General features: G+C 49.1%; 5 protein-coding genes across 7 annotated transcripts in view; 2 read left to right on the forward strand and 3 right to left on the reverse strand.

Moving 5' to 3' along the window:
• Window positions 1-11,346: 11,346 nt before the first annotated feature.
• Window positions 11,347-33,066, reverse strand: FGD2 (FYVE, RhoGEF and PH domain containing 2; the record flags this gene model as incomplete). The annotated part of the gene is made up of 16 exons (XM_084610970.1): window positions 11,347-11,804; window positions 11,930-12,073; window positions 15,897-16,043; window positions 16,399-16,530; window positions 16,971-17,063; window positions 17,632-17,662; window positions 17,748-17,827; window positions 19,269-19,361; window positions 20,114-20,260; window positions 22,048-22,106; window positions 23,011-23,149; window positions 23,356-23,512; window positions 24,921-25,069; window positions 26,920-27,000; window positions 28,622-28,991; window positions 33,002-33,066. 16 exons carry the CDS (start codon window positions 33,064-33,066, stop codon window positions 11,568-11,570), a joined length of 2,124 nt encoding a protein of 707 aa, XP_084467096.1. The 3' UTR covers window positions 11,347-11,567.
• Window positions 33,067-37,836: 4,770 nt separating this feature from the next.
• Window positions 37,837-41,579, forward strand: LOC311510893 (kinesin-like protein KIF21B). The gene is made up of 5 exons (XM_084610971.1): window positions 37,837-37,905; window positions 38,295-38,475; window positions 39,293-39,457; window positions 40,028-40,145; window positions 41,044-41,579. Exons 3-5 carry the CDS (start codon window positions 39,408-39,410, stop codon window positions 41,185-41,187), a joined length of 312 nt encoding a protein of 103 aa, XP_084467097.1. The 5' UTR covers window positions 37,837-37,905; window positions 38,295-38,475; window positions 39,293-39,407; the 3' UTR covers window positions 41,188-41,579.
• Window positions 41,580-42,741: 1,162 nt separating this feature from the next.
• MTCH1 (mitochondrial carrier 1) lies at window positions 42,742-62,965 on the forward strand. 3 transcript variants are annotated; one of them, XM_084611476.1, is made up of 12 exons: window positions 42,742-42,975; window positions 44,497-44,581; window positions 46,668-46,774; window positions 47,493-47,570; window positions 48,362-48,419; window positions 49,902-49,953; window positions 51,366-51,425; window positions 56,429-56,522; window positions 57,547-57,594; window positions 58,396-58,463; window positions 59,230-59,305; window positions 60,585-62,965. In XM_084611476.1, exons 1-12 carry the CDS (start codon window positions 42,808-42,810, stop codon window positions 60,654-60,656), a joined length of 966 nt encoding a protein of 321 aa, XP_084467602.1. In that variant the 5' UTR covers window positions 42,742-42,807; the 3' UTR covers window positions 60,657-62,965. The 3 variants fall into 3 exon arrangements, with proteins under 3 accessions (XP_084467602.1, XP_084467603.1, XP_084467604.1); XM_084611477.1 differs by lacking the exon at window positions 51,366-51,425; XM_084611478.1 differs by lacking the exons at window positions 59,230-59,305; window positions 60,585-62,965 and having other exon boundaries at window positions 58,270-58,402.
• Window positions 62,966-96,754: 33,789 nt separating this feature from the next.
• PI16 (peptidase inhibitor 16) lies at window positions 96,755-107,902 on the reverse strand. Its single transcript, XM_084611543.1, has 6 exons — window positions 107,749-107,902; window positions 102,425-102,643; window positions 101,327-101,436; window positions 100,259-100,347; window positions 98,597-99,301; window positions 96,755-98,190 (listed from the first exon to the last, which is right to left on the reverse strand). The coding sequence occupies exons 1-6, from the start codon at window positions 107,899-107,901 to the stop codon at window positions 98,051-98,053; spliced, it is 1,416 nt and encodes a 471-aa protein (XP_084467669.1). The 5' UTR covers window position 107,902; the 3' UTR covers window positions 96,755-98,050.
• Window positions 107,903-110,937: 3,035 nt separating this feature from the next.
• Window positions 110,938-141,538, reverse strand: part of LOC311510978 (bombesin receptor-activated protein C6orf89 homolog) — a 33,580-nt gene continuing 2,979 nt past the window's right edge. The window contains exons 2-8 of the mRNA XM_084611152.1: window positions 138,698-138,905; window positions 134,385-134,550; window positions 120,097-120,251; window positions 119,652-119,791; window positions 118,091-118,217; window positions 116,998-117,121; window positions 110,938-116,260 (exon numbers count right to left, since the gene is read on the reverse strand). Of these exons, the coding sequence (XP_084467278.1) occupies window positions 116,175-116,260; window positions 116,998-117,121; window positions 118,091-118,217; window positions 119,652-119,791; window positions 120,097-120,251; window positions 134,385-134,550; window positions 138,698-138,905 (1,006 nt within the window). The 3' untranslated portion in view covers window positions 110,938-116,174. The remainder of the gene's footprint in view (window positions 116,261-116,997; window positions 117,122-118,090; window positions 118,218-119,651; window positions 119,792-120,096; window positions 120,252-134,384; window positions 134,551-138,697; window positions 138,906-141,538) is intronic.

Below are 141,538 nucleotides of genomic sequence, written 5' to 3' on the forward strand. Positions count from 1 at the left end.
GAGAGAGGCTGCATTACACTTAGCAGCTCCCGTCCAGGACTGCCGAGGCCAGGCGGGGACTTAGGGAGACCTGGCTGGTGACACGACGTGTGTTAGCCCCCCTGGGAGCTGGAGAGCCAGAGAGACCCCAGGGGGTATGTGTGTGTGTCCTACAGCCGCCGTAAAGAATCCCCTTTACATTCATTGCAGCCGACCCCTGACGCCTCCTCCCCACCCACAAGGGGTGATCCGGGGGGCTCCGAACCCAACCCATGTCAGCTTGCGACGGGAGCCTGGAGCGGGTGGCCCATTGGGCTGGGCTGCAGGCCAACTCCCATCTTCCGAGCGCGCGCGTTGGCTGGGCCTGATTTCGAGGCTTCCGTTGGTTTTGAGTCTGTTTGTTCTTTAATGATCTCTGTAAGAGCTCAGCAGCCCCCCATTTTGTGACCCCTGTCGAGCGCAGGCCCCGACAGAGAACAGCCCAACTGAGCAGAGACCCCTGTTGCATTCAACCCCGGTAGAATGCAGGCCCCTATGGAGCACAGCCCCTATAAAGCACAGGCCTCTGTGGAGCACAGCCCCTATAGAGCACAGGCCCCTATAGAGCACAGGCCCCTATGGAGCACAGCCCCTATAGAGCACAGGCCCCCATGGAAGGCAGGACCCTGTGGAGCACAGCCCCTATAGAGCACAGGCCCCTGTGGAGCATAGCCCCTATAGAGCGCAGGCCCCCATGGAAGGCAGGACCCTGTGGAGCACAGCCCCTATAGAGCACAGGCCCCTATGGAGCACAGCCCCAGTAGTAAACAGGCCCCTACAGAGCAAAGTGCCTATACAGCACAGGCCCCTATGGAGCACAACCCCTCCTGAGAGCTGGCCTCTATAGAGCAAATCCCTTATAGAGCAGGGACCCTTGTGGAGCACAGCCCCTGTAGAGCAAAGCGCCTATACAGCCCAGCTCCTATTCAGCACAGGCCCCTATGGAGCCCCACCCCCACACAGGACAGGCCCCTATGGAGCCCCACCCCCACTCAGGACAGGCCCCCCCCTTGAGCACGGTTCCTAAAGGCTCCTTTCATAACGCAGCCCCGGTGCTCCCCCTTTAAAGCCCTGTTCAGAGCGCTGGGCTCCCCTGGAGGAGTATCCTCCCCCCTCACGGTGCCCCCCCCCGCCCCAGAGAGCGCAGCCCCCTTTAAGAGCGGCTCTCCGCCCTCTCAGGCCACGGCGGGGACCATGCGGCATCCAGCACCTGCTCACGCAGCCTTGGAGGGGCGGGGGCGTGAGCGGCGGCAGGGAGCCTTCTCCTGTCCTTGGATGAACTCCCCGCTCGCTCATTAGAGATGCCGCTGCCACCGCCTCCTTGGGAAGCTTCTTGCACACGGGGATATTTTTAGTCTCTGCTTTCGACCCAGAGCAGGCTCTGCGCTACTTGCTCAGCGTAAAGCAGGCTGTCAAAGGGGCTGCCAAGGCAACTCAGCTGCGGTCCCGCCAGGCTCCTCCAGCGGGGGGCCCGGAACAACTCCCGCGGCGCTCAGCCCCCGGGAAATCTCCCAGCCCCCACCCCCATCCTCTGCCCAGCCGGGCAGGGGAGCAGGAATTGCGGCCAAAGCGCGGGAGGCAAAGCAACCTCTCGCTAAGCCCTAAAACGCCATCCAAACCGGCCTACGTACAGTGCAGGGGGAGGGATGGAGAGACAGGGGTGCCTGGGGATGGACGGAAGGACAGACAGAGTCCGAGGCCAGAAGCGCCTGACCTCCTAGGTAACACGGGCCAGAGAGCGTCCCCAAAGTAATTCCTAGAGCAGAGCTTGTACAAAACCAGCCAGTCTTGAGTTAACAATTGTCAGTGATGGAGAATTCACCCCAATTCGTGATAGATAGATAGATAGATAGATAGATAGATAGATAGATAGATAGATAGATAGATAGATAGATAGATAGGACCCTATGGACTATCCCACCCACTACTCATGGTTGTTACAGACTGAGAATACCAAATCACAGCCCCCTGGACAGCGTGCTCCTTGGGAACCCCCACTGGCGAGAGACGGCACCTCCCTGCCCAGGGCTGAGGGTGGAGACCCCACTGGAAACACAGTAAAACGACTCCGAATGGGCAGCTGTGAGGACCCTGGGCCCCCGGCAGACGATCCTTCAGCGTGCCCTGTACTGTCTAATCGAAGAACGGCTGCAACCAGAAGCCCTGAGGTGGGGCCTGGACTCCCTGCTGGCTTGGAGATGGCAGGAGGGGGATGCCCTGCCACCCACGTGCCTTGAGGGCTGGTGCCAGTTGTGGGCCCAAGACCAGCTCTCTACATGAGGGACTACTGAGCTCAGGTGGCAAGGTCAGGGTGGACCAAGTGCACGAAATGGGGGTCCTGTGGCTCAGGAGGCTGCTGCTGTTACCAGGGAAAATCCATCTCACTATGCAGCTAGGCCGGGAGGTTTCTGTTAGATGCAGGGTGCCTGGGGAGGCTAGGAGCTGCGCTGTTTGTCAGTACAGACTGGATGGAGGGAGCCTGGGAGATGCCGAGGGCTCTGGGTGCACGGAGCTGCACGTGGAATCTCATAAAGCCTGGGTGTCACGGCAGCACTGGGCAAGTGGAGGGGCTGGTGGGGTCTCAAGAACTACTCGTGGCACAGGCTGAGTGGAGAGGCTCATCCGGAGAGCAGGTGGGTCGGTCTCTGCTGGAGCCCAGCGTTTATCAGGGTTCCCTGCTGGGGCCCATGGTTAGTCTCTCTCACATGGGGAGTGGGTTCTCCAGTCTGATGCGGGATCTGATTAACTCCACCAGGGACTGACCAGATAAAAGGGGAAGAGGGCTAGGTCCTCCAGGCCCGGTGCTCTGGATTCGAGCCATCCCCTCCGTCCCGCAGGGGGTGGGGCAGGACGCCTGTCACCCATAGCCAGAGGACAAGCCCAGCTGCTCTCAGCCCATCCTCCCCGTGCTCCTGTGATAACCTTCCCATGCCCGGAGGAGTGGGCCTGCTCTCCCAAGTGGTACCTGCATGTGCACTGGGTATGCTCAGTACGGGGGCCCTCACCCCGGAGCTCCCCCATGCCCCAATCATCTTCCTCTTCAATGCACAGTTCATCGCTTTACTCTGGCTTTTCCCAGAGAGGGCAGGGAGCTCGGCTGACTCCAGCGGGTGGTGGAGTAGAGAGGGGGCGGTGAGTTTTGGCTGGGTTTTTGCAAGATGAAATGCTGCCTGCTTCGGATTTGCACCTGCCCTGGGGGATGCTCTGAGGACCAGAGCACTAAATAATTTGAAGCATTGCTGAGGCCAGGACTCTGCCCCAAATTCTTCGGCTGCAGAAGGAGATGGTGCAGCGCCACCTCCTGGCCGGAGCGGGCAACGGGAGAGGGCGTAACCCAAACGTCCCCTCCTCACACAAACAAACATACGCACACGCCCATGGAGGCCAAAACAAATGCACATGGCCGCACACAGACACACAACAGGCAGCCAGCCATAAGTCAGGGCAATACACAAACACACATGGCCGCACACAGACACACAACAGGCAGCCAGCCATAAGTCAGGGCAATACACAAACACACATGGCCGCACACAGACACACAACGCCCAGATCTAAGAGACGCACATAGGGACAGCCACAAATGCCCACCCTTAAACACGCGCTCGCTCACACACACACACACACAGACATGTGCATTGCTGTGTGATCACACAACCCGAAGCCCTGTCACACCAGGCTAAATTCAGCTCTGGTGTAAATAGGGTGACCAGATGTCCTGATTTTATAGAGACAGTCCCGATATTTGGGGCTTTGTCTTATATAGGTGCCTATTTCCCCCCCACCCCATCCCGATTTTTTATGGACACAAATCCTTTCATGCAGGTTACACCAGGCCTGAATTTGGCTCTTGCTGTCTTCTTTCCCTAGATGTAGGGTTTCCCATGTGTCTCGTCCCTTCTGCTTTCTCTGGCCACTGGGCCCTATGAACTGTCCCAGTCCCCTGCCCATACAGTCTGGCTAAGAAAGCTGCTCCATAGTGGGGACAAGCAGCATGTGGGGGCTGGCTGAGGAGCAGAAGAGGGCAGTGGGGAGGATTTGCAGAAGGACCTGCCACTCAACTAATCTCCAATTCCCCTCCCTCGCTCTGGTTTTATCAATGGGCGGGCGGCTCGCACTTCCCCCAGCGTGACTCGCCTCACCCTGCGGGTTTCACAATATGTTCTGGTCGGCATTTACAAGAAAGAGCCTGGGGGGGCCGCTGGGGGAATTCCAGTAAGTGGCCTTGAGCCCTTCCTCATTCTCGAGAACAGGAAGTTGTTCGACTTCTCCTTGGGGTTTTCAGTTTCTGCTTAATGAGGAAAGAGGCCAAACTGCTCTGACCTCATGCAGCAGCAACAACATGTTCCCTACAGCCCCGATTACCTCTCCCCCCGCCCCACACCGTGACCCGAGCCATGCTTTGACTGGCCCCGCTGCCCCAGGAAGCACCCCTCTCCGACCCCTGCTGGGGTTTTCCCCTGCTGGGAATACTAACGAGCCCATGGGGTGCAAACAACCACAACAGGCCCATTTCCCAGACTCTCTGGCAATGATGGCTCTCCCAGGGCTGCCGGCCTTGACCCCATTCAAATGTGAAGCATCCTTGGCATGTCAACAAACAGCCAGGCGGTCAGCTGGAGAGGGGAATGCAGGTCCCTGATGCACAGATCAGGAGGATTTTTGCATGGGGCCACCTTGGACAATTCAGCCCAGCCTGCAGCCTCAGAAGGCAGGGCGGTCCCTGGCTGAGGGCAGGTTGCACGCTCGCTGATCATGGGGCATGAGTGGGCTGAGAGCTCGTGACTCGAGCCACCGAGGGAATCAGGGTGTCTCCTCCTTATGTCCTGGCTTGGGCATGTCCCAGACCCCTCTCTTCTGTCCTGACGCAGCCTCCCCAGAACATGCCAGTCCTTGCACACGTTCCCTGACTACAACCCCCTTCCCTTGCACAGATCATAGAATCATAGAATTTCAGGGTTGGAAGGGACCTCAGGAGGTCATCTAGTCCAACCCCCTGCTCAAAGCAGGACCAATCCCCAATTTTTGCCCCAGATTCTTAAATGGCCCCCTACAAGGATTGAACTCACAACCCTGGGTTTACCAGGCCAATGCTCAAACCACTGAGCTATCCCTCCCAAAATAAATCCCCCTGCAAGCCGGGGGCACCCAATGGCTTGGGCCTTGTGGCCCCATCCCGGGGGAAGGTGGCACACACACAGTAAATGCTTCGGGACAGAGGTGCCTGGCCCCTGGGCACGGGGGTAGGGCAAAAGGAGCCTTCCACATCCTTCTTCCCCCAGCCCACAAAGGCCAGGGGAACTTGCCACCCAGGCAGTCCCCTAGCCACAGCAGGGGGGTTGCCATTTTGCATTCCACCCAGAGACCCTTGGTCTTGAAAACCCGAGACCTCTGGGGTGGAAAATGGCCATTCCACCCAAACTCCCCACTGCCCTGGGCCAGGGACACACAACAGCAATTCCTACATGAAATGGAGCAACAGAACCAACGTTGGGCATGTTCCCGCAGCCCCACAGCTCTCTGGGCCCCGATCCTGCCTGTCAGATCCCTTTATGCCCATGTGTGGAGAACAGACACAGACACCACGTGCCTCAGCAAAGGCCTTGACAATGGCCTCCTACCCAGAGAGCCCTTCTCTGATTGCAGCTCCCATGCAGCATGTCAATGGGACACCACCTGGGCATAACGCTCCATCTGAGCAGACCCCATTGCAGGGCGGGGCCCTGGGTTTCTGCCACTTCCCCAGCCTAGACACTGGTGCAAGAACCTGAGGACATTCTCTCCATGTCCCAGCCCAGGACTTTGGAGCAACGGCCAAGCCCCAGGGAAACCCCTGTTTTGACACTGAGCCTAGTGCATGCTGGGACAGGACTTGGGGATTTTAGTCTGGCTACCCATGCAGCGCAGAAAGGCTCCTAATTCCATGCCTAGCTCTCGAGTCTCAGTGCTTTGGTGGAAGAAGCTCCCGGCAACACAAGTGCCAGCGTAGCAGGGAAAATGAACGCTAATGGAAGGTAACCAACCAGCCGCTTCCCTTGTCTTTTATGACTTGGGATGTTTGTGCAACAACAGGCGCTGGGCTGCTCAGGTTCGCTGTTCAATGGCTCCAGCTGCCTGTTCTCCACCTGGAGTCTTCGTCAGCCATGTGTCATCAGCACCATCTCCATGGCAGATAATTACAGGAGAGCAAAACATCTTCAGGTGCAGACCCAGCAGCAGGAAGAACAGGTGAATCATGAAGGATCTTTGCTTCACTCAGCTGGGTTGCCTGTTCGAATCCATGGAGGGCCTGGGACCTAGTACAACTCTTGATTAGCAAAGTTTCACCTTGACAGCTTGTCCTGCCGGGGGTTCCTTAGCACATGACGTGGTCCCTTCTGGGCCTGCCAGCGCAAGAGCTGGGACGGATTCCGCTGAATTCTATGTTTAAACCCCAAGCCTCTAAATGGAGCAGGGCCCCCTCTGCTTCTGGAGGTGTCTTCCAGTAACAGGAAGGGATGGTGGCAAGATGCCGCTTCTGGGACAGATGGTGTTGCCGAGAGATTAGCTAATATGTTCTGGCCTAAGGACACCAGGCAGGGGGCGGGCGGGGTGGAGCTGTGGGTTCCTGGCAGCTGTGCACATCTGCAGCTTGGAACTGCATTGCTCCAGTAACAGCTGGGAGAGCATAGACGTGGAGGTGGAGGGGGGAAGGAGAGAGGGTGGGGCTAGAGGCAGGTAGATCTGGGAGGGGTGATGGGCTGCAGGCAGGAGATGGGTGGGGCAAGACTCCCAGAGGATTTCAACATGTGTTGCGAGCTGCAGGAGTCAGACAGACCCAGTCGGGAGGCTGCAGCAGGGCTATCCCATGGTTCCCTACTCCCATTGCAAGGCGCTGGCATGCTGGCTCACTCCCTCGGCTCTGTTACTGTCTGCTTGCTGCCCCCCGCCCCCTGAGCTCCCTTCCCTGACGTGTTGGCCCCCCGCCCCGGTTTCTCTGCATACATTCCTTCTTGACTGGCCCCAATCCCTCCCGTGACCCCAGCCCCATGACTGGGAGGATGGCCACGTCCGTCTCTTCAGTGAGGGGGAAACAGGGTGACTGCCCCACGGGAGGGCAGCCTGTGGCCATGCTACGGGCCTTACAGGTGGCCAGCTATAGGAATAGCGCCTCCCAGCAGGGCCGTACAGCGCCAGGCACATATTGGCCGCTACTGCAATAGCTTCCCGATCCACCAGTGGGGCTGAGTCCTGGCCCGGCCCTGCCCCTGGCAGCTCCGGGGCCTAGGCAGGGGCAGGCAGGGATCAGACTGTAAAGCACAAGAAGTGGAATGGATGGGTGGATGTAAAAATAGAAACAGGGTGATCTTTGCTCTGGACACAATTTCTGCAGTTTACGGGCCCCGGGTAAACAGGAAGTCTGTTACGAGGTGCCCATTCATGAGCCAGCTAATGACAGCCTGGCCCTGGGAGCTTGTTTTGTTTCTCTCTCACACGCAGAGGGATGCCAAGCAGGAAGCATGCCAGGGGAGATGCTCCAGCTCTGCTGGCTTCCCCCCTGCCCACCCACCACAGCCAAGGGGGAGTTTCCAAGTCTGGCCAGGGACCGAGGCTTCCCTGGTGCCTGAGAAGTCCAGGGTGGAGAGAGAAGGGGGATGGGGCCCGTATATTGGGGAAGGGGGCCACGGGATGCAGATGGAAGGGCAGGGCCAGAGGTGGAGGAGCAAGGTGGGGCGGGGCCAGGCTGGCAAGAGAGGGGCATCTCAGCAGAGGCCAAAGCCTGCCTGGGCTGTGGAGACCGAGCGTTCCCCTCTCCGGCCCGGGGGCAGTGCATGTGGGCACTGGCTGTCTGCAGCAGTAGCTCTGTATGGCCGGGGTGGGCGGGCTGGGGGCCGTGCTCCATCAGCCCGGGAGGGACCACCGCCTCCCTGCGGTAACAGCCCACTCCTCTCACGCCAGGGCACATTACAGAGTGCCTGCCCACCACAGGGCCGGGGTGCGGAGCATGGGAGATGCAACCTGGTTCAGCCTGGACCTTCACCCCCATCCTTCAGCCCTTTCACTTTTCACACATCACTGCCTGCAAAGGCACTGGCTCCCCTTCTGGGCTCTGCCCCGCTCTGCTTCGTGCTGCCCCCCGGCATGCAGAAGGCGCATTACAGACGTTCTCCCATTCCCCATGCACACGGGAGTTCTGTCTTCTCTCCAGATTGCCCTGGTTTCCAACCTCCACCTTAAGTGAAGCTCTAATTTACTATCCTGGCTACCGGATTCCAGCCCTAACAAGGACAAGTCAATCTTTGATCCCTCTGTACGATCCTGGGCTCCCAGGGACTAATCATTCCTGATCCTGTATGTCCCAGAGAGGTAACAAAGCAGCTATCGCTTGCCCCTCTCTGACTCACTGGGATAGGCAAGGAGGCTGGTGGAACATAAGAACGGCCATACTGGGTCAGACCAATGGTCCATCTGGCCACTATCTTATCTTCTGACAGTGGCCAATGCCAGCGGCTTCAGAGGGAATGAACACAACATGGAGTGATCCATCCCCTATCGTCCAGTCCCAGCTTCTGGCAGTCAGAGGCTAGGGACACCCGGAGCATGGTGTTGCATCCCTGACCATCTTGGCTAATAGCCATTGATGGACCTAGCCTCCGGGAACTTATTTCTTTTTTTGAACGCAGTTATACTTTTGGTCTACACAATATCCCCTGGCAAGGAGTTCCACAGGTTGACTGTACGTTATGTGAAGAAGTACTTCCTTCTGTTTGAAGGAATTCCTGGCCAGGCATCTTCTTCTTTCTCGGGGTAGGTGCTTGGGCAAATGTTCACAGCTTTTTTTAAAATTCTCCTCTGCCTGCAACAAACTTGGCACTGTTCAGGCAGCCAGTGCACAAGGGCCACTGCTCATCCGGCTGATTATCACCTCTTTTCTCGTGCTTCCCGCTCATTGCATCCACCTATTGGCACTCATCTTGTACGTCCGTTGTAAGGTCTTTGGGGCACGGTCTCTTTGTTACGTGTGTGCAACGCCTCGTATAGTGGGACCCTGACTAATGACCTTACTTTTGTCTTGAAAGAACATCAACGCTTTGCTCTCCCCAGCCCCTCTCCCATAGGCTGGCTGTCACCATCCCTACCTGCTCAGCTGAGCATGGCTGAGCTGGTTCATATCTCAAGCTTGTCACCCAAATGGCAGCAGCTGCTTGCCCTCACTCTAGGTCCCAGGAGAGGTCTGATGCAGGTGGCTGGCTGGGATTGAGGGAGGAACAGGACTATAATCCCAGAGGGCGTGGACGGGCAGGAGAGAAGTGCAAGGGATGCCACAGGTCAGGATTGGGGGGGCGCTTGTAAAGTTGTGTGGGGTCCCAGGCGTGGAAAAACAAGTGGGCTGCAGATCGGGCGTGACTCGAATGAGGTGCATCGACAGGGGTCCCAGGACTGCTGCAAGTCAGAATTAGGGTGCATTGGAGAGCCTAAACCAGAAATCGCAGGAGCAGTTGGTCAGGAATAGAGTGTGGTGGCCGAGCTGTGGGGTGCCAGAACTGGACTAGCAAAGGGTGCTGCAGCTTGGGCCCGGAGGAGGTGCATTGGCAGGGGGCTGCGGGGTCCCAGGCCAGGGACGGTTGCCGGTGGTGTGGGCATATTGGTACATGCACAGCCCCTTCCCCCACGCTGCGGACACGGAGAACGGTACCAGAATCCCCATCACACCAGCCCAGGAAACTCACCAAGAAAGTAAGCCAAAGTCAAGGCTTGACTGACACTGCGCTTCACTCACCCTTGAGGTTTGTCCCCATTCTCACGCCCTTTGCAGCTGTGTGAGAAAAGTTTAAGATCTCCTCCCCCAGAGTAAGGTGACTAGAAGTCACAGCTAGTAGTCACTCCAAGTGCAGCTGAACAGTGAGGTTTTACTGCTCTCTGGTGGCAACTGGTGGAATGACAGATCACCCGCCCGAACGGTAAGTCTACCATTGCTCTCAGGAGAAGATGGCAGGACGAACTGTTTGGGAATTTTCCAGTGAAACGTTTTTCACTAGAACACGCCAATTGTGTCGAAAGCAAACCGTCGCCCGGGGAAAGGGGCAGTTTCCACGACTTTTTCCACTCAAGGAAAGAAGAAGAGAGACCCGTTTGAAAGCTGTCACCGCATTTCATTTGGACATTTTCGAAACCCAAAGTTCTGGTTTGAAGCAGCTTTTCATTTGAAATGCAAGCTAATGATAGGTTTCAGAGGAGCAGCCGTGTTAGTCTGTATTCGTAAAAAGAAAAGGAGGACCTGTGGCACCTTAGAGACTTACCAATTTATTTGAGCAGAAGCTTTCGTGAGCATCCGATGAAGCGAGCTGTAGCTCACGAAAGCTGATGCTCAAATAAATTGGTTAGTCTCTAAGGTGCCACAAGCTAATGATAGGAAAAGACATGTAAGAAGACGCAAAATGGTCCAAAGTGGAACAAAACGTGTTGATTGACCTGCACCGAGTGCTTTGGGAGGGGCGGCTGGGGGAGACGGTTGGGTATTTTTTCCCCCTTCCACATTTTTGGTTTACATTTTTCAAGATTTCAACTTTTCATCCCAATTCAGGGCAGGAAAATGTTTTGATCTCTTGAAAAATTGCTACGGTACAGGAAACCTGGTTACCCACCCAGCTGGAGTGGTTGGGATAAACTAATCACGGGAGGAACCTCCTGCATCACGCCCCCATCCCTGTCCCATCTCTTCCCACTTCAGTTTGGTCATCCAATTCCACCCACCCACCCCCAATCCCACCCCCGACTCCAGCAGAACCTCCCTCATCTCAGCCTCCTTCCTTGTCTGTTTCCCCAGCTTCCTCCAGCCCATTCTCCTCCTCCCACCATCTCCTCCCATGAAGTAGCAGATGGCTAATTAGCCAAGAGGCCTGCCCACCGGGTCATGGGGCATTTGTCAGATCACGGATCCAAAACCCACCCTCCTGTCACATCTGAATTTTGCAAATGGCTCTTCCTGCACAGGGTCAACCCCGCTCCAGATCCAAACTCTGCAGCTGGATCCCGTCTTTGCCTGAGGCAGAGGCTTATGGGCCTGCACACCTAGCTAGCCTGCCCATCTAGCTAGCACGGCTTACAATAGCCATGTAGACACGGTGGCATGGGCGAGCAACCCGGGTATAAGTCTGCCAGGGAGCCTGGCTATGTATTTGGATTGCTTGCCCATGGTGCCAAACTACATTATTTTTTACTACTTGCTCCAATCACGGCTTCTTCTGCAGTGTAGACATACCCCCAGACTGGGCAATGGGAACAGTAAGGGCTATGCTGCCCTGCCTTGATAGACCTCAAAGCAATTTACAAAGGTTAGTAAGTACCATCATCCTCACTGCATAGATGGGGGAACTGAGGCACAAAAAAAAAGTCCAGCAACTCGCCCAAGTTGACAGCAAGTGAGCGGCAGAACTGGGGATGGGATCCCAGGTCTCCTGAGTCCCTATCACCTTGCTGTAACCACTAGATCACGCTGTCTGAGCTCTCTGACATGAAGGACTGGAGTCATCCATAGACTGTCTAGAAGAGGTCACCAAGAGCCTCAATCACTCCAGGTCATCGAATAAGTCATCGTCCTCCTCTTCCTCTCCAGGGAGATGAGCATTGCCCATGGCTGACTGCTCCATGATCTTCACCCAGCGCTGTTTCAGCTCCTCTGTCTCTGCCACAAATGTGTAGATCTGCTTGGATTGGACCAGCTGGAAGAGGTGCCGGGGGTCACTCTGGGGCAGCTCCTTCACCTGGTAGCCCAGCAGGGGGATGGAGGTGTGAGCCTTGACATCCTGGAGGGAGAGGGGAGGACAGACAGGGGCTCAGGCTTGTTAGCATCCGCATTTTCTCCCTCCCCTCCAGTGGAAACAGTGGGTTCTCAATGCAAATGCAATAGAAGAACCAAGCCCTCGCCTACCTGGGGTGCCGCATACATGTACAGTACCAGTGGGTCATCCTGTGGGATCACGAACCAGCCCCGCGTTCCCCCTTTCCCGTTCTTATCCAGCAGCTGCAGGAAACTGCACATCAGGCTCTGCCCTGAGATTTCCGCTGATTCTTTCTGCCAAGAAACCAACAACCCCCCTTTATAACCCTTCCACACGCTCTTGGATTCGGGCTTCCCCTGAGGCTTCCTAGTGAGTTAATGCAAGGCAGAGTGCAGGTTTGACCCGTGGAACTCACTGCCACATGATATCACAGAGGCAAATAGCTTAATAGATTTCCAAACAGAGCTAGGCATTTGTGTCTACCCACAGTACAGAGGGTAATGTTTTAGAAGGGTTATAAACCCTCCTGCTTCAGGGCACAAGCCAGCCATTGCCTCAGATCAGGAAGAAGCATCCCTCATAGGCACTTTAGTGCATAAGCAAAATTGTCCACTATAAAGATTTCTTGCATCATTCTCTGAAACATCTGATTCTGGCCATTGTCAGAGATGGGAGAGAGGCTAAATGGCCGTTGGGTCTGATCCAGTTTGGCAAATCCTATGTTTTCACAGTTTGTCTTTATAAAGCACCTTTTATCCTCTAGGGTCCTAAAGCACCTGGCAAACCGATGTACAGAGTCCACAGGGATTGTTTCACCCATGGCTGAAATGCACCCATCTCTGGGGTGGAAAGCAGCAGCTGTTTAACACGGCATGGCACCGCGAGAGCTTTGTGCAAGTTGTGGAAAATCCCGTTTTCGGTTGGAACAGGGAGGGGAATGGAAGGCTGGCGGAGCGTAACAGTCCCTGCTGGAATATGGCCTGAATGCTGGGTCTAACATCCCACCTGTTAAACACTGCCTGAGAGTTTTAATGACCATGATCCAGTAGCACCTTGGATTGAGGTTTGTCATCCAAATTCTGGAACCTGGACATCTCAGCGCCCCCTAGTGCCACACTGGTGCACTGCATTCAGTACTGACTAGGAGACTAGCGTGGCGCCTAGTGAAGCGGCAGCCCATCACTGGCCATTCCTCAGAGGTCTCCCATCCAAGCACCCAGCCAGCTTGACGTTTATTTAGCACCTGGGACGCACAGTACACAACGGGACAGTGGACGATCATGACACCTGGGTTCCAGGGAGGTTGCTGCACCAGCGAGTGCCTGAAATCCCTGCGTTTGCTTCTCAGCCGTGCGGTGTCCCCCCAAGCTTCAGATCCAAATCCTGTGGGTGGGTTTGTATCTGTTACCATGCCAAAGAAGGCTCTGAATAGATCAAGAAAAGCAAATCCAGGCTGTTTTCTCCTTGAGGGACATGGAGAGGGCAAGTGCCCAGATCTGACCACCTCGCCGGGAGCTGGTCCAGGGCCTATATCTGGTACTACTGGAATGGATCCTAAGATGAAAGCCGCCTTACTCGGTTGGAATGGGTCTGAGCCTCTCCCATTAGCCTATCCCAGGGGTGGCCAACCATGAGGCTCTTCAGGAGTTACTATGCGGCTCCTTGTCCAGGCACCGACTTCGGGGCTGGAGCTACGGATGCCAACTTTCCCATGTGCCGGGGCGGCTCACTGCCCCCCACTCCACCCCTTCCCGCCCCTCCCCTGAGCCTGCCGTGCCCTCACTCCTCCCCTCTCCCCCCCAGAGCCTCCTGCATGCCACAAAACAGCTGGTCAGGAGGTGCAGGGAGGGAGGAGGAGGTGCTGATCGGCAGGGCTGCCAGTGGGCGGGAGGCGCTGGGCGCAGGGAAACTGATGGGGGGCAGCTGACGTATTCCTGTGGCTCTTCGGCAATGTACCTTGGTAAATCTTGTATAAGTAGGGGCATAGCGAGCAGATCGAGGGACGTGATCGTTCCCCTCTATTCGACATTGGTGAGGCCTCATCTGGAGTACTGTGTCCAGTTTTGGGCCCCACACTTCAAGAAGGATGTGGATAAATTGGAGAGAGTCCAGCGAAGGGCAACAAAAATGATTAGGGGACTGGAACACATGAGTTATGAGGAGAGGCTGAGGGAGCTGGGATTGTTTAGCCTGTGGAAGAGAAGAATGAGGGGGGATTTGATAGCTGCTTTCAACTACCTGAGAGGTAGTTCCAGAGAGGATGGCTCTAGACTGTTCTCAGTGGTAGCAGATGACAGAATGAGGAGTAATGGTCTCAAGTTGCAGTGGGGGAGGTTTAGGTTGGATATTAGGAAAAACTTTTTCACTAAGAGGGTGGTGAAACACTGGAATGCGTTACCTAGGGAGGTGGTAGAATCTCCTTCCTTAGAGGTTTTTAAGGTCAGGCTTGACAAAGCCCTGGCTGGGATGATTTAACTGGGAATTGGTCCTGCTTTGAGCAGGGGGTTGGACTAGATGACCTTCTGGGGTCCCTTCCAACCCTGATATTCTATGATTCTGTGAATCCTGGCTCCTTCCCAGGCTCAGGCTGGCCACCCCTGGCCTAGCCCATTAGCCGTGGGACAACGGTTGCATCCACGTTTGTGCGTTCATGTGCGCACACGCGTCGACATATCTGTGTTTGCCTAAGCGTGGATATCCACAGATGGGTGCAGTCGTGTGTCTGCACGGGCATGTGGGTATATGTCTGTGTTCAAATGCACGCATGCGTACATGTGTCTGTGGGTACACACCTTGAAATACGTGATCACTCTTTGTGCAGAAGGATCCGTTCCATCTTGTATCGAGCTGTGACACGCTGAGCCAGTTTCCCAGGCCCAGAAGAAGAGCTCTGTGTGGCCTGACAGCTTGTTTCTCTCACCAACAGAAGCTGGTCCAATAAAAGAGGTCACCTTGTCCACCTTGTCTCCGCACACATGGGGCCGTCAATGGGTGTGAACAGTCGTGTGTGGCCATGTCTATGCAGGCCCACGTGTGGGTGAGAGTCTGTGTGTGAGCAGTGGTGTCTCTGTGTGTGTCTGTGTCTCTGCATGGGTCTGTTCACGTGGAGATTTGGGGGGGCAGAGATGGATTTTTCTGCTCCAGCCCCAGTTCAGCACCATGGACAGAGCACTCTCCTTTCCCCTGGGAAGTCACAGCCAAGGTGTGGCAGGCAGGAGAGGCTTGTGGAGTTCGCGACCCATCCCTGGAGCGGAAGCCTTTAACATCCAGGGCTAAGACAGCTCCAAAATGTGAAACACTGGGTCACACCACCGGCCACGCAACCTTAACTCCAGCCCAGGCAGTCTCAGGAGGGAGCGAGCAACACCAGGGGCCAGCGAAACCCGGTGATCCAGGAGGGACAAAACCAGCCACCCCTCCTCCCCATCAGGAGCGTGCAAGCCTCACAAACCCCGACGTGCAGTAGATCGATATTCATGCCCTCCCCTTATAACTGGGGAATCTGGGGCACCCAGAGATGAATGGCTTCATGTATAGAGGTGAGGAAACTGAGGCAGGGAGAGGTGCTTGGCCTGATCTCTAGAGGTGCTGAGCAGCCCAGATTCCCACTGACTTAAATGTGGCTAGCGATGAGCACCAGCAGCTCACAAGTGACGTGCCCAAGGCCAGTGGCAGAGACAGGAAGGAAGCCCAGGACTCCCGCCTGCCAGGCCTCCACTCTAATGATTAACCCATGCTGTCTCCCAGGCAGGAGTGAAGGGGAGTGAGTCACAAGCACTATCCCTGCATTTGTAATGCAGGGAACACAGAGGCAAAACGCCCCCCCCCCCTTGCAGATTTGTGGGCAGACAGCCCGTGAAACTCCCTGGTCAGGGGATCCCAGAGGCAAGGGGCAGCTCACCAAAGCACCCGACTCGGTGACCGCCACAGCAGCGTGGGAGTGCTGCGCCTGACATGAACCCAGCTGGGCTGACGTAGCCGCGGATTCCCCTGCATGGGGCAGGGAGCAGGCCAGAGACCCCCGGGGTGGGAAGCGGGCGGGGCTGGAAAGGGGCAGCCGCGGAAGAAACCAGAGACAGACTGAGGAGCAAGGGGCCTCCCCGGCTGCAGTCTCACCTCAAGGATCCCCTTGTGCTTCCCCTCCCGCTCCTCGGGCAGCAGGTGCCCCGTCAGGAAGATGTAACACTCCAGGCAGACGCGGTTGGGCCGGTTCCTGTCGTACTGCAGCGGAGCCCTGTAATCGGAGCACCGGGCGCACACCACCTGCCGCCCCCACCCCAAGAGAGACCCTGATCAGGGGCCGGGAGGGGGCTGAGCTGGGCACCGTGGGGCCCTGTGGGACAGCCCCCACCTCTTTCCCCACACCACCAGTGAACAGGCGATCCCCCGCCCCTAGTGGGAAGGGGATTTTCCTTCTCCTGGTGACCCTTAGCCGCCCCCACCCCACACAGAGGGGCTTTATTCTCCCTCCTACGCCCCCTCCAAAGGGCAGTGTGTGACCGCTGGGGGGTGGGGGGCGGGGGAGCGGGGACCGGTGAGCGGGGGGAGCGGGGCGGCAAACCCCTCGCCGGCCCCTCCACAGGGCTGGGCCTCCGAGGAGGCGGGGGGGGTCACTCACGTAGCCACAGGCCCGGCAGTGATGCCTCCTGCGTGTGATGGCATTGAACGGCTCCTTGCAGCGCATGCACATGGTCACCAGCTTGTCCCGCACCCACTGCGGGGCCCGTCGGCCCAGCTGCTCCGACTTGACCTGCGCAGGGGGAAAGGGGAGAGCCCGGCTCGGTCACCTCGGCAGTGCCCTCCACGGCGGGGCAGGGCCGGGACTCGCTGCCGGGGCGATGAAGGGGGCTCTCTTGAGGTGGCTGGACACAGGCAGACCCTGGGGGGGTCTCTCTAGCTCCCAGCCCGTCTTGCACGGGGTCTCCCGAAATCCTGGCCCAGATTCAGTGGGCATGAAAGGAACCTGAGGACCATAACGCAGCCTCTCTCCCCACTAGCCCACCCTTCCTGTGCCGCCAGCCGTTCTCTGCTCCTAACCCGCTGGGTGAAGGGGGAAGCTTGCCCGTCCCCTCAGGACTCTCCCCAGCTCTTTGGGGCTTCATGAGGGGGAAAGGATGCTCCGAGAGCCTTAGCCTGAAGCAGCTAGTAGCCACAGGACGGGGGTGGGGGAACAGGGTGGGAGTAGCTTACCGCAAATTCCTGGACCTCCCCGTCAGGCCCGTGAACTGCTGTCTTGAAGCTCTCGTTCTGCTTCTCTTTCTTGGCAATGGCGTCCTGGAAGGCCTGAGAAACAAAGGGGTGATGGTGTCGGGGGGTTAGGGCTGTCACAGCCCAACCCAACGGCAGCCCCATTCTGTGAGCAGCTGGTCTTAGTCCAGTTCCCCGTGGGAGTGCAAATACCACCTCCACTTTTGGCCCCCTTGGAGGCTGCCCCAGCAGAGACGGTGGATTGTAGGGCCCACGGGCACTTAAATTCTGGGCCCCGGCACTGCACCTGATTAAATGGGGCTTGGCCAGGGGACCTACGCAGGATTGGGGGAGGGGGTAGACTCCTCCCCCAGAGAGCAACACATCAGCACTGAAAGCTGCTCCCCAAACCCACCCCTTTGCACTGCCACGGAGGAGACCACCAGCCTGGAGCACGGCACCCCACGGACGCAGATCCCCTCACAGCCCCTCCACCGCCTGCCCTGCTCGTTCCACGCCAGAGCCTGCGTGCAAGGAACCCATCCCACCCTCAGAGGCAGAGCAGGGATTGGGACCCACAGGAAGCGAGTCTGTGCCTCCATATTTAAAATCACATGGCTTCCCGCCCCCGCCAGGGACCAGGGGTTGCGGCAGGCAGTCGTACCTTCATCCAGGCGTTCATCTCCTCCTGAGACCTGTGCCAAAGGGAAGACAGCGGTTAGAGCACGGCCCTGGGCTCCTCAGCTGGGGCTGGGGAAGGAAGGCCCCTCGCTCCCTTACCTGGCTTGCAGTTCCAGCGACAGCTGCTTCCCCGAGACCAGGAAGGAGTGAGGGAATTCCACATCTTTCAATACCCGCACCTGGAATCCGGGAGGGGCGGGCATTAGAACTAGAGCCAGAAGCGGATCAAAGCCTACCCTCCAACAGCCTCCTGGGGAAGGTCCAGTCTGGGTCTCCCTCTCAGCTGTACACACACCTGGTGGCTGTGAGGGATCCAAGTGCGTAGGGTCTAAGTCAGAGGTGGGGAAACTACGGCCTGGGGACCACATCCGGCCCTCCAGACGTTTTCATCCGGCCCTTGAGCTCCCGCTGGGAAATGGGTTCTGGGGCTCTCCAGCCGGGGAGCAGGCTCGGGGTCTTTCTCCACTCCACACGGCTCCTGGAAGAAGCGGCACATCCCCTCTCCAGCTCCTATGTGTAGGGGCAGCCAGGGGGATCCGCACGCTGCCCCCACCCCAAGTGCTGCCCACGCAGCTCCCATTGGCCAGGAACTGCAGCCAATGGGAGCTGCAGGGGCAGCACCAGAGGACAGGGTGCTGCGCAGAGCTGCCTGGCTGCGCCTCCACATAGGAGCCAGAGTGGGGACATGCCGCTGTTTCTGGGAGCTGCTTGAGGTAAGCGCCACCCAGAGCCTGCATCCCTGAGTCACCCCCTGTGCCCCAACCCCCCTGCCCCAGCCCTGATCCCCCTTCCGCCCTCCAAACCCCTCGGTCCCAGCCCGGAGCACCCTCCTGCACCCCCAACCCCCTCATCCCCAACCCCACCCCAGAGCCCACACCCCTAGCCAGAGCCCTCCCACACCTTAACTCCCAATTTTGTGAGTTTTCATGGCCCGCCCTACAATTTCCATACCCAGATGTGGCTCTCAGGCCAAAATGCTTGCCCACCCCTGCTCTAAGTACGTGGATTCAGGGCACAAGCGCAGGTTCGACATGCCCCTATGGACCCTGCTGACTGTGGCTCCGAAGAACGCTCTCTGCTTGCTCTCTGGACGGCGCTCCAGGAACGCCGGCTCTGAGTCTGTACGGAGCTGCTGTACGTCATAACAGTGCAGGCTTTGATCTTAGATACCGGGAGCTAAGCAGGGTCGCTCCTGGCAGTATTTGCACGAGAGCTGTGAAAGGGAGAAGAAACCCACCCACCCCCCAAGGGCTCCAGAAGGTAGAGTGGGCAATGCGGCAGGAGGGGCTCTTCCCTCTGTTTCAGCAGTGTGTGTTGTGCTACTGAAGAGGTGCTCTTTCAGGGGAGGCGGAAATTCAAGGCCCTGGCCGCTTGGGAGTGTCTTCACAAGCGTTAGGCCAGCTGCCCGGGCCACATCACATTCTGCTTCCCTCAACCCCCTCCTATAGTTCCCACTGGTCACAGAGTTGTTCTTCACTTCCTGTCATACAGTGTTGCTGCGCCCTATTAAACAGCAGCCATGTTCCGCCCCAGAGGTGGCTGCCTTTCAATGGTGCTCTGGGGGGAAAAGCCGCTCTCTGTATAAATGTAAGCAATAATAACGTGTAAGGGTTGTTTGACCTTCATGCCCTCCATGTCGATCCGCCAGCGCACCTGGAACTCCGCCCCCACCTGGATGACCTTCGGCACGCAGTACAGCAGCATGTTGTTGAACTGAGTGAGGAAGCAGATGTGAGCCGCTGGAGGGGCAGGACCGGGCCACCGGGCCACACAGCAATGGTACACTGAGCACTGGCGGGGCAGGACCGGGCCACCATCCTAGTCAGGATCTCCAGGTGCCCAGGGCAAATTTCCAACAAAACAGCGTCTGGCAGCACGTGCTCTGGATCTATAGATACCAATGCTGGGGGGGATTTCAAAGGACCCTAAGGTGTTAGGTGCCGAAATCCCAGTGGAATTGGAGTTGAGTGCTGAACTCACTTAGGGTCCTTCAAAAATAATCAGCCCATATGGCTCGTCTGCCCTCCTTCCCCCAACATCCCCCCACGTGCCCCACTTAAAGACAAGGGATTTCCAAAGCACTGTCTGAGCAACCAAAGGGTTCACTTGTCTGGGGGATCAGAGGCTCTGGAAACAAAGGACCCGGTCCTCCATGCTTTGCCCCTTATGGTGCCATTTACACCTGGGCATGGTGGGTGTCCATCGCTCCCAGATCTGTACAGTCCATGCACCCGGGCTGCCCTGGACACAGGGGCCGAAGCAGTGGGGATGTCAGGGTCACAGTTTCCGGCACGGCCAAGCCTGCAAGCGGTCGGGGTTTTCTGTTCTCTCTCTCTCCCCTCAATCCTGTCCTCTTCCATCGATCCTCTGCCCAGAAATGGCCTTCTGCTTCATAGCGCTGCTGACCCTCTCCTTTCCTTCCCTGCCCTCCCACCCCACCTCGGCTGGCCCAGCCGCCCTCCTACCAGGAAGAGATACTTCTCCGATGTGGTGTTGTTGCGGAAGGAGATTTTCTGAATTGGGCCCTCCTTAATGAGCTCGTTGGAAGGGTCAACGATATCATCTTCCAGCCCCAGCCTTTGATATACCTCCCAGAGGTTCTGCAAACGCTCCTAGGGAGCCAAGAAAACAGAGGGGTGTGAGGGAGGAAAAACACCCGGGGGGGGGGAGTTCGGGGGGCTGATGCTGCAAGGTGCTGAGTGCCATGACTTCCTTTGTTTGTACTAGGAATCCGTAGTGCTCAGCATTGTGCAGGAGGCACTGAGGACTAGGCAGGATTGGGCCGATGGAGAAGAGGAGGGAAAGGATCCAGTGATGGTGAGAGGGAGAAAAAACACCCCAAATCTACTACCTTGGCATTCAACGTCTCCTCCCCTTGCAGGAGGGTCTCTAAGGAAGAGGGCGGACGCCCCAGAACCAGGGCAGGTTGGGTTTCTCCTTCACTTCGGCCAGGGAACTACAGCCCACCCCAGGTTTAGCAAGGCAGGATGTCTCCCTCCTCTTCTAGCCGCATGGAGCTGGCCACTCGTTCCCGATGGATGAGATGGGTGGGATCTTTCTGGACCAGCACATCTGTTTCAGATCCCAGCTCATGAAGGTTTCTCTTTCCCTGGGCCTAGGCGGCTCATGCCTACCTCAGAACGCAGGGCTTCCATGCCTTAGCACATGGCCTGCACAGCCTGGGCTGGGACTGACTTTTCCAATACTGTCTACACAGAAATCTGGGGCCAGATCCTCAGCTGGTGTATATCAACCTAGCTCCACTGAATTACGCCATCTGAGGGCCTGAGAATGCAAGAATGCCCCAGATGTAGGCTAATGAGCCTTAAAATGTGGCTGCCCACCCATTCCCTATCACTGCAGAGTAAAGGCTCATCGACTGCCAGTTTTCTGAGGCACAAGCAACCGCTGTTCACCTGTGGGCAGAAACAAGTGTCTGCAGTGTTCCTGCAGCGGTGCTGGTCCCAGGACATTAGAGAGCCATGATGAAGAAGAGCTCTGTGTAAGCTTGAAAGCGTGTCCCTCTCACCAACAGACGCTGGTCCAATCAAAGATACCATCTCATCCGCCTTGTCTCTCAGAGACCAGTGTGACATTTACATGCCACAAGGGCTGCTGAGAAATAATAGACTTCAAGGCCAGACAGAACCATTCGGGTCTAATCTGATCTCCTGCACTGAGCCTGGCACTTCCTTAATAACACTTTGCATTTCCCTGTTGCCGTCCCCATCCAAGGATCTCAAAGCACTTTAACCATCGTTAATGAATCAAACCTCACAACGTCAGGAGACGTATTTAAGGGATCATCACCCTCTTTCACATATAAAGAAACTGAGGCACACAGAGGGGGAGCGAGGTCACACAGCAGGTCACAAATAGAATCTCTCTCTCCTGACCCCAGTTCTGCTTTAACCCTTATACCTCGTATTCCCTGATTGCCTGCCTGGCCTCCCGGGGGGGCAAGATGGTCCAGTGGTTAGGACACTAGCTTGGGACGCAGAGGACCAGGACAATTCCCTGCTCTGCCACAGACTCACTATGTGACCTTGGGCAAGTCACTTAGTCTCTCTGTGCTGCGATTCCCCATCTGTACAATGGCGATAACAGCCCTGCCCTGCCTCCCAGCGGGGTCGTGAGGAGAATGATCGGGAGGTGCTCAGATACTGCAGTGATGGAGGGCATTAAAAAACCTACGGTAGGTAGGGTTTGGGCAGCCCTGTACCAGTGAGACCCTCCCTGTTCCAGCACGGGCGCTTGGGAGTCGAATATGGCTGGGGCGCTCTCTGTTACATATATGTATTGCGTCTAGCACAGCGGGGCTCTGTCTCGGGCTGGGGGGAGACCAGGAGCTAGCATGATACGAATCATAAATAACAACAGCGTGCGGGCTGGTACTCACCATTTCTGCAATGGCTGCGTTCGAGTGTTTGGCTGCCGAGAAAATCATTTCCAGGGCTTCTGCAATGAGACCAGAAGGGGAGCAAGGGCTAAGCACCCCCAACGGGAGGAGGCTGGGGGAGGCGCCCTTCGAGGCGAAGGTGAGTGTCTCACTACTGCCCTCTACTGGATGGAATCAGAGCTGCTCAACTGTGTGTCTCAGGCCCAACAGAGACCTCCCGTAGCTCAAGTGGAGCAGGGAGAGCGCCGCTGTACCGCTGTTCTTGCTGGGCAGCTCTGAGTGGCCATGGCGCGCGGCACAGTGAAGACCTGGGAGGCCACAAATTGGTAATATGAACATTTTTGCCTCCAGGGCCACCGGGGATCGCTAAGGCGAACACAGCTTTTCTTGTGCTGCTGACGGCCCCTCTGCTCCAGTTGAAGCCAGTGGGAACCGCAGAGGCGCAGAACAATCTGACAATCGGATGCAAGGTGTCTCAAACCGGGCACCAAAAATCACAGCATCTTGCACATGCTGGCCTCAGCTCTCTAGCAACAGCCCTTCCACACCCTGCAGAAGACAGGCTGGAGTCAAGACCCTCAAGCGACGCTGCTGAAGACAACATCAATCACTTGAGTGATTTGACTTTAAACGTTGGTCCCTGGCACTAGATCTCAGCTAGGGGGGGCCCAGGAAGCAGGTTACACCTGCCTTCTGATTCTCTGTGCTCTTGCTACCGAGTGGGCCATCGCAAGACTTTTGGAACTGTGGTTAGCAGCGCCAGTTCTAGGGCACCCTAACTAGTGAACCCCGAGTCTGAGTCACTTCACATCTCCCAGAGACGTCCGCTGGAGGGACTGTAGTTGTCCTGCCCCTTTATCTGAGGATCTCAAAGTGCCTCGTGAAGGGGTATAAATGTCACTACCCGCATTGTGCAGGGGGGCACTACCGCGACTGGCCCATGCCACCAGGGTGAGCTCTTACTCTCTGCGTCATGCCTGTCTGGGGACTCTGGAGGTAATTTCCGGACGTAATCCTTCAGCAGGAGTTCATAGCGCGGGATCCTCTGTACCGGCTCCAGCATGTGGTGCTGCAGAGTTAAGTTAGCACAGACTTCCCTTTTCTGGAAAGGGACAGCAAAGAACCGAAATGACAGTAAGCGAGAGAGAGACACCCACACAGTGGAAGTGCGGGCTCCCCGCACACACCCCAACCCGCCTCAGCTCAGCCTGGAGAAGCCAGCTTGGATGAAGGGGCTCCCCCATGAAACATCAAAGCCAAGGAGGCCGGGTGGGTCTGAGCATCTTTCCAGATCTAGTGGAGTGTCACCTGAATGTCCACAATGAGCTCCTGGAAGGGGGGGGACTTTTCCCACCAGGTGGTGATCAGCTCAACCGCCTTGTCGAAGTTCTTCACATACTCGCCGTACATCTTGAGGAACGGGGCTAGCTTCTGGATGACATCCCCGATCCTGGGATTGGAGCTCCTGCCGGCAGAACCCAGGAGATCAGCCCCCCTGCCAGGTCAGCGGAACAGGCCACGGAAGCTGTTCAGAGAAACTGAAAGGGCTTTTCACAGCCACTGACTTAGCAAGAGGCCAGGGGATGGATGGGGGCTGAACGGCTCAGGGGAAGGGTTGCATTAAGAGTTATTACAAATTTCAGACAGTGTTTCAATGGATCTTCAGGTCTCATCCCTCTTGTGTCAGACCCAACAGGGCTCCTGCAAGCACCCTATGAAGTTCTGGCTCAACCCAAGACTGAGGTAATGTGGCCTAGTGGGTAGAGCACAGGACTGGGACACAGGATACCAGAGGTCTATTATTGACTCAGCCACTTGCCTGCCAGTGACCTTGGGTAAATCACATCACCACTCTGTGCCTCTGTTTCCCATGTGTAAAAATGGGGGTAATGACACTGACAATCCTTTGTAAAGCTCTTTGAGATCTATAAATGAAATAGGCTATTAAGAGCTACATGTTTAATAATAACTATTATTATTAATCACTCTATCTAGCTGCTGAGTTATCGGTGTCTGGGGAGCCAGGAGGCTCTGGGAATCGGTAGTGGGAAACCGTGCTCCACATCCAGATTGCTGGCCTCGGCTGGTAGTGAGTCATCCCCCAGTGTTCTCATCTGAAGACTAATCAGTGGCATCTGAGAGGTGAATTGGTGGCATCAGCTGAGTTTCGAGGAGACAGGTGTCCATGGTACTAACATCCCATCTCAACTGACCCTGGACAGGTCCCTGAACTAGGAGTCCTGAGACCTCCTAGCTCTGCCACTGATCACTGTATGGTCTTAAGGAAGTCGCTCCCCCTGTGCCTCGGTGTCTCCATCATCTTTGGTTGAAAGGCTCAGCAGAGAGGCCAAGGGTGAATGGGTCTTGGAGACTCCCTTCTCATGCCTACGGTTGTAGATACAGCACAGGATTGAGAGAGAGAGAGAGAGAGTGTCTCTGTGTGTGTACATAAAGCTGACACTGCTACTGTCCATGTTCTGTGAGATTTTGGCAGCGCTGCCTGGGGAAATAATCTGGCACTTCCTACAGCATTAAAAAAAAATTAACCGACATCAGATTTGCTAACTCACTGTGTGTGGACGCCAAAATGTCAAGTGGGCTTCAAGCACTTGCAAATGAAAATAATAATGGACAGGAATCCAGTTCCCTTACTCACACTGAGTAGCACTTGACTCCACGAGTCAATGAAATAAGGTCACACTCAGCATGAGGAAAAGTATCAGCATCTGGCTCAAATTGTCTTGAGAAAGTGCTTTCCAGCATACTGGCTTGCAGAGCAAAACAGGTTCAGCATTCAGTCCCAATTCACAAGTGCTCCCCCGCCCCTTCATTCTAGGAATAGAACCCAGGCATCCTGGCTCCCCCTAACTCACCAGTCCTCCATGCGTTTCTGCAGCTCTGGCAGGAAAAACAGGGCGTGGAACTGGTAAATGGAGGAGATGTTGGAGAAGATCATTTTTACCACATCCTCCGGGATCGTCTTACCGCTTCTGGCTTCCTTCATCAGCTCTGCAAAAAACACCTGAAAAGACACATTTCCAACCGGTACAGTAATAGGAAGGGGCAGTGAGCATTTCTGCTGCTCTGAGAGAAAGGGAACTCAGAGGCTCCTTTAGAGCCAAGCAAGCAGCCTGGGGACCATATGGCTCCAGGAGGAATGGTGTCTAGGGTGGAAGGACACTCACAGCTGGTCCTAGATACAAAAGGGCTGGGAAGGGAGGAACGGATTGAGGTAATGGAGTGTTCCGGGGAGAAATGCAGGGATGCTTCAGGGACTAATGGGGACAAAAGCACTTCCTGAACGGCGGTGCTACCAAAGGGGCGTGGGGCTATCAGGGATACACTGCAGGGATGAATATAGGTCAGTGGCATAGGCTGTGCTCCCTTAGGAGGTAACCAGATGAGCTGGCCTAGGAGCAGAGATGTCCTTGGGGGTGTCCTAGCAGGTTCCAGGGGTGACAGCAGTGAATGGTTTGGAGCAAAGGGGGCTACGTTTAGTTTTGAGAACAGAAGACTGAGGAGGGACCTGATAACAGTTTTCAAATATGTGAAGGGCTTTAAAAAGAGGATGGGGATCAGTTGTTTTCCGTGTCCACTAAAAGTAAGACAAGAAGCAATGGGCTTAATCTGCAGCAAGGGAGATTTAGGTTGGATATTAGGAAAAACTTTCTAACTCTCCGGATAGTTACGCTCTTGGAAGCCCAGGCTTTCAAGGGAGGTTGTGGAATCCCCGTCGTTGGTGGTTTTTAAGAACAGGTTGGACAAACCCCTGTCAGGGATGCTCTAGGTTTACTTGGTCCTGCCTCAGCACAGGGAGTGGGCCTAGATGATCTCTCAAGGTCCCTTCTAGCCCTGCATTTCTGTGATCCTATCCCCATACACACCCATGCATCCATAAAGTAACTGCTCCGGGCCTGGGGTGTAGTAGATTCCTTTTGGTTGCCCAGCCTGGGGTGCAGAGACAACTTGAACAGTAACCAAGGCACATGAGATAGGGGTGCAAAGACTTTTTCTGGGGGTGACGGACTGAGATGAAGAGGCAGCCTCGAGGAATAGGGTCATAGGCCTTAGGTGCGTAATGGATAGTCTCATCAGAACTTTGTGCCTTACTGTTAAGGCAAGTGGACTCTAGGCCAGTGGTTTTCAAACTGCAGGTCGCAACCCAGTACTGGGTCGCGGAATGGAAAGCACTGAGCTGTGGCGGCTCTGGTCAGCATTACCGACTGGGCCGTTAAAAGTCCCATCAGCAGCTCTGCGCGGCTAAGGCAGGCTAGTCCCTACCTGTTCCAACACCGCGCTGCGCCCCGGAAGCAGCCAGCAGCAGGTCCGGCTCCTAGGCGGGGGGCCACAGGGCTCCGTGCACTGCCTCCACCCCGAGCATTGGCTCCCCATTCCCATTGGCCGGGAACCGCAGCCAATGGAAGCTGGGGAATGGGAGAGCGGTGCCTCTGGGCGAGAGCTGCGCAGAGCCACTTGCGAACCTCTGCCTAGGAGCCGGACCTGCTGCTGGCTGCTTCCAGAGTGCAGTGCAGTCTGTGGTGCCAGGACAGGAAGGAAGCCTGCCTTAGCACCCCCACTGCGCCGCTAACCAGGAGTCACCCGAAGTAAGCCTGGCACCTGCTCATCTCTGGCCCCATCCCACAGCCCTCACCCCCGCACCCCAACCCTCTGCCCCAGCCCTGAGCCCCTCCCACATCCCAAACCCCTCATCCCCAGCTCCGTTGGGTCATGGGCATCAACAATTTTCTTCAACTGGGTGGCCAGAAAAAAAGTTTGAAAACCACTGCTGTAGGCCATTGGGTTCTTACTCTCCAGCCCTGTGCCGAGCTGTTTGGGACAGATGGCATTAGAGACCAGCTGCTACTTCCTGACCTGGTCCAGAAGGTGAAGTCGATTGACGTAGGCTTGCTCTGTTTCCAACAGCTCCAACGCAATTTTCTTTTCTTCGGGGTCCTGCATGTATGGCAGAGGGAGAAATGGGTTTGGTCAGGCAGGGTAGGAACAATGGATGACCAGACAGGGGGTCAAATCCAGCCTGGGTGCAAGTCAGTGGAGTTTTTCCAGATCAGCTTAGGGATGAATTTGTCCCAGTGGGCCTAAGGCAATTCCCCTTGGCATTCCATAGGCTGTATAGGTGGCATGAAATCATTAACACATCAGAGTGAAAGAGAGAGAAGAGGAGAGGGACTGGTGTAGTGTGGCTAAGGGGGTCTAGTGATGATTCACTACCCCTGGGCTCCCAGCAGACAAGTCCAAAGGCCAGCTGGGCTGATTCAGTGCTCTCGGGGAGACAAGCTGGGACCCCTTTCCACTTCATTTTCAGCGGGGGGAAAGGTCTTTTGGCTAAAACTTTAAAAAGCGGCATCCTGCCTGCTCTCCGTGGATATTAAAGAGTCCGTGGTCTTTTTAGTAAGAGCAGCTGGCTGATTTCAATGGGAATTAGGCATCTAAACAGCTTTGAAGTTCAGGGACCAGGTCTCCCCCCATCCTGCCATGCTCAGGGCCACGCCAGCAGGCTTCCATTCAGATTTCTCTCCCTTCCTGGGACAGCGGTTTTACACAGTGGTTTTCAGGCCATTTCTCCAGGCACTAGGCTGACCTCATTATTATCAGCTGAGTGGAATGCGGAGGGATCTTAACAAACCGCATGAAGCCAAACCGCCTCAGCTCACACAAGATCCATGTGCCTGTGTTCGTTTCTTTCTGTTATAACATCGATACAGAAGCTGTCCCAGGGCAGATGGAGAAAGTACGCTTGGGCTGGAAATCAAGAGATCTGTGCCTCAGTTTCCCCCTTGGTAAAATAGGGATAATGATACCGAGCTGTTCCGGTGGTGGGAGGTGCTCTAAGGGTTAACTCATTGTGGTCTGTAAAGTGCATTGAGATATCTAGATGGGAATAACTATAGAAATGCAGGGCCAGATCCTCAGCTGGTGAAAAGCACCGTAGCACCATAGAAGTCAACGGGACTAGGTTGATTTACGTTGGGCCCACAGAATATTACCATCTTATCCCTAGGGTTAATAAGACTTTGCTTTTTTGCAGCACCAGTCATCCAAGAGTCTCCCGCACTGTACAAGCCCTCACCAAGAATTAAGACTCACAGCTCCCTGAGGTGCCATGGGGAAACCATTCTCCCACAGAGCTCCCCGGGAGCCAGCGATTGTTTAGTACGTTTGAAAATCTGGCCATTTCTCAGAATAGCCTCTGTATGGATTTTTGAAAAGCTCAGCCTTCCTGAGGAGGAAACCGGGACACAGAGGGGTGAGGTGACTTGCCCCAGGTCATACAGAGAGTCAGTGGCAGAGCTGGGATTTGAAACCTGCAATTCTGCCTCTCCGAGGTCTCTGCTCTAACCACACATCCTGGGCTGGGCCCCTGGCTTCAGGGCTTCCCAGCAGTTCACTCCCAAGCTATGACTTGTAGCTTCAAGGCTGTTCTGTTTGGGATCGGGGCCATGTGCACCGATGGCCCTCTATGAACAATAACTATCAGTACTGGGGGCTAACAGTATATCCCCTCAGTCACCCTCCGGTGTTTAAATACCCCCCAGGGAAGGAGGCATTGAATGACCTGGTTCCTGCTGCCTCCAGGGCTTAACTCGTTCCCCGGCTGGGAATCCACTGGCTGCTGACTCCGCCAGTTGCTGCTGTTGATCTTGCTCTTGAAGGAACTGAGACACTTGACGGTGAGCCCTCTCCGACCCTGTGGTGGGTTCTCCTCCAGCTCCTGATGCTGCGGCGGCTGGATAACCCTCAGGGAAGGCTGGTGCCCCTTATGCTGGTTCTCGGGCTCTGCTCTGTCTTCTCTGGCCTTGCTCAGAGCTTCCCTGTCTGCTGCGGGTGGGAGCAACGCGGATGCCGTGGAGTTCGGTGCTGCTGGCCTGGGCTTGGTCGAGAGTTGGATCAATTCCTTGCGGGGACTCCGGCAGGGTCCTTCTGCCCTAGGATCATGGAAAGCAGCGCAGCATTCTTATCCCTCTGTTCATGGTCCAGAGACAGCCTCTACGCCCCATGCAGCCCAACACACAGTAATACAGGCCAGACCCCGTTCCTCTCCCGCCAACCTCTGCCTACCTACCTGTGACCCCCTTCCACCTGGCTCAGCAACTCCTCCTTGTCGGTGAAGCGCTGCAGCCACCAGCGATCTCACCTACATGGGGCAGGGGGCAAAGGGGTCGCTGACTGATGCAGGGCACCTGACATGGCAGCTCTGCCAGGGGACGCGGAGACAACTAGTGCAATCCACAAATGTGGCCAGTACTGGCCAGGGAGGGCATGAGGCCTGGCTGTTGGTTCATCACATGCCCAGGGCATGGGCAGCTTTGGCCAGCATCTAGGGCACCCTGACCCTTCCCCAGCAGGACCCAGGGGGCAGAGCAGCAATGGAAAGGTTTCCCCGGAGTGTGGTTCACTTATAAAGTTTGCGGATGATACCAAGCCGGGAGGATAGGATTAAAATTCAAAATGATCTGGATAAAGTGGATAAATGGTCTGAAGTAAATAAGATGAAATTCAATAAGGACAAATGCAAAGTACTCCACTTAGGAAGAAACGATCAGTTGCACACACACAAAATGGGAAATGACTGCCTTGGAAGCAGTACTGCGGAAAGGGATTGGGGAGTCATAGTGGATCACAAGCTAAATATTATATGAGTCAACAGTGTGACACTGTTGCAAAAAAAGCAACATCATTCTGGGATGGGAGTATTGTAAGCAAGACATGAGAAGTAATTCTTCCGCTCTGCTCCGTGCTGATTAAGCTTCGGAGGAACTGGGATATTGTGTCCAGTTCTGGGCGCCACATTTCAGGAAGGATGTGGACAAATTGGAGAAAGTTCAGAGAAGAGCAACAAAAATGATTAAAGGTCTAGAAAACATAACCTATGAGGGAAGATTGAAAAAAAGTGGGTTTGTTTAGTCTGGAGTAGAGAAGACTGAGAGGGGACATGGTAACAGTTTTCAAGTACATAAAAGGTTGTTACGAGGACGGAGAAAAATTATTCTCGTTAACCTCTGAGGATAGGACAAGAAGCAATGGGCTTAAATTGCAACAAGGGCGGTTTAGGTCGGACATTGGGAACAACTTCCTACCTGTCAGGGTGGTGAAGCACTGGAATAAATTGCCTAGGGAAGTTGCAGAATCTCCATCATTGGAGATTTGTAAGAGCAGGTTGGACAAACACCTGTCAGGGATGGTCGAGATAATACTTAGCCCTCCCATGAGTGCAGAGGACTGGATTAGATGGCCTCTCGAGGTCCCTTCCAGTCCTACGATTCTATGATTTTAGGCCCAGATACACCCTCCAGCAGGCCAGGACCCACTCACATCCCTCCCTGTAGACCATCCTCCCTCCCCCCGGTTATATAAGTTCTTCTAACTCGCTCATTGCCAATGCACCCCCTGTGCATGCACACATCTCTCACAAGCACACACCTTCATCCACCCACTCTCTTCATGCCAGCAGGGCGTGCACCCTTTTAGGTGTGCAGGCAAGGATGCGCACACGCCCTCCCACATGCACACATTCCTAATGCATGTGTGTGGGCATACAGCACCCTAAGACACACACTCCCCTTCAAGCATGCGCATCCTTGTACACACAGCCTAATGCACAAACTAATATAGGCACATACTTTTGCACATGCAAACATAATCATGTACCCAACCCCATACATGCACACGCTTTCATGGCAACCCCTTATGCACACGCTTCACACATGCATACACAATGCCTTCACAAGGGGACATCAGAAGCATGCCTGCCTTTCTCTCTAGAGCTGCTGGGTCTTCTTCGGGTCCTTCCTTCGGACTTTTACCCTCGAGAACCTGTGTACACCTATCACTGAGCTCCGGTGGGAACTTCTCCATTTCTGTGTGCAATTCTCAGTTTTGCTTTTTCTGTTCCACAATTGGCGTTTACATTTCGTTTCCAGCTTCCCCATCTCCCAAACAAACCACAAACATCACTTTTATTTCCCCTTACAAAGCATAGCTGGAAACCAACAGAAATTTGCCAGGGCAGCAAATCTGATGAAAAGATCAAGGGATGAAAGTGATCAAGCCCCAGCTACATCACAGGCCAAATTTGGATCTCGGAACAGCTGCTCACAGCCGAGATAATGCAGGTCACAAAGCTCAGGACAAAGCGTGTGAGAACTGGAGACAAAGCACTCTCATTTGAGGGGATCTTGCTGTAGAACAAACTTCCTGAGCACGTTGGGTAAATCTGGAGTATTACTTTCTTTAGGAAGCTGGAAAAACGTTCCTCTTTGAAAGAGTCTTTCCATAGTAGCTCATGAAAGCTTATGCTCAAATAAATTGGTTAGTCTCTAAGGTGCCACAAGTACTCCTTTTCTTTTTGCAAATACAGACTAACACGGCTGCTACTCTGACACCATAAGAATGGTGCTCACAACGCTTGACAACCCCTTCTCCCTCTAACCCCAAACCGTGATGCCTCCTCCTACTTCTGCATTCCTGCCAAGCAGACAAAGAGAGACATTTAATCTAAAAAACTCTAACCCCAAGCAGAGTTTTGACCTTGAAATAGGAACTGTTGTTACTGTTTTTACCTGGAAGGTACCCAGATACTATGGTGATGGGCAACAGGATAAAACTCTAAAATAAATAGAAAAATACAAAGCCAGGCAGGAGCTGTGGTAAGTACCAAACTTTCCTCTACACCTACTTATGCCACTGCTGGCATAAAGCCACAGAGATCACAGTAAGTCAACACAGGGAAATGAATCAGTTCAGAAAAGACCCGTGGAAAACTGCACACCTATCTCAAAAGGATAACTGAAACCATTCAACAGCTGTACCTGGGCAAAATATTCTCCTCTACCATTATATTCTGATTGATCTGTAGTGAAACCGAGTTCAAGAACACTGAACTGTGAAGCATGAATGAGCTGCAAAACCTTTTTGTTCAGTGTCTGCACAGCATCGAACACAACAGGGTCCTGGTTCATGACTGGGGCTCCTAGGCATTACAGTAATACATATTAATCACCATCATCATCGTTAGCTCTTATATAGACTTTTTTATCCACAGATCTCAAAGCATTTTATAGAAAAGGGCAAGTATCATTATCTCCATTTAAAAGATGACAAAACTGAGGCACAAGGAGAGGAGGTGACTTGCCCAAAGCCATACAATGAATTGGGGGCAAAGCAAGAGGTCACCTGACTTCTCATTCAGTGCACTATCTGTTGGACTGCACTACCTTACTGTCTTCCAAGTATTCTGAGCTGTCACACTATTTTACCAGGCAATGTTGCAAACTGATAGGGTATCAAAAAACGAACATAATCTCTCCTCTGATTGAATATATTCTGTTCCCTTTCTTGGTGTAGGTTTCTTAGGCACATGTGCAAACATACCTGGGAATCAGATCACTGCAAATAACAAACTGGACTATGGTCTTAGTAAAGTTCCTAGTGGCCAGGTGTGCACATCAAATGACAATTAGCTCCTGCCATGACTATTAGTTCCTATACTGGCTGTTTCAGTGGAGAGGCTGCGGACTAAAAGCCACAATTGCTGAACTCCCTCTGAGCCACTGGCCTGGTCCCTCCAGGGCATGGTGGAGACATGTTAGCAGGACTGCTTGGGGAAAACAGGCACTGCATTCCCCAGGCTGTTCCGTGACTGAATGGAGAACTTTTGTGAAGCTGCAGGGTTGTGGGGTTGCAAATCTGGCACCAGCACTAAAACAGATATTAAACGAGCAATAATAAATCAGGGTAAACCTGAAGGTCCTGTGCAGAGCAGAATATATCCAGAACTCACTGTGGGGAGAGGGACAGTTGGGACTGAACTGAGTTCTAAAGATCAGCAAATTCACAGACTTCACTTCAGTCCCCATTCTCCTGGAACCTGTCTCCATCCACCTCCTGCTTGCTGAGTCCTAATTTGCACTTAGCAGTCAGGAAACGTTCTCCTTACCTGGGATTCTCAAACACAGCCACGAGATTAAACACGGTCATTCGATTGCCTCGCTCCCCCTCCATCAGGCTGGCTCTTGTGACTCAGAATTGGTCCCAGTAAGCCAGGTAAGAAAGAGCTGCTGAGAGACCAAGAGGTACCAGACAGCTCCCAGATATGTCTTCTGAACCCCTCTCTCTTTCTGTCTTCAGATGTTTCCGGGATATGCAAATGTACTTGGCTAGGGAGATTTGTGAGAAGTGAAGACAACCTGCAGTTCTTCTTGTTGTCCGGGGAATGAGAGCCTCTTGCAAATATTATATGGGTTGGCCTCAAAAGGAAAAGTAAAGAGGAAGTCCTGCAGGCAGCAGCAGGCAGAAATGGTGTGAAAAATACTATGCACTAAAGTAGGTCCAGCGCAGGCCTGATTTCAATGTACATCTAAATTAAACCAGCAGGATGTGTGACCTTAATGAAGTAGAGTAGACACTTCAATAACAAATCACAGCATGGGAGACCCTGCAATGCCAAGCCAGTGTGTGCAAATCTGTAAGGGAACATACAGTAATATGTATGCTTATGCTCAAACAAATTGGTTAGTCTCTAAGGTGCCACAAGTCCTCCTTTTCTTTTTGCGAATACAGACTAACACGGCTGCTACTCTGACACCAGTAATAAACCAGTTTGCCCCTGGTGTGTCAGGCCCTAAAAACCATGCTAGTATGTGCAGGTTATCAGAGACCCAATGATAATACGCCAGGAAGATCCTACAGTAACAAGCTACTGTGTGAATGCTCTGGGAGACCCTGTCATAAAACACTTGAATGTACATGTTATCAAATGCCCTACAATGACTACTTAGTAGGGTGCGCGTGGCTATAGAGAGACCCTATAATATCCCACTGTGTGCACATTATGCGAGAAGCATGAGTATGTGTTATGAGAAACCCAGCAATAATATGCCAGGGTCTGCATGCCACAGGGGACTCCTATAACACACCTGTGTATGTATAGTATATAATGTGTGTGCTGCCATAACATGCAGGTGCACCCTACAGTCACATGTTATGGGGGAGGATATATAATCATAGAAGTCTAGGATTGGAAAGGACCTCCAGAGGTCTTCTAGTTCAGTCCCCTGCACTCATGGCAGGACTAAGTATTACCTAGACCATCCTGACAGGTGTATGTCTAACCTGCTTTTAAAAACTGCCGATGACAGAGATTCCACGATCTCTCTAGGCAATTTATTCCAGTGCTCAACGACCCTGGCAGTTAGGAAGTTTTTCCCAATGTCCAATCTAAGCCTCCCTAGGTGCAATTTAAGCCCATTGCTTCTTGTCCTATCCTCAGAGGTTAACAAGAACAAATGACTCTCTCCTTGTAACAACTTTTATGTACTTGAAAACTATCATGTCCCCGCTCCAGACTAAACAAATCCAGTTTTTTCAAACTCTCCTCAGAGATCATGTTTTCTAGACTAGCGGTTCACAACAAGGGGTACATGTACCCGTGGGGATACGCAGAGGTCTTCCAGATCAACTCATCTAGATATTTGCCTAGTTTTACAACAGGCTACATAAAAAGCACTAGCGAAGTCAGTATAAACTAGTTTCATTCAGACAATGACTTGTTTATACTACTCTATATACTATACACTGAAATGTATTCCAACTGATTTATATTCCAATAGATTTATTGTATAATTATATGGTAAAAATGGAAAGTAAGCAATTTTTCAGTAATAGTGTGCTGTGACATTTTTGTATTTTTGTGTGTGATTTTGTAAGCAGTAGTTTTTAAGTGAGATGAAACTTGGGGGTACGCAAGACCAATCAGACTCCTGAAAGGGGTACAGTAGTCTGGAAAAGTTGAGAGCCACTGTTCTAAACCTTTCATCATTTTTGTTGCTTGCCTCTGGACTTTCTCCAATTTGTCCACATCTTTCCTAAAATGTGGCACTCAGAACTGGACACAATACTCCAGTTCAAGCCTAATCAGCGCTGAGTAGAGTGGAAGAATTATTCCTCGTGTCTTGCTTACAACACTCCTGCTAATACATCCCAGAATGATGTTCGCTTTTTTTGCAACAGTTTCACACTGTGATCCACTATGATCCTTAGATCCCTTTCCGCAGTACTCCTTCCTAGGCAGTCAGTTCCCATTTTCTATGTGTACAACTGATTGTTGCTTCCTAAGTGGAGTACTTTGCATTTGTCCTTATTGAATTTCATCTTATTTTCTTCAGACCATTTCTCCAGTTTGTCCAGATCATTTTGAATTTTAATCCTATCGTCCAAAGCATTGCAACCCCTCCCAGCTTGGTATCATCCACAAACTTTACACGTGTACACTCTATGCCATTACCTAAAACATTGATGAAGATATTGACCAGTACCAGATCCAGAACTGATCCCTACGGGACCCCACTTGATATGCCCTTCCGGCATGACTGTGAACCACTGATAACTACTCTCTGGGAACGGTTTTCCAACCAGTTTTGCACCCACCTTATAGTAGCTCCATCTAGGTTACATTTCCCTAGTTTGTTTATGAGAAGGTCATGCAAGACAGTATCAAAAGCCTTACTAAAGTCAAGATAGACCACATCTACTGCTCCCCCCATCCACAAGGCGTGTTACCCTGTCAAAGAAAGCTATTAGGTTGGTTTGACATGATTTGTTCTTAACAAACCCATGCTGACTGTTACTTGTCACCTTATTATCTTCTAGGTGTTTGCAAATTGCTTGCTTGATTATTTGCTCCGTTATCTTTCCAGGTACTGAAGTTAAGCTGACTGGTCTATTCCCCAGGTTGTCCTTATCCCCCTTTTTCTAGATGGGCACTATCTTTTCCATTCCCTTTTCCATTCTTCTAGAATCTCTCCCGTCTTCCATGACTTCTCAAAGATAATTGCTAATGGCTCAGATATCTCCTCAGTCAGCTCCTTGAGTATTCTAGGATGTATTTCATCAGGCCCTGGCAACTTGAAGACACATCACTTGTCTAAGTAGTTTTTAACTTGTTCTTTCCCTATTGTAGTCTCTGATCCTACTTCATTTTCACTGGCGTTCACTATGTTAGACGTCCAATCACTACTAAACTTTTTGGTGAAAACTGAAACAAAGAAGTCATTTAGCACTTCTGCCATTTCCACATTTTCTGCTCTTGTGCCCTTAATAATATCTCTTTGAAAAACTGCCAACGCTCTTGAACTGTTCTTCCCTTCAGACTTGCTTCCCATGGCATCTCACCTACCAACTCCCTGAGTTTGCGAAAGTCTGCCTTCTTGAAATCCATTATCTTTACAGGGCTGTTTTCCCTCCTACCATTTGTTAGAATCAAGAACTCTCCCATTTCATGATCACTCTCACGCAAGCGGCCTTCCACTTTCAGATTCTCAGCCAGTTCTTCTCTTTTGTCAAAATCAAATCTAGAACAGCCTCTCCCCTTCTCCACCTTCAGAAATAAAAAATTGTCTCCAATACATTCCAAGAATTCGCTGGATAATCTGTGCCCTGCTGTGTTATTTTCCCAACAGATGTCTGGGTAGTTGAAGTCCCCCATCACCATCAAGTCCTGTGCTTTGGATGATTGTGTTAGTTTCAAAAAGCCTCATCCACCTCTTCTTCCTGGGTAGGTGGTCTGTAGTAGACCCCTACCATGACATCACTCTTATTTTTTACCCTTTTTATCCTTACGCAGAGACTTTCAACAAGTCTCTCTTCTATTGCCATCTCAACCTCAGTCCAGATATCTACATCTTTGATATATAAGGCAACATCTCCTCCCAATAACAAGGCAGTGGGTAAAGGTTCTGGGAGAACCTACAATAACACACAGGTAGGGACATGATATGGGAGGGCACTAGGGTTGCCAGGCATCTGGTTTTCGACCGGAATGCCTGGTTGAAAAGGGACCCTGGTGGCTCTGGTTGGTACGGCCGACTGGGCCGTTAAAAGTCCAGTTGATGGCGCAGCGGGAGCTAGGGGCTAAGGCAGGCTCTCTGCCTTCCCTAGCTCCATGCGGCTCCCGGAAGCGGCCACCAGGTCCTTGCAGCCCCTAGACGCATGGGCAGCCAGGGAGGGCTCCACTTATTGCCCCCACCCCGAGGTCCAGCTCCACAGCTCCCATTGGCCAGGAAACCTTCCATCTGCGAGTCCCTTCCCCATCTGCCAAACTGGGGTGAAGCTCATTGGGAAACCGGAGTGGGTCAGATGGAGAGAGGGCGCTTCCCCATGCTGGCCACGGGTGGTGCCCTTATGCCCCACACAGCACAGCTGGAGAGAGGCCCCAGTTTGTTCAAGCCCGGAGGTTCTGGGGGTTGGGTCCAGAGCCAGCCTGCCCCTGCTAGTCTCTGACTCCACAGGAAATGGGGCAGCATGTGCCATGCAGCAGCCTGGACTCTGTTTGCTTCAGGATCTTGCCTGGATGGGGCACAGGGGCCACCCACAACTCTCACGGGGAGAGGGGGGGGCTCCTGTGTTCCAGCAGCAAGATAGCCAGTGGGTGAAGCCAGTTTCCTTAGCCTTTCCAAGCCCCCCCACCCCCAGCCAAGGCAGAGTCTGAACGAGTCCCTGAGCCCTTAACACCAACCAGGGTGTGATCTGCCCCCCGGGGGGCCTGTCTGGGGCACACGCTGCCCTGCAGACTCTGTCTGTGGTTTGCTTTGCTCTGGAGCCCCACTAGCAGGCCCTGGCAGCCTTGTGTGGCGGGATCTGGCTTCATCCTAGATCACCCAGGCAGCACCCCCTTGTTGACGCCCTTGCTCTCTCTCTCCCACGGAAAGGGCCTCATTAACCCCGTGGGCGGTGCCAGGAGCGCCCGGACGTTCCCTCTGCAGTGCATATCCATGGCGGAGGGACACTCCAAGCCTTTTCTCTGCGTGGACGCCACCGACGAGCTGCTCTTCTCTGGATCCAAAGGTGCACACCTCAGGGGTGGGCTGGCTGCTGAGCGCTGGGTGTGATCGCTAGGGAGTGAGCCTGTTACCCAGGGGAGGGGCTGAGCCACCCCGAACTGCAAGGACAGGACACGAGCCTCCTGCTCGGACGGCACCAGCCTGCCTGAGAGCCCCCTAAGCCACAACAGGCCAGTGCAGTTCTGGATCCCCCCAGTAGAGGGCAGCAATGCTGCATGAGTCATTAGTGACATCCATGAAGTGAGTTGCTGGGGCCTCTGCCCAGCCCCTAATGGCCAGGTGCCCACCTCGCACCTGGCACTAATAAACCCTCATTCCAGGGGAGGTGCCGGGGTTCTTCTGCTGAGGACGGGAAGGTCCCGCATCATCGTGTGCTCCCGCCTCCTCCCGCAGATCGGAGCTGCAAAATGTGGAACCTGGTGACGGGCCAGGAAATCGTCTCGCTGAAGGGCTACCCCAACAACGGGGTGTCCGTCAACTAGTGCAGCCACTCGGGGCTGGTGTTCACCGTCTCCACCTCCTACATCAAGGTGTGGGACATCCGGGACTCGGCCAAGTGCGTCCGCACCCTCACGTAGGTACCTGGCGCGCTGAGGCTGCTCTGGGGGCCTGGCCGAGCTCGACACGCTGCCCTGCCAGCGTCCCGCACCCAGGGCAGCATAGCAAAGGCCAGGCAGGCTGCAGGGCTGAGCCTAGGAACGGTGCAATGCTGGTCGCTCTAGCCCGGCCTGGCTCGCGGAGGCTCTGTGGCTTGGTGCTCTGCTCTCAAGGCAGTTGCTCCTTTAGTCTGTTTCAGGGGGCCCCGTGCACCCTACTGCCTACGATTGCTTTGATCAGGGATGGGTAATGACCCATCTGCAGCTGCCAGCATCGTTTCCAGACCCCAGCGAATTAGCCCCTCTCTCTGGTGCCCAGCCACCGACTGAGACGTCTCCTTGCCTGCAGTCCTTCCCCAGACCTAAAATCAGACTGGCGGGAATGGGCCTGGGCTGCCTGTCACCATCAACTCCAGGCAAGGGGCGGGGTTTGTGTTGCTCTGCCCCTGGGCGTGGGTCTGGCTGGCTGCTCAGCAAGGCACCTCCCTTGGGGCCGCCCCCCGAGAGCTGCTGCCTGGGTCACCCTTGCTGTGCCGTTGCTCCTGGTTTGAGGGGACGTGGGGCTGAGGGGGGGTCTCATCCTGGCACCACTGGCACTGCATGGGGCCAGGAAGTGGCATTGCTTTGCCCTCTAGATAGCTGGGGACAGACGCTCTCCACCCTCCTAATCAGTCCACAATGGACCAGATCTTCCATTGCACATTGTGTAAATCCCCCCCACCCGCATTTCACCTGCCCCCCGCTCCCCGAGGGTCTCTGTCCTGAGGCTCACCTCTTGCTGTCTCTTTGGCTTAGCTCTTCGGGTCAGGTGATCTCCGGGGATGCCTGTGCCGGGACCACGACCCGCACCATCGCCAGCGTGCAGGGCGAGCACCAGATCAACCAGATCGCGCTCAACCCCGCCGGCACCATGCTCTATGCCGCGGCCGGGAACTCCGCCCGCATCTGGGAGCTCAACAGGTCAGGGCAGCACCGGGGCTCGGGCCCCCAGGCGAGGGCAGCTCTTGTGGGGCGGGAGCCGGGTGCTGCCCAGGCAGAGGGAGCCGCCGTGCTGGGCGGGGCTGGGGCCCGCTCCCTCCCAGCTGGAAGCTGTTATTTTGGTGGATTTGGCCTAGGACCATTGGCCTCAGTGCCAAGGCTCTTCGCACTACAGCAGCTGCTGGGACACATCCCCGGGGTAGATGATCAGGCCCAAGGCTGGGTGAAAGCAGGACCCATTGCTGCAGCCCGTGGGGTGACTGGCTGGTGCGCTGAGCCGCTCTGACACTGCTCCTGACCCCAGATGTCTGCCCCTAACCCGAGGCCAGGATCACGGCCCATCGTGCCCAGGGACATGGTATCCCCAGGGTGCTCTGTGCTCAGTGCCCCAGAGACGGAGGTCCCAACTCGAGGGGGTGGTGGAGAGGGGCCCGGGGCTGGAAAGGTCCCTGCTGGGAGCCTTGGAGACAGGGCCAGCAAAGGGCCTGCAGGAACGAACATCTCCTGCTGAGTGCGCCCCAGACCCTGATGGCGCCCGGCTCCTGCTTATAGGTTACTGTCTATCGGGAAGCTGACCGGCCACATCGAGCCCGAGATGTGTCTGACTGTGAACCAGACCACGAGCAACCACGACCTAGTCGTCACCGGCTCCAAGGATCACTATGTCAAGGTACCCTGGGACCCTCCGTCCCTCCTGCTCACGGGCAGCATAAAAGGCCTTTGAGCCCCGGGCCCGCTGGTCGCACCAGCCCTCCCCAGCCCTGTGCATAGCCGCTCTCCTGTAGGTGCCAGATACAGGGGCTCGCTGCCCACCAAAGGCCTGGCGAGGAGGGGACGCGCCGGGTGGGGTTGTCCAGAGCACCCAGCGTCGGCCTAACTCTGCTCCCACGGTGGGCGGGAGGGAGCCGTTCTGTTGACCTCAGCGGGAGCAGAAGGAGGCCAGCGCTGAGCACATCTGCAAATCCCACCAGGCTCTGAGAAATGCCATGAGCCCCCCAGGACTCGTGGCCTGTAGCCTTAGTGCTGGGCCGCTCGCCAGCCCTGGAGACCGGAATTCCAGGTGCCCGGCCCAGGCCGCGCCCCCCACCAACGTGCCTCCTGCAAAGGTGCAACCCGCCTCCTCCTCCCCTCTGTGGCCTCTGCTGGACCTGCTGTCCGGGAGGCTATTTTGTCTTTGCAATGTGGCCTCCTGCCCGCCGGGCGCAGCTCAGCACCAAACCATTGGAGGAGGTGGAGATTTCCAGTCCCAGCTGAGACGGGCGAGGTTTGAACCAGCGACCTGTATCTCAGCACTGAGCCATCATGTCCTCACGTGGCCTCCCCCGCAGGATCCCGGCGTGGTGTAAGCAGGCAGAACCCCACCACTGCCAATCCATCCCTGTCTCATCTGCGGGGAGCAAATACTTGATAATGGGCTCTTCAGTCTAACAGACAAATGTCTAACACGATCCAATGGTTGGCAGTTCAAGTTAGACAAATCTGCAGAGCTCTCCAGGCCAATCACTAACCCCGCCTAGTAACACAACCCCAGTGTGTATTTTACTCACCTTTGTCTTCTCCACAAACAGGGCTTTGCTGATAAAAGCATCGAGGTTTCTCTCTGGGCTCCTGGCGCTGACGGCTCTTCTGAGGGTGCTGACACAACCCAAAAACTTCAGTTTCTTGGCCTTGTCCTATGTCCCGCAGAGATTAGACACAAACGGGAAGGTTAGTGTGGAAAGGAGCTGCCAGTGGGAGAGATGTCAGAAAGCTGCCCAGGCTTTGATATGCCGAATGCCAGAAGACGATTCATCTGGCAACAGGAGTGACTATCTGGGGAGGGCAGGGCAGCTGTGTGTGAAAGCGGACCAGAGAGGGAGCACATCTCACGGGGTAGGTGTCCAAAGACGAACTGCAACATGGGGGTTATCAGACAGGCAGTCTTACTGGGGGCTTGACAGAGTGGGAGGAACATCTGGGTGTGACACCCTGACACCCCAATATTTGCCACTGCCATGTCATCAGGGCCAGCTCCAGGCACCAGCGTTCCAAGCAGGTGCTTGGGGTGGCAGTCAGAAAGGGGCGGCAGAGTTTCCGCGGTGGCGGCAATGCGGCGGCAGCTTCTCCGTTCCACCGGCCGTGGGGGCAATTCGGTGGAGACGGGTTTTTCCACTACTTGGGGCGGCAAAAACGGTAGAGCCGGCCCTGCACGTAATTAGGATATGTTTTGTACAAAGTATGTCTTGTAAGGTATCATTCTAAAAGTCTTTATCTGCTAGACATTAACGTCTCATTGGCTTGTATGTGCTATCGTTGTATGTGAAGTTATGAAGTTCAGCTTTGTATGTGTTACTGAAACATTGTGCATCGAGGGTAGCCGTATTAGTCTGTATCCACAAAAACTGCAAGGAGTCCAGTGGCATCTCAAAGACTAACAGATTTATTTGGGCATCAGCTTTCGTGGGTAAAAACCCCACTTCTTCAGATGCATGTTGTGAGGTTCAAAACAGCCTTTTCAGGTACAACTGCCAAAAACAATGGCTGATTGAGGAAATGCACAGGCACCAGGGTCACCCCAGGAGCTGTGTGCAATAGAAACCTCTCAGAGATAACACCGCACAATGAAAAGGAGGACTTGTGGCACCTCAGAGAGGAACCCATTGATTTAAGCATAAGCTTTCGTGAGCTGCAGCTCACTTCATCGCACGCACGCAGCTGTAGCTCCCGAAAGCTTATGCTCAAATCAATGGGTTCCTCTCTGAGGTGCCCTTCTTGCGAATACAGGCTGACGCGGCTGCTCCTCTGAAACACCCCACAGTGGGAACTGTTGGACCCAGGCCACAGCCAGAGACTTTCCCAGCCAGCGGGAAGAGGCGATAAAAGGGGAACAATGACCTCACGCTCCCTACAACCAGACACCCGGAAACACCCGAGGGACGAAGCTTGAGCTAGGAGAAGTGCGCCCGTGTAAATCCAGGGGGGGCGAAGCCCAGGCAGCTTGTGCCTTGGGCATCTGCCCGGGGATTTACGGCGCAGGGGGAGAACTGGCGAAGCTGGGCCTGCCCAGCCAGTGGGCAACGCTCAGGTTGCCTGCTGGGTGCATTGACTCAGGCCACGTGCTGGGCCCCGGGCTCGCGCAGCGCGCGGCAAACCGCCTGCGCGAGCCCCCCGACAGGGGGCAGCCCCGCCCTGGGCCGGGGCGCGAGGCCACGCCTCCTCCGCCGGGCGACGTCACCACGTTCGCTCCTGCCCCCGCCGCTTCCTAGTCACGTGCCCCTCCCCGGATCCGGAAGTGCGCGCTGCTGGCCCCAGCTGGCTTCCCCGCCGTTGGTGCGGGAGGGGGGGCAGGGGCGATGGCAGCCGCCGCCGCTCTGCCGCGGGGGCTCCGGGCCGCCCCCGCCGGCCTCGGGGCGCGGGGGAGGCCGGAGCCGGTGGAAGGATCCGAGTCGCTCTTCGTGGTGCTGGGGGCCGGCTTCACGGCGCTGAGCCACCCGCCGCTCTACGTCAAGCTGCTGATCCAGGTGCGGCGCGGCCCGCGGGGGGCCGGGGGGAGGGGGACGCCCCGGGGGGGAGGGGGACGCCCGGGGGGGGGAGACTGGGGGGAGCCCCGGGGGGGAGGGGGACGCCCGGGGGGGGGAGACTGGGGGGAGCCCCGGGGGGGAGGGGGACGCCCGGGGGGGGGAGACTGGGGGGAGCCCCGGGGGGGAGGGGGACGCCCCGGGGGGGAGACTGAGGGGAGCCCCGGGGGGGAGCCCCGGGGGGGAGGGGGACGCCCCGGGGGGGAGACTGAGGGGAGCCCCGGGGGGGAGCCCCGGGGGGGGAGGGGGACGCCCCGGGGGGGAGACTGAGGGGAGCCCCGGGGGGGGAGGGGGACGCCCCGGGGGGGAGACTGAGGGGAGCCCCGGGGGGGGGAGGGGGACGCCCGGGGGGAGCCCCGGGGGGGAGGGGGGTGCATTGGGAGTGTCGGGGGAGGGTGCCAGGGGGAGTTAGGCATGGTGATGGGGTCTTGGGGGCTGAGGGGTTTCCAGACTCTGGTGCCGGGGCTGGTGGTAGATGCGGGTGACCGGGGGTGGGGGTGGGCTTCAGGCGTGAGTGACCTTGGGCTGGGAGACGTGGCTGCTTTGCGGGGGGTGCAGGGGATCCAGGGCATTGTAGGAGACCTTTGTGCACAGGGGTGGGCCTGGGGCATTTTGTGGGAGCGCTGGGGGGGTGGGTGGAGGATTCAGGGGCATGGAGACGGACTTGTCTGTCAGGGGGATGTTTAGGGGCTTGGGCTACCGAAGGAGAGCCCGGCACTTTGGGGACTACGTGACTGTGTGAGATCGGGGTGTAGGGCTGTTCTGGGCTGTGTGTGAAGAGTGAGAGTTGATAGTGCTTTGCGCTGGGGCTGTGTAGGGAGTCTTGGAGAACTGGAAGGTATGGGGGGATAGTCTTAGAGTTCAGAGTGACTCCAGAATTTGGTACAAATATGAGAAGGCTGGAGCATGCAAAAGTTTCAGAGCCTGTTGCATGGTCGGGTTTCTACATGTATGACTGTGGGACGCTGGTATGTCTGGGAGGGACCATGGCACATGTTTGAGCTACTGAAGGGTGAAAGCATTGTGATGTGCTATGTGGAAGGGGTAATAGAAGAGTTGTGTTGGGCGCTCTGTGAAACATAAGGAAAAGAGTGGGCCTTTCCCATTGGGTTGGGCTGGGTATGGGTGGAGTCTAATGCCTGGGCTATATCTCAGAAATATGGCTTACTCAAGAATGTTTGAAACAGTAATACTGGTGTCTTGGCTTGCCAGGGTGCCTACATTAATGGGGTTCTTTGAGAAAAGGAGATGGGTTTCTTTAAGCATTGGGGTACCCTTGGGGAAGGAGTTTGTCTTTAGAGAGGGGGAGTAGTATCTTTACACTCAGTTTGGAATAGATTGGAGACATGGAGGAATACAGCTCTGCTATAACACACGATACAGATGATCACGTTCTTGTGATCCAGTGGCTTTGGGGAGTCCTTGTAAGAAGCGGATAGTAGCTGACCGGTGTTTCTTTTGAAGGTCGGGCATGAGCCTCTACCTCCAGCCATTGGGAGAAACGTGCTGGGGAGAAAAGTATTGTACCTACCTGGCTTTTTCACATACGGTGAGTATATCTTAGTAATAGCTTGAGACCATATTCTGGAGGGGAAGGTGTGAGAACTGTCCACGTAGGACCTATTTAAATCAGCTAAAGTGCCCACGTTCTCAGTCCCAGTTACAATACAGGAGTGTCCTGATACAGCTCTGTCTTGTCTCTGATGTATACCCCAGGTTTCTGCCTCTCATACTTTGGCAACACTCATACACAGTTTCTTTTCCTTGTTAATGATACTGTTGAGTTCAACTGCAAGCAGAGATTGCTGCCTCAACATTGTAGTCAAAGCTTTTGGCTAGATCTATGTAACAGTTGTTGCAAGAAAGAAAAAAACAGTTGTTGGGAAGAGCTAAATCTTAAGCACACCATTGCAGTTTACTAAACTGGCAGATGTTTGTAATTTTACTAATGAGCTGGGGTTGAGATTATTATGGAGGTGACTTTACATGAAGGTCTACTCTACACATTTAACCACGTCACCTAACACTGCTATTCCCTGGCCCACTTACCACACTGTTCTGTTTTGTAGTGTAGATGGGGAATGTAAATGTGGCTTATTGTTGAGCTAAAACTTAGCGATGAAGGATTTAGCCTGGTTTAAGGGACAGTTAAGCTCCTCTCTACACTACAAAATATGGATGTGTTGGAACTTGATCCTCTGACATGCTTATTTGTCGTGTAGATGGGCCCTTAAAGGGGCAGAAGTTTGCAAAAAAGGAGTAAAGAAGCAAGGGCGGGGAAGATATTTGCAAGAAAAATACATTTTAATTTCTCTCTAGAAGTGTATCCGCGTGCGAGAGATGTGGGAGTCATACACTCATGAATCCTGCTCCTAGTGCTGACCGTGAATTTCTCTGGCCTTGGGTGCATTGCTTTGCCTCCTTTTTTAAAATGGTCATAATACTTGAGGGGCAAGGAGTGACAAGTGTCTGTGTAAAGCTCTTTTAAAATGAGAAGGCAGAAATGGATAGGATCCTGAAATCTGGCTTGAAATATCCGATGAGGGAAGGAATTCAAAATGCAGTAGCAATCAGTCAGTGAATTGCAGACCTGTTCTTGTGGCTCTGGGGATGTTAGGCATTGGGAGTTCTACAGTGTCTCCCCTTGTCAGATGGTATATTTTCATAATATGTTTGCAGTGATGGGGGGTCTTGTGATTTAAGGAATCCATGCAATGTTCCATTAAGGAACAAACAGCCTTGTAGAAAGCAAAGAGTGGGTGGGCAGGAACAATCTGTTTTAGTGCTCAACAGATATTGGGTCAGATTCACCTCTGCTGTAATTCCACTGAAATCAGTTTTGTTACACCAGGGATAAATTTGATGCACTTGTTTTTCTTCTCTTCCTAGCATTCAGCTGTTCTGTGTAATGACTGAAGTTTTATATAGCACCTTATTCAAAGATCTCAAAGAACTGAATAAATTATCATTCCTGAAATCTATTTTAGGTACTTATTTGGCCCCCATTATCTGAGTGCCTCACAAGTTTGAATGTATTTATCCTCAACACTCTTGTGAGAGGGAAGTACTATTATCCTCATTTTACAGCTGGGAAACTGAGGCACAGACTAAATGACGTGCCCACAGTTACATAGGAAGTCTGGCAGAGCAGGGAATTGAACCTGGGTCTCCTCTCTTCCATGCTAGCACCCTAGCTATCCATCCTCTCAAACTAAGCCCTCTGGGCTGGAAGGAGGAAGAAACCATATGCAACAGACAAGGGATTCTTCACTCCCTGTCCTAATCCAATTAAAATGCCTTAACTCTTTTAGTTAGGCAGAACATAATCAAGAGGTTTATTAGTCCAAGACATCAGAAGTAATGCTCCATCTCTAGCCAAAGGGGGTGGGGGGGAATGCTAAAGTTTCTTTGGCAACTAGAAGCAGCCCAGAGCTCTTTCACATCCCATCTGAAGCTTCTGTGGGTGATAAATCACTTGAGATACTATACTAAGTCATTTCAGGCAGATGCTTTAACATGCTTGAGTGCTTGTGCTGTTCAGATTGGAAGTTGGAGACTCTGCAAACTGTTGTGTTCCATTCCCTGCTACTGGGATGATTTGTGAAATGACACCAGTGTCCTGTTTTCTTACCTAGCTAGACACATTGTGGAAGTGGATGGGAAAATGGGCCTCTTCCGCGGCCTTGCTCCTCGAATCATCTCTAGCACTTTATCCACCGTCACCCGGGGGACTGTGAAGAAGGTAAAAGGGCACATTTGTTTTTTCATAAGGGACCTAGTGGATCTAACACTACATGATTTCACAGTGTTGTTGGAACAGAATTAAGTAGCATGTACAGGTGGTTATGGCCATGTCTGTATGTGGAGCATTAAACTCCCCTCTTTGTGCGTGTGCTCTGCTGAGAACCAGTAAGTTCTAGTCAGCTCTAAAAATTGCTCGGAAGCAAGATGGAAACAGCTTCAGCCTCCAGTGAATTCTCTCTGGATGCGCCCATCATTAAATTGGTGATTCTCCAGCTGTTTGTGTGCATGATTTTGTGAGAAGAAGGTCTTATGTACTGCTTCTGCTCCCTCTTCTTTCCATCCTCCTGATTATACCCTCCAGTGTTCTCTGTCCCTGTGGCTTTATGGACCACTGCAAATAGTCCATAAACCCATACATGCTGGTGATTCTCCTGGACCATATTTTGAGAACAGCTTATTAAGTGATGAGCAAGTTGCTTTTAAAAAGTCTGCATGCTCAAATTTTAGTTAGTGGGAGCTTGTCTGCAGTGAAGGATCAGTGATATATGATCCTTAAAGTTCCTTATCGGGCCTGTTAGTCTTATCATTAGGCGACGTTCTTCAAAATTTGACTGAGACGTTGTTGGTTTCACTGTCAGCCCTGAGCACAGACCAGTCATTGTTCACGTCTGTTCAGTTGCTGTGAATTTCATTTATTTTTTCTCCTCCCACCCCAGGTCTTTCCTGTGGAGGACATGGAGCATGTTTCCAACAAGGATGATGTGAAGACTTCTCTCCGAAAAGTGGTGAAAGAGGTTAGGAGCATTTTCTCCTCATTAAACCTTTATCAAATGCAGGTTCTGAGGGCAATCTCAGTGTATGAATATTGCATGTTAATGAATAATCTAGAGAGCTCACAGTGGAGACAAATACCCTAGAGGCTGAAAGCACTGGGGCAAAGCATACACATAGCTGGTATGGGTGAAATTGCTCGGAAAAATACGTTGTGAGTGCCAAGGTATTGACACTAAACAGGAGTGCACCCTAGGACCTGGCTGATAAATATTTCATACAGATATTGTTGAGCAGCTTAATGTCGATTAAGTCCTGAGAGTCTTTTAAACTTGTTACGTTTAATAAGAGGAAAGGGAAAAGATGTGGGTGCCCGTTTTTCACTCCATATCCAGGTCCTTCAGCATTCAGAAAACCAAGGAGTGAAACAGATGCAAAAGTAGATCACGAATGACAGAGCCCTAGACACAGCCTAGGAGATGACCAGGCTTTGAATGTTTTGGGGCAGTGTACTTACACCCTTGTGATAGGGACATGGTACTTCTGTGATGTTTATGTTCTTTATAAGCCTCTTTTGGGGTCACTCCCCAGGCTTCAGAACATACTGCATAATTCAGCAATATTAAAATTGGCATAGGAGTCGTGTGTGAGAAACAAATCCAGTTAATTTAGCCTTCTGAAAACATTTTCTCGTGGCGGTAGCTGATCTCTTGTAGCTAGGTGATGATTGTAGAGTCAGTTGCAGTGAATAGGCCTGTTCCTTGTAACACGGTTAGCGTCTTTGCAGCTTTTAATGTGGTATGGTTTTTTCCAGACCTCTCACGAGATGCTGATGCAGTGTATATCCCGGGTTATCTCACATCCCCTGCACGGTGAGTCCTGTTCCTCTGACCTGTTGCCTGATCTTGATTTAAAAGCTTAACCCCCTTGCCTGCCCTGAGATATGCTGGATATCCAGTTCTAGTCACTGAATTCATTGTGCGTGTTTCTGTTTTAAAAAAAAAAAATTATTCATAGATTCGTAGGACTGGAATGGACCTCGAGAGATCTTCTAGTCCAATCTCCTGCTCTCATGGCAGGACTAGGTAGTATCTAGACCGTCCCTGACAGGTGTTTGTCTAACCTGCTCTTAAAAATCTCCAGTGATGGAGATTCCACAACCTCCCTAGGCAATTTATTCCAGTGCTTAACCACCCTGGCAGGAAGTTTTTCCTAATGTCCAGCCTAAACCTTCCTTGCTGCAACTTAAGCCCATTGTGATTCCTAGCATCTGAATCCATTAGAAGAGCATGAGTTACAAACTGACACTAGAAAAGGATAATACTCAGCATCCTAGTGATGGGATATTCAAAGCTTGGAGATGAGGCTGTCTCTTACAGCTCACTTGGTAGCTTATACTCGGAGTTTTACAAATATAAAAGTATAATTTAGGCAGGCCAAAAAAGAATTTGAAGAACGACTAGCAAAAGACACAAAATTTACTTTTAAGTACATCAAAAGCAGGAAGTCTGCCAAACAATGAGGTTGGGGGGGAATGGCACTTGGATGATAAGGTGCTAAATGAGCACTCAAGGAAGACAAGGCCGATGCAGAGAAGCTAAGGCAATTCTTTGCATCGGTCTTCGCTGAAGAGAATGTGTGGGAGATTCCCACACTTGAGCCATTCTTTGTAGATGACAGATTTGAGGAACTGTCCCAGATGGAGGTGTCAATAGATGAGGTTTTGGAATAAATTAAACAGTAATTAATAGTCACCAGGACCAGATGGTTTTGACCCAAGAGTTCTGAAGGAACTCAGATATGAAATTGCAGAACTACTAATTGTGGTATGTAACCCATTGCTTAAATCAGCCTCTGTACCAGATGACTAGAGGATAGCCAGTGTAATGCCAATTTTTTAAAAAGGCAATTACAGGCCAGTAACCGTAATTTCAGGATTAGGCAAATTGGTTGAAACTATAGTAAAAAAAATAATTATCAGACGCATAAATGAATGAGATTTTTTGGGGAAGAGTCAACCTGGTTTTTGTAGAGGGAAATCATGCCTCACCAATCTATTAGAGTCCTTTGAGTGGGGTCAACAAACATGTGGACAAGGGTGATCCAGTTCTTATGAGTTCTCCTGCTATTGGACAATGACCTGGAATCCATCACTGCTATTAGGGGGTGGCTGGGGAGGAGTAGTTGTTCAGTATTCTCAGGATGATGATGGGACACTGTGGCTGATGGTGTTTTGGGGGACTGTGATTTGATTTCCATGTCATTTCCACCTCCCAGACCAGATGCCTATCCATTTAAAAAGTCATTGAGCTTAATTTGGTTCCTTGTAAACTCCTTTGTTTCTTTCCTTACAGTAATCTCGATGCGCTGCATGGTCCAGTTTGTAGGTCGGGAAGTCAAATACAGGTAAACAGCTCTGGCATATGTGTTGGATGTTTAAAGCACAGGACTTGGAGTCAGGAGTCTTAGGGTCTGTTCCTCCTTCACTCAGAATGGAGGAGCTGAAATAATAATGCACGAGGTCGTACTTTGATTGTACAGCCAGGAATGTAACTGAAATCTGTGCTTTGTCTGGGGGATGACTGGCCTTGTGGCCGGCAGTGTCGTGCAGGGAGCAGAGAAGGCTGGGTTCTGTTCTGTTCGCTGCTTCTATTAAGTCAAGTATTCTGTCTCTGGCTTTTGCCAACTGTTGTAATACGTCTACCTGATTAGGCAGGTCTGTTCATAGGTGCACTCCAGTTACTCTGGATTTTTCCTTGGATCACTGTCCTGACTAGACATTGAAAACAGCAAGGAGGTGAATTGGGCTGAAGGGTGCTGCTCCTGCTGCTTGTCTGGGGACACTTTTCCACGAGCCTGTCGCAATAGGGCCATAGTAGAGCATTGGCTCTGTTGTGATGATTGTATCTCTGCATGAACCATCTAGGATGGTCCAGTGGTCAGGGCAGTAGCCTAGGAGTTGGGAGTCCCTGGTTCAATTCTTGGCTTCACAACAGGCTTTTGTTGTGACCTTGGGCAAATAGCTTAGTCTCTCTGTACCTCAGTTCCCCAATTTGTCAATGGGATAATAGCACTGACACCCCTCAGAGTGGTGTGTAAGGGTAAATATGTTAAAGATTCTGACGCTTTAAGTTCTACTGCTGAAAAGTGCTATATAAGAGCCTGGTGATGGTGGTGCATTTTCATCCCAAAAATGTAATAGGCTCCGAGTACTGGTCGCTACATCTGTGTTTAAATAGTGATTTCTAGCATGCTTTCCCCCAAAAGGGAAGAGTGGTTCCCCTCCTGAGAATCGTGCTAGACGGATCATGCTAAAGACGTACCATAGCACAGTGAAACCCATGTTGTAAGAGAGGGGAAAATGTCTTCAGCAGACTAGAGCCCTCCGAGCCACGGTGTTTCCGATGAAGTGAGCTGTAGCTCACGAAAGCTTATGCTCAAATAAATTGATTAGTCTCTAAGTACTCCTTTTCTTTTTGCGAATACAGACTAACACGGCTGCTACTCTGAAATCTGACAGCTGTAATTAGCACAGTTCTGATCCCAGTGTGGCCAGAGCTCTGGATTGAACGTGAACCAGAGGACAGTTGCAGAATTGATGGCTTTCTTTCTTACACATACACACCCTGACCCAAGTATCCCAGGAAGGTGGTGGTGGTCCCAGCTGTGCTTGCAATAGAATTATTCCCAGGGAATGGGGGTGGTTCTTTCTGGTGCTGGAAGAGATCAGTGGCATTTGCAAGGCTGCTATTGCCCAGAGATCGTGAGCAGGGTTATGCACTCCGGTTAGCTATAACTGTTTTTTACTCTCTCAACAGTGGCGTGTTTAGCTCCATTGGCAGGATTTTTAAAGAAGAAGGGATCTTGGGATTCTTTGTGTACGTGAGTCTTTGTTTAATTTTGTATTTTCTTCCTTAATCGCAAAGCGTTAGGGAAAGCAGTCAAACATCAAAAAACCTGTCTCAAGTCCCCTCTTATCTGAAACCTCCTTTTCCCAAGTGACTTCCCTGTCACTGGAGGCATGAGGATTGAGTCTTTCCTTTGTGTGAACACCAGTTTGGCCTGTAGGTTTAGGGGTGTGTGCATGCGATTCTGACAATTTATTCAATCAAAATTTCAGTGTGCAAGGGAAACCCTCTTGTATACATAATTTCTTTGATGTTGGGCCTCAGTGATGTAAAGGGACACTTAAAGCACTTGCTTGTACAGCAGATACTAGTGATAGATCAAGTGCAAAAATGGAAGAGGTGCACTATTGAAATCAAATAGTTAAACCATGGGAAGAGGCACATTTCAAATGCCTGACGCACTCTGGATTGGAATTAGCAAGTGCTTCATACTGTGAGTAGGTTTGACTTCGCTATAGCAGTGAAGAATTCTGAAGACAATGCTGTCTAAATCAAACAGCGGTAAAGCTCAAAGGCGCTTCTGACCCTGTTATGAAGCAGGATGAATTGACAATGTAACTAAAGAGGAAGTCTGGCAGATAATTAAGGGTTTAAGCCAAAATTTCACATTCCTCCCCTTTTGATGTCTTATAAAACAGAGCCACCTGCTGCTGTTATTAGCAACAGTTGGGTAAGTCATTTTTTTTTTTTATTACATCAATAATAGTGAAATAGTCTCTGAAACTGCAGGGAGAGGATTTTGCTCAGGAGGCTTTTGGTGTGGGAATTGTCTGCCCTGGGAAAGTTAGCCAGCACATTGTGGTTAAGATGTACTATCTGATCTTAAATGATCACAGATTGTCATGACTGTGTTTCTCAACCAATCGTTAAATGCTGGTAATAGTCTGAATTCACAAGTGAAAATAGTCTGATGCTGGGAAAGGCCTACTTTGTTGGAGGTTGGGTCAGGAAAGCACTGAAGTACATGATGATCTTCTGGAAGACAATGAGCCTTTAATCATGTGCTTAAGTCCCGTTGAAGCATGCACTTAAATGCTATCCTGAATTGAGATGCTTTCCTGAATCAAGGATTTGGTCCCAGCTGTGTATTGTGTGGCATCCAGGTTTCAGTTTAAACACAGCTTTTGCCTTGTCACATAGCCACACATCTCCTCTAGGAACTTTCCCGTGCTTCTGCCTGTCTTGTTGCATTCTTGCTCAACAACTCAGCATCCTGGTGTGTGTGAACGTCCCCCTTGCTGTTTTTATGCCTCTTTCCCTGCTCATGAATTGCAGTCCACGGTCCTCTTGCCTTTGGCGGCTACCGTAGAGCAAAATAAGGAGCTCATCAGTTCTGCTTGCCATTGGGATGATTCTTGATGTCACATGGTGATGCAGCATTGCAGTGTCTTATGTTGCAGGAGGTGGTAAGAGGAAGGGGAAGAAATGTTTGAAAGGCGCTCCAGTCACTTAGCAGGGCCATAGCCATCCATGCCAAAGAGTGTGTGTCCCTGCGCAGCAGTACCTCCCTGATGCTCTCTGTGACCACGATGGGGAAGCTGTGTCAAAGAACAAACAAAAATATGGGGTTATGGCAGCTGTTTCCTGCAAATGTTGAACTACTCCATCAAATGTTCTGCACTTGAGAAGATTTAAAGATGGTTCAGAAGAGTTTGTGCAAAATCTGTGTTCTCTGCTGCCCCCTGGTGAGGGGAAGGGCTCCTGTAGCAAAGTCTCTTACACCTACTCCCCTTGGAAGGGAGGGACAGATGTTTTTGGTAAAGGCAACTGTGACTAGAGGACACCCCGCTGCTTCTCTCTTTGTCCTGCTGCTTGGCCTAATTGCAAAGGCTGGAAGTCCCAGAAATTCTTCATCTATACACCAGTTCCTCCCACTGCTCCCTCTTCAGATTATCTGGCTGGTGGATCCGAACCACATTGAGCCAAAGGGGGTGGTGGTATTGGGGACCCCAAGCCCAGAAGAGAGCTGTGCTTCCCCTTAGCCTCTGCTAACATTCTCTTTTTATTAGAACCTGTACAGTGAGATGCAGGCACTAGGAAATGCTGTATGAAGAAGCTGTCCGTGCTCCCTTCCCCATATAAAATAAACTCTCTTGGTAACCCAGTTAAACTTAATAGCTCACAGGAAGTCTGTCAATGCAAATCCACTAGCACTAAATTCATCAAACTCAACTGGCTATGGGTTGCATTCGATGGTTCCATGGAGGCAGAATTCCATGTCTTCCTTGTTCTGCTTCTCTTATGTCGTAGCACCCTGCCTGCCAGTGTAACAGGGTGATCATTTGGTCTCTCTTCTCTGAAATGAAATGGTCTCTTATGCTGTTAAGGGAAAAGTTCTGAGCAAAGCCGATCTTTCTCAGATTCTGTTTGGAAAGCTATACCTGATTCTCTCTTAGGGCAGTAGGAGTTCTGATGCTACTAAATATGTTTTTGGATTTTGATACATCATGCAAACTTTTCTTTTCCATCTCTGATTGAGTAAGGATAGTATAAAGCATTATGGTTCTTGTCATAAACGTAACCCTAGAGATCCAGCTCTGTACAAAGAAAATGGGGGAAAGGTCTATTTACAAAAGCAGAGACCCAGTAAACATTACTTCCAGATGAGTAACAATGTCTAGAATCTTCCCTCCTTCATTAGCATTAAGCACAGCTGCATTGTATTTGCAACTATTCAGGGCACTGCCTTCCAAATTTTTCTTGTGAATTACTGTAGAGAGAAAATATTTTTTACACTAGATGAGTATTGTAAAACTATAAATTGAAACCAAACTATCTGAAAAATTAGAACCTTCACTTTCTCTATCATATCTCTTGCACATGTGAATTACTTCGCTATATGGCTAACCCTCTGTTATATATCCCTGCATGTATCGTTTCTCTGGCAAAATTAACTGCAGAATTCAAAGCTGCTCAGCCATTCATAGCACAGGATTCATTTAAAAAATATAAAAGCAACCCATGAATATAAACAAGATGGACCAAACCATGTTGTTCTGTTTAAGTTTGTCTTGCTTCAACAAATGGAACAGGAAATCTGTGTTTTTTTTTTTTTGTTTTTTTTTTTCCTTTCCAAAAAAGGCAGTCTGTTTGGGGTGGGTGGGTAGAAGGGGAATGAACTTCTGTGAATGAAATGGTCAGAGGAGGCTCTGTCAAGCTCTGGAAGCCCCCACGTTTCAGTTACCATAAATGTTCTAACTTTGGGAGGAATATTCTGAATATCTACTTTGGTTACTGAGATACCATCCAAAGCCTTTGTCACTGAGAAATTAAAATACATGAGCAATAGCTGTGTGTAGGACCTAGGCTAAAGCAATGGGCTTGTGCTCTGTTTCTGCAGACGAAGCATAAATTAAGTGGCTGTGGTGGCGGAGGCTCTAATGTAGTTGAGGCTGGTGCACAAATAAGGAAATTAATTTCCCAAAAGCCTCCTTAATTTTGAAGTGCCATTAAAAATGGGGGTAGTGGAGTTCTGCTATTAGGGTACCATGAGCACTGGCCTGCTCAGTAAAATGAAAGGCAAAGGTAAAACCAATGAGTCTACCTGCATCCTGATTCTTCACCATTGGCTTAAGTGTAATGCTTCCAGCTGCAAGGTCCAGGCAGGACTAGCTAGCCATGCCCCAGACTGTGTAGGGAATGTTCCATTAGAGGGCTCCAAAGCAGCAGAACTTGTGTCCCCGTCCCCCCCCCATAACTGAGCAAAGCTGGCTGTGCCCAGATGATGGGCAGTTTCAAAAGAGCCTTTAATGAACCTCTGCTGCTAAAGAGGGCTGCAAACTGCTCATCTTAAAATGGTGCTAGTGGCAGGAAAGTAGTTCCCCAAATGGTAAAAGGGATAGAGAATTCTGAAGACGAAATAAAACAGGACTTGTGGCACCTGAGAGACTAACAAATTTATTTGAGCATAAGCTTTCGTGGGCTATGGCCCACTTCATCGGATGCATAGAATGGAACATATAGTAAGAGAGAGAGATAGATATATACATACAGAGAACGTGAAAAGGTGGAGTAAGAGGCTAATTAAGATGAGCTATTATCAGCAGGAGAAAAAAACTTTTGTAGTAATAGTTTTTCACACATTCTAAGAGGGCCTTCTGCAAAGGTTGAGGAAACGCAGGCAGAAACAAACTTACCGAAAGGAAATTATCAAGCAAAGAATCTTGCAGAGACCTCAAAATAGAGATTAACCAATGAGATGGCGCTTAAGGAAGAACAAGTGGGGATGGGCTGATCATGGGATTTGAAGCCTTTTACTTATAGATCACTTGTTCAGATCCACCTTAGGTTGGTAGTGCCCAAAAGGCGTCATGCAGCAACTATTCAGTGGGCTGAGGTGACTTGGTAGATCTTAGTCCGGTTCATAGCTGTGGAAGGGGCCTACAATTCTAACTTCTGTTAGATCATTTCAGTCTGTCTCCCTGCAGTTGGAATCCCTTCCTAGTGTGAAGGTGTCAAGGGCTTTGTCTTCACTGCCAAAAGTGTTTGTTTACCATGGGGTGACTAACGTGTGTTAGACTGCTGTAAACAAAACCAAACCTCTTCTGCAATACAGAGAGCCCATGTTTCAGAACCAACCACCGCAAGTGGTACTGATGAGCCCCCTTGTTGTCGCTCTCAGCAGGGAGACCAAGGACCAAATATGGATGAAGAATGAATTCTCTACCCCTTGTAGAGATGTCCTTGACTGGTCAGGGTTGAGGCCCATTTGTGTGCGTTAGTGGGGGAAAGGCAGGAGAAAGCTTTCATTGCCACTACCTGAGCTGTATCTGCTCTGTGAATAAGCAGGATTTCTGTTTTCAGGGCTGTCAGTTTGGCATTTTTAATCAGCAATAAGTGACTGAAATATACAATCAAGAACAAACCCAGTTTCCCAAGCACTTCTGCAGTGTTCTCTCCCATCCCAGTTGTGGGATTCTGAAGGTAGCCCAGGAGACTTTCTCTGCCTTATGTTCATGTTCTTATTCTTTCAGTGGTTTAGTCCCTCACATCCTGGGAGACGTGGTCTTCTTGTGGTGCTGTAACATCCTGGCTCATTTCATCAACACCTATGCAGTGGATGACAATGTAAGTGGTGATTCTGTTGAACTGGAGTAGCAGGGGGTTTTGACGCCCTAGCTCCAGCATCAGGTGGTTTGTAATCAGACCTTAAAATAGAGGGGTTAATGGAAAGTAGGGTGCATAGAAATCAGTGAACTTTGGATCAGGCCCTAAAAGAGGGATGAAGATGTTATGTTCAAATCAGGGTCCAGTTTAGGTTGAGATTTGGAGGGGTAGGGATCAGGCTCAAGGATGAATTGGGGCTGGAGTTTGGGTTCAGACTCTGCAGTTCCAAATCTTCAGCCTAAAATGGTGTGAACATCACAAGCCCTTTTTCATTTTGGTCTAAACCCATTGGGCTGTGTTAGATCTATTGACTTAAATGCTCAACCTCCGCTCTTACCCCTCCCTCCCAAAAATATCCTAATGGAAACAGACTTACAAGTGGTTTTGATAGTTTCTTAGACTATGTTATAGCTGTGCAAAGCAGCCAGGTTTTGGGATATGAGACAGGTGGGAAAGTGTGATGAAACAGCCTATTATTAGAAACTGAATACATAGAAAGTAGAACCGGTTGGTTGAACTGTTCATATCCCCCCCCCGCCCCTGCCATGTACTCTTTACATTGCTGATGTGGCATATAGAATCTTTCTCCCCTAGTTTACTGGATCAAACATAAGCCAGGTTGTGAGTAACCAAAAGTTACTGCCATGTAACCAGTGACTGGTGGCCTGTATAAAATTAGGAAAGAGGCAGCTTATGTCTTAGTAAAAAGATGTCTTCACACAAGCTACTGCCATGATTGGCACAAAGGGTGCCCTTGTCCATCTGTTAACTCCACACTCCTTTCTTGGGTGTTCCACGTATATGTCATATCATGGCTACCTCTGGTTTTCTGCCATTTACTTTACTTTCTCTTGTTCAATACGCTGAAACCTCATTGTGCTAAACTTTTGTGTGAGGTGGATTTAAGTTAAGGACAAAATGAGATGCTATCATCGGCTGCCTTTTCCATGACCCCACTGGTTTCTTCCTTTCCTCTCCATTGCAGTTCAGCCAGGCATCTGTGATCCGGAGCTACACAAAGTTTGTGATGGGGGTATGTAGACAGTCGGCACACTGCTTCTCATCCTCCGCCGCCCTGCATTCTCTGGTGTGAGAGCTCATGCATAGACATTTACAGGCGTGTGTGTGTGCACACTATGTGTGGGTGCTGCTGTGCATGTGGGTAATTCTGTGTGCCTCCTTTCCTGTTCGTAGGTAAACTGATGTAAGCTCATGTCTTGTCTCCATGTACTGTGGGGCTGAGTATCAGAAACGCATAGGTCCCATTGACTTGCAGTTGGAGTTGTGGGTGCTCATCATTTCTGTAAATTGGTTCCAGTGCGTCTCTTTCCCAAACCATTCCGAATCAGAATGGGTGTGCTTTAGACCTAAAGATCAGAGTAACTTCACTACCGCCCAAAATGTTTTAGCAATGGCTCATATTTTTAATGTATTGGGTAACAGGGAGACACTACCCTTCTTCTTTGACTTACTCAATGTGACATGCAGCACCACTAAGCTTTCCTCCTCTTGAATATCACAGTCAGACCAATAATGTGGCAGCTCCGTGGGTGGAAGGAGCACAGAAGATGGGTCTTTGAGAAAAGTCAGTTCCCAGCCTGAATAAATGCTAGCAGGGATATGCTACAAAACTATCTTTAGCCAATAGCCTTTGTCACAGCAGAGGTTAGAAGTTGCCTGATGGTTGGTTTGTTAATTCTTTTTTCAGTGTGCTAGGCACTTCCAACTTGTCCTGTTGTTGCATGAAGCCTTCCTGCTCGACCTTATTTCCTGCTGCTTTTAGAGTTGAGTAGTGCAGAAGGGAGCCGCTCAGTTTGGTGATTCTTGGTTTCAGATTGCTGTGAGCATGCTGACGTATCCCTTCCTTCTAGTGGGAGATCTCATGGCCGTGAACAACTGCGGGTATGTCTATGATTCTCAGGCCTAATGTTTTGTTCTCCATTCTGAGACCTTTTTTCTGTTGACAGAGGTCGACAGTAGTTTTCCATAAAAGTCTTAACATTTTCATATGGAACCATAAATTATACAGTCCCTTACAGGGTAAGGTGCATTCTCTGTCCCAAAGACTCTTTGATCAGAAGGCATGGACAAGACATGGGGCAATAGTTAAGGAAGGATGCAGAGATTATCAGTGATCCGATAGGAATGAGAATAGAGAGGGTACTAGGGAGATAGGGGCAGGAGGGCTAGACGATCAAGAGGAGAATCAAAGCAGGGAGGATGGGGGTCGGGGAGAAATGAGAACAAGCGGAGCTGTTTTCTTCAGCTCAGCCAGCCTTGCAACCCCCAAATACACACACTCTCTTCATGTTGATTTCTCAGATGTGGAAGATTGTGAACAGAGGGAAACCTAAAGGGGAATGGGAGCTGAACCTTTGCTATAGCATTTTCTGAGTGACAGCTGGTTCCTTAGTGGGCAGATGGAGCTGGGGATGCAGATTTATAGTGCCACGTTTTTAGTGTGTCCCTGTAACTCCCAGTATTTGCACACTTCAGTTGTAATTGACTTGCGCAGTAGGTCATGGTGTGAATTATTTATCAGTAACTTGGCCTTTAGCCTGATGCTGACACTTACTTACACCTAGTCCTGCGTGGTGTCTGCTCCCCCTCCCTGCACAGTGCTGCTTGTGTCCATTCTCCTCTTTGACCCTCTCTCTTTACCATGCAGGTTACGTGCCGGCCTCCCTCCGTACTCTCCTGTGTTTACATCCTGGGTTCAGTGTTGGAGACATCTCAGCGCTCAGGTGAGGGCTGCAGTGGGCAGTTTTAGTTAGTTGACGTCGTAGCTAACAGCAGGATTTCCCTGGCAGTGTGGGATTGGCCGTGTTCATACTTAGGCAGTAAAGGTCTCCTGGCCCGCCTAGCAAAAGCCCGACACTAGGTGCCGGCAGCCTGTCTTGTCTAATCTGCTTGGTAGCCTGTTGTTCAAAACTTTCCATCACTGTCATTCTGTCTCTCTAAGGTACTTCTATGGCTCTCATTACTCCCTCACAAACTAATGTATTTATCTTCACAGTACCCGGGTGAGACAGGGCAATGCTACTATCCCTGTCGCACAGATGGGAAAACAAGGCACAGACAGACTTGCCCAAGATCTCACAGGAAGTGGAGCAGGGACTCAAACCTAGGTCTCTTCAGTCCTAGGCTATTGCCCTCTAACCACTGGATTATCCTTCCTCTTCCTCATTCCGACCCTTTATCACCTCAAGGAGGAGGCCACTTGTGCAGGGCAGTTTTGGAAACTCTTGTGTTATGTTCCCATCTGATCTTGCAAGCTATGCTGGAGTTTGGCTAACTCAGTCTGGATGGGAGACTTCCATGGAACGTGCATTGTTGAAAATAAAAATTCCATGACACTTCTTGGAATGGTAGGGGAGCATCCTGCCAGATTCCAGTTTATCTTGTGTTCAGCCTAAACAAGCTCCTCATTCCTGGTGTATAGCAAATTGAGGGGTGTGTGTGTGTGTGTGTGTGTGTGTGTGAGATCGTGATCCCTTTGCTACAATAGATATAGATATATATCCTTTACCTAGCTCCTGAGGCTTTGAGATCCTCAGTTGAAAAGTCCTATGGAAGGGCAAATTATTAAGCACAAAGGAATGAAAACTTGCAGGCTTGGAATCCTGAGGTTTAAGGAGTTCAGTGATCAGGCCAGAAGATGAGCAGGGGTCACTGGATGATCTAAATCAGGACTGCAAGGGCTACATTGGTAACTTGCAAGAAGCGTGAGATTTGTGCCCCGTTTGCATATCTACAGAATGTAGCAATTGCATGGTACACACCCATGTTTGTTTCTGCTTCTCTTGCCCGTTGGACAGAAGTTGCTTGAGCTCTCTAGCAATTAAAAAGATGAAGTTCATCAGAATCCTCACCCTTCAGTCACATGGAGGCACTGAGATACTCCAGTGGTGGGTGCTAGGAGTCATTCCCTGCTGTACAGAGGCTTCTCAGCAGCCAGTCAGGCAGCTCTGCTGAGGAGTCTCCACCTACCTCCCCTAACCCCTCTGCTCTTCTCTCTCCTAGGGGCAGTTGTTCCGAGGTTCCAGCCTGCTTTTCCGCAGAGTGTCTGCAGCAGCAAGGTTCCCCATTGACTAATTCTGCTTTCACTTTATTAACTCATTACCTCGGCTGGGAGAAAGGGACAAACACCGACTCTTTGTAAGGAACCCTTAAAGCCTCTTTTGATATTTTTTTCTTGTACATCTGAAGACTAAGGTGCAGGACCAAGCCACCTCCTGTCCAGAGAGGCCAGAGATGAATCAGCCTGTGGAGAGCTGGCTTCTGAACTGCAGCTGGGTTAAATTCCCTTTTTGGTGGTTGGCTTGACCATGACGTACCAGTGAGAGCAGCAGGGTGTTGGCTCTCTGGCTCAGCTCGCAGTTCTTGAGTCAGAAGGGACAGTCTGTTTGTTTAAAAGTGGATAATACCCAGGTGTTTAAACAGCCCAGCCCAGAGACACTATCGGGGATCCAGGTGCAGAGATGACAAGCTGCTTTAGGTAGCACATACTTGAGAGATGTTAACTGGAAAGTAGCATCGTCTGAATTTGCCCTGCTGACCGGATCACACTAAACCCTGGCCCTCCCTTTTTGTGCCGCATAGCGATACAATAAGTGAGCCTAAGCTTCTTAGCACTCTCGTCTCCAGCCTCCGCTTTAGTGAACATCCTCTTTGTCAGTTATCGGTCTACTGAAGCACCTTATGTCTTGACGTGAATGTGAGTCGTCAGAGCCAGAAAGGGTTAAACGGAGCAGAGACCAGGCTGGGATGAGGATGTGTTAAATCCCATTCCTGGTAAAGTACCACCGCCAGATAACCAGTAATATATTCTTCACTCTGGGGGACATTTAATCAGCCACACACCTGCCAAGCAGCTCCATCCTGGCTTTGAATACCCCAGGCCTCCCACATTCAAGCTCTTGAAGGGTATATGAACACCAAGGAGCAAGGTGCTTTCCAAGGGGGTGTTATGGGAAATAACCTTATTAAATTAAAAGGAAAATGAGACAAGAACAATGAAGTCACAGTGAGATTAATAAGACTAGAAGTGTCAGGGGAAGTGTTGGGGCTCGAACTAGAATGAGCAGAGCACTTTGGGGAGGAATATGCAGCTACTGCATGGTTAGGGGCATGAGAAGAAAGGCCTGACACTAATTGTGAATCAGCTGCAACAGGGATTTAAGAATATAATCTATGGGACTCCCTGCTGCTGGATATTAGACAACTAAACTTGACAAGCAAGTGTGCACAAAAAGAATATTCAGTGGCTGCTGTGTGAGATAGGATATGGGATTAGATGGACCACTAGTCTGAGCTGGCATATGTCCATTCCTGTACTGGCCGTAGCAAGTCACCGTGGTGACTCAAAGCCCACCAGGACCAAACTCACACAACAGCACCAGTTGCTGCCTCTGGCAGATCGAAGCACTGATACTTGATACAGCTAGACCAGAAAAGTGCCATCTTACTTCTGAGGTGCCAATCAACTGCATTTTTTAATATTCGTCCAATTTGCTAATAGGTAAGGTTGCTATAAAATTAATTGGCTCAACTTTAAATGTGAATGTTAAGTCTGTTAGCTGCTGACTAGAGTAGTGTAACAAACCTAAAGCAGGAAGAGTGGAGAGAATATCAGACAGTGAATTCCATCAGGTCTCTGTGCACTTCAGAGACACTAAGGTGCATGTGTTGGCATTTCGGGGCCTTGTGTAGCAGAGCTCACCTGGTCGCGGAGTGAGATTTATCTACAGTGTTTTACCTGCATTCTGTGCTGTTACTAAGGACAGGCAGCTTCCCTCCATTTAAATCCCCATCTTGCTTGTACTGCAAAGCAGTCCTTTACATCTATTCCAAACACGAGTGGTTTCATCTTCCTTCGCGAGCAAATGCATTAGTGATTGTCACAACGTTCCTAATGCACAATGAAGTGAGAGACGGCTGCCCTGTGGTGCTTTCCTACATAGTCTGCCCCCAGGGTGGCCAGAGAAAGCTCCATCTGGAGTGACTATGGTTCCTGAAATATGCAGGGATTCATTTGGTGACTAGGACAACCAGCATCTTCCATACCTAGGGCCTCGGGGTCCTGATCTGTCATCACTGGGGTGCTTCACTGGGACAGATGGGCTTGTTTCACACTTCCAAGGCCTGACCGCAGGGTATGTTTTGAGTGAGATGTGTAACTGAAAGGTTTTGCAGCCTTTGGAATTGTAGCTACTTCAGGCAAGAACCTCCCTTCCCACCAGTGTTATGGGATCAGGCCTAGCCTCCCTTTACCCCTCCCCCCTCCTCATCCCCTTGATATGGTTTGTTAAAGAGGAACAAGAAATGCATGGCCGTATTCTATAACTGTGAGATTAGTTCCAGAGGATTTCACTGTAGTCTAAAATAAAACTAAGAACAACCTCTCTTGGGCTTTCGGAGTTTCATCATTGTCTTTAATGTGGTGCACTCATTTATTATTAAACCCCAGCTCTGTCAGCTTTCCAGTCATCTGAAGGTTCCTTATTTAAGGTCAATCAGTGTTATTCCAAAGGGGAGTGACTTCTGGAAATTCAGATTCCTTCTGTTAAGCCTTTCAGCGACTGATGTGAGTAGTCTAGGTATACACAGTCTTGCTTTCAATGCAGGGAGGTGGACTAGATGACCCTCTAGGTCCCTTCCAGTCCTTGCATTTCTATGATTCTGGGCCAACCTTGCCCCATAGGAAACTGACTAGGCCGAGTACAGGTTGAGTAAAATTAATCTGATACACCTGAATCAAATTTAGGAGTCTAAAATATCTTTGGTGATCTGGGCTTGGGATCCCAAACACTGGAAGAGTTTAGGTGTCAGTCCCTTCTGGAGAGGGCAGAGCCAGTTGCAAAGTGGGGATTGGAGGTGACACTATAGCTACATAAAGATGCCCAGTTCCCCAGCGACATCAGCACAGAGAACGGGTACCTATGAGAACCTGTGTCAGAGTTTGATGTTCTCTTTCCCACCTACTGGGTAAATGAGCAGCCAGTGTTTGAATAGTGACTCTCTTCTCTCACCTTTTACCTGGATATCTGAAGGGTGGGGCTCGCCTGCTCTTTCTGTTGCTGCTCAGCTGTTATCAAAAGCCTTTTAGCTAGGAAGCGAGATTGGGTTTATCAGCTCAAGTGTTTAGGAAGGAGAGAGGCCAGAAACAGGGCTTCATGATTGAGATCTCACACACACACACACACACACACACACTAAGAAAGCAAAAGGTGGAGTAGGGTTGCACTTAACTTTCCTCTTGCAATGGAATCCTTGTAGCTAACTACCCTTCAAATTTGTTTTGGTTTGAACATTCAGCATGAAAGGATTGCTCAAGAATAAAGAATAACACACTGGCTAGTGTCTAGTGGATGGAGTTAGCCCTGCCCAGCCATGTGTCATAGGCCTTGTACTGCTAACAGGGATTCTCCTAAGTGGTAAGGGCCTCTGGCTTTTGCAGTGGGAGGCTGAGTTCTCTCCCTGTGATGCTCTGCATGGCTGCCATAAAGTCCTAGGTGATCACAGCTTTGTTGCACTAGTTACAAGCAAGCTCTGATGAGCCTCTTTGAGCTGGGCTTCTGTTAGTGTGGATTCCACTTCACCGAGATGGTGTCAAACCAGCCTGAGGTTTTCATTTAAGCACAGGGAAGCTATGAAAGCCCCACGTATAATGGCTGGTGTCTGATTCCAGCCCTACTACAATTGCCTCGTTTCACTTCCTTTTCCCTTCCCACAGCCCTGTTCCCTTGTGACCTGTCACAGCCTCCCTTCTGCTAAGAGAGTCCAAGAAGATTCTCATGCACACAAAGGCTCTTTCCTGCCTGCAGGGCTGCGTGAAGGGAAATCGAAGTGGTTCTGGTGGGCCCATTGCAGTGGTATCAAAGTGCCTGAGGAGAAAGGAAGATGCCGCCACACTCCGTGCACGGAGGGTTCTCGTGGGTCCCCAGCTAGCTGCAGAGCCATGCCTGCTGCAGCCCCCAGGCATGTGCCTGCAGAGTATGTCCTTAATGCTGATAGAAATGTTTGCTTTCTCCCCTCCCACACAAGCTACATGTAGGCAAAGAGCAGCTGATTCCTGCTTTTGAGGAGGCGGGGTCACCAGGCTTTAATCCTTCCTACTTGGGAACAACAGAGGGGGCTTGGCTGTGTCTGGCGCTATCCCAGCACCTGTCGACAAAATGGCTTGTTAGGCATGAGGAGCCCAGAGACCTCCTCTTCTGCTGTAAGGGTGACTTAGGATGCTGTGCCTTGCGGAGGAGGGTGGAGCTTAGGCAGCAGTGATCCTGGTCAGTTTGTGCTTGACCTAGTGTTAAGGTGAGCCGTTCCAGCTCACTGTGAGCCTGGGACATCGCAAAGCCACTGATTCGATAGGACAATTTTAGCCGCTCACCTTGCCTGTTATGATTCCAGCAGCTCCCAGAGCGCGCACTATTGTAAGGTGCTGTTCATGAAGGGGAAGCAAAAGCAGGCATGAACCAGCCGCATTTTGGGTGCTCATGTTGTGTGGGAAAGCAAATCCACAGCGGAGGGGCTGTGAAGGGGAGATGGAACTGGATCTCATTGCTAGTCGGGCAGAATGACTGGATCCTGGGGCATAACTGGGTCAGGGTATGTATATGGGGAGCGGATTCAGTATCTGATGGGGACAAAGGCCCAGATCCTTGAAGTTGTAGGCACGTAACTCCTATTGAAATCAATGGGATTTAGGCATCTAAATACCTTTGAGGATCTGAGCCAGAATCTCACCCTGGATATGGGGAAGGGTAGCTGGTAGAAGAGAAGGTGCTTGGAACCTAGGAGGAGGGAGTGGGGAAAGTGATGGCAGGGCCTAGACAGGAGTGGAAGACAGCTTGGATGGGTGGGAGAGAGGTAGAGAGGACATTTTTGAGCATCCAGTCCCAGGGCTTTTTTCAGGCACTGAATCCTATCAAGGCGATCTTACCAAATCACATCTAATTCATCTTCCCTGTGGGGCCTTCTCACCCCCTAATCCAAATCGCAACAAAGCGTGAAGCGGCCACCATCTCAAAGAGCTTGTGGTTCAGGACAGCACAGTCACTGACTCGAGAGGAGACGAAGCTCCTCTTGACCTGTGAGTGTGCAAATCCCTGGTTCGCTGGGGCTTATGCATCAGATGTACAGGTGTAATCGTAATGCTAGTCAGCAGAGTGAGGAGAGGCCTCCCCAAGAGAGTACCCTTGGGTGGCAGCGGGATGTTGACAAGATGGGGCCACACCCTAAGTGCTCCTTGCAATCAGAAGGGTATGTGGCTTTCCTTGGATGGCCGGCTGTTGGAAGAGCCTTTGAAGAGGCTTGAAGTGCTAATTTACAGGCATTAGTGCTTAATTCCTCCGTTGTCCCTCCTGTTTGAGGCCAGCAGCCTGGGTTCTTTCTGATCCCCTCTATAACAGGAAGCTTGGTTGACTCATTGCTGATGCCCTTCCACCTCACTGGAATTCCCTTAAAAACCCAGAGATGTATAGACACCCCCCCCCCCCGACATTGCAGTCACTGTTTATGAGCTGCTGAGTACCCTTACTTCCCGTTGGCTCTGGTGTGAGTTCTAGATGCTCAGCATCTTGCAGGCGTGGAGTTGTGTTTATATAGCACAACCAGGAGAGAGTAAATAAGACTGGGACTTTTCAGCTTGGGAAAGAGATGACTAAGGGGGGATACAATAGAGTAAAATCATGAGTAGTGTGGAGAAAGTAAATAAAGAAGTGTTATTTACTCCTCCTCAAAACACAAGAACTAGGGGTCACCCAATTAAATTAATAGCAGGTTTAAAACAAACAAAAGGAAGTATTTCTTCACACCACGCACAGTCAACCTGTGGTGCTCCTTGCCAGAGGACGTTGTGAAGGCTAAGCCTATAACAGAGTTCAAAAAGAACTAGATAAATTCATGGAGGATAGGTCTATCCATGGCTATTAGCCATGTCCGCTAATAGCCAGGTCCATCCATGGCTATTAGCCATGTCCCTAGAGGTGTCCCTCGCCCCTCTTTGCTAGAAGCTTGGAATGGGCAATGGGATGGATCACTTGATGATGACCTGTTCTGTTCATTCCCTTGAAGCACCTGGCATTGACCACTGTCAGAAGACAGCACGCTGGGCTAGATGGACTCAATATGGCCGTTCTTATGTTCTTAACAAGATCTGTCTTAAGCAACTGCCCAAGGGGCCAGTCATCTAGAAGAGACTGATCTTCTGAATGACACATCCACAACTAGGTCAATGTAAGCTGCCTTGTGTTGACTTAACCGTGCAGTGTAGAACAGACCTTTAAAGCTCATACAAAGTAGGACTGGAAACCTGGGATTCTGTCGCTTAAGCCTGTTGGAGCTGGGGCACAGCTCAGGTGTCCTGGGGGGAGGGTGGCTGGTTTCTCTGTCAGAGTTGGTAAGCCCAGTTTTGGAATCAGGGGGCAAAATACATCCCCATGCTAGTGTTGGAGGGAAACCACCCGAAACAAGTAACACCAAGCCGGGTGGTTCCTGTTAGACTCGCCCAGTCCCATTGTTCCTGCTGAGAAAGGCCAGCTTTGAAGTGGCAAAGTGTGTAGAGTTTTGAGAAGGTTTAACGGATGATTATAAGGAGCCAGTCCTTTTGTCATTTGTGAAAGTGGCGACAAATCTGCTCTGCACCTTGGGAAGGGGGAGCTGGGATGTGGAGGAGACGCAAAGGCAGCCCTATCTTCCCAGATGCGAAGCTCACTGAGGTTTGTACGTGTGCTGGGCAGTGTGTTTCTCTGTCCCTGCCTCTCTGGAGATGGAAATGTCTCATGAGAGTTTTGTGACAGGTTGCAGGATTCCACAAGAGATGGTGAAGCCCTTGAAAATGTGACGCTCGCTCCCCGGCCTTTCTTCACAGCAGCCTAAAGGAGGGGGGGTGGGAGGAGGGGAAAATGATGAGCTTGGAACTGTTAAATAAGTCTCTCCCACTTCTGCTTCAAACCCCCCCCACCACCACCACCACCTCCTCAAACACTCCTGCTGTCTATTCTGCTGCCACAGCCTTTTGTGAAGGCCGCTCCTGTTGATCCAGATGCAATGAGCAGCTTTCCCTCCCCAACCTCTCTCTCTCCCTTGATTAAAACATCATAATTCTTTAATCTTTCTGAATCGAGTTTCTTCCTTAAAAGCTGCCTGTTCTCTTTGATACACCAAAGCGGTTCTTGTCACGCTGCCAAAGGAGGCTGGGTGGAGTGTCACATGGCTCAAACTTTTACAAGCTGAGAGAGCTGTCTCAGAGCAAGAAAACAAGCGAGCGAGACAGACACGCAGAGAAATCGTCTCCTGGTTTGGCTTTTACAAGAACGAAGGGAGATGGGTTTTTTTGGGGTGGGGAGGAGGGAGAATAATTTTTAATGCAAGAAAGTAACGAATTTCCCCAGCTGAGTTGACGATCCACCTCTGGGAAACTTGTTGGAGGAAAAAGGGGGGGAAAATGACGTCACTGCAGCCGGGGGTGCCTGCCGCGCTGCCTGTCAGATCCGAATGAAAAGAACAGGGCAATAAAACAACGGCTGTCTCTGTCTCCCTCGTTAAACACGGCGCTAATTGGATGTTAATTTCTCCTTGCTCTTCTCGCTGTTCGATTGTGAGAACTCCCTCTCTTTCCTGCTGGCAGCCTCAAGAGAGAGTCTGTACTGTAAACTCCTTCCCGCTTGTGGACTGGAATAATGCAGGCGCTGGGAATATTAAAAAAGACAAGGGGGGGGTGAATGGATGTGGGGGAAGCTGGGAGGGAGGGTTGTGATCTGGGAGTTGCACTAATCTCCACCTTCCCTTCTGATTGTCCTGGACAGAGTCGGGGCTTTAATTTTTTTTTCCCTCCCTTCCCCTCGTGTTTGGACCGGTCTGCCAAGCACAAAAAAACCCAAAACAACCCCCCCCCCCCCCGCCAAACCTCCCGCCCCGACCCACCCAACCCAACCCTCGTGTCAAAACAGGCGTTTAGGGGAGCCAGCTGCTTTCTCTGTGCTGCCCGGGTCACCCTTAAGGGGTGTGTGCGTGTTTCTTGGCTGGTGCTCTGAAGGGCATTGAATGTGTCTGGTCGCTAGCATGCCCTGTGCCCATGCAGCCAGGGGCGGGGGGAGTAAGTTAAGAATGGGGGGGGGGATTTGCCAAGGAATAGGGTGGGTGGGGGAGGGGAGGGGAGAGAAAGACGCGGGAGGCGGGGGGGGGGGGGATGTGGGAGTAAAGTCCTACCTGGGATCGGTGCCAACTTCCTGCACAGGGTTGCAGACCCGAGGCTGCGAGAGCCCACCAGAGGCGACGCTTCTCTCTTGTCACGGTTCCAAGGCGAGATGAAGGCAGCGGGAACAGGTACAGCAGATGCTGAGCGGCCTTGTTTGCCAGGGTGCTGCTGGGTCGGGCGGTGGTTTGTATTTAAATCCTGCGCTTGCTTGCTTGTTTGTTTGACTTGCCGGGCCAGCTCTGTTTCTCCAGGGCTCCTGCCTTGCGGACGGTGCACGGGGCCCACCGGGGCTCGGGTTGGAAAGGAGTGGCCGGTGGCGGGGGAGCCGGTGGATTTTGCTCTCTCCTCCTCACCCCTTGGATTAACATGCAGAAGATGCGCCTGTCACTTAGCCTGCCGTCAGCGCCTGTTCAGGGATGGGTGACGGCTTTGTTCCGCGCTGCCTGGGAAGCCGTGCCAACTCTCCGACTTGGCAGCCGAGCCAGAGTGGGCAGGGTGAATGCGAGGAAGGGAGAGAATTATTGCCGAGGCTTCCAAAGTGGCTGTAGGCCCGTTTCCGAGCTCAGCAGCGTTTTCACTGTGCATCTCGCTCGCTCGCTTGCTCACTGTCGCAGGCTGGTGCAGACAAAACGAAAACGTGTTTTGTTCTGCTTTTTTTGGCATCTCCCCAGCTGCATTACCAGCCCCCATCTGCCCCCCGCCCCCTACCCCCACTACTTAACCCCCTTTTATTATCGGCACAGCCCCAGGTACTTAAAGACAGCAAAAACTGATTCTTCCTCTGCGGTAAGGTTTTTCGCTATAGATCTCTCTCTCTCTCTCTTTGGGTGTGTCTCGCTCTCACTCCTGCTAAAGGACCCCGCCACCTCCTGAAAACCAGGAAGGAGGGAACCAGGATTTATTTTCACGCGGATGTTGGGCTGGCATGCTGGGGAGGTCAGGGCGGTGGGGGGGGGAGGGAGGTAAAAACTGGCCTTTTGTGTAACCTGTGTTGATCTAAAGGAAGTTTTTGTCCTTTGGGTTGTTTTTGATTGGGCTTGGGTAACTTTTCAGACCAGAACGGGTGGTTGTGGTTTTTTTTTGGTTTTTAAATCCGAGCTACGTAATAAAGAGGGATTGTCCCAAGGGCACAAGGAAAGGCAGCTCCTGAGTGCTGGAATTCCTGCCAGCGTCCCTTTGTGCCAGCCTCTCCTCGGCCTTTGGCGTCTCGTTTGGATGAAGCCTGGCATGCAGGCACCACCCATTTCTTAGCGCTGAGCTGTTAGGAGAAGGAAAGGGGAGAGAGAGAGGAGGGGGGGAGAAAGCTGCCTCCCTCAAACTGGCCTTTCTCGAAAAAAGGATCCTTCCCCGATGATTGTCCGGAAAAGCGGAGCTAAATCCAGTGGCTACTTCAACAACCAAACTATTCTCCTCCACGGTGCGTCTCTCTCGCTGGCTTGGTACGAAATCAAACCTAGCTCTTACATTTATTTATTTATTTTTTTTTAAATTTTAAATAACGTTTCATTTGTCCAAATGCTCAGTCGCTTTGTTGTTGCTGCAACCCTCACCCCTCCTCTTCCTTTTGCTCCTTCGGTCCTGGGCGCTAAAACATCTGACTTTTAAAAAACATATATTTGAACCAGGATTCAATTATCGTTTTCCTCTGGCCTCCCTTTCCCTTCCACCTGCAGATTGGGCCATTTGCAGCTCTTAAGAGTCACTTTGGGGCTGGGTGTGTGTTTCTTTTCGCCACCCTATGCAACGCAGAGGGAAAATGTTGAATCATGTCGGATTTGCCATTCAACATGGCAGCCGCAGCTAACGTGGTGGAAGCTTACAATGCCGAGCCGACCCCTGGGTGCGTGCTCCTTTTCCATCGTGCGGGGTGGGGTGGAGGGAATCTAGCACAGGCTGGGGCAGAGGGGGAGAATATTTGGGGGGGGATTTTAATCTGGAGTGAGGGAGATGGAGGGAAATAAAATGGCTGGATCCTCTCTCTTCATTTTGTAATGCGTTTAACTGTTTAGAAGCTGGCTCGTTTTTCATCCCTTTGGCTTGTTTGGCGGAGATTCAGGGGGGCCTCACCGGGCACGAGGTCCCAGCGGGGTGGGATGTGCCTGGGGATCTTTCTCTGGTTTGCCCAGTTGTGTCGCCCAGAGGTGACTCAGAGATTGTTCAGGTACCAAGAGAAGGTGCGAGGGAGAGCGAGGCGTGCGGGAGGGATGGTTTCTGGAGCACGGTTGTGGCCCTTGGAGATGGATCTGGACGGGGCTTTATTGAGCGGAATCTGCCCATATTACAGAGGCATCCGGGAATGCTGGGCAGGATTACAGAGGGCACTTTGTGGAGCACACACTTTGCCTCTCCCTGGACCGCTCCTCCCTTTGTGCCGCTACACCCTGTCCTCCCTGGCAATCGGTGTAAATCCAGAGCAATTCCACCCCAGACTCTGGCTTAACGCAGCTCAGGGTTTTGGCCCGGCCTCTAAAAATCTGGCCTCTTTATGTCAAACTTAATTTAGGCCTGTTTCGTACTCAACAAAAGCAGATTGTTTCAGTGAGAGCAACAGATTCCCCCCCCGCCCCCCCCGTGCCTCCCTCCCTTCTGAACTCTTTCTGGAAATGTTTGTAAGCATTAGGGACATCCATTTCCCCCCCCATACATCTCCCAGAAAGACCCTGCAATGTGTGATGCATGGATGTACAGTGAGATCTTAAAATTGGCCTCTGGTTTTTCTTTTAAGGAGCATGCCTGCTGAATACTAAACACCTGGGCCTGGGTTCCCCAGCGCTGCTGCTCTCTTAACCAGAACATAAATAGAGGCTCCCCTAGGTTTTGTCTCCCCTTTTGCATTCCTACAGAGACACAAACCGGGCTCTGAAAATCTCCTTTTTCACTTCCGGATTGTCACCTGCTACCAGCAGAATGCTCACCGCCTGCTCCTGAGTGGGACGTGAGTGTGAAACAATCCCCTTCTCCACCTCAGGCCCACCCTGTCAAAATGTGTAAGAAAATCTCACCCCTTCTTTAAGGTAGCATTGAAATATCCAACTGAGGAAGGAAAGAGAAATGCTTTTCTGGTCTCCTTGCATGTGAACCAGTTAGTGAGCCACTGGGGACTAGTAGAATAAGGTGATTGGGTGCCAGGACTCCTGGGTTCCTCTCCCGGTAATGTATCATTTTTATTACAGTAGCACAGTTGGGACTCCATTTTGCCAAGTGCTGCATGACTATGGATAAGTCACGTAAGACCAAATTTTTAAAGATATTTAGGCCCCTAAAGATGCAGAGAGCTGCCTAGTTAGATTTTCAAAAGCATCAAGGTGGCTAACTCCCATTGTCAATCTGGCCCATAAGCCATATTCTGTACAGTGCTGAGCATACGACAGGCAATTAATACATCATAACTTTTTAAAGCCCTGGTTTCCCCATTAGTTCAATGATCTGAAGGGACACAGGATGGACTGTTTTGCTTTTTGAGATGCCCTCCGATAGGAGTCTCTTTAGAAGTGGTGTGGGTGGTGACTTGGGTGCTGATGACATCCATGTAAACGTGATCCTAGAAATAATGCATTCAACTCAAAGGATGATAGTCCATTCTGGAGGCCTGATTTGCATAAGCACTGAGTGCCCATAAATCCAGCTGAAGGCAATGAAAGCTGCAGATGTCCAGCCCCTCTGAAAAACAGGCCATTGGGTTTCGCCTCAGATACATTTGGCAGTCAAGGCTTGATGCTAATCTGAGCAGGAGCTGGGGCTGCTTAGGAGTTCTCAGGATCGGGCCCCAAACAGGATTTCTTGTGCCAGCTGAGGACCTGATCTAAATCAGCCTAGTGCAGGGCTTGTCTACACTTGAAATGCTACAGCAGCACAGCTGCGCCACGGCAGCAGGTCCCTGTAAACACAGCCTACACCAACAGGAGGGGTTCTCCTGTCGGCATAGTTAATCCACCTCCCCAAGAGGCAGCAGCTAGGTTGATGGAAGACTTCTTCCATTGACTGAGTGCTGTCTGCACCGGCAGTTAGGTCGGCTTAATTACGTCACATGGGGTGTGGACTTTTCACACATCCCTGAGCGACGTGGCTGGGTTGACGTAACTTTTTAGTGTAGACCGGGCCTCAGTTGAAGTCAATGGAGCTAGGCCAGTTTACACCATCAGAAGATCTGACTCTTTAACGATAACGAGAAGGGGCCTCTTTAGCTTCTCCATTCTCCCCAGCAGATTATTGTTACAAATACAGCCCAGGGGCAGGGCCATTAATTTCCCAAGCTGCATGAAATGCTACTCCTCCCTTTTTCTTCTTAACAAGAAGAGGTCATGAGACCTCATCCAAAGCCCGCTGAAGTCAACGGAAAGACGCCCATTGACGCCAGTGGTCTTTGGATCAGGCCCTCAGGGCGAGGCGCGAGATCTGAGCTGGAGCAAGAAATTTCTGACGTGTCCTAAGCAAAACATCTGGCACCCCTGTAAGCGCCCTTCAGGGCTCTGCCAAGGGACGCAGCTGTTGTGTTCTGTACAGGGAACAGCAAAATAAGACTTGAGCTCCCAGACCGTGGCTAAACGATAATAATAAATTCTTTAAATTAAGAGGGAATTTGCAATTGGATCATTGTGTCTTTTACTGGCCTTAAGTTGGAACTTGCTCAAAAAGACCTTTGTGGTGGTGATGATAGTGTTGCATTGTAACATGAGTAGGGAGTTGGGCCCAGATGGCTGAAGGTCTTTTCAGTGGGAGGACCAGCACCTTTGGAGGTCCCCACGCAGTTACTGCTTCATGACTGGCTCTGCCCTGCTGCTCACCATCAGGTTCCCCTTGTCCTCACCACTCTAGGTTTGGGCAGTGAAAAATGCATTGATCCTTAGGGAGAGGCTCCCAGGATTCTCTGCACAACAGCACAGCCCTGCCCCTTTGGCTTGTCTGAGTGAACGGTTCTCCTTGCCTGATAGATTGTTCCACATGGACCTTCAGCCTCCCCCACAATCCTAGGGTTTATGCATTAGAGCACCTCATTTATTCTCTCTGCCTGATGGGCAGTGTCCAGGCTCGGCCCAGCCAAAGCTGCCCAAAGCACAGGGGCTTTCCAGGTCATGGGGTCCTAACGGAACTCGTGGGATGTTTCATGGGCCAGGTGGTTTAGACTTCCGCTGGCCTGAGAACTCATGGGAATAACATGATTGCCACCGAGGATTCAGGGGGGAGCGTCACTCCTTTATCCCTGCCCTGGTTTGGGCTGGACCCCTATAACCCGTTGCATACAAGCTCTGGATATGATCCGTGCCAGCTGGGGGCTGGAGGGGAGATAGGCAAGTTTCGGGCCGTGCATGGAATCTCAAGCTTTCAGCTACAGGGCCCGAAGGAAGGACTTTGGGGGAGTGTGTGTATAGGGGGGAATTGTACAACCCTGCAGCAGGCGTCTACAGAGCATTTTAAAGGGACTCTCTGGAGGAGGAAGGAGAACCCTGTGTGTGCAGCGGGAGGAGAGTCCCAGCAGCCCCATTGGAATGCAGGCTGGCTCCCATTCAAGCAGCTGGTCTGGAGCAGGCAGAGTTAATCATTGAGGAACAAATGCAAAAGAGGACTGTAGCGGCTGATTTAACGGCAGCTATTTACACAGCGGAGTTCCCTGGAATCCACCTCAGCTTCCCCTTTGCGCCAGGGGTGCCCAGCTGGCCCACTAGCGAGGAAACAAACAAGCTAGATGGCACTACGGTAAAATAATATGTGCCAACAGAATCTTTGTTGCTTTTTGCAGCCAGCACTGCAGGCATGCTGGGCTCTTGTCTGTCTCTTCAGCGAAGCTAGGTTGGGGCCGAGATGGTAGGTGGCTGCCGGAGGTGTGCAAAGGAAACCCAGAGCACTGCAAGGCTGGGGATTCAGCAGCTGGGGCTCTTCCCTCTGAGGCAGAACTGTACCAATGCACCAGTGCTGAGTGAGTTGTAAAACTGAGCTCCTGAGCCCCTGCAAGCAGTAAAGTTCCCCTTGTATAGAGTAAGACTATTCCTTAGAGTACTGATCCATTATATTCCACCTACCCTTAGATTCCCTCTGAAGTTTCCATACCTTGAGGGGTTCTTGACTCCTTTACTGGGCAGGGTTGCTGTGCCCTGTTGAACGCTTGCTATATTTTACCCCAGAGGAGGTTGCATTTCAGTGGAGGATGCAGCGCTTCCTGTGTCTTTGCCAAGGTACCTGCTTTACTCTGTACAGCTGCAGAGCTGTGCTCAACATATTAATTGACAGCACAATCTGTAGCTCTTTTGCATTCTTCAGGGGGCTGCGGCCGGGGCTACAGAAACATCAGACTTGTTATGGGAGCAGTTTTACCCTCCTGATTCCCACAGGATGCAGGAATTTTGCAGGTTTCTTTGCTGAAGGAGTTGTTCCTGTTAATCCAGCCGGCTCCCCAGGCTTTAGGAGATCCAGGGAGGAAGGAAAAGCCATAAAATGAGGCTCCAAAGTAAGGGAAGAACATAGCATGGAGCATTTGAAACTGATGTTTGAGATAGGCCCCAAACCTAAGCTTGGATGCAAACGCCCTGGAACTCTGTGGGATTTCCCATCTGGATCTCAGCTCTGCAGAACCGGGCCCTTCTTTGGGAATTATCTGACATGAGGTTTCCAGGTGAAGGGGACGAATGCCCAGAGACATGGAGGTGGACTTAGGAGGAAATCTTTCAGCTGGTGAGTCTGGAGTACAGAAGAGCCCATTTATCCCTGTGAAACTGACCCATCTGTTTGTCTTTACACATCAGCAGTGCTTCCCCCAATCACAGGCAGAAGCCGGCTTTATACTCTGGGACATTTAACCAGCACAGCTTGACACCACTAACCGGGACACCCTGCCACACCTTGACCATCACCGCTGTCCCTTCCTCCCCTCCCAGCCAGCGACGCTGCTCAGCGATTCGGAAACGGCTTAATGAGAAGTACAGCTAATTGAACGGCAGCATCAGTCATAGTATGGCTGTTGTGAATTGCAGTAGCGACCTGGGTAAAATGCCCTCTCTACCCATGGACGAGCAGATATCCCATTCAGGGGGATCAGAGTCTGCTTTATGGATCACTGAGATGTCTTTGGGGTGCCCTGTCTAAGACGGTTGTAGGCTCTGAGCTTTCTGACTAGTAGCTCCTTGACTCCTCCTCTCTGAGAAGTTCAATGTGGAGGATGTCATCATGTTCATCCCCCAGGCCCATGCAAGCTTGCTGTCCATCACCAAGACTTTTTAAAAGGGGGGGACCTAAAGTTAGGTTCCGAAGTCTTTATACAGGGGTCTAAATAAGGGGCCTGCTTTTCAAAAGCAGTAAGTAGCCAGCAGCTCCCATCAGGCCTAAATAATGGGGTTTGGAGCCTATCTTTAGGACACCAGGTTTTTTAAAAACTTGCCCTACCATGATAATAAAAACTTGGCCTTTATGTAGCACCTTGTCAAAAGTGCTTTTACAACTGCTGGGCCAGCTTCTCAGCTGCTGTGAATTGTTAATGGAGGATCTGTCCCATTAGCTAATGATTCTTCACAGCACGGCCATGAGGTACAGTAGGACAGTAACATGATGACTTCTGAAATGTCACCCAGCAACTCAGTGGCAGAGCAGTACCCAGTCCTGTTTCCTACCCCTGTGCCCCCTCCCCTCGATCATGCTATGCTTCAGTGCGTTATTATTTGCTGTGCAGTACATCCTAGCAGTCCCGGACCAGGCGCCCATTGTGCCAGGGGCTGTACAAACCCAGAACACAAAGACGGTTCCTCCCCAAAGAGCCAACACTCTAGGCTCAGTGTCATTTTAAATGTCCCAAGTCGTTGCGCTTCTGACATTTCCTCACTGTTCCACAATTCTTACTGAAGAGCAACAGCATCATTTTCGACCGGAAACAATCTGAGGGACTTGTTATGAATTAAACATTTCACTTGGTGTTCGAGGGATGCTAGTAGCCTAGGCCCAAAATTTAACCTGTTTTAAATCCTCTCAAAATTGGACGGGAGTGTCCTCTGGATTCTAAATGTTATCATTCTGTGTATTCTGATATGCACTCATTTGTCATCAAGGGATGAATAAAAGCAAACAAAAGCTACAGTCCTTGCTTTGCATAGGGCCTGCCCTGTTCTGTGCTCTGCCACTGCTGAGCCCCAAGTGATCCACCCTATTCTCCGGGCAGTGCTGACATCCTGGAGGATGGCAGGACACACAGAAGGGCATGGAAGATCAACAACATAAGAAGCACCGGGTTAAAAGCAGTCCAAACAGCTGATGGGACAAAACTGAACAGGAGTCCGTGAGTTGGCAAAGAATATGAATGACAAGTCTCTATCTATGAGATTGTTAGACACAATGGAGAGGAAAGAGAAATGTAGCTGTTTTGGGGCTATGTTGTATGTATGTGTGTTGCAAAGTGGGAGCTAAAGGTAGTCCCCCTATGTACTTATTTTGGGCACTACTGGCTAAATTTTTAAGAACTTTGCATGCACAATCATGGACCCAGATTTTTGAAGAGCTCAGCACTTCAGGTGCAGGGCTCTTTTGAAAACCTGGCCATAGTGTCATGCTGGGAAGAGCTAAGTATGTTTGAAAATCTGGCTCCTAGTTAGTTCCCATTTAGGCATCTGAGTTCTTTCAAAAATTCAACCGTAAGGGCTGATCCAATGATAGATTTCCACTGAGTTCAAAGGGTTTTGGATCAGTGGGTGGGTGCCTAGTTGTCCAACTGTGGAGTTAGGTGTTTAAATCTAGGAAGTTTGAAAATTTGACCTATAGAAATGACTTAATTGTTGTCCCTGTACATTTCTTTCAAATCAGGAGTAACTCCGTTGAAATCCATGGAATTACATAACTGCTGTGAAGGGAGAATCAGGCTTTTTTTAAAGGGCCTGATCTCAATTCTCCAACAAGGCAAATGGTCATGACTTCATGTTCCATCCATCCCTCCCACTATGGCCAGTACATTTGTCCAGCCTAGATGGGGAGACCCTTGGGGTAGGATCTGTCTCTTCTTGTGTAGGAAGAGCCACACAGAACCCACTGGAGATCTTGACTTTCAGAGGTTCCATTTAGGACATTTCTTTGCATGATCGTAGGCCCAGCTCCAGGATCAGCCCAAAGAGACTGCTAAATTCATAAGGGCCACCTAAGTGTGCTGAAAACTAATGAGTTAAACACCTGTGTAGCAAATGCCTGAAAGCTCTTTAACTGGAAATGCAGTTTGATGGCTTAAGGTTAAGCCCGTATCAATCAGTGGATGGCCATTTCTCGCAGTGGAAGGATCGAGGCTGCTGTATCTGTTTTCTTCATTAACATATTAGAGGCATCTGTTAGACCCCTTAACTAACTCTACAAGCCAGGCACTTGAAGGCAGATTTCCCTTCGAGGCACAAATACCTTTTCTTGCGTCTCCAGGCAAAAAGTTCTTTGTGATAGAAAACTAGCTTCCCCCCCCCTCCACCCCACGCCCACCTGTGTACAAAAACTCTTCTAAGATGCACATATGCAGCTGCTCCAGGGAGGCGAATTTCTCCGCAATGTTGAAGTGCCGGATTCAGATGGAATGATTGGGAAAGGATCAATGCAAGAGTCTCACAACCACCACCTGCCCTTGCTAAGACACCCAGTCACGGTGGTCGGTGTTTGATTTAGTCACTTCAGAGCTAGGTTATGACCTCAGCTCGCCCCTGAGATTTGACTCTGGACTTTAGCTGTCATTCGTAAATCTCATGGCTCCCATTAGAAATCATGGGTAGATGTCTAGACAGGTCTGAGGCTGCATAAAATGCCTGATTGCCCTTTTGATGTGTCCAACACAGGCCTACGTCTAAAGAAGTTGGACCTACAGCATCCACATCTACTATGCATCCAAATCCAATTTGGAATGTGTCCTGGTTACTTGATCCTCACTCTTTCTAGCTGGTGGAGCTCTGTCTCAGTCTGTGAGCTTTCTGGAAGGAAGAGGAGGAGCTGGGAGTGGGAAGTCATCCAGAATGGGCTCTGGGCATAGTTCAGAGGCGAAATCACATGTACAAGTTGAATGGGCTCTGGCTGTAGGCCATAGGAGAAGACCCTGAACTGGATTTCGGTGCCCAGCTGGGATGGACCCTCAGTGCCACCACCATGAGAAGAAGAACCTCAACTGCATTTCTAGGCTCCCGTGTGATGGATCCTGAGAGGAGAGGGCTCTGAACTAGCTCAGTGGCTCAGTAACTTAGAATGGGCTCTGGGCGCAGCTCTTAGTAGCTTCAAGAGTTGTGGAAATAGATCTTGAAAAATGAAAACAAGATTGATTTTTTTTTTTCGGGAGTGGGTTTAGAGCTTGTTTGAAGCCAGTTTGGGGTTTAGAGCTTCATGCTATTTAGCACCTTAAGTGCTTTACTTGTTCAAAGCACTGTAGGGCATTAGCTAATTAATATTCCCAGCACCACAGGGAGCGGGTGTTAATCTCCCAGATGAAGAACCTGAGGCACCGATAGGCAAGGTGACTCACCCAGTGAGTCGGTGGCAGATAGGACATGGGGTGAATGCAATCCAGTCCCATGCTCAGACTGATAGACCACATTACTTCTCTGCCTTCTCTTCACAAACGATCTGCTGCCATTCTACGATTTCCTAAACACCCTTTTGTGGGGGGGGAAGGGGCTTGCTCAGATATTACAATGAAAGGTGCTGCCATAAGAACCTGGACAGAGAAAACTCCATCCGTTTAACAAGACTTATTTCTGCATCCACCCACTCATACCATGTGAGGCGAAAACAGCCCGGTTCCTCCACTTCCATAGGGGATGCATGAGGCATCTTCCACTGATGAAACCAATAAAGCCCTTTGTTACTTGTCCACGTGGGCAGAAGTTGTATATTACATAAACCAGAAGCAATGTGGACGGTGTTTGTGGGGAGAGATCATCGAAGAAGAAGTCTATGCAAAGAGAGACTATGGATGTGTCCCAGAAGGCCCATGGGGCTCTGGATAAGCCTGGGAGGGACTCCAGCAAACATCCTCACTGTGAGAGTTCTCTGGATGAGATCTTGATGCTGGGGAGGCCCGAAGCCTGGACCACGAGATGGTGAGCAGCTGATCTCACTAGCTTCAGTCAATTGCAGTAGGAAAGACCAAGGCTGAAAATCAGGGATTTGGATCCCAGCTCCCACAGTAACTAATTGGAATTGCACATCCAGATCCCCCAGGCAGCTTTGCATACCCAGCCCTTTCCCATTCAGTTTCTCTGATTTGTCTCTCAAAACGTGGGTGGATGTCTGACATAGTCACCGCCTACCTCCGTGTAGAATATTCTGGGGCTTCTGTTAGCTGCACAGAGGATTGATGTGAATTGCCATGGCCTGGCTCCTACTGGAACTAACAGGAGGCAGCTCCTATACACTTTCAGTGGGATTTGGATGCCTAACTGAAGCTCATTTGAAATCCCAGCCATTGTGGGCAAAGTATATTTAATGTACTGTGCAAAAGTCCCCCCGGGTAAGTGCCAAGGCAACCTGCAGGACAAAGAGCATTGAGCCTAGAGAGAAGGCTCTGGGCTCTTGAGCCAAGTGATCCTGGTGCTCTACCGTGCCTGGTGCACAGAGCTCACTAGCAAACAGGAGCGGCTCGGAGCCACTCCCATCTGGCCCTGCTGCCACGCTCTCCATGAGAGGGAAACAAACCCAGTGGATCTCTGATGAATGAGGAACTTGCACCAGGTTTTATTTTTAGCCTCATTTTAAATAAAAGCTTAACAGCTGCAGCATGGGCCCGGAAGAGTTCACACTGAGGACACGTTGTCTGCAAGGCAACCTTCTCTGAGAACATGGGCTAGAGGCCACCGAGGCAGCCTCCCAGGCAGCATTACCCCCCATGAGGATGGAGATGAGGGTCGTGAGGGAGATGGTGCATGAATGGCAGAGACAATTAACAGTGCTCGAGTCACACTCCACCCCAGAGTGCTTGTTGCATAGTCAGTGCAATTTAGTCCAGGTACCGTGTGCATGTATACACAAGCAAAGATGCAAGCAAGAAGGAGGGTCCATGCATGCGTGAGGGACATTGAATGCACGGGTGTGTGCGTGCTAGGGTGATCAGACAGCAAGTGTGTAAAATTGAGACGGGGTGCGGGGTAATAGGCACCTATGTAAGTCAAAGCCCCAAATATCGGGACTGTCCCTATAAAATCAGGACATCTGGCCACCTTAGTGTGAGTGTGTGCCTGAGCCAGTGATGGGGCTTGAAGGTGTGTTTGCACGAGCAAGGAGCATATAAATGGGCGCGGGGAGGGGTGTTTAACAGCCATGCTGCAACACCAGCAGGGTAGAAAGAGGAAGGCTTTTTAAAAAAGATAATAGAACTTGGCCCACATCCTGCATCGCACTTTTCATCTGAAGATCTTGGGGCACGTTGCGAAAGTGGATCAGTATCTTTACCCCCATTGTAAAGATGGGGAGACTGAGGCACTGGGCGACTAAGTGACATGCCCAATTAACACCCTTCCTTTGGGGATTTTGCTATGGCATCTTTAAGGTTTTCAGTCTCTCCACCAGGCTTTGGCATTTACAGTTGCTTCAACGGGTGCTGGGGCTGATAGTTGGAGCAGGGCTCGCACCCATCCCAAATCCTGAGGGACAGTCCTGATTCCTATAGATTTGTCCTGCATCTTTCAAACCAAACGACTGAGAGTGAATTTATACTGGGCTATGCACGAGATGCCACCAGATCTCATTGTGTCCTTAGGCCCTTACAATGCAAGAGCAGGAGGTAAGGGCACCGATGCCATGGATAGAAGCAGAGAGGGTTTTGCCAGAAACCATTTGCCACTTGCAAGCAGGGCCCGAAAGATGAAGCTGGCCACGGCCATTGTCTTTGTCACGGTGTGTCAGGCAAGCACTGTGTTTCTTGTGTTGATGGAAGACCTCTAAGCTATGGAGGTTCAACACTTGCTACCACTCAGTCCTCTTTATCCAGTCGGTCTCAGAATCGCCCTCGGCTTGCGACCTGGAAGGATCCACACCTAGGGTGAGGTCAGTCCTGGGCTCTCTGCTAAGACTGTTGACCGGGGCGGAGATTAGTGGCATGTTGGAGAGGTGCCCCACCCCAGTTTGGGCTTCGCTCTGCACCTCTCTTGTCCTGTCTCCCATAGACAAGCTGTCTCTCCCCTGCCACCCTACAGGCCACTGCTGCCAAAGGGAGGGAAACTTTAACTGAGGCTGGTTTGTGAGTGGTGTCCCCAGGCAGTAGACCAGGGAGCCTGGTAAAGCAGGCTGATCCCTAGGGTGTTCTGCATGGGGCTGACGGTGTTGCCAGGGAGGATTAAATGAGACACAGGGCTGGCAACAGGAGGGGACAAACCCAAAGGTTATAGTAACGGCTGACAGATGAGTCAGCCACCTCCCTTCAGATGGGAATCCAGCTGAGCCTGCTCCGTCCCCAGTCATGATTTAACCCTCCACTTCTGGTTTTTCTTTCTTCTTGATGCATTCAAAGGGGTGACGCTCCAGCTCTCTCCCCATGGACCTGTATGTAGCGTAACATTGGACAGGTGCTCAGAATGCATCCAACTTCCCTTCTAGTGAGAGGGATAGTGGGGCGAGGGCCACCCCTGCTCCCTCGGCTTCAGTCCTTGCCATGGGGTTAGCTTGGCAGCAGCATTTCACGTGCCTGGGCTGACGCCCTGGTAGCTATCTCATCGGGAGTTCACTTTTACTGCCTCCTCACCAGGCTGGAATATTAAAGGAGGCGTGGCTGATGCATGGAACAAGTGCCTTTCCTTCCTCACAGTCCTACCGTTAAGTCAGACCGGGCTCCCTCTAGCCCCGGAGAGTGCAGGGAAGTTAACGAACGCCAAAAGCACTGGATTACTTGCAAGGTCCTGGGAAAGATCCTTCTCCAGATTCCACCAGAACAGACCACCAGCCCCAAAAGAATCTGTCCCAGGTCTGGGCCCTTTGCCTGTGCCTGAGTGGGAATGTGGGGCCTCTACTTCGGGGGGTGTAGGGCACTACCGAGTGGACGTGTTCACTAGCACTGTTAGGTACTTTAATCCCAAGCATCGAGGGCCTGATCCCATTGCTTTCACTGGGCTTAGGATCCGGCCCTAGTTCAAGAAGCTTCCGGTAGCTGGGTGTTACTAAATACATGGCTCTGGGAGCACAGAGCAGTGGCAGGTACTATGCCAAACCATTGTGTATTGCTGCTGTATCTGAAACAAAGAGGTTTATGGGGGAAAGCTTAGCTTAGCTAATAAATGCCAGAAAAGCCTTTTCCCCTGCAACTGCCATGCAGCTCGTATAAGGAGCCAGTTTATAGGTTGTACTGTCCCTATTGCCAATGAATCTCTCTCCCGAGGGCCCCTTTGCTTGCTCTGGGCTCCCTGCCCCATGCCCTTACGTGGGTGTTATTTGCACAGTTTCCTGTCCAGGGAAGTTCAGGAGTTTGACATTCCCGGGTTGGTTTCCGTTCTCCTGCTGTGTTCTCATCAGGAGCTTTTACACAGAGCAAGCCGGGCGTCCCCTCCGTCCAGGTGGATGGACTGAGTAGAATCCCTGCCTGTGCTGACAGCCGGGGCGGGGGCACCCAGCTGGCCTTGGAAATGCAGTGTTACCTCTTTAAGTTCAGCAGATTCTAGCTCAGTCATCTATAACAAGTTAGAAAGCTCAGGACCTGATCCGTTTCTCTTCTGCTGCTGCTGCTGGGCTGGATGGGCCGTTCCTTCCCCAGCGTCAGGAAGCAAGCATGCAGCAGTACATCTCTGCGGAGCTTTGATTCCTGTCTAATTTATACTCACCCCCCCACACACACACACCGCCCTCCTGGTGTGCGCCTCCCCTCCCTTCCCTTCTCCCTCCCATTCCAGAGCAAACAAAATGGCCGCTGCCGGGCCATTTTGTTTGCTGTCTGGAAGGGGGAAGCGAGGATGCTGGGACTTGGCTCTTGCCGGAGACTGCGGCCATGTTCGAGCCTAACGCTTCTCTCTCTACGTGGCACCGGCTGTAACGAAAAAAAAAAGGGACCTGTTTGGAAGGAGACCAAAGTCGGAGACAGAGAGTGGGTAGTTTTGGCATATGCTGAGCATTGAAAATGCCTAGGTTTGCCAAACTGAGCTATTGTGTTATCAATATAGCGCTACTTGGTGCATGCAGAAATATGGGGCTGCACAGTATAGCCGGATGGAAAGGTTTGTTCCGTATATTCAATAAAGCAACCCTCTTTTCTTGTGTGTTTATAAAATACCAGTGAGTGCTATTGTCTAATTTGTTTTTGGACGGGCAGGCAGTATTACACATGGGCTCGGTATGATTAGAACCGATCAATGCCTTTAACCTGTTGTGTGTCCTCTTGCTATAGATGAAAATAGGATTTGACCTTTCCTCAGGTCCAGCAACACATGGATTTAGCTAAAGTGATCTCTCTGGTTTGGTTTGGTTTGGTTTAAATGCCTCCCCTTAAAAATTTTCAACTCAGCATTATAATGGGTGAATTTATTTTAAAAATATGTCTTTCTTGCTTTTTGAGTGCTAACAGTTTAGTTATTTATCATGCTACTATAATAACAAGATATTTCCTGTAACAAGATGTGAGCTTTAAGGTGTGATATACGGTGGAGGCTCCATGAAAAGTAGTATGCTGTGAAAGTTGAGGGGAACTTGGTGCTGTTCCCATATGGTTCTGTGCAGTATCATGGCAAAGGTACTAGGTTCTGCACCAAAAAAAAGAGCAGGTTTATTTTAAGTATGTCTGCATTTTCACCCCCAGTAGCATAATTGTGTTTATCAGCTAACAATCACATTGCTCAATTGGTCCGTGGATGTTCAGAACAATATATCTCAGTCCAGTAGCAATCAGATTTCGATTAGACAGGTGGTTCATCGGGTTTTGGTGATAGTATCACCTTTCTTTGGGGGAGTACGTCACACCACCAGATACTTTGAAAAAGCAGCCCGGATCGAGGGCAGCATGAAGAGACTTATTTCTTGAAAAGAGATTTGCCTCCATATGTAAATAGCTTTGTCATAAAAGGACGAGGTGGACGGTTGCAATGGAAATGGCGATCACGCAGCTGGTACTGTATCCTCAGGCTTGGGATGTTTGGTTCAGATTTTAAATGAAAATACTTTGGACAGTATACAATTGGCGCTGTGCATTATTTGATACCATGTGTGAGTAATGTCTGAATTCTAACAATACCTGAATGAAACCCCTACGGGAAAGTTCTATAGAATTTAATAGAAAGCAATCTTCTTTCTGTAGGATTTTCAAACCAGCCTATGGACTTTAATAGAGAATTCTATCCCTCCTATCAAAATCTACAGAATTGTTAAAATAGAACAATCCATAGGGTCCCGTTCGCTATTAAAATTGCTCCATTTTAGAATAAATTTCTCTAGATTTCTATTAAATGTCAACAGGACCTTGCTGGTTTCATTCTAATAAATTCTATAGAACTTTTTTGCAAGGGAGGGCAGAATATATGGTAAAGGTACTGATTGGAAGTCTAGCCAGTATGTTATCTTTGTGGTCACTCTTTATATTTAAGGCACATTTATAAAGGGTTTCTAAAAGGTTAATAAAGGATGAGTAGATGTAATAAGCGTGTTACAGATATGAATAGTACATCCATAGAAGGTATAGATTCTTATTAACGACCAATTGGAGTCAAGAGCAATCTCTAACAATTGATTAGCCGTTTATAGAAACATCTGTTAATCATGTACTAGCCCTTTATAAATTTAACCTTATTATAAAGTGTGACCTGTTTCATTAATAAAACACTGAGAAGAAAAATTAACACAGCTGCACCAAGACAGTTATAAGAGTGAATTTTAAAATCTCTGCTTGCATTTCTCTTCTCTCTTTGCCTGTATACAGCACGTCTGATTAACTCTTGTAAGTGAATTATTTTAAGTCACACTCTTAAGTGTCAGGTTTCAGAGTAGCAGCCATGTTAGCCTGTATCGGCAAAAAGAAAAGGAGTACTTGTGGCACCTTAGAGACTAACAAATTTATTTGAGCCACAAGTACTCCTTTTCTTTTTACTCTTAAGTGTGGAGTGTGAAATGAAGTTAGGTTCTGTTGCTTTTCTACATGAAGTTAAACTAAAAATACTTAAGGGTGACCTGTTGCTCTCTTTAGCTAGTTTGGAAAAGATATTTTTGTCTTAAAGTGGGAACAGCTACAGGTGAATGCTAGACCACTAGTTGCCTTTCTGTAGTCAGTGTTTCTCACTCTGCTGGTGTATACAATTGAGCCAGATCTAAATGGTGCCATGCCCAGATACACAAAACCAGTACCGTATTTTCACAGGAGGCACGGCGAATTAAAACATGTAAGCAGGTGCCGTGAGTCAAGGGAATGAACTCTTATAGGGAATACAGACAGCAGAAGGGGCTCATACAGACAAATGATGTTACTGCAACAACAAGAACATCTGGGGCCATTGAAAAGTTTGGGACTGTCATTTTTTTTCCACCTTAGCAAAACAGTGAGGCGAATGAAATGTTAAGTGGCTGCATGCTTCCATATCGGTAAGTGTAAGGAAACAAAATGGCTGACGGGCAGCCATTTTGTGTCAATGCAGACAGCTGACAATGCAGTTTTTTTTTGTTTTTTGTTTTTTGTTTTTTTAAGCTAGAGCTGGTTCTGTCCCAGTTCAGCTGTTGCTTGGGGAGATTGAAAAGTTTTTAAAAGAAGCAAGGCCCTGATTTCTTGCTGGGAAACTCCACCTGTCCCCAGATCATTTTGGCACCGTCTCGCAAGGACTGTGACTATACAAAAGCTGGAAGCAGTGTCTGCTTTTAAAGCAGCTAATTTGTTGTTTTGTGGCTCTCCTTCCTGCCCTCCCTCCTCCACTCTGGACTTTTTAATAAACCAGATCAGCATCTCAAACCTTCAGAGCCTTTCCTGATATTTTCAGAGCCTTTGAAGTGACCTCAGTATCTCGCCGTGCCTCCAATGTTTTCAAATCAGAGCGTTGACTCGTGCTCAAACTTGCCTCATAGACAGATGCTTATAATCTCTGAGGATACCATTATGGGGCTTCTCTTAGGGAATCTGAAGTGCAAGTCATGATCAGTGATGTATGGATCCCAAACAAAGGAAGAGCAGCCATGGGGCATCTCTTCCGTCAGAAATGAATGTGCACCAAATTTTTTGCTACCCTGAGGAACTTTCTGTTACTATGGGCTTTGGGGGAACCTATTAGTATTTCATCTGCCCAAGCCCGCATCCCCAAATGAATTTACATTTCCACTTATAGTGCTACAGTTTCCTTGCTAGGTTATAGTGCGAGTATTGGAATCTTGGGGTTGTTCCTCTCAGAAACTGTTAGACACGAAGAGGGAAAACCAAACTTTTAAAAATTCATGTTGGTTTTGAGTTTGGGCTGATTCTGGTGCATTATATGTGCATCTGGAAGGGAAGAAGCTGGTGTCACTTCCTCTGAAATCTCTGTTCAGAGGGTAATGTTTTCAAAAGTCAGTGGGGCCAGATTTTTAAAGGTATTTAGGTGCCTAACTCCCACTGAAATCAATGGGAGGTAGGTGCCGAAATTCCTTTGAGGATCTGGACCTTACTGTCCTGAGATGCCCTGGGGGTCATCCAGTTTGCAGCCATTCAGCATTCGGAATCTAGACTTGGTATTTCCTAAAATGTTCAGGCCCACCTGATAGCGATGAACGGGTCTAAGCTACGGAGGTGCTTGCATTGAGGATGCAGAGACGGAAAATGTTTATCAGAGCTCTGATCCATCAAACTGTTAGCTGGGAGATGTGAGGAAACTGGGAAATTTCAACCAGATTCCCCCAGAACTAGCGGCTGCTGGAATAGATGTAGGTGAAATTTTGCTAGAAAGCTTTCCCCATCATTTAAAAACAAATACCTCCATACCATTGCATGAGTTGGGCAGAAGATGCTGAAGGTATATGGGCATCTCTGTGCTTGCCCACTTTTCCACAACATACTTTCTCTCTTCCTCTGCACCTTCCCCACTATTGCTTTGAATTAACTTAACTACTACAGTAACTTACTAGAGTTGGTTTAAAATTTTTCATCAAACCTTTTGGGGCAGAGGGTGAAAAATATCTTTTTGACCAAAGCAGTTTTTTTCTCTGTTTTGGCTGAAATTTTCTCTTTTTTTTTTTTGGAAATAAAACACTGAAATTTTGGGGGAGAGGGCTTTGGTAAAAATGTTTGGCTTTTTAAAAAAAAACAGGAAATTTTATACTGGAAACAGTTTTCAAAAAGTGAATTTTTTCAGGTTTTATTTTTTCATTGAAACGTTCACAGGAAACTAATGAAACGTTCACAGGAATGAAACGTTCACAGGAAATTAAAAATACCCACAACCGTCCACGTTATTTTGCAAGTTTTCCACCAAAATAATTGGCATTTTTTAACCAGCACTAGAACCTGCACAGAGGGCCAGATTTCCAAGGGCTCAGCTCTCATTGGACCACATACAGGCATATTTTCAGAATTGCTCAGCACCATTCAATGTTCACCCAACATACTGAGCAATTCTGAAAATCTTTTTTAGGTGCCTGAATAAGAGGTGAGGCCCAAATCCCCAGAAATATTTAGGCACCTATTTCCTATTGAAATCAATGGGAATTAGGGGCTGAAAGATCTTTGAGGATCTGAACATGAGCTCTTTAGAAAAAATGGCCTACAGACAGTACTGTTACACGCTCACCTCATCTGTTGTGCTACAGTGAGTAGTCTTTTGCTTATGCCCCAGATGTTCTTTACCCTTCCAGAGAATTTTAGTTTGTTTGCAGCTGGCCGTTGTTACTACAACCAGACTCATTAATTTTCTTTAAATCACCTGCACCCCGCAGCCGGTTTGCATCAGTATTTCGGCGGCTAGGGAATAAAAACAGTGGTGCTGATTGTGTGCTAAGTGGAGGAGAAATATATCAAGCACTTGGGGTTGGATGAAAGCCAGCATGTTTTCATCCCTTGTTAAACTTTGCCCTCTTGTGCTGCTGCCCTCTGTTATAACACTGAAGGAATGTTGTCTCTCGCATTGGTGCATTCACTAGCTCTGCAAATGAGCTCTACCTAGATGTACCTGGCACCAGGTACATTGGGAAGCTGTATTGTACCTGCTTATATCTAGTCTGTTCATCTAACTGGTACGCTCAGTGCCTCAGTGGATGTGTTCTGCCTTGTCTGACCTGCTCCATTTCTGTGGCCCACCAGGTGTGTTCTAAACTCACCTGTTTTCAGAGTGGTAGCCTTGTTAGTTTGTATCAGCAGAAAGAATGAGGAGGACTTGTGGCACCTCAGAGACTAACAAATTTATTTGGGCATAAGCTTTCTTGGGCTAAAGCCCACTTCATCAGATGCATGCAGTGGAAAATACAGTAGGAAGATTATATGTATATACAGAGAACATGAAAAAACAGGGGTTGCCATACCAACTCTTAATGAGACCAGTTGATTAAGGTGGGCTATTATCAGCAGGAGAAAAAAAACTTTTGTAGTGATAATCAGGATGGCCCATTTCAAGCAGTTGACAAGAAGGTGTGAGTAACGGTAGGGGGAAAATTAGCATGGGGAAATAGTTTTTAGTTAGGGTAAAGACTCATCCATTCCCAGTCTTTATTCAAGCCTAATTTAGTGGTGTCCAGTTTGCAGATTAATTCCAGCTCTGCTGCTTCTCGTTGGAGTCTGTTTTTGAAGTTTTTTGTTGAATAATTGCGACTTTTAGGTCTGTAATTGAGTGACCAGGGAGGTTGAAGTGTTCTCTGACTGGTTTTTGAATGTTATAATTCTTATAATATAATGTTATAAATTCACCGGGTACATTCAGAAGTTGCATTCTAACTGGATAGATGGTATCTGGTAGACTTGATACTGCAGGAGGGACATTCTACCTGCGTGGAGCTCCCTATATTCAGCAGTCCTGCTGATACAGTTTACAGCGGGTCCCTGGTGCAGATGGTACATTCAGAAGCACTCAAGTGCTAAAGTTTGCTGGCAACTTAATTGCTGACTGGGGTTCACTTGGCCTGTGCAAATCAAAGGACATTTAAAGAAGGAGAGGGAGCCCGAGTGAGTAAGACTGAGGCAACAGCAAGTGTAAAGCATTAGTCATTACGAAGGCTGACCCTGCTTGTTCTTTTCTCTTTGCAGAACCCACATGGCCCTCCTCCCGGAGCTGTCGTTGCCAGGATGGGCCATCGTGGCCCTATGCTGTCCTTGAGGCTGAGGTAGTAGATTGAATAGTTGTGGAGTCCTACCCTCCCTTTGAGCTAACTATACAATCTACTGTCTTTCCTAAGGAGACAGTCAGGTCATCACACAACCACCCCAGTGCTGCAAGTGGAGCCGCAGCCGAGCGTGGGCGCACCCCTGCGCCAGGTCGGGGCTGTGGAGCAGAGCAAGCCTCTGTACTGCTCTGTGGAGGTGAGGTAGTAGGTTGTATAGTTTGGTGGGAGGGATTTCATCCCATTTCAGGTGATAACTATACAGTCTATTGCCTTCCTTAAAGAGCAGCAAAACGGCTTGAGGAATGGCTCAGCCACAGAGCTCCAGGGACAATACCTCTTTCCAACAAGGGCTTCAAACCAGGATGTGAACAACTCATCAATGTTCTTCTCATGCGGTATCCAGGGTCTTGTCATTCTGGGCCTATCACTGATCTCAGGCACGGGAACAGAAAGCCATCTGCTTCAAAATTAATGCCCATTCATCCATTTTAAAAGCGTAAGGTAAGGGCAGCGAAAGCATAGGTTAGGGGGTGCATTACTATTCGATGGAGTCATCAGGTGCATGTGTTTAGAGCTCACTCTTTTCCAGGAGATGGGACCAAGCTCAGAAGCTTTTGAACTCCTGACTCCAACTCACTGTTCCCCAGAATTCTGGGGTGTTTGGATACACTGTTCTGCTCTAGGCCTGTTATAGAAAGTTTATGACTGGACCCAAAGTTAGGGTTTGGATCTGGGCATCTAATTTCAGCCTTTCATACAACTGTGCCCAGCTGTGAATGTTGGGTCTGGATCTGGATCCAGTTCCAAACTTAGCTAGTGCTTTGAGAGCACTGGGGACTGTTCTGAACTCGTAGAGTTCGGAGCTGGATTTGTATCCAAGGGTGTGCCTTGACTGGGGTTTAATTTTCTGTGTCCCATCTCAAGTGAATATAGGATGCGTTTTGTCCTGTATTTCAGCACTATTAATTCAAGGGAATCCTATACGGTGAGACTGCATTATTTTGTGCCATGAATATAATGCTGTGAAGGGAACTGCCCCTTGTCCGGTATTTGTTTTTTGTAGTTTCTTTTTATTGCCTTGAAACAGAGGTGGTAAGCGAAGTAGGACCTTCACACATAAAGCAACATGTTTCAACCTATTCATGATCTTAGCAGCATAGGAATTGCCAGACTGGATCAGACCCAAGGGTCATCCAGTCCAGTCCAGTATCCCATCTCCAACACTGGCCAACATCAGATGCTTGAGACAAAGGTATAAGAATGCAGAGTAGTAAATGTGGAATAATCTGCTCCCAATGAAAGTCTCACCCTGGTCTCTAATAGTTAGAGACTGAATTAAGCTCTGAAGCACAAGGTTTAGTATTCCTTCCAAAAAAACCACTGTAATTAATTATGATGATTCTCGCTATCCACATAATTGTCCCATCCCATTTTGAATCTTGGTAAGTTCTTGGCTTCAGTGCCAGTAGGCTGGTGTTCAGAGCTAAATGGACTCTAATAACTTAGAGTAGAGTTGAGCAAATAACCGATTTTTTGGTTTGTTGGCTGAAACCAAAAAAATTGTTCTGGGTCGTATGAAATGTTACTTTCAACACAGAACTATTCCCCCCCGATTTCTGAGGTTGTTACATTTTCCAGTGTTTTTTACCCTTTAATTTTTTTTAAACCAAGCTAGCTGCATTAACCTTTCCAAATGAAAAGTCGAAACATTTCTGTTAAAACCCAGTCAGAATGGAGCACTTTGACTTTTCAGAAAAATGTTTGGTGTCGTTTTTTAATCAGCTAAACCTGTTTGCTGAAGTCAACCCGAATTCATTGATAGCCTTGGATGCCCCAAATCTGAATTTTTCAGTGAATGAACTGTTTGACTGAAACATTTCATCCAGCTGTAGCTCAGCTGGATAGCTGGCTGACAGTAGTTTGGGAGATAAATGACAACACAGATAATAAGCTGGGCACCCGCTGTATTTTCAGGTGGTGTCATAAAAGCTGATTCAGAAACAAAGGTTACAATGAGGGAATCAGAATGTAAATAGAAGCAACCATCAGATAAAACCCAGGCTAAGAGCTATGAAGGAAGCTCCAGCTGTTTGCTTTGAATCCTTCCTCCACACACCTAGGTTCTTGGTTGGGGAACAGATGCTGTTTAAAGCCACAAGGATATTCACTAGCCCACAAGAACACCTGCTGTTCGTTATTTGTAGTGATGTTCGACATTTGGTTTTGAATTAGTTGGAGAATTTCACTGAAATTTTGAATTCTAATAAAATATGAAAAGTAGGGATGCAGATTTTTACCTCCGCTCTTTTCCCCCCCTTCTGTGTTTTTCAACTTGCTCTAGTAATTTGGTCTTTATTATTTGTCTGTTTAAAAATCAGTCCTCCAATCAGAGCAGAAACAATACCATGTGACTGCGGTGACCAATCACTCACTGCGAATAATCCCCGTGAACGGACCCATAGGCTGGGTTGGGTTTGTTTCAATCTATCCACTAAATCCTTATGAATAAAGCTCATTGGTGGAAAACAGGAACAGGACACAAGTGGTCACTGTGTTTATTTGCAATTGCTCAGCTCTACCAGGAGGTGAATGGCTGGGGAAAGTGAAGCACAAAGTAGTTGGAGCAACAGCTAGGCCTTATCCCCATGGGGGGATTTGCTCTGAGTGCAAAAAAGGGCTGCTGGGCAAAGCCCTAGGCTAGAGGCTGTTTGCACTGAAAGCATTCACCTGTGCTACACTGCACCAGAAGACATCACAACTTACAGCGGTTTAACCTGTTTACTAAAGGGGTTTGCCTGAGTGACTAGCCTCCGATGGCTGCAGGCGGGGCCGATTGGAGTCTTGTGTCTCTAGGAAGGGATGAAAAAAGCATGAGCCTTAAGGGGAGCCAAAAATGGGCCTCCATGAGTCCAACGTTTCCTGCGCTCCTAAGTGAGTTGTACGTGGCTGCCGGAGCTCACCCTGCTCTCCATGCTGTGAGTGCGTGAGGACGTACCCATCTCCTGCCTCAGGCTCCCTGCGGATGCCACCTGCTAGTCCTTTGGGCCAGCTCACAGTGGCAGGGCACTTCCGCCTCGGCCTCTCTGGGGCACAGGGGTCCTGCCTGATGAATGTCCCGGAGGCCACTTCACCGGTGCCTTGCTGCAGGCAGCCCCGCTCCGACTGGCGGTCACCAGAGCAAGCGCTGTCTCCCCTGGAAGAGGAGCGAAGAGCCTGGAACGTTAGGCAGGGACTCGCCGAGCCCCAGAGCGCGGGGAGGAGGAGCGGGAGGGAGAGTGGAGCTGCTGGCCGTTAACAAAAGGGGTTGTGTTTGAAGGCTCCAGCTGCCATAGCAACATGGCTGAGGAGAAAGAGGCCGAGCTGCCCCATTCTGCAGCCTGCAGCGCAACTTGGGGAGCCAAACGCAGGCAACGAGAAGCGGTTAGTCTCCAGGATCAGGGGAGCCTGAGGCAGCGTGTCCCCGCTGCCCACAAGGCCTGGCTGTACTGGGGCGTCTGGCTCGGACGGTCGGTACGTTGGCGTCTCCCAGCCTGGTGTGGGACCCCGCTCCTGACTGACTAGCTCTGCCTCACCCCATCTCAGCAGGCTGGGGCCTGAGTGCAGTATTCTTCAGCATCCTCCCTCTGCACCCCCATGCCATTTCCCTGCCTCAGGGATGGAGCTGTGAGCTTCCCCTGCAGTGTCCTTCATCACCCTCCCCTAACCTCCCTCCCCTGGGAGTTGTGACCTGCAAACCTGTCCCTCATACTATCCCACTACCTTTGGGCCTGACCTGGGGCCTTTAAACCATACACATACTCCCCCTTTAAACCACACACGCTACCCCATGGAATTACCTGGGGCTTTACAGCCTCGCTGCTTTCTGCCTTGCTCTCAGTTTGGTCCCCTGGGAAATGACCTGGGATCTGACGTCCCAGTAGTGTGCATCCCTGTAACTATCTGGCCACCCTGAAGAATCACTTGTCATTCTGAGCACCTCAACCTAGTCTAGCCCCTTCTTCATCCCCTACAAATTAATCTCTGCAAGCCAGTGTTTGGGATGGTCAGTGACCTAAGAGCTTCATGGAGTCGCAGCCTGCTCCCCGTGCAATGATCTTACTTATTAACTTGTTAAAGGCTGGTGCATCACCTTTGCCAAGTGGCCATCTTCAAAGTCTCCCCTAGGATTCCAGATAAATTTGGAATTAAAGAAACAAACAAAAAACACTTTATCTTCAGTATTGCCAAGCATTCAAAAATGGAACTATCCCCTTCTTCTCCCCGCAAAAACCATCAGATTAACTTTTAAATCATGATTCTAAAAGTAGACAAACAGTGTGTATGTAGGGGGCGGGGGGTTGTTTTCAGGTTTCTGAGCCTTTGAGGTTCACTTTTCCAAGAAAAACCAACTATCACAAGTGTTAGCAACACTGAATCATGTTAGAAAAAATTAAGACCCTAGAATTATATAGAGAGGTTCGGGATACAATTGGGAGAGTTAGCAATGCTGTGGTTCTCTGGTAAGTGGATAGCCCTGTACTCTGATGCCTTGGTCCAGGTCTGGCAAACCTAACAGGGTTACCCAATGTTATTTATTTGGTTCTTTTGCTGATTTGCAGGGGTTTTATATCATGTCTTTAGCCTTGCCCTATGCACAGATTAAAGGTTATAGGCCTGAAAGGCTCTTCCTGGTTTACCCCTCTCTAGTAGCATCTGGGCAACACCCTGGTACTTTTACCATAAGAAAATTGTAATAGCTAAATCTGCATTTTGAGGGAGGTCTCACTGCAGATAGGCCAAGGCTAGATTTTGTATTGGACACGGCTCAGCAGCTGCCCTGTGGGCACTTAGCCTGCACTGACGCCCCGTACAAACCAGGTCACTTGGGCACCAGCGTATTTTTAGCTGATACTTAAATACCTCTGATATTTCTGATTAAATAAAGCACTCAAGTCTCTGTAGGTTTGTTCAGCAATTTACTTCGAAGTGGTCCAGTTTCTGCTTGTATCTGAACCACTGCCATCTGCTGGCCACAGCATAGAACAGCTGGTGCCCATGAGTGACCTGAAAACCCCCCTCAGGCGCCTTCCTGTTATGTAACTGGAGTTTTTGATATAGGCTAGTTTTCTCTTTCTTTAATATCTCGCTCAGTGCAGCATGAACAGAGCAAAGCAGGGCTCAGAAGGATCAGGAAAAGCAAAAGCCTAAATAACAACATTTACTTACCCATATTACACACATCATATAGGCTATTATACATTTAACAGCTTTCAGCTTCACACCGTAAAGTGCAATGAAGCTGATCCACTATTCCTGTTTGCAAAGCTGCTCTGGTTTAAATGTACAGTCAAACTGCTGCCGGGGGAGGGTGGAATTTGCATGTAATGTCTTTGTTTATTTTAAAGACACACACACACACAAAACTTTGGCTGTAGCACTCTGGAGTTGTGTAATTCCTTTGCTGCTGGACCACTCCCTAGGTCTTAAAGTGCTGCCATAAACATGTCGTGGGAGCAATACAAAGTCCTCCACTGCAGGAGCCTAGAGCTCCATAGTACCATAGGCAATAATGTAACGGAGGCCCTGATTCTGAAATTCAGGACAAAGGGCTGATCCAAAGTACTACTGTTTTTTAGAGCCCCCTTTTAAAATTAATTTTAACATAAACTAATGAACCATTTACTTGTAAATTCTCAGAAAATCCATTCTGTACTCCAAGAGCGAGTCCTCTGTTATGCTGAGTAGGGTACAGAGTGTTCTTTGTACATAGCAAAGTGGCTGCATCCCAGTTTGTGGTGAAAAACTCAGCTCACCTTTAACTATGGACCGGTGAGCAACATGGTTATAAGACACAACAGATGTACACACAGTTGTGACTATACTGAGAGGAAGGATGGGCCAAGGGTTAGGTCGCTAGGCTGGGATGTGGGAGTCCTGGATTCAATTCCCTGCTCTGTCACAGACTCCCTGAGTGACCTTGGGCACGTCACTTAGGTCCTCAAAGGAATTTAAGTGCCTAACTCCCACTGATTTCAGTGAGTGATATCTAGGAGTGAAGCACCTAAATATCTTTGCGGATCCGGGCCTTTGTCCCTCTGTAGCTCAGTTCCCCTCCAGCAACAGAGGATAATAGCACTGCCTTACTTCACAGAGGGGGGGCTGTGAGGAGAAATACATTAAAAGATTGTGAGATGCTCACAAATGGTGGGAACAGAGGCCATAGAAAGGGATAGACAGAAGGTCAGTTACATCAGTGGGTCTCAACCAGGGGTAAATGTACCCTTGGGTACATCAACTCGTCTAGCTATTTGTCTAGTTTTACAACAGGCTACATAAAAAGCACTAGTGAAGTCAGTACAAACTAAAATTTCACAGTCAATTATTTGTTTACATGGCTCTGTATACTATACACTGAAATGTCAGTACAGTATTTATATTCCAATTTATTTATTGTATAATTATATGGTAAAAATGAGGAAGTCAGCCATTTTTCAGTAATAGCGTGCTGTGACACTTTTGTATTTTTATGTCTGATTTTGTAAGCAGTAGTTTTTAAGTGAGGTGAAACTTGGGGGGTACGCAAGACAAATCAGACCCCTGAAAGGGGTACAGTAGTCTGGAAAGGTTGAGAGTGACTGAGTTACATGTTGTGCACACCCCCACTCTCATAATGCTCGGGGATCCTGAAGGAAATGAACAAGGGACTTTGCCTCATTCCTAGCACTACTGCAAAGGGATGGACCACAGAAGCCATTTCTCTCTCCACTAAGAAAACAGCCAAGAGAGTCTTTCACACGCACGTTACCAAGTTCCCAGCCGCAGGACTCCATCTGTCACTCAGTGAAACATGGTACGCTCCAGCGTGATGGTTTCAGAACAGCGTTTATTGAGAGCAGGACCTCATGGGGTATTGGAAACAGTGTCCCTTGTAGCTAAGGGGTTACAGGATTCACGTCAGTCCCCACCTCATCTGTTAGCAAAACCAAGGGATGCTATGGGTGCTAAAAGGTTCGTATCAAGTGTCATCTTCCACTGGATCTTAACTAGACCACCTGAGGCTTGTCGTGTAGTTAACACACCTTTCTTGGAAACGTAAGATACATGGAGCAGACACGCAGAGGGAAAACAAACGTTAATGACACATATAGTGAAAGCTGCTCTATGGTAAGTCATGCTTCCAGTGGATAGCCCCTAGCAGAATGTGCTTTGAGCTTCATCACGCCACCTAATATTTGCTGGGTCAGGTTCCACTGTGCGTATAAGATACATACACCATAGGCCAAGATCTGTATCTAACTTTAATTATGTTGTACGCTTCAGGCACTCAAGAGAAGCTAGTCTAACGACATACCACAAGATACAGACGATGCCCACAGGAGGTTTATAATGAGCCACCCCCTCCTCTCTAGTGCAGAAGTATTTTTTCCCCATGCACAACAAAATAAGAGCCTTGCCACATGGAGTAACTCTGGAATGGGATGCATGCAATGGACCGAGCAAAACTGATGAGCAGGGTTCATTTCCTAGCTCTCCTGAAGGGGCATGTGCACCGTAGACATAGTTGGTGGAGGAAGCGAGAGGAGTTTAGATAGGGTTGTACCATCCATGTCTCTGCACTGCCTTTCATATAGGATTTGTAGGAAAGGACCTCATAGGCCTACAAGGATAGTAGATCATTCATCGTTTCCAGTGAGGAGGAGGGCCATGAAGCTCTGAGCCTCCGGACTGGTGGGGATCCAGGATCTTCAGTATGAAGGAGTCCCATCTTTGAGTCAGACTGGAGTAGGAATTATGGAGCTTCAGGTTAGAGTTAGAGCTCGGGGAGGAAGAGGCACCAAGGAATTTCCCCTCTCTTCACCCAGCTGCTCCTGCCCCTTCGACAGATGAGCTGGGCACTTAAAACTTAGCTACCCCCCTTATATTGGTATCCAGGGATAGCGGGGTCTCAGCAGTGCTAGTGTAACAGAATGGCCACTGCGGTTTGCCAGGCACCACTGAGTATAACTGGATTGGAGTGGACTTAGCCAGCGGCAAGAAGGCCCAGTAGGGGGTCTTCACCTGATTGATATGCCCCACATGCAGCAGAGCAGCAGGACGATCAGTACTGGAGGAGAGTTTGAGGATAGGAGCACAGGGGGTCGAGGCAGACCCTTCAGAGGAGAAGGCCTGTTAGCAGGGGCGCGGCCAGTAGGAACAGAGAGAACTCCAGAAAGTTGCTGGTGGCTGAACCATTGAGCTGGTCCAAGTCTTTCTTTGTGGGGCCCGTCATCAGCTCTTCGGTCTCTCTGGCACCTGTGTGCAGAAAGGAAGGAAACCTGGAGTCAAAGCGGAAGCCACAGGCAAAGGACCGGCCCAGTTCACACTGCTCCCTCTGCGACATGCTGCCACATGGGCACGGATGATGCATAGCGCAGGACAGCAGCACAGAGCTCCTCAGAAGGCAAGACACAGCTCGTGGGTTAGTGGGCAACAGGCCAAATCCATGCTCATGCTTCATGAACCAGGCAGCTCAGACAGCCCCTGATAATGTTAGGGGACACAGTGCAGGGGAAGGTGCGGGGAAGGGAGTCGGTGCTGTGTGGGGGAGGAGTTTGAGGGCCAGTCTCCTATTGTTTCCTGCCAAGTGCATTTATGTTTCTTTGTCTATGTCCTTTACGTCCAAGACGGGACAGACAGACTCACTCCACAGCTGCCTTACCTGACAGGGCGGACTGGACAGTGAGGCTGTGTCTCCCTGCGGCCTTGGAAGGTGGTAATAAGTGCAGGAGGGAGGTCACCTTAGCAGTGGCGGGTGTTGACTTTAGGGCAGGTGGGGGCTGCTTGGTATCGTCCAAGCTCAGATCGGTTTCTGGAGTCGTAAGGCTGAAGGATGGAGGTGGCTCTGAGGAGAGGGCTGGCTCAGCTCTCACGGAGGCTGCATCAGACTCCTTCAAGTCTCCCTCCATTTCTGGAGAGGCAGTCGGGCTGAGGGTTGACTCCAGGTCTAGCAAGAGCACAGCCTCCATGGTCACCAATGGGGCACCAGTCTCCTCAGAGTCCACTTGCATATCTGGAGATGTTTTAAGGTTCAGGTCTGAGGTGGGCTCTATGGAGGATGTTGGCCCAGTAGCCTTGGTGGGGTGGGGCCTTGCTGTTCGGGTGGGTGGTGGGCTTCTGTTCACGGTGGTGCTGGCAGGTGCTGGCCTTGTGGTGGGATTTGGCCTTTTTGTGGTGGTGGTGGTGGTGGATGCCGGCCTTAGGCTAGTGGTGGTGGTCGGGCTCGTGGGGGTGGGTGCCAGCCTTAGGCTAGTGGTGGTGGTCGGGCTCGTGGGGGTGATGTCAGTGGCGAGAGCTGGCCTAGTGGTGAGGTTTGGCCTTGTTGTCCTAGAGGATGTAGAGGCCTCTTCTGAGTCTACACTGGGTTCTGATGAGAGACAAAGAGGGCTGTGGGTTACCACCAGCTTCACTTGGAGCTCCAGTCCCCCGAGCAGTGCCAATGAAAACCCAGCAAAGGAGAGCTGGAGAAAGCAGGGGCAGGTGCTTTCACTAGGCTCTCGGGGAAACACACCCCACCTCTCTGCCCCTTGGTGGGAACTGAGCTTAGCAGGTAGCCCACCGGACGCAGGGACACCCTTTTTTCCGGGCAGGTCCCAAGATTTCATTTGTTTTCAGACCTGATGTAGGAAAACGCCACCCCTCTAGAATGGTACTTCCTGGCAGCAGGGGTCCAGGTGGTTGCTATTGGGATAGGAAGCCTTTCCCATATGTCACCAGCATGAACATGGCCCAGGTTGAAAGACAGTGAGTCGTTCCTGTTTTCTGGTGGCTGAACAGTGGAACGAGCTGGGGGAGCTCCCAGTGGACAGAGCTTCCGCCATGCACAGGTGTCTGCAGCAGAGACGCGAAGGACTGCATGGGCTGCAGAATGTGAAAATGACCTACCCCGAGGAGTGGGTGGGGGGGGGTCCCATCAGATCAGGACGAGGCACATGGGCAAGGCAGCGTGTGTGAGGGAAGCTTACTCTGTTGCTGCCTAGGCTATGCCTGCTCTGTAGATAAACACAGGACTCCAGTCCCAGGTCGGCCAATCCAGCTCCTTTTTGACAGTACTAATATACACTTACAAAAAGCAGATTCACCTCCAGGGAAAGCCCTGGAATCCCAACCCTGAGACGTAGGAAAACTTTGCCGGCAGGGCTGAGGAAGTGCTGGGTTCCCCACATACAGCCAGATTCTACCCCCTTACTCCTGGACTAGCACCTCATTCAGAAGCTAACCCCACTGCTTTCAGGGGGATTGTCTCATGGGTGGAACCTCCCCCCCCCCCAGTTTTCTGTCTTGTCCAGTGGAGACACTGGCTCCTCTAGTTCCCTTCACGTACCGCAGATTGAATTCCTACACGTATAGCCCTCGGGGCACTTGGAGCAAGGAGGTCCTTCCTTGTACGGCTTGCGACCTCTCACGTTGCCACTGGAAGCAGAATATGCCGATGAAAAGAGAACAGCCCATGACAACAGAGAGGACGAATCCCCTCCCCATCTCAAAAAGGAGGGAGATTTTTAATTCAAATCAGATCTTGCCAAGATATAAATCAAGGGTCATTAAAAAAGCGGGGGGAGCTTTGACTGTGTTACTAATGGCACCTGGGCTTACGAACACTGTCTAGAGGCCTGAGCCTGAGCCCGGGAGCCTTTCCATTCACTTCAGCCGTGTTTTGGATCAGGCCCTTAATAATTATTACAGCTGCTCAAAAAATGACCCCTCAGTTTCCTGAACATTCATCATTTTATTTTGCCTTTTTCCATTAAAATTTCCATGTATATTTCCATAGGGTTTACCAGACTGGGAACACTCTGATCAGCTCTGATAGTTAGCCCTTGTATTTATACAGCCCTGTCGACAGAGGACCTCAAAGACCCCTATACACATCCGTGAAGTACATTGATGTAAATCTTCACGAGGAACTCCATGGAGTCAGTGGCATGACACCAGACTGAGAGCAGAATCAAGCTCATTTTCTCCATATCACAGCTGGGGAATATGAGGCACAGAGAAGTTAATAGCCAAATTCTCCTCCTAGTGACACTGGTATAAACCCAGGGTGCCTCCGTTGACCTATGTGGAGCAACTTTAGATTTACAGCCCTGTAACTATGTGGCTTTTCATGACCCACCCAAGGACGCACAGTCCATGGCAGCACCACAGATAGAGCCGAGGACTCCTCTGTCCCAGACCTGGGCTGGATTTACAAGATCGGCCTCTCTTTGTTGCCACAGGAAAATGACAAGAAAGGGCTTTCTTGGGATTGGCTTCCACGCGTTACCTGAAAGCAAGGTAAGCAGAGCCTGGGGGAGGATTTTCCTTCTCAGCCCGGGGGTGAAGGTTACGATAAGTAGATGTGACAGGGCCCGGATGGAACCAGAGCAGCCCTTGGTAAGCGCGCACTCACGGGGGATCGTAGTTGCAGACCAGCAGGTAGAGGTCAGGGTCTTCGACGCCATGCAGGGTTTTACAGAACTGCATCCCACAGCCAACCCGCTCACTGTTTGCCCAGACCACCTGAAGCAAGGGAGGAAGAGAGAAGGGTTACATCTGTCCGCACAAGGCAGGAAGAGCACAGATGGGAGACCATGAGACACCCTGCCTGTGAGAAGAGGTTTAGACGATGAGTGTGTATGCCATATGCGTCAGCTCAGTCATCACCAGGATTTTCTCCCCTGACCTCCAGAGCTAAAGCATGAACCACTACAGCTTGGGCTAAAGGACCAACTCCCCGAACTAGCAGACTCAGGGACTCTGTGCATGAAGGTCACACCATTTCAGAGTTACATCTAAGCGGAGACAGGCCTTGTTAGTGCTTGGATGAGAGACCCCCATCAACAATTCTTCTCTGTCGAGCTGGACACAACCCACATGCTCCTGAATTATGGTGCTGTTCATAATCCAGATCTGAATTTTGGAAGAGGCCCCTGTCTTTTACTAAGCCAAATGAAAAGTCCAGATCCAAATGTCCCGGAGTAGTGGAGAGTTTAAAACATGGAGCTTGACCTGGATCCTAATTCTGAGGCCAGAGCCCATCTGCAACAGGGACTTGAAAGCCACACCAGGCTCGCTGAGTGACCAAACGGTGCAACGTTAAAATACACAAATGACGTTAAAGACTTTTTTTTCCCCTAAAGGGAAACTGTTCAGCAGGCCTGTAATGATCACAGCAGCTCATGATGCCCACACAATTGAGGCATCCACACCAGGCTCGCTGAGTGACCAAACGGTGCAGCATTAAAATACACAAATGACTTTAAAGACTTATTTTCCCCTAAAGGGAAACTGTTCAGCAGGCCTGTTATGATCACAGCAGCTCATGATGCCCACACAATTGAGGCATCCATACTGAATAAGAATCAGTTCTATCCTGGCCAGCTGAGATTCTTATACTGGGCCCATCACCATGGTATTGAAGCTCCTAAACAATATTTCTACGGTGGGTCAAGTCCCAAGCACAACTCCCTCCCAGGAATCCAGCCCCTCATGCCCTGTAGCCAGATACCTGGGTGTAGTGACCACACATCTGTCCTACGGTGCACTTGGACGTGGTCAGGTTGTAATGCTCGTGCTCGTTGTACCACTGCTCCAAGGCCATTTCCACGTCCATCTCGTCTGTAATGGCAAAGAGGTTCTCACCCCGCCGGCCCCGCTCCTTGTTGTGGCCCCAGATGCACTTCGCTGCATAGGCTTTAGCAAAGGCTTCCAGGTCGGGGGCCCAGCTCTGAAACAAACACAAAGCTGCCACCATCACAAAGCATGAGGCCGGGTCAAGAATTGTCCATCTGGATCGAGTCCTTCCTCACATGGATGAAACGCTCTGACACGCTGAGAGACACACAGCCTATCCCCTATCCAGTGGGGCCCGAGGTTAGAACCTAGACTCCTGGGTTCTGTTCCCAAGCACTGGTAAAGGCTATGGCTCTCACATTTTCCATCTAGATTAATTGATAAGATTAAAGATTAAGGGCCCCGATCCTGCAATTGGATCTGTTACCAAAGCCTTTGTGCCCAAGCAGAGTCTCCTGGGGGCTCTGTGCAGACATAGTGACATGACACTTTCCACAAGGCTGCGGATCTGTCGAAGCACAGTTGTACCAGCTCTGTGGTATAGAAGCAAAACGTGGGTGCTGAGTGAGGCTGAAGACCCCCAGAGTGACACTTCCGATTCTTATCATGTTTGTCGGCAGGTCCATATTACATAGTAGGACAAGATCAGAAATGAGGATATTCAAAGCTCAACCCTGCCCCCTCCAGCGCTGGCTTGGTTTCAGCAGTTTTCTTGGTGTGTGTGGATTATTACAATGGAAGACCAATGAATTCCAAAGTGTGTTTACCAACAAACACTGCTACAAGGGATCACATGGGCGTCAAAAGCTTTGGTTGCGCCATAAGATTGCCAGTAATAGGCACAGACTGAATATCCAGCCAGACCACCTTGAGGATCTAGCCAGAGATTGATCTGGGTGGCGCTTAATCTGCAAGGAGGCCATGTTCCTGGGATTTGCCATGATGATAATGATGGAGTCCCCCTTAGGGATGCAAGTGCTGAATTAGGGTTTTAGGATGGGGTTTTAAAGGGAACCCAAGGGCATTAGCTGCTCAAATTCCAGTGAAATTCATTGGAACTCAGTATCTAACCTCCTTAGGTTCCTTAGAACATACCAGCCTAAGGCAAATGTGAATATAAAACACTGGTTGTCAATGGACAGTAATAAAATAGCAGCCGTTCTACAGCCGCTTCCATCCCTGGATCTCAAAGCACCCCTACCCAGTTAGGAATTATCCCTGTTTTACCAAAGGGGAAACTGAGGCAATGAGCAGCGTGGTGTCATTCAATGTCACAGGGCAAAAAGCTGGGAATGGAACCCAGAAGATCTGGGTCCCTTGTTGGAACCGCTGACTGCAATGAACAGGACAAACTGTGGGAATGCATGGAGAGAGGGACATGCCCAGTTCAACAGCTGTGTAAGGCCAGAGAACAGGAGCCAGCGCACACATCTGGTAACCTCATCATTTAAACTTGACCGGAGACTCAGTCTGACAGCTGCCTCCCAAGTGATCCCTCCAGTGCCCGGACTGACAACAGCTTCTTGTCCAGCTGAGCTCCCCTGGGCTCCATATCCTACCTAGTGGCGGTTGCTAGGTAAGAGAGGGAGATGTTTTTGCACAAGAGAAGCATTAAAGGGAACATGAAGATACAGCTGCTTGGACTTTCTTTACATTATTTAAAGGAGGCAGCAGCTTCTCTGAAATCCAACCAGCAGAGATAGCAGGGCAGGTGGGAGGAGAACCCAGACGTACAAGCCCACTGAAAGATCATGAAAATCAAAGGATGGAGCAGTGGGTGAGGAAGGTGGGTTTATCAGCTGATGGGGGCAGGAGTGGGGTGTGATCCAGTGGGGAAACCCTCAGTATTTTGTGAGGAAGGTGATTACCTTAGTTGGTGTGAGGACGATTGGACGATTCCTGGTTCACTGATTCTTATGTGTCAGAGCCCAAGGGTAGGCAGCAAGGATCACAGAAGATGCAGCCTCTGTTCTCCCAAGTGGCTCTCTGCTTACTTATAAGAGGGGCGGCGGCAGGGGAGAGGGGTGTCTGATGTGGCTTTGGAAAGAGGGTTGGCTGCAGGTCTTGGTGTGGGGGGCTCATTATCCCCTCCCTGTAGCAGGGAGCTGGGTTCCATAAGCAGAGAACTAACCTCTGTGTTATTTGCTTCATTAAAAAACATAAGGCTTTGGTCTGCGTATGTCCATTGTATAACCATTTCCATGGTAACCACTTCTGCTGTCCCAAACACAAGCACCGGGTGACAGCCGATGGGCAGTTAGCTATGGGAGTAGGTGAACTCAGAAGCTGAGATCTGCTTCTTCTGAAAGGAAAACGTCCTTGGAAATCCAGAAGAGCAATGCAGACACCCGGAGTTTAATCAGAGACTCACGGGATTGTTTCTAAACTGAACGGCTTACAAAAGTTTACCATGGAGAAGCTGCTGCTGCTGGCCATCAGGTCTTTTAAGTTCTATAATAGTAAATGTAGCACGGGTGGTAAACTGTTCATGGTAAACTCAGGACAAAGGCAAGACTCTTGAGTAAACCACAGTCAAGATCAATACATTTTTCAGGACAGGATCTGAGTTAGAATCAGTGTCAAGGCGGAATGTGCTACAAAGCAGTCAAATCTGGCTTCAAGCCTTTATTTAAAACAAATAGGATTGAATGTTCTTATTGTCATATGCCTAAGTCATCATTCCATTTTTACAATAAGCAGCAGCATACTTCATTAAGCAATTTTCAAAATTGCTTAAATGAGTTAAGAGCTTGTCCAAGAGCTTGATTTCTAAAGCACACTAATGTGTTGAGTGTTAATTGGTCTGTATAAAGGCCCCACTGGTGCACACTAAAGTTTCCCTTGTGCACTTTAATGTTTCAGACAGCACTGTATGGCTGGCTGTCGTATCCGACAATGACATCACACATTCTCAAGTGGCTGTACAGTCCAATCCTTGAGGAGCAAGATTGTAAACAGATGTCACATAAGAATGTGCAGGGTCCCACTGAGGACTTGGCAAGATGCTTGACCCTTTTTTTGATCCATTTTTCATGTATGTCTTCCCCATAGTGTTTACTGCCTTTATGGATAGTTGCTCTCCATTCAGGTCTGGCCTTGGCTTTGAAATTATCAATATTTATGTCAATGAAGGTCAGATTCTACTTCATAATGTCTTTGAAGCATTTTCATTCACCACCCCTCTTGTGCTTTCCAAGTTTCAACTCATCCCAGAAAAATTTTCTGGGGAATCTATCATTACCCAAACAGCACTGGGGAATCTATCATTACCCAAACAGCACTGCATTAAAGTGCACCAGCAGGGTCAATTAATGTGCAGCACGCTAGTGTGTTTTAGAAATCACACCCCAGTAGAGCACATTACTTAAGCCTCATTTTAAAAAAATGAATTAAGCACTTAGGAGGCTAAGTCCCTTTGACTTTCACTGAGATTTAGACTCCTAAGTCCCTTTTGAAAATGGGACTTAGGTGCTTTTTAAAAATTTCACCCCTGAACTAAAATAGTGTCAAATTAACTTGGGTTCTGTCTACACAAAATGAGTTTAGTTAAATCAGTGCAAACTGTGTGTGCTGGCAAGGCCTAAAACAACCAGGTCATGATTAGAGGTGAGGGCAGAGGAGGGTAGTTTTCTTGTCTTGTGAATATTTTTGAGATATTGAAAAATTTTCCTATCCCGAAAATAGGATGAAAATCAAAATCCCAACAATTTTCACAAACCAAAAATCCTCCCAAAAAAATTGGTTTGGGTCAATGGAACCATTTCGTTTTTATAATTTTGAAACATTTTGTTTCAATTCTGACCTTTTAAAAATCTTCTTTTAACTTGAAATTTACTAAAATTTCAAAATGCACATTTGTTTCAAATTGAAAAAATGAAAACTTTTCCACCAAAATATTTTGGCATCACAAGAAGTCATCAAAATTGATCCTGTTTCGTGAACCGTTTTGGTTTTGACAAATTGACATTTTTCAGTGCTCATCAAAAAATCTCCAACCGACTGTAGTCATGATAAAGAACCTGCTGCAAATTTGTCTTTAGCCAAAGAGGTAATGCAGTCCAAATATCAACACCTTGCACTTTATGTAGTACTTTCCCTCTTCAAAACACTTTACAAATAATAAGTAATTCATCAGATATGGAGAGACATCTTACTGAAATCAAGGGGTCTAATACAAGAAGCAGCATCTCCTTATGGTTAGAGCAGGGACAGAAAGAATGAGGCTCTATTTGTAGCTTAGACAAACTATATGACCTTGGGCATATTGCTTCTTCATGCGTTAGATTTTCCCTTCTATAAAATGGGGATAGTACTTTTTTGCCAGACCTACCCCACAGAGGTGTTGTGAGAAGGAACATACACGAGCACCTTGGATGAAAGATGGCCAATCTTAAGATACCCATACAGCCAAAATCAGTGGTTGACGTTCAATTTTATATTCCATCCTATAGACAAAAGAGTCTATCAGTAATCACAAGTATTTATCAATGAAGTGCAACACTAAGAAGAATTCTCCAAGCTCAGTTGGGATTTTGTCACTCTGGCTGGTGAATTTAAGTTTTGGTTATTTGTTCATTGCAAGTTTGTTTACTACAGCCATGATATTTACGACACATGGTGTGTAGCCCAGTCATTGCTACAGGAGGAAAAAAGAAACAATTTTTACACTGGATCTCCAGCTAGAGTCAATCACATTTATGAACTTAAACTTTCAAAGTACATTTCATAACAAGGTTTCAGAGTAGCAGCCGTGTTAGTCTGTATTCGCAAAAAGAAAAGGAGGACTTGTGGCACCTTAGAGACTAACCAATTTGAGCATAAGCTTTCGTGAGCTACAGCTCACTTCATCGGATGCATCCGATGAAGTGAGCTGTAGCTCACGAAAGCTTATGCTCAAATAAATTGGTTAGTCTCTAAGGTGTCACAAGTACTCCTTTTCTTTTTTCACAACAAGGGATGCTCTTATTTTAAGAAGTGTAGGAGACCCTCCGTTATTCAATAAGATGCAGGATTCCCTTTCTATCATACAGGAGACCTCCAGACATGCCACACCTTCCTGTCATATAGAACAGTGTTTCTCAATCTTTTGGATACCAGGCTTGCTGCCAGGCTTTGGTACCGGCTTGCTGCCTTAATGAACTATATGAGTGAAATCTGAGGGACTGGCACCAGTTCATGGACCAGTCACTGAGAAACACTGATCTTGAAGACCCCAGATATGACTGCAATCAGACCCTGGGTTTCCCATGGAACACTTACCATTTTCAGCATGTCTGCAGCAGGAGGGGAGACCTGGGAGCGGAATTGGTTGTGCATCTCCACAATCAACCTCTTGTCATCATCTGTAAGGGACGAGCTCAGCTCCGCAGCCGTGAGCAATAGGAGAAGGGGAGGAAGCCCAGAGCTCAGCATTGTGGCAGTCGGTCTCTGGCTTTAGCAGCCCATGCCTCTGGCAGACAGATTTAAAGCACTTCCCAAAACAAGGAACACCCAAAGCCTGAGATTAGGGGAGGAAATTTATCTCTTTATTATAATACATTTCAGAGCCACAGGGAACACACCCATGTAATGTCATTGATGAAAAAGGAATGTTGCTTAAGGGGCCAATGAGTGAGCAATGCCCACTCCCTGAGAGCTATCGTGTGTGAAATCCTGGTATTAATTTTTTCCACAATCGTAGGAGCTCCATTTTGGGGCCCTGCTACTGCTGTAATTTCAGTTTTAAACATTAATATAACACTTTGTGATGTGCTGTAATTACTTATGTTTATACTCCTCCCCTTTCCTTCCAGAGGATCCCCAAATGTTTTCCAAATGGAAACAACGGCTATAGTCAGGGATCATTTCACCTACCAATGAAATGCAGCCACCTCTGGGGCAGAACACGGCAGCTGTTTAACAGCAAGCAGCAACAGTACACATGCAGAAATTGTAATTCTAGGTCAGAGCGGGGTCCCAGCCATCTTGTCCATTATCATGTCTTAGAGTGGCCAGCACCTAAGGAAGGTGCAGTGGGCAGTTATGGAATAACCTTCCCCACAGAAAGTTTCTTCCTGGCCCTCATCAGTTAAACTTATGCCCTTAAGCAGGAGAGCTTATAGCCCTTCAGCAGGAGAGCTTATAGCCCTTCCCAAACTTTTTGGGTTGGATAGGAAGTGAGAAAAACCTTATGAAACTGCATACGGAGGGGTGCTAAGGGAGAGCAGTAATAGCTCTATGTCTTTCATCACTATAGAATTTTGACAGGTTTCCTTGTCCCGCATCATGGCATTGTGCCAATCAGAACTCCCTATTACACTTCATGGCCCCGCCTTTTGCCCACCCCCTTTTTGGCCCTATGGTTTTGCAAGTCCCTCCTACTCTTTCCGTCCTTTCCAGGGCCCGTAGGTATCATTTTTGGAGATGTGCATTTTTGGTGCTGTCGGCCATTTTGAAAAGAATAGGATGTTTTTTGAAAACTGTATTTAATTTTTCCTTACTGGAAGCAGTATAAATAAAGAATGTATGTCCTTTCCTCATTTTAAGAAGGAAACTTGCTTTTTACGCAGTGAGTGCTATTCTAAATACAGCTGACAAAACAATTGCACAATTTTAATAACAGAGGAATTAAAGGAGAACTGTTAATATATATCCATTTAACACACACACGTTCCCTCCCACCTTGCTTTTTTTCCTACCCTGAACACAGAAATGCCAACCTTGCTCTGGGACATTTAGGGATGTTTATGAAAAAAGTAAGAAGGAATTAGGGAAGTTACTTGGACCTCAGTCTCCTCCATCCCCTCCTGTCCCTGTCTATGGCCAAGTGGGGAGGCCTGATAGCTCAGTGGTTTGAGCATTGACCTGCTAAATCCAGGGTTGTGAGTTCAATCCTTGAGGGGGTCATTTAGGGATCTGGGCCAAAAATTGGGAATTGGTCCTGCTTTGAGCAGGGGGTTGGACTAGATGACCTCCTGAGGTCCCTTCCAACCCTGATATTCTATTCTATGTCTGCTTGGATCCACCACCCAAGGCCCAGGCTGTGTGTTGTGCTCTGACTGCCCCATGTGGACTCTCCAGGTGCTGGAACTTGTGGTTTGGGCAGGGTATCCAGCAGCACCCCAACCCATTCAAAATCGCCATGGCTCATCTACTAGCAACAATGATTTTTTTGGCAGGGTCAGCTGCAGCTGTTGGCAAATTTTAAACTGATCAAGGGCGGCTTCTCAACTCCAGGATCCCACCCACAGTTGTTCTTTTTGGAACCAACGTTGGTAGCACTGAGGTGCTGCAAAACAAGCACCAAGCTCCCACCCCTGTGCTGACAAGCTCGTCTCCTGCAGGGCCCATTAGGTAAGTGTGAGAGGAATGTGGCTTTCTTGTATTCAAATGCTTCAATATAGAAATGCATTGTGCAACTGCAATAAACCCATGGATCATTAGGAACAAATAATTTTGTTACATAACATATGAGATATAAAATGCACAGTGGGGTTTGTGGGTCTGATCTGACTTCAGTGGGTTCTGGATCAGGCCCAACAGCTACCGTTTCCAAAAGAAAATAAGGGCATCAGGCACCCTGATCCCACTGAAAATCAACAGGAGTTGGGCCTCAAACGCCTTGGGCTCCTTTGAAAATACCAGCCTCTGGGTAACATTTTCAAAAGCACCTCGGTGACTTAGGAGCCTAAATCCAATTTTCAAAAGCTACTTTGCTTTTACTGATATAGCTATCTATGTCAGCTGATTTTTTGCTGACACAGATATACCAACAACAGCCCTCGTGCGGTTGCCTCTTTAACCACAGTAGTAGAGGTAAGGCTGCAAAGCTTAAGTGTAGACAAGACTTGAGGAGACTAAATCACTTTTGCAATTGAGATTTAGGCTCAAATCATTTACACATTTTTGAAAATGTTACCGATGTGTAACGACAAAATATTGTCAGACCATCAGATATTTAATGCCGTATGCTGACTGTCGTCAACCTACCCAGCATACGCAGATCTCTATTATACCCTCCTCCACCACTTCTGCCACCATAGCATGGGCACTGACCCCATGAAAAAAATCGCCTCCCGCCTGCTGGCAGCCCCACCAATCAGCGCCTTCCCCTCCCGCCCTACTGTGATCAGCTGTTCCGCAGTGTGCAGAGGCTAGAGGGGAGGGGAAGGAGCACGGGTGGGAAGAGGTGGGGTAGGGGCAGATCAGGGGCGGGAAGAGGTGGTGTGGGGCTTGGAGGAAGGGGTGGAGAGGGGGCGGGCCCCAGGGCGGAGCAGGGGTCAAGCACCCCCCAGGAACCAAAAAGTCAGGGCCTCTATGCTATAGCTTAAGTATAGTCACAAAACCACAGCTCTTGCTCACGACACTGTTTCTTTAATAAAAAAAGAAAAATCCACATTGGGGGAAAAGGTGCATCATTGTTTGTATTTAAATGCAAAAAGTAAAAACAATTTTTAAATTCTTCTTACATACAAAGCTGATTTATTTACACTCTTTACAGGCTTTTCCCAAGTATTTACAAACTTTGCAATATATTAAATTATAATCATCCATAAAATTCCCTGCATATTTACATTCTTTAACAGCCACTTGAATTTACAGTGTACATAATTCAACAGTCTTTATGCATATATCTATAGAATAGTTTGCCCAGCATACCCCTGAGTCTTTGTAATAATGTCACAATTAACCATATTACCCCCCCCCATTTCCCACTACACAAAGAGAGAACATTAAAAATAAATCAATGCTCCTTTGTTGGAATTTGCACAGCAAAAGGAAAGGCCAGCACTTCTCATGTTTAACTCAACACGACAGTCCCTCAATCCTTTAAGACACCTATTTTCAGGTATTCCAGAAGAGGAGAAGAGATAGCTCTTGATAGTAAATATACAAAGAGAAGAAAGCTGAATTCTCTGAGTGGTGAAAGGTTTCTGTTCATTGGTTGCAAGGCTGCTGGAATGGCTCATTACTTGTGCTCTGATCCTGGAAAGTGCTGAGTTCCCTTATTTCCCAATGAATTAACAAGGAGCCAAGGGCGCGGCAGCACACTACAGGATCGGAGCCGATCCTGCAACCCTTCCTCACGACAGCAGTCCCACTGCAGTGAGGCAGGTCTACCTGCGTGAGAAAGGGTGGTAGGCTCGTCTTCCTCATACCGTGTAGCGCGGTTACCATCCAAATCACTATTGACTTGATTTTCTTCCCCGTTCCTCTAAGGCTGTATCTAACGCTGCAATCAGAGGTGGGACTGCAGCTTGGGTAGCCATATCCATGCCAGCTTTAACCTGGCTGGCACAGCTAAAAAGAGCAGTGAAGGCCTGGTGGCACGGACTTCAACGTGAGCTCCACAAGCCCACCTGACATCCTGGGTATGTACTTGCATTGCTAGCCCGTGCTGAGGTCCATGCCGCCACGTCTTCACCACGTCAACCCAAGCTGCAATTAGCGTAGACATACGCCAAGACAAAATGCACCATACGGCACACCCAGTGCCTCCCCTCCCGTCTGGAGAGTGGGCACTTTGCAACAGCTGTTGAGGGAGGGGCTGGTACATGCACCAAAAGTCATCTGGCTCCAGTAGGATCTTACCCTAGAAAACTCTCCAGGGCTTTGCAATGGGAGTCAGAGGTTCAGATTTGCAGCACTGCACAATTCTTGTTAAAAATCAATGGGAACTGGATGTCCAGATCCCTCTAGTTTCCCACTGTTGAAATTAGGAAAGTAGTCAGACTCCTTTCTCCTGCATTCAATTACCCTGAGTTCAGAAACCAGAGAGATCGAGATAGACAGTCAGTGTCTTGGATTATCGGAGACAGGCCTTAAACCAGCCTCTGCAAAGTTCTGCCTGCCCCCTTCCCTGGAGCAGGTAGTCTTTCCTTACAGGTGAGTAAAATACGACAGTTTCGTTATCTCTGGTCATTATGGGCAAGGGCAAGTGAGCAAGTTGTGCGCCTTGACTGGTGAATTTTCACAGCAGCTTTGCAAGGCCATGGCATTCAAGGAGGTACAAGTCCATCTCCAGGCTCATACACGAAGCATTTAGGCACGCAGTGAATTTCAAAAGAGGGATGAACTAGGTGAATGGGGTTGGGCCCCAGTAGAGAGTAGGGCAAGGTGTGCAACTAGCCGCACACAGGGTCTGTTTAAGACATGTTGTACGCAGAAGGGCCCACAAATGTCGGGCAATGCTGGAGGCCACTGACACCCATGACGTAATATACAGCATCAACGACCTGATCCACTTGCTAAGATGCCTCAGTAACTGAGAAGATGGCCAGGTTGCTCCACTCTGTTACAAACTCCAGAGCCATAGGAGCCGGCTGGCTGTTTGGGGCAACATTCAACCCTTTCTCTACTAAGTCCTCGGTTTGGGGAGATTGCAAGAATAGAATTGCCCTTCCCCACCTCTCAAGCCTGTTACTGCCTTTGGAAATGCTGCTGCCTTTCTGGTTGGGAGAAGTTGTGCCCCCAAGACACAAACGGGGTAGTGGGTGGGATGGGACCAGTTCTTGCCGGCAGTCATCAGACTATCTAGCCTGGAAAGAGTTGACTAGGAGCTGAAATGTTGACTAGGAGCATGCTGCATCTCAGCCTCACCAACCTCATTCTCCTTTGGCCTTATCCACACAAGAGTTCAAACCCTGACAGCCATGCCTGTACTGAATCACAGCAAAGTGCTAACGCTATTTTCCTGGCTGCCAGAGACAGAAACCACGCTACAGACCAGGGCTTTGTACTCTAGTGCTGATGGGGCCACATTTGATTCTTCAGTATCTTAACAAGCAGAGTAAAATCAGCCTCCTCCTGTTTTGGTTTAGCAGCTAAGTCTGCCTTTAATGTCTTACAGCTCTTGGAAGCAGAGGAGAAAGCATACTGGAAGTGTAAAAACAAATGATGTAAATTCCAAAGGCAGTGAGGTTTGGACATGTGAGCACTGTGTCTCCTAGACACAGCTCTGGAAACTTAAGCAGAGACCAAAAGTGCACTTGGAAAGCAGATTTGCAATCAGGACAGATTCCCCATCCTCTGGCCAACTGGCGTAACGCTCTGCTAGTTGTGTTTGAGCTGGGGAGGAGCCATTTTTATGGGTGCACGTCTGTAGAGTAGACATAAACCAGCTTTAGAACCCACTGCTTGTTAGAGAGCCTGACAGCTGATTGTCCTAGTGGCTGATTTCTTGTCCTTCCATAAAGCCAGGGAGCCGCATTGGCAGTGATGGGGGTCACAAAACACAGGCATTTAACCGACTACTGGCAATTTTCTCTGCAACTTTTTACGAATCACATTCACAGACACTTAGAAGCAATAGCAACACTAACTCACTCATGATCTTAACACCGAGTCCAATACAGCCCCTGTGCGTGTCTCTCATTGAATGCTCAATAAAAACGGAGCGAGACAGAGGGAAACCTGGGAGCTGATGAGGTAACCTTGTTAGCCTCCAAATGTAAATTGAGAAGCTGCCAAACTGTAAATAGCATCGGTCCCTAATTTGTGTGTTTAGGGCATGATCTGTCTGCCATTGAAATCAAGGGTAGCTTGCACAGGATCCAGTCCTTCAGAGGGCTACACGTGTGTGAGAGCGTAGGGTGTGCACACAATCACTAGTATAAAACCCACCAACAAAAATTAGCAAACAATAATACTGGGAGTTGTACTACCCTAGTTCCCTGTGATATTTTGCTACCAATTAAATTAGACCTTTATTGGTCAAAGCCAACTAAAATAACCCCCACCCTCTCACGTTCTACTCAACCTGTTTTGTCTTTTCCCTCTTTAGGGACTGATTCTGCAAACACCCCGCCAGAGTAACTCATTAGCATTATGCATGTAGGGAAGTGTTTGCGGATCGTGCCCTTGGATTATAAATTCTTTTGGGACAGTAACTTTCTTCTGTTTTAGCTTTGTAGAGCACCCAGCAAAATGAGGCTCTGATCTGGACTGGAACCTCTAAGCATTACTGTAACAATTAATACCAGCAGCAGCTTCACACCCATTTTCCAGCTGTTAAAAACTTGCAAGAGGGTGGAGGGAAATTGTTCCACTCCGTTCTTTTAATTGACCTAAAGATGTTTACAAATGAAAAGATTCTTGTGTCTCATAACTTGATTAACTTGCTTCAAAACAAAAGAGGCTCTCACGATACCATACAAACAAGTGAGAGAGTATGTCCTGAACCGCAGCCCAGGGCTATGACTTCAGTCTGACACATCTGTAAGCCATCGTCCACAGCAGGAACAAAGACCCATAGGATCAGGCTTGGGAGGAATGGCTGTAACTGCAGCCGGCACATGATGAAACTGATCCTCTCTAAAGGCACCGGACAGGGGAGCACACAAGCAACAGGAAACCTGCAGAGGAAGCTCGGAAGGGACTCAGGAAAAAAATCAACATTCATTCTGGAGAGAGATGGAGCTTTGGGATCTGGAAGGAGTTAACACACAAATGACTGGGGGGAAGAAGGAACCTCCAGGTAAACCAGATCCTAAAAGCTGCCCTCATTTAGGTCCTTCCCATACTGGCCAAGGAAAGCAAGCCAGCACATTTCAAACAAGAGCTGCATAGTATATGCAAGCAAGATTTGTGAGTAAGGTGCTGGTGCCGTTTGCCTCGCCAATGTAGACAGGGGCCAAGATTTCAAAGGAAATCAGTGATTCTGGGTGGCCAACTTGAGACACCTCAAGGGAGTCTGATTTTCACAGGGTGGGTGCTCAGCACTGTCTGAGAGTCAGGGGGCTCAAGATCACTAGTCACTTTCGAAAATCTTAACCAGGGGTTTCCAGGTCAGACCCAGGTGGAGCCGTGGGGGAGCACGGGTGGTGCAGTCCACTCATCGATCTGGAAGGGGAATCTTATGCAGTGCTTCCCCGCACCTCAGCCTGGCTCTTGCCAAAGCTCTTGCACTCTCAGAACCTGGACAGCCAAATTCACGCCGGTATTTTTGTTAGAGGAGGAAAAGAACATAGGGACTATTTATTGGAACCAGCAATGCTCTGAGGCTGCCATAATGCAGAAGAGGCCAATCACAACGAGACGGGGGGGAGGGGGGGAGGGTTAAAGAGCTTCATTTGATACAAGAACGCTGCTGTGTGTGGCAGTCTTTGCAACCGGGCTGTAAGGCCCATTCTTTTCCTGTGGCAGGGAGCCAGGCCTGAGTCTGTGAATGGGGGCTGTGGGGTTCATTCTCCTCCTTGTGGGGCATGGAACTGGGTTGTGATGTGGGGGAAGGAACCATGGAACATGTCAGTCATATGTCCCCTTGACAGAGCTGCCCCAATAGACAGGCCCAATGTTACCTCTCCGGGATGAATGCACCGGAGGGTTTCAGTCACGGTTTCGCCCACTCTGGGGCTCCCTGTGAAATTCTAACAGTGCAATAGTCACAAAGGACACAAGGAGAAGCTTGTTCTCGGAAATGCATCCCCCTGCACTCAGGAAAACAAACGTGTGCACCCCCAGGGCTTACCTGAGGGGGGCGATCAGTGCAACTGCCTCTCTCCCAAGGTACGTCGGAGGATGGGCAAGTATTACCTCGGGGGCCAGGGAAACGGTTGCTTGAAACACAAGGCCTCCCACATGGTGGGCAAAGCTGCTTCCCCAGGATGTTTCAGTTGCACCAGTTTCATTGCTTTTATACACCCATTTTCTTGTCCCCCTCGTGCATTCTTCTCGCACCGGACTGGACTCCAGCTCTCCCACAGTTCTTAGCTAGAGGATCCATCGCAAATGACTATGGGCTCTGCTCCTCTGGAGTTAAAGCTCATCTTCCAGTAATCCGCACTGGCATAGCCTTTGGGAAACACAACAGGAAGTAGCATGAGACGGGCCCACGACTGGTTATTGTACTGGACAAGCTCAGACACCACTGTGATAAATATGTAGATGGAAGAGAAGCTGATCAGGGCCTCCATTTTACATCTCTATCACAAGGCAGTACCTTCAGCAGCACCCTGGCAGGGCATCAATCAGAACAGACTCAGAGGGAATGGGGTGAGTAAGTCATCCACACCATTTCCTCCAGCATCCTGGCTATTCCTGAGTGGTTTCCTCTCTAAGCAATCACCTAACCTGACCCTGCTCGTCTTCGGCAATGTGACAAGACAATGCTTTAGAAGGGATTTGATATATGCAGAGAAAATGTTAATGAACAAGGCTATGAAACTCCTCTGCCTGCAAGACCCTCAAGGGAAAGGAGACTCAAATGATCCTTGGAAATCAGTGGGGGCTTGGCCAAGAAAACAGTGAGAGATCAGGACTTAGGCATGAAGTTACATAGAGTATCTCAAGGCATTATGCCGCTTCTGCTCTAGGTCATAAACTGAGCCCTCAAAGGGGCTGAGGAGTAATTTTTCTCTCCCGCTACATGAGACAGCTTGGCACAGTTGGTTGGGTGCAATGATTTGGTGCTGGAAGTAGATGCTCATCTCTGTCGGAGGCACTTGGTACAAGACACAATCGGGATCAGGCGCCTGGCCCTGCTTCGGGAGGGGATCACCTAGGTCTACTCACTGCAGTACTGGAACTCACCGAAATCCCCAGCTTCCAGCTCCACCGACAGAGTCCTGCAGTGTCCTCTGCACTCCTTGGAAGGTGCAATATTCAGGGTTAGCTGGCCGCTTCCAACTGCAAACAGGCTGTGCAGTCCGTGCGTCTGTAACAGATGGGAAGGAGGAAAGATATAGAGGAAGGAGCTTCAACACCTCTCCCTGTCCTTTCCGGGCACGGCTCACCCCGGCCAGTGGCTGCTGTTTAGAGGACTATTTATTACGGGGCTATCAATATGAAATCATACCAAATCCAAGGCCCTGAAGGCTGCTGATGCCCCTCTTCAGCTATACAAAGCAGCACAGCCCCACCACTCCTCCGCACTCAAAGGAAAACAAACAAGACAAGGAGGAAAAATGGGCCCAGAGGTGGGAGAGAGAACGGGCAGAGGCCCAGAGTGAGGGGATACACTCAGGAGCACCCATCCCTGATCTGTGCCAACAAAAAATGGTCGGGAGCTACTGCATTAATCCAACTTCACAATCCTCCTCCTAAGTTGCTATGGGTATGTCTACACTGCAATTAGACACTCCCTGCTGGCCCAGGCCAGCTGACTCAGGCTTGCAGTGCTTGGGGCTGTTTCATTGTGGTGTAGACATTTGGGCTGCAGCCCAAGCTCTGGGACTCTCCCACGTTTAGGATCCTAAAGCCTGAACGCCTACACTGCAACTAAGCCAGCTGACACAGGCCAGCCGCAGGTGTTTAATTGTAGGGTAGACAGACCCCAAGTCAGATCCTTATTTTACATATAGGGAAACTGAGGCACAGAGCAGTCAAATGACTGGCCCCCAAAGTCACAGTGAGGCAGGAACAAAACCCAGCCATCCCAACTTGCATTCCCTAAGCTTTACTCATCAGACAAGAATCTCCATTTCCCAGTGCGCTTCGGAAAAGCAACTGATTGCACTGGTGGGTGAAATGTATTCCTTTGCAGGTGTACAGGCCAAGCGACATGCGAGCACCTCCTGGTACATAGGCCTTACACTGGCTCTCTGCACGTGGGTGACTTCCCTGCATTAAGGCAGTCATGTACCTACACAAAAGAGGAAAGCATACCCCGGGATGGATGTCTCACCTTATTCCCTAACTCTGGGTTGTGAATGAGAAAGCAGCTTTCCAGGGAAATTGCCTTTGGGAACGCCAGCAAAGACAAGGCAGGGAAAAGTTCCTGGAGAATCTGAGTTTTATTCAGGGCTTTGTTCCTATAAAACATATTAAAGAATCACTTTATAATAATGCTTAGCGCTTATATAGCCTCTGTCCAACGTCAAAGGTCTTCGCAAACATTCATCCCTGACACTCCTATGAGGTTGGTAGCTACATATTATTAGTCTCATTTTATAGATGGAGAAACTGAAGCACAGCCAGGTGAAGGCTCTTGCTCCCACAGAGTCATTATCAGAGTTGGGATTAGAACTCATGACTCCCCAGCTCCTAGGCCTGTGCCCAGGTCACACCATTCCCTTACACAGTGTTGCATATTTGAACAGGAGGTAGGATACGATGAGTGGGGCTGTAGCCCACGAAGGCTTATGCTCTAATAAATTTGTTAGTCTCTAAGGTGCCACAAGTCCTCCTGTTCTTTTTGCGGATACAGACTAACACGGCTGCTACTCTGAAACCTGTAAAAATATGGTGTTGCTTCTAGATGGGACCTTATCATGCTCCTGTACTGTGTCAAAGCCTTGGACAACTGTAGCCCTTTAGCACAGGTCACAGACATGGTCAACACAAGCTGAGGTCCCTGACACATTTTAAGACCCTACATAGTTACATCTGGAACGTAGATGGTTCCTGAAACTCTGATACCCAGGTTTCCTTCAGACTGAGATCAGATTATACCCAAGAAATTGTATCATGCGACCCAAGTTCAGCCTGATCTTACTGTGAGGAACAGCACACAAAGTCCCAGCATGCAATGCTCCAACTTGATCAGAGGAGCCTTCCACATGGCTCAGGATGGAGTATTCTGCATTGAAGCCAGCATAAGAATGTAAGAACGGCCCTACTGGGTCAGACCAAAGGTCCATCTAGCCCAGTATCCTGTCTTCCGACAGTGGCCAATGCCAGGTGCCCAGAGGGAATGAACAGGTAATCCTCAAGTGATCCATCCCCTGTCACTCATTCCAGCTTCTGGCAAGCAGAGGCTAGGGACACCATCCCTGCCCATCCTGGCTAATAGCCATTGATGGACCTATCCTCCATGAACTTATCTAGTGCTTTTTTGAACCCTGTTATGGTCTTGGACATCACAACATCCTCTGGCAAGGAGTTCCACAGGTTTACTGTGTGTTGTGTGAAGAAATACTTCTTTTTATTTGTTTTAAACCTGCTGCCTATTCATTTCATTTGGTGACCCCTAGTTTTTGTGTTATGAGAAGTAGTAAACACTTCCCTATTTCCTTTTTCCACACCAGTCATGATTTTATAGACCTCAATCATATCTCCCCAGTCTCCATGGACTGCATTTCAATTAGTGGCAAAGGTGGGCTAAACTCTGCTTTTATCTTTTTTGGCCAATCAGCTTTAACCCTCAGGCTCCTGAGAAGTCATCAATACGTTTTTGAACTGGGCAGAGCTTGGGTACCCCTGGAAAAGGGTGGCATGCAACTTCCACGTGTTTTGTCTCAACTCACCAGGGGAAGGCAAATGGAAACATCTGTCTTGGAAGGCAGCGCCAACGTTCAGCTGAATTCTCTTCTATTGTGATCTCTGTCAATTCCGGGTACTGGGACTGAAAATGCTTCAGTTCATCATAAGACAGATACTGCCCTGTCTTAAACAACAGCAAAAGAGAAAGATCAGCAGTGTTAACCTGGCTATTTTCTCTCCCATTTCCAATTCCTTGCATCACTTCAAACAGGGACAGCCCTCTGGGCTTTGCATTTTAACAGGGAGAGCAATTAACCATTGGAACAATTTATCTAGGGATGTGGTAGGATCTCAATCACTTTCAGTCTCCAAGAAATTATGGGCTTAATGCAGATATCACAGGGTGTGGTTCTCTGATCTGTGTTACACAGATGGTTAAGACTATATGATCACGACGCTCCCTTCTGGTGTTAAAAACATACACATTACCTTGATTAAGAGGGGCTGAGGCCTCTGGAGGTTTTCTGATAATTGTCCTAGATCAGTCACTACCTGGAGGCTTTTAATGGCAGCACAGCAAGAGCAGTTGGCAGGAATCTCAGAACCATTCTGCCTGCAATCTAGTCCCCACCAGTCATGGCACTCTGGAGGAACAACAAAAAACAAGCTTTATATCAGGATGAGTCAAATGGAAAGGTAACGGAGTCCAAATTATACACTCATTATCTCCTAACCCAACACAAAATATTGTCAGATTACTGATGACATCCAAGGTTTATTAGCTATTAAAAATAATTAATCGGGCAAGCTTTGTTGGAGTCATCAATGTTGCTTTTAATAGACTCTTTTTCCTTTGGTGTTAGAGAAGGCAGTGAATTGATGTTTTTGGAGACAGGGTCTTGGGGCTGTGCATGGAAGAGCTTTATGGAAATTTCTCTTTGTCTGTAAATCTTTGAGGAATGTGGGCTAGATTATGCCATTACTACAGAAGTTTGGGGAAATCTGATGGGCCTTTATTATTGTGCGACTAAACTGAAACAAATCCACAAAGAAAACGTTTGGATTGCTCTTCCGTTTAAAAGACACCCAGAAGACAAAACTCAGTTGTCAGGTTACAAATGTCCTTACTGGGGTCATTACCACACCTTAGACTACGACAATCAGCTGCCTATTTACTTTTTACCCAGCCCTCAGCTTGGGCAGGTTCCACTTGTGTCCCTAGGCCAGTTTCTATTATACAGTAGCACAGTGCTGCTAGGACTTGGCTGCAGAGCTTGCAAGGGAATGGTCTGGATTTAAACAAGATAGAAACTCTGCGGATATGTATCTTTTTAAAGCATCAGCATTTTTATTTCTATCTGGTTATGTAATTTTTTTTAAAAGATCAATTTGGGTGCTCAACTCTTAGCAGATCCCAGTCAGAAAGGAGTCTGAGTTATGGGCACGATCTGAGTTATGTCGGATGGATAAATGGGCACAGAGAAGTTAAGGATTAATGCCCCACTGACTTCAATGTTCAGGGGTCCATCCAATTGTGGGATCAGGGTCTCAGCTGGTAAAAGCTATGGTCCTGATTATACAATTTGATCAGTACAGGGAGACCCTCATTTATACCTTCATGGAGTCCCAGTGAAGTCAACAGCACTCCGCATCGGTGCAGGGGACTTCCCACACACATCAGATTGCAGAAGCAGGCAGGGCTGAGTTAAAGCAATACAGAGCCCTACACACACCTCACATGGTGCCCCCCCAGACCTGCTCCCAGCCTGCGGCCCTGCCCCCTCCTTAGCGTGCTAGCACGTTTCAGAGAGAAGACAAATGGAGCACGTCTCTTGGAGCTATTGTTTCATGCCACCTACAGACTCAGACAGACATTAGTGACACTTGGATGTGAAGAAACACTTGAAAATGTGATCTAAGAGGGCTGGCAACATTTGTAACAAAAGCAGAGATTCTCATCTCATGTAACTCCAACAGCTGGGATCCCAGATACAGGCCTACAGTGCCTTCGCTTTAATCCAGACATGTGATTTTCAAAGTCACCTGGAGGTTTGGATGGCCAGGAACTGGGAGCCCAAATCCTTCAGATGGCTTTAAAACTCACAGCCTAAGTGTTTCTACAGAACGTGCATCCAAACGATTGGAGACTTTTTTAATACTAAAATCAATAAAAAATAAGAAGCTCCCAAATGTGAATGAACGCTGGAGTTATTACATGTAACAGGTTATATCTGGTGGGCATCATACGATGGAAAAGCATTAGATTTGTTTCCCCTACTTTAGCTCCCCTCCTTCCCAACAGTCAAGGAGTAGCTTTACAGAGGTTTACGGTTCATTGAGGGATAACAATATGGGAGGGTTATTTGGAACTATTACATTATTTTTATTCATCCAGGTCCCAGGCTTCAATTCTTTATTACCTGTGAATCTGTAAGGCTTGAACAGGGCATTTCACATATTACTGCTGATATACGGACTAAGGAGGATCAGGATAGAATTCCTGTTTCTCATTGGAAAACACAGTTTTTTTTGTTAAACAGATATGCAAGTGTAACATTTTTATTCCTAGCAAAAGGTCAGTTGCACCCCTCCGCATGCATGATGTTTTAACAGACAGAAGAAGCAGCCACTTCAGTGTGCTTTTCCCATCCTCCCAGCTTACAGAAGGAAAAGGGAAAAATCTTTGTTTTGTCAGCAGTAGGGAGTGTGAATTTAAAAACGCATCTAGTTGCTGATGGGAAACAAAGACCTGAACGATCTCATTGGAGTAACTGCAGTCACCATTAGCACGGCCAGAGAACAACAAAACATATCTTGGGACTAGACAATGGCAATTCACAATAAAGCAAGGGACATTAAAATAATCTGTTTATCGTGAAATCCTCTAAGCACTGTCCTTAGGTGCTGTAGCCAATTGGTCTGCTGAAATTCTACACGAGACCGAGAGCGCAGTAGCCTGCAAGACTGTATGTTAATCAGCTCTCCAGTCCAGAATTTCTCTTTTGAATTAGCATGGGATATTTGCATTCTCAATTGCCCGATTGAAGAGGTTATTTATTTTTGCCACGAATAAGCCATCTAGAGAGCATTCGAGATGGATTCCCAGTGCTGCCGGCAGGGCTGGGTTGGTTTGTTTTTAATTAATCTTTTAGATTTATTGTTGAGGGTGTTAGTCTGCGTATCAGAATGCGTGTGACCTGCATGAGAAGTGTGACCGGAGAGGAGGGCCCGGCCTTGCTAAGAAGGGAGGGAGTGATGCAAGGCTAGACTGCACATAGATGGGAGGACAACGCGCCTGTAAGAGCACACAAGGGATTGGAGCAGGCACTTCACAAAGTATTTGTTCTCCATTTCGATCAGACTCCTACATTCCTTTCAGATTATCACTCTGTCCAGCCACCCTGGGGGATCATTGGGGTTGTAAATGAAGCACACTGGGCGTGTGATCTGTTTGTAGATTTAACAGGAGGAGGCATCTTCATATAAACAGGACAGACTGTTACTGTCGAACTACGATTATATCAAGGTCCATTACAATGTAAAGCTGCAAGCGTGCTAAATTATTCCTGTGTAGCCTGATCATGGGATGAGTGGGAGTGGCTGTTGTATTGATATGTCCTACTACACATGTACATTAAGGAGGCAATGGTCAAGCTGAAACTCCCCTCCCCTCCCCTGCTATATTTTCATACAGCCCTCTCGCTTTTTGCGGGAAGGCAACTGACCAATATTGCCTCATTCTCACATCACACTCCCTGCCTGCGTGTCATATCCACCTCTCGTCTCATCTTAAACTTATGGTCGGTGCCCTGGAGACCTCCTTTAGTTCTGCAGTTGTACAGAGCCTAGCGCAATGGGGCTCTTACATGCTACTGCTAATGTAAACACACAACGTCTTTTTGAATGTTACTGTGATTAATGTAAGAGGGATTTTGGGTCAACATTTCCATGACACAGAACAAGCAGTTCAAGTTATAATCGGTTTAAAATGACCACCCTACCCTCTTTTACATTTCCACAAACTGTCTCAATATTTGGCCCTCTCCTCACCGAGGAATGCAACGGTCTTTAAACCTGCAGATGCACATGGATGTCGAAGCCAATAAGGGCTTGTGTGCAGCACAGCTGGATTGGAAACTAAAAGGTTCTTAACAAGCTTGGCACTGCTGTGCAGAACCCCAGTGAAATCAATGGCAGCCCACTCACATGGATCTGATGGAAAGGCGCCGTGTTGTGGTTTAACATCAGTCAACAGCAGAAGGCTGAGAGACAAGGCCGGAAATCTAGTTCAGGGACCCTGAGCACCATAATGCGGAGAGCTAGGGGCGGCCCCGACTCTGCCGAAAATTTTATGCTTGTGGAAGCAAAGGCAGCTTAGAGCTCAGATAAGTGCTTCAGAAAGTGTAAGTATCAAAATGTTAAGAGCTGACAGTTTGCTGGCTAACCTCAGAGTCAGCTGGCCTCTACAAGCTTCCCCTAGTGGCCCACAAAGCATCCAAGACTCCGAAAAGCTCCTTTAGGCAAACCAGTGGCAGTTTACTGTGCGTGGACCGAAGATGAGTTCTCTGCATTGGAAAACCTGCTCCAAAGTCAATGGGAAGAGGCCCATTGACTTCAACGGGCTTTAGATCAGGTCCCAGCTTTTTTGCAGTCACTGTTCTAGATGCTGCCTTTAGAGGAAGGGACGGCCATCATCATTCATGCTGAATGGAAAAGAGCTCCCTGCACCAAGCAAACACGGCAGTGAGACAGTCACGCAAAGAAGCCTCACAACCTGGTTTCCGATGCATTTTCTTCTGGGTTTCCTGCCTCCTCTCTCTGAACAAGTCCTAGGAAGTCTGAAGAAACAGCACTAAACCCACCTGATCCTGGTTCCACAGGAGCCTTTCCACTGATTTCAATGTGCTTTTGATCAGGCCCTTGAAGAGTGCAGTTCTATATGCTGGGTCTACGTGCTCAATTTTTGTTTTTTTCCTTCTATGGCAATTGTGCTGGTCAGTTTCCAGTAACAACCACCCAATGCTGCAGCCCCCCCTCACAGGATGTGAACTACATTGTCAGAAAGTACCAGAATAGTGGAAATCTGGGTGGGTCGACAGATAAGCCTCAGAGATATGGGTTCCAACCAGCTGTGGAATAAGCGTGACTAATTTTAACCCAAGACTATTCAAAGGTGAATTCAGGCTTGGGGTGGATCCCTACAGGCATGGTAAAATGACTCATCTATCCTGTTGGTTTGAGAGCCAGCGGATGATTTATCTATTCAGACTTTAGGTGCACTGGATGCGATTGAGATGGACATCTGCTGATCCTTCCATAACAACATCTGTGCACAGCTGCTTAAACCACAGGCCTTTCAAAATGGCTTTAATGAGATCCCTGAACAAAGGCAATATTTTGAACAGTCCGACAAATTTCTGAGAGGGTCTCCAGTTTCTGATGATTGCTTGAGGCCCAAGAAATCCTTACTCACATTTGCAGGCCTTTTTCACAAGTACTTTTATGGATGTCAGTGGGCGAGATCACAAGAAAAAGGGGCTATTTTCCCAGACTTTAAGACCAGAAGAGCCATTATGGTCATCTCGTGTGTCCTCCTGCACAGGATTTTTAATTCCTGCACTGAGCCCAATAACTTGCCACTGAGCTAGAACGCATCCTTTGGGAAGACATCTGATCTTGCTTTAAAGACTGCAAGCAATGAAGACTCCAGTTGCATCCCTTATTATTCCAATGGTCAATTTCCCTCACTGTTACAAATGCACTCCTTGTTTCCAGTTGCTTCAACTTTCAGCCATGGGAGTTTGTTATGTCGTTTTCTGCTAGTTTAACGAGCCCTTCTGGAAGTAGGGATTTGCAGAACGGAGCCCTCAACCTAAAAGTGAGGTCTCTGTTCTAAATGAGCCACTATTGCCATGACAGCAAAAGAAAATGTGGCCAAAGTCACAGAAACCTGTCATCATGCTTATGACCAGAATCCTTTATCTGGACAAACTACAGAGTTAAACAACAGCTTCATTAAATCTGCGGAAGGATGCAGGCCTCATCTTGGTGTTGCTAGGCACCCCGTTTCTGGGCCAAGATTGAGCACGGCTAAACAAAGGCTCTCAGTTCCTCTAGCCAGCCCTGACAGCACTTAACTGCCTTTGGCCTCCATTCCAGAGCCATTGTTGTCTCATCTCCCATCTGTGCTTGCTTCTGAGATGCGACCAGCCAATGGCCATGTTAGCACTGCTGCAGACTTCTAACCTCTATGCCCCCTTGAGTGTCTCCCTTGCCCATTTGTAGTGTGTATATTTTTGTTCTGCTGTCTCTACTGCAGTTTCTACATCCTATACCCAATGAATCAGCTTGCGAAGTGCTTTGGGAATCCATCGGGATGACAAGCACTACCTAACTGTAAGATCCTCTAATACTCTAACTCTCTGAAAAGTCTGCTACCTACGCATCTCAAAGCGCTTTACAGATATTAATGAATGAATGCAATTTAGTCTTTGAGGAAAGCTATGATCATCCCTATTTTACAGCTGTGGAAACTAAGATCACTGAGATGAAGCGATTTGCTCAAAATCACACAACAAGACCTTGGCCAAGTCAGGGCCAGAAATCGCATCTTTGCTACAAGGACCATCCTTCCTCCACAAATAAAATGATTCATCGTGATTTTTAAACTAGGCTAAAAATTAACTTGGTCATTTATAATATAAAGTCAGAATGAGACCACATTGGTGCATTAGACATCAGCTGAGTTCAGAAAAGCCTATTTTCACAGGAGTGTTTATTATTACAGTGGAGAGCTAGCTGCACAATAGTTAAGATTGAGATGTCATTTCCGTTTAAACAAAGACTCTTCTTAGTGCTCTAAAATCCAGATTGCCTTGAAATTTGGCACGCTTCATGGGGGTGCGGGGTATGGGTAGTGAACCAAATTTGAGGTCACTTAACCAACGGGTTCCAAAGATACAGCCCCACCACCCCAAATTAACAGCTTATGAAAAAGGCATATTGTTTTTTTGCCCAGACCTAGGGATGAAACCTTGGATCTGAACCTGACACAAGGGTCTCACTCGCTTGAGGGCTACCCCCAGAGCACATGGTACTCACTAGCCCTTGGCGGGGGAACAAAATTCAGAATGTTATTAGCAAGAATTTGGCTCTCCAGTTGGGCTCTGGAATAAGGGTCAAGCGCCAAACAGATCACTGAACATGTGCAGACAGCGAGGCTAAGAGGATTTGTAGGTGGAAAACTTTCACTGCAGCTGGGTAGCTTGAGGGGCTAAGCAGTAAGCCTCTCATCCTGAAGAACTTACCCAGCCAGCGTCAGGTCAAGTCTCATCTCGGTCAGAAATCTGGGAAGGGTGGGAAAGCACATTGCTAAAATCTGGCTGTGTCAGGGTTTTTTTTCATTTTGGGGGAATGTAATCAAAGTACTTTTATAAAAAAAGAAATGAGACACTGTAAAGCTTGCTGGCAGGGGAGGGAGGATTCTGGGGATGGACAGTAGGGGCGGTTGGAGGAGGGACACTGGGAAGGGGACAAGAGGGTGAGTGGTAGAGGAACTAAGGGAGAATGGGGGCAGAGATGCCTAAGGGAACCTGACCCTCTCCTCATGTGAGCCAGGTTCTGTTTTATGTTGCGGTGGCGCCTAAGAGAACCAGGCATGGACCCAGACCCCATTCTGTAGGCACTGTACAAACACAGTATAAAGAGATGGCCCCTGCCGAGCGCTCACAATCCTCACCCCTACCTTTGGGTAATTTGGATATAGCTCATCTCCCTTCAAAGCTGGTGGGAAGCATCTACCAAGGGAAACCTACTAACAAAATAGCCTACAGTTTGTTCTGGGTCAAACGGGCCAATGTCTCATGGGTCAAAGTCATGTATTTCACCAATGGGCAAGTGGCTGGTCAAAGAACAACTTTCACTCATAGTTGAGTGATTGAATAATCATTCTGATCCAACTGAAAATGGGGAAATAAAATCTCCAACTTCATTTGAAAGGTTGGATCCACAATTTATGTAAACAAGTGATCAGAATAAGCAGGGCAATTCTGCTGCAACAAATCTGCTAGTTGAAAGATAAAAGTTCTGGCTGGCCAAAAGACCCTTTAAGAAATCCACTCCACCCTGCACCTCCAGCTATGAGCAGGTGACCTGTAAGGCAGCATATACAACTCCGACTCCCAGCACAAATCGGACAGGACAATAACACCACCACTTTGCAATTCTATAGCTGCTTCCATCCAAGGATCACAACACACACATGAAGCTTCACAATAGCCCTGAGAGGCAGGTATCATTCACTGGTGTAGCACATCAGAGCTTCTCACAGAAACCTCCACTAACAAACATACGGGCAGAGGAGGGAGCCAGGGAACAGGAGAGATACTGGCTTCCAAATGCAAAAACATAGCAAGTTTTCTGCATTCCACAATCCCGCAATAACGAGGCGTTCGTTTACCGTCAGCAATTTCAACCAAACAACTCCACTGCTTGAATGAGGGCCAAAGTAAAGCTGAAAAATACAAAGAATCTACGCCACCCTTCACTGCAAAGCCAGCCTGACTTTTCCTTTTCCTTTTTTCTTTTTTAAAAAACATGAGCCAACACACATGTCTGCTATTATGTCTCATGAGCTTGCAGCAGCAACAGGATTCAGAGGAAGCCCTGGGGCATAGCGAAGTCGGTGCAAAAGCCGAGTGCCCCATTAGGCAGAAGTGCTTTTCGCTGGGAAGCGAACGAAAATCATCATCTGTCTCTGACCAAGGTTTGCGGCTGACGGTAGACAGGAAGGCTGGTCCAGTGGTCAGTGTGCCAGCCTGGGGCATGAGAGACCCAGGGTCGGTTCCTTCTCCACCAGAAAAAATTCATGCCCCTGAGAGACACAGTTAAGCTGACCTAAGTCTCGGTGTAAATGCTGCTAGGTTGTTTTGTCATGTGGCACCGTCAACCTAGTTATTGCCCCTCGAAGGGGATGGATGTACAGAAAATCTCCTTTTGGCGCTGTATCAAGTATCTACACTATAGTGCTACAATGCAACTATAGCCCTTGTAGTACTGATATACCCTCAACGCCTCGAAGTCCTCCGTCTGTAAAATGGGATAACGATACCACTGCCCTACCTCACAGGGGGCTGGGAGGATAAATGCTGTATGTTAAAGATTGTGAGGCGCTCAGATGTTACAGTAATCAGGGCCATATAAGTCCCATAGACAGACAGACACATCTGTGCAAAGGCTGCTCTGGAAAGGGTTAAACTCACAGGGAAGCTGGAACGTGGTTGGGAGCCAAACAAGCCTCAAGCGAAACCGAGGTGGCCAGCCAAAAGACAAACATTGCTGTTGTACTTTCTCCCAGCTATTCAGGGCCAGCTAACCACTCCCTCTGTGATCTGTCCCACCACTTAGCACTCAAATGCACCCGAGCAGAGCTCTGCAACATGATAACCACCCCACTTGAGTTACATTTTGTTGCTTAAACATGACAACTGTGGCAAGGCTAATTTTTTATCAGTTTCATGAACAATCTATTTTAACACATTTTTAGACCCCTCTGATCTAGGTGGCTTGGTAGTCTGAGCATGGGACTGGGAGCCAGGAATTCCCAAATTCTAATCTCCAACACTTACTCCCCTCTGTGGCTTGGGGAGAGTCGCAGGGGCTAACGTTTCCACAAACAGCCTCTGATCTCATGTGCTGCCGGTTTTGTGTGCCCAGCGTGAGACATCTTGGCCCTGATTTTCAGAAGTGCTGAGTACCTGCAGATCCCATTGATTTCAATCAGGGTAGAGGACGCTCAGTCAGGATCAGGCCCTAAATAGGGGGAGCTCCTTCTGCCAACATGGGCATTTCATTCAGTTTCATGGCAGAAACACCCAGGAAGATTATTTTACCACAGGAGCAATGATGTAGGACTTGTCTGTTTCATCTCAGGGGTGGCTGCCTTCACACCACACTAAAATGCAGCTGCAAAGCATGTTGAGGGGTGCATTAGTGGACCCGACAGCGGGTAATATTAGTGTAAACACCATTTAGAAAGGGATATAATCCTTGAGGTTTTCATTAACAATTTGGGGGGCAGAAAGATTTGAGAATAAAGTTCCAACCCACTTAAAATTTAAATACACACAGACAAAAAACCAACCCTTTGTTGAGTCCAAGTGATTCAGGGACAACTTGAGGGCTCCTATGGGAAATGGAGATGGTGGAAAATATTCACTATTCTTTTCATTTTAGTATGCGACCAAAATGTGAAGCAGAAAATAAGCGTCCAAAGAGAAAGTTGTTTCAGGGAGCTGGGCAGCTCAGGAGACCGCAAATGGGCAATGGAACCTTCTCCCTCAAGTTTGCTGGCTCAAGTCCAGCCTGAGTTGTGACTGAAAGTTATTAACATTCCCAGGTGAGCTTCTTGGGGCAGAGATTCGCTTTGTGTTCTGTGTTTGTACAGCACGTAGCACAGCGGGCTCCTGGCCCATGAGTCGGGCTCCTGGGACTGCAGGAATACAACCACAATCTGAAGGTTGTTTGGGGACCTGTGTGAAGTGAGTTTGGCAGGTTGGGTCTCAGGCCATTTCGCAGGCATCCACATCACAAAGACCACCACTAATGGGTCACTGAAAGTGGATTATCCACTTGCCCCTAGAGCTGCTCCCTCCAGGGCAGGTGCGTGGCAGGCAAGCAGGCTGCATGAAGGAGGCTTGAGCTGACGCAGCCCACGCTGCACCTGTTCTCTTGAGAAGGGTTCAGCTATCCACAGCTGTCAATCTGGCATCTAAATTCACATTGAAATGAGAATAAAAATATCAGAAGTATGCAGCTACTTTGATGTGGCGGGGGGAAAGGGAACCCTCTGAGAACCAGCTGGTCAGTCTGTCAAGCTATTTATGTCCCGTCCATTACCATGTATCAGCTCCACATAGGTGCTTTTCCCAGGGGCTGTTTTGACTAAGTGCTTGTATGGCCCCCCATTACCATAGTATGAGTGCCTCACAATCCTTAACATACATCGTCATAACACTCCCTGGCGCCTGGCAGCCCCTTGCCTCCATACAGACGCTGCCCATGACAGTGCCAGTTAGATTGGTGGGTTTTGCATGGCTGATGTTTGTCTACCAAGAACTAGACTGAGGCTGTCAGGCCTATTTCGTATAAGGTATGTCTACACTGAACATGGGTCTGAGAGACCAGGGCTTGTGAACTCTGTGTTTCCAAGCCCATGATTGAACGTCCACACTGCATTGTAAATCTGATCCCTTGGTTAGTATTTTTCTCTGCTCCTTTTGCCTTCCCCTTTAACTGCTTTATTGCTTTCTGCCTCCTGGCAGAGTTTCTCCTTTTGGGCCATTCTTAGCAAAGGCCTAATCTTGACTTTAGGACCATCACAACCTTCAGTTGTGGAAATGAGTAGGATGACAAACTCAGCATTATGACCTTTCTGTAGTAAGCAATAAGAAAGGCTGGAGCGCTAAGGGAATGTTGCAAGTTTAACCCAAAACAGGCCTCAGAGCTAAACGAATCATAAAAGACAAAGAGGGAAAAACCCACATGGTCATCTACTCTACCCTAGTATTACTACCAGAGCAGTGCACCTTGGGTGGGGCCTATAGATCAGAGCTCCACTGTGCAAGGCACAGTACATACTCGTAGTAAGAAACCCTAAGCCCCCAAAGAACTAAATAGATAAGAAAGTCAATGGGTGGTAGATTATAATCCCCATTTTACAGATGGGGACCTGAGACCCAGAGAGAGAAGTGACTTGCCGAGGTGTCACAGGAAATCTGCAGCATAGCCAGGCTTGAACCCAGATCTCCTGAGTCTCTGTCGAGGGCCTTAACTGTGCCACCTTCCTTCCTCCTTTGCCAGTGCAAGGTCCTTGCAATATATTTTCTAGCATGTGTCTCAGGCAAGCATGTTGCCCAGTTTTAAACGTCCAAAGCGATGGTGCTTCTGCTTTGCTGGGAGACTATTCCAGTCTATCAATCTCACTGCATTTCCTGATATTTGGCATGTTTCCTTTCTCCTATCTCATTGCTCCAAGTCACACACTCCTCCACTACCCTAAAGGACTCCTCTCCCTCAGTGCTGACATCCTTCCAACACACGTGTTCTGCTATTTTCTCTCCTCACTGCCCTTTTAGTTACGTCAAGCGCAGCACAGATTTAAAAGAGGCTCCATTGAACTCACGAAGCTATAAGCTTGAAAAAAAATCAGAACCCATCTCAGACACTTGGCCCTTCCACAGAGGTCACTGGCAGAACATTTTAGGCCCCTAAACTGGTTTCCTCTTGGTCAAACTATAGCTATTAACATTTTTTAATGTTCAGGGTGCCCAGTATTCCATTTGCCAAGACAAGCAGCAGCTTTCACTCCCTCTTATTATCTATCCTGCGTGGGAACTGTAGCAAAAGTGACTAACCAAGCTGTGAACTACACTTCCTACAGAAGCACTGGGCAGGAAAGTGGACTGCGCACGTTCACAGGTTCCAGGGAACATCAAGTCAGCTGGATTTTCCCATCGAATTGCCAGGCTGGTAGGGGTCGGAGGTCTGCAGCATGGATCAACTAAGGGTGGTCTCCCAGCTACTGTCTGTGGACACCAGCTACTGTCTGAATTCCCTCTTTATCTCCCAAGCACTCCCTTGTTTTAGCGTCTCTGCACTATTTCTTACACAGCCCCAATCACACTGCAGCACTCTGAAACCGCCGATCACCACCACTGCTCATGTACATGCCACATCAGCAATCAACATTGGCTGCCCTGAATACACAGCTCTCTCTTCCAAGAGACAGCTCCAACGAGAGATGACATCCCTATTCCTGAAGTGGGCAGAGACACTAAAGCTACCTTGCAGAGCACAAGTCTGGGTGCTCTGGTTACCATATAGGTGGCACACAAAAATAACCCCCTCAAAATGAAACAGTCCCAACAGCACTCGATCTGCAAAGCCTGGGGGGTTATCTTTGACTCCTTGCTTTCCTCCTCTCCTTACCTCTGGGATTTAGTCAAACCACACTGCTTCACCGTCTAGAACAGATTTAAAATCCATGCAAAGTTATGGTACTTGAAAAATTTTAAACAGCTCCTTCTCCCAACTTCCCAGAGTCCCTGGCTTTTCCTATTCCCTTAGGATGCCTTTCCATCTCCTACCATTCACCCCAACATAAAAAGGCTGATCCAGCTCCCACTGAACTCATAGGAAGATGTTCACTGACTTCAACAGAAGCAGAATTGGGACTTCGCCTCCTTCCTAGATATTTCCCACAGTGCCAGGAACCCTTACTGTCCTTTCCCCACTCAAGACAACCGCATACATACAAATTGCAGCATCTGACAGTGTTTAAAAAGTATTTGGGCATTTTATTAACTAGATCATGTTAAAAAAAATTTAAAACCTAGAACTATCTGCTGTGTTTCTCTTTCTAGCAGAGAAGTCGAGACACGTTTTATGGGCATCAAGGACATTTTTTGCAAGTACACATAGGGAAAGTTAGATAAGCAGGCTACCAGTGGCAGTGTGGAATCAGAGGCCTCTCCTTCACCTCTGTTTTTTTTGCCCATGAAATCCCAATTTGCAAGCTAGGAAATGAATCACCCACATGACCCACCCACATGGGATTCAATCAATAGCCCGTCTAGTGTTTATGTCAACGGAACAGAGAGAGACACTCAGAAAAGGCAGAATGGAGCTGGCATTTCAGAGGGTCTTTTTTAGCTAATTCAGGAAGTTCAAAGCCAGATAATGGAACTCGGACACAATGAACCGCTGACGCTAAATATAAACCAACTCAGGGCAAGAACTTGAGCCTTTGCTTTACAATGAGCTGCAAGATGATCACTATCACGCCACCTTCTCAGTTAGAATAACTGAAAAGTTTATTGCCATTACTGAAGTCTGGAGGAGGGATTTATCAAAATTACCACAGGACCCTACACTACTGCCCACCTATGGTCCCCTGGGTTGGTGGAAATGGACTTAGAATGGAAATGAGAACTCAGCGCAAACTTTTCCATTCCTATTATGTCTATCTAGGCATTTACACTGTGTTCATCACTGTGACATGGACACATCTAATCATGGATTCAGTGCACTAATATCCCATGCATTGAACTGCCATTGACTTCCCTGGGAGTTCTAGGGGTACAAAAGCTGCAGTTATCAAGCCCAGAGTCTCCTCCCAACACGCTAATGGGCAAAGCTTGCCTTTCCCTAAACCAATCAGAACTGCAGGCTGGCATTTCAAACTTCTATTCACAAACACCAGGGTCTTTGATTTGCAAGTGGGAGGTCGCTTGGCTTAACTGAGAATGAAGAGGCAGTGTTTACAGGCAAATCTATCTATCAAGGCCCTCACTGTACTTCTATCACTGCAATATCTGCGTATCCTACCGAGCCACTTCAAGCAAGGACACCATTTTTATATGCTGGTAGAGGGAAAGTGAACTTCTCTACCAGAGTCTTTGGTACTAGAAGAGAACATGCAAGAAGGATTTGATATAAAAAATTAATAGAGAAGATACACCCTAGCCTAGATCTACACACTGGAAACTGCTTTGGGGAATCTTTTTCAGGCTAACTTCATGCTCTGGCTACTGATAAAACCAGATTGCATGTAAATATGGTGCTAGAAACAAGACTGGTACCATCACAGTAAAGTGTTATTAGTTTGGTGGAAAGTGAAACATTCAACGGGCATGTGCAGTTACTGTTCAACTCAGAGTCAATTGTCCTTCCGGCCTCACTACACCTGTTATGCAACAGCAAAGAAATTATTTCCTTACTCTCCAGCATGTACTTCTTGGCAATAGGCAAAGACAGCAGTCGGATGTGACCAACTAGGAAGCCCCAGCCATGGGCTCTGGAGAGTGTGGTTTCAGGTGGCGAAGGGCTATACGGCTGCATCATGAAGTACGCAGTTAGCAAGATTAACCCCAGGGTAAGCAGGCCCTGTGAGAGAAGACAGGCAAGTGATTAATTACACTGAAAGAAGAAGTCATCTTCAGAATGGAAACTTTCTCCATCCAGGTACGAAGAAGGGTTCTAGTGTCGGAGTTGTGTGTGTTTTAACTTCCGCTGAGACACCTCATTTAAACAGCAATGCTAGTTGCATACAGGTGTAGACTTCTCATTCATTTCCGTTCACTGGGGCTGTACAAGAATGAAGATAATTGGTATTTAAACAAACATCTGCAGACATGGGGGGTTGTTTAACACTTAAGTACCAACATTCTCCATCAGAAAAGCCAGGGATCTCCATGAACAATTCTAGACTCCTAGTCTCTAATCAGATATTTTGCACTTCCGTAGCACCTTTTATGCAAGGATTTCAAAGCACTTTGCAAGCATTAACCAAGCCTCAAAACACTCTGGTGGAGTTACTTCATTGGTACAATCAGCCAAAATAAGCCCCAAAGAAATCACACTGAGTTGACAGAACTAGGAATACAAATCAGAAGACCCACAGTCTCACTATGTAGCATTGTGTATTCTTGGGAATGACAAAACTAGACTTCTTTTGATGACAAAAAATGCTCTAGAGTCAGTTGTAGAAGAGGACTATAAAATTATATCCAGTAGTATTTTTAATGTGAAATTTCTTATCATTGTAGCAAATATCTGACCACTCCCTACTGGAAATTGTCTCCTTTACCCACCCCCCTACCCAATAAACACTTTACTTTGAACCTATATAGCACTTTCCCACCATTAAACCTCTTGAGGGTGCATCTCCATTTTACAGATGAGAAAACAGATGCAGACAGGTGCAGGATCAATGGGTAGTCAATGTAGGGCTGGAAGAGATCTCACAAGGTCTAGTCCAGCCCCTGCGCTGAGGCAGGACCAAATAACCTCAACCACTGTAACACCTGTTCTTTAAAACCATCAATGAAGGGGATTCCACAACCTCCCTTGGAAGCCTATTTTACTCCTCAGGGAATTCTCTACCACTGCACAATGCAGAATTTTGCAAAATTCCCTGTTTTCCCTGCAGAATTGGGCCTACAGAGCTGCTGGCTGCCAAGATGGGCACCTGGATTCTGCAAAGCCCAGCTCGCAGTGAGCGGAGCACCCAGCCCGGCTGGGCTGGTGGCTGCTCGCTCTGCTTGATCCTCATTCTCCCAGGGACGGGAGAGGGACCCGAAGACCCAGCTCTGGCAAAGGGTGAGGAAGGGCAGGGCTGCACCATGTCCCCTGGCAGGACAGTAAAGAAGCTGGGGGTAGTACAGGCTCTGAGGGTGCTGGTGTCTGGGCAGCGGGGTGCCCTGTGGCTAGGCTCTAGGGGGAGAAGGGTGCTGGTGTCTGGTCTCTGGGTGAACGGGATGCTGGTCTCTGGGCTGGGGGGTGCCCAGTGGATGGAATCTGGAGGGGAAGGAGGTGATAGTGTCAAGGCAGGGGTGCTCTGTGGCTGGGCTCTGCAGAGCCGGGGAGTGCCCCGCAGCTGGGCTCTGCGATGAGGGGGGTGCTGATGTCTGGGCGCCCCACAGAGTCCCCTCCAATTCTTTACAACTGGAACTGGGTTGTTGTTGTAAGGGTTTCTTTAACTCTCTACTCCTGGGGGAATCTTTTTTGCTGCTGTCTGTATTGTTGACATACTTACTGTATTTTGAAATCAGTTACCAAAATAATTGAAACTGGAGTGATTATATTGTGTTGTTTTGACAAATAAAATATGCAGAATTTTGCAAAATTTTTAATTTTTTGGTGCAGAATTCCCCCAGGAGTACTATTTGTGCTTAACTATTCTTATAGTTAGAAAGTGTTTCCTAATATCTAACCTAAATCTCCCTTACTACTGATGAAGCCCATTACTTCTTGTCCTACCTTCTGCAGATATGGAGATCAATCAATCACTGTCCTCTTAATAACAGCCCTTAACATATTTGAGGACTGTTATCAGGTCCTTCCCTTCACTCTTCTTTTCTCAAAAGTAAACATGCCAACGTGGGTTTTTTTTTTTTTTAAATCTTTCCTCATAAGTCAGGTTTTCTAAACTTTTTAGCATGTTAGTTGCTCTCCTCTAGACTCTCTCCAATTGCCCACAACTTTTTTAAAATGTGGAACCCAGAATTAGACAGGGTACTCCAGCTGAGGCCTCGGTAGTGTCAAGTAGAACAGAACAATTACCTCCTGTGTTTTACATATGACATTCCTGTTAATACACCCCAGAATATTATCCTTTTTCACAGCTGCATCCCATTGTTGACTCCTAGTCACTCTGTGATCCACTATAACCCACAGATCCTTTCCAGCCATACTGCCACCTAGCCAGTTATTCCCCATTGTGTAGTTATGCATTTGATTTTTTTCCTTCCTAAGTGAAGTACTTTGCACTTGTCTTTATTGAATTTCACCTTGTTGAATTCAGACCAATTCTCCAATTTAAGGTCATTTTGACTTACCTATCCTTCAAAGAGCTTGCAACGCTTTCAGCTTGGCGTCATCTGTAAATTTTATAAGCATACTCTCTACTCCATATTAATGAAAATATTGACTATTACTGGACCCAGGAAAGGCCCCTGCCGAACCCCACTAGTTATGTCCCCCAGATTTTCAGCAAACCATTGATCACTAGTCTTTGAAAAGAGTGTTTCAACCAGTTTGCACCCAGTTTATAGTAATTTAATCTAGACCAGTGGTTCTCAACCAGAGGTACACATACCCCTGGGGATATGCAGAGGTCTTCCAGGGGGTACATCAACTCATCTAGATATTTGCCTTGTTTTACAACAGGCTACATAAAAAGCACTAGCAAAGTCAGTACAAACTACAATTTCATACAGACAATGACTTGTTTATACTGCTCTCTATACTATACACTGAAATGGAAGCACAGTATTTATATTCCAATTGCTTTATTGTATAATTATATGGTAAAAGTGAGAAAGTATGCAATGTTTCAGTAATAGCGTGCTGAGACTTTTGAGTTTTTATGTCTGATTTTGTAAGGAAGTAATTTTTAAGTGTGAAGTGAAACTTCGGGGTACATAAGACAAATCAGACTCCAGAAAGGGGTACAGTAATCTGTAAAGGCTGAGAGCCATTGATCTAGACCATACTTCCCTAGTTTGTTTATGAGAAAGTTATGTTGGGCTGTATCAAAAGCCTTACTAAAATCAAGATACATCATGTCTACAGCTTTCCCCTATCAAACTAGGCCAGTAACCCCGTCAAAGTTGGAAATTAGGTTGCTTTGGCATGATTTATTCTTAACAAATCCATGCTGGCTATTACTTACGACTCTATCAGCCTCTAGGTGCTTACAAATTGATTGTTTAACAATTTATTCCAGTATGTTTCCAGGTATCGAAGTTAGGCTGACTGGTTGATAATTCCCTGCGTCCTCTTTGTTCCCCCTTTTAAAGATGAGTACTATGTTTTCCCTCCTTCACTCGGACCTCACCCATCCCCCATGAATTCTCAATAATAATGGCTAATGGTTCCGAGATTGCTTCAGTTAGTTCCTTAAATACCCTAGGATGCATTTCATCAGTTCATCAATTCATCAACTAGAATACGTCTAACTTATCTGAATACATCTATTATCCATTCCTTCTTCCTTGTTGTGAATATTAATTGCCTTAAGAATCTGATTACAATTTACTTTAGTGAAGACTGAAGCAAAACAGGCATTAAACCTGCTAGCCTTCTTGATGATATCCATCATTAGAAGACCTACACTTCTCTTTGTCCTTCTCTTGCTTCTAATGTATTTATAGAACCTCTTCTTACTGCCTTTTATGTCCCTTGCTGGGGGACATTTTGTGCCATAGCCTTTCTGATTTTATCCCTACATCCTTGTGCTATTCTCCCATACTCCTCCTTAGCAATCTGTCCTTGTTCCCACTTTTTGTAGGATTCTTTTTTGATTTTCAGGTCATTAAAGAGCTCCTGATAGAGCCACACTGGCCTCTTAGTATTCTTCCTGTCTTTCCTTCTCATTGGGATAGTTTCCCAATTGTGCCTTTATTATTTAATCATGGGGAAATACAAGCCTCAGATGCCATTATGTAGAGGAAGAACATCAAATCCTCAAAAGGCACGTATGTATAAGTGTCAACATCTCCTATCCCTGCAGGTCAGAAAGATGGCTTACCTTGTAGAGAGCCATCAAGAGAGGGTACTGGGGGGGTCCCCTTTGGGGCTCATTCTTTTCCAAGAGCTGCTTGACAAACTTCTCAATGGCTTTTTCTGACATTCCACATTGGTGTCCAGTCTGCCTCACCAGGTCAATGGTCTCCGAAAGCTTGTCATAAATGCTGAGCTCACTGGCAGAAAGCTCCATGGCCACCAGTGAAAAATCCCTGCGAGGGGATTGAACACAGTCAAGCAACAAGAAACCTTCAAAAGCTCCCCATCACCACACACACACACACAGAGCCCAAGGCCACCCTCCACAGAACAGTGCACATCCTCAAGGTTTTAAATGAGAAAGGAAGGCAGCACAGCTGCAAAGCCGGTTGTCACCAAAGAAAGAGAGAGTTCATTCAAACATAAAGGGAGTTCATCTGAGAGCAGTTAGCTGCAGCCCTAAGCTCCTTTGCTGCATCTGTGTCTCCTACAGATCATAAGAAAGAAGAAACTACAGCCTTATGGGTCATGAGATTTAATAAGGATACTAGGCAGAAAATGGAGATAAAAGGCCAGATCCTCAGCTGGTGTAAACGGGTATAGCTTTACTGAAATCCATAGAGCTACATCCATTTACCCAAGCTGAAGATCTGGCCCATAAAACGTACTGCTCATTGAAGGTCACTGTCAACCTTGGAATATGGAAGACAATAAGCATGTGCATTGGCCACGCTTTCTTCTGTTATAGCTTTAGTGAGTCACTTATTTTAACCAAGCACATCTTTTGTTCATTAAATCCCTTGTCCCTCTGTCCTCTTCCTTGTTAAAAATAAGTAGCACAGGTGAGTGGAGGGTCACGATTTTACTATTTAAATTCTTGCAATTTAATTCCAAGGCCAGCTCATTGTTGGGTATTAGCAATACGATATGTGCTAGCTGCAAGCAGGAAGAATTCACAGTAGTAGGCTCTTCCTTTACGTTTCCTTGCAAGTGATTCACACATATGGCATCTCTATACAATCAAGTACTACAGCGAGAGACTCCTTGCAAATACAAGAAAGAGACAAAATGGCTTTTGAGGGCAAAAACAACCAGGAGTTCGGTGGCAGGTGCCACCGGACTCCTCGTTGTTTTTGCGGATACAGACTAACACGACTACCCCTCTGATACCTTTGAGGGCAAATTATTCCCGACCATGGAGTTTAAGCGGGGAAGTTTGTGACATATACAAATCATATGCTACCACTGAAAACTTTTCACATGAGGACCAGCAGGATGTGTGATGAACAGTGATGAACAGCAGGATACGTGAAGGAAATTTATTCCCACAACACTGCCCCTGTCTTTCACAATAGCCGAGCCTTATAACATAAAGATATTAATTATTTGTATTACCCAGTACTTAGGATCCCTAGTCATGGATCGGGACTCCACTGTACTGGACACTGTACAATGGGGATGGGCTGTAGAAAGACATAAGGAAATAACCCATTTGAGACTGTAACTGTTCCATCATTAGAGACTCACATAAAAACTTATGAATATCCTGCACTGGAGGGGAGGGGACTGGATATAGGGCCTTCCCCTAGCTCTTAATTCTGAGCTTGGAAAATTCTATTATCCACTAGACTAGGGCAACCAAAAATCTATTTAGAGAGAGGAAGTTTAATCACATACAGCCCAGCACGGAGGGTGCTTTCCCGCATGTGAAAATCCTAGGTGTACAGATTTTTCAGGCTCACTCCAAGCTGAGAACAGAAACAGGGCTCCTGCCTCACTTTTGTTCTCACCACCACCCAACTGCAGGAGTGGATAGCTTGTCCACCAAGTCATGAAATTCCTCCTCTGGCTCCGCTCTGCCTGATACACTCCCTACAGCATTATTATGAGACCAGTGTACATGGCTAATTATACACGTATTCGCTGACCAATCGCTCAACTCATCCGGTATTTTAAAAACCACAGATCAATTCGGCAGCTTGTCCTGGAGGGCGCAAAGGGCAGTACAACACACAGTGAAAAATATTTTACATAGCAACTCATTTTTGCTAATCCTCCCCCCACAATAAAAAGAAAGATTCAAGAAATCACGTTTCCTTGTTAGGCAACCAAATTTGAAATCTGGTTGTCCTTAAAGAAGTCATCTGAAAATTATGCTTCCTAGCCTTCCAGCTTTAGCAATTAACTAGAACCAAGTGATGACATTTCTACCCTCCATTCCTGCAATATCAGAAACACTAACAAGCAATCTAAAAAAAAAAAAGATGGAATGGGATATATGCCACTTTGCTCTGCTTCTTGTCTTATTCCAGTCTTTATTCCTCATGCTAATTTATGACCTGACCAGGCAAATGCTTACTACAAGATGTAATTAGTTCTTACTTTTATGAGTAGCGCCATTGAGTAGTAAGCATTCTGGGTGGGATTTCCATAGGTATTTAGGTGCCTCACTCCCATTGATTTCATGGGAGTTAGGAGCCTAAGCACCTTTGTGAATCCCACCGTACATCCAGGAGCTAGCATGGGGAAGATTGGATTATAGACTGCAAGCTCTCTAGGAAAGGTACCTTTTCTACCTATGTACTAGATGCTTTACAAACAACTGGCTCTATAAAAATAATATTATTGTACTGACTCTTGCATTTATATAACACACTGATTCACAAAATAAGCAATAGCCAGAGCATCTGCAGAAAATTAAACGGTCTTTGCTCAACTTTAATGATTGTTCTAGTTGCCTTGACACTGGAACCGCAAGCGATGTACTAAATGGATTGAAAGGTCGTTGAGCTTCTCTGTAGCTCCTGTATAGCTCTTTGTATCATTTGCTGAAATGCCAGAGCTCAATCCTGCGAGCCCTCCACAT

Source organism: Lepidochelys olivacea (genome assembly GCF_965140295.1).
Source record: "Lepidochelys olivacea isolate rLepOli2 genome assembly, chromosome: 21".
Taxonomy (NCBI): domain Eukaryota; kingdom Metazoa; phylum Chordata; order Testudines; family Cheloniidae; genus Lepidochelys; species Lepidochelys olivacea.

Bases quoted from the DNA above. Each gene is read 5' to 3' on its own strand.
- MTCH1 (XM_084611476.1), top strand. From the start codon at position 42,808: ATGGCAGCCGCCGCCGCTCTGCCGCGGGGGCTCCGGGCCGCCCCCGCC. The intron at 46,775-47,492 runs GTAAAAGGGCAC...CTCCCACCCCAG, and splicing joins CCCGGGGGACTGTGAAGAAG to GTCTTTCCTGTGGAGGACAT. The intron at 47,571-48,361 runs GTTAGGAGCATT...GGTTTTTTCCAG, and splicing joins TCCGAAAAGTGGTGAAAGAG to ACCTCTCACGAGATGCTGAT.
- LOC311510893 (XM_084610971.1), top strand. From the start codon at position 39,408: ATGCTCTATGCCGCGGCCGGGAACTCCGCCCGCATCTGGGAGCTCAAC. The intron at 39,458-40,027 runs GTCAGGGCAGCA...TCCTGCTTATAG, and splicing joins CGCATCTGGGAGCTCAACAG to GTTACTGTCTATCGGGAAGC. The intron at 40,146-41,043 runs GTACCCTGGGAC...CTCCACAAACAG, and splicing joins CCAAGGATCACTATGTCAAG to GGCTTTGCTGATAAAAGCAT.
- PI16 (XM_084611543.1), bottom strand. From the start codon at position 107,901: ATGCTGAGCTCTGGGCTTCCTCCCCTTCTCCTATTGCTCACGGCTGCG. The intron at 102,644-107,748 runs GTAAGTGTTCCA...TGTTTGTTTCAG, and splicing joins CTGCAGACATGCTGAAAATG to AGCTGGGCCCCCGACCTGGA. The intron at 101,437-102,424 runs GTATCTGGCTAC...CCCTTGCTTCAG, and splicing joins TGTGTGGTCACTACACCCAG to GTGGTCTGGGCAAACAGTGA.